A 107,539-nucleotide genomic window follows, 5' to 3' on the forward strand; every position below is an offset into this window, starting at 1 on the left:
GAAAATCCCTCCCTGTTCTAGCAAGGGCTGCTCCTTCTCCTCCCGTCCCCCACCAGTATGTCTCAAACACACACATGAAATCTATCATTTGAATATGGGGATTAACCACTCTCCCCATCCAAGAAATATGTCTATTATTAAACACAAATAACCAAAGCCCCCAGTTTAACACAGCTGTTGCATTGGGATTTTAGACTGATGCAGCCAGTCATCTGTTGCAATCCTCTTTTGTATTGGTGCCTGTAATAGTATACATGGTTTCTTACACTCCTGTAAAAGGCTCAGTGCCTTGTCTCTCATCAACAATGTTATTGCTATGAATATGAGTTCTTTACACATTCCATAGGTGTGTATAGCATTTACAGACCAATGACAAAGAAAGCTTCCTACCCACACGGGCTTACAGAATGCATAGTTGAGTTACTCAACGCAACTCTGATTTGTAGTAACACCAGCCTCCAAGCTCCTTTTTTTTGTTCTTTTCTTACTGAGGGTCTGATTCCGCAAACCCTTACTCAAACAATTACTGGTGTGAAGAAGCACCGCTTAGTATTGTATTATGTGTTATTTAGGATCAAGGCTTTCTTCTGTAGGACATTGGCTGTGTGCATTTTACATTTTTAAGAGCCCATGTACAGTGCTTAGGAGTGTTTCCTTGCATTTATATAATATGTACCGTGGAAGTTTGTCTGAGTGTGTATATTTTGTTTCCCTTCCTTGAATACGTAGACCATACAAAGGAGGCTTTCACATGCATTTTCATTCAGGGAAAATTAAGTGACTTAGAAACCTTAGTCCAGTCCTATCTTGAAAACACCTAAGTCATTTAAGTGCCTTATTGAAAGTTAATGGGACATAGGTACTTTTGAAAATATTACCCTCTTTGCCTTAAGTCTGACCTCTTAATTCTGGCATTTCATAATTTTTGAGTGCTTGACTTTGCAACCTTAATCATGTTCTTTTTAACCTAGTTTGTGTGTGTAGTCTATGTTGATAATCATTAGTTAGTTTGGGAGGGGCAGCGGGAAAGGAGCAGAATGCTGGCAGCTCCTTTGGTGGCTGTATCGCCCCCAGCCCTGTCCTCCGGCAGGGCTGCCATACAGACGGAGAAGATGCAGCTCTATGGAAGGGCAGGGGGCGGGGCTGGGGGCAGTACAGCCATGCCAGAGGAGCTGCTGGCATGGAGCTGCCGGCTCCTCCTGTGTCTTTCTGTTACGCTGTACCAGCTATAAATATCTTGCTGGTATGACGTACCGTACGTACCGCTGTACTTGCACTGCCCAGAGATCTGTTAAATGTCTAGGAACTGTCACTGGAGCGGTGGTTGCCATGTGGGAATTCTCTGGGGGGTTAGCATGTGACTGGGTGGGATCTGCATGACATAGCAGGTGAAGGTCATTGCTATGTGTGTGTGGTTTGTTGGGGGTCCCTTCTGAGCAAGATCTCTTGGGTAGAAGGTGTGTCAGAGGCACTTTCCGGTCAGAGTGGTCACAGCCTGAGTATTCTCTGAAAGGGTGGACAACAAATGAGGTATCTCTAGAGCAGCAGGTCTTTATGTACAGGGGTAGCCCCTGGTGATGGTCTTTATGAGAAGTTCTCTAGAGGGAATAGTACATCTTCATGGGTCACAATGGGAAAGGCAACAGGACACTGTGTGGAGGGTTTTTACAGAGGTTAGTCAGCCCTCTGACTCCCATTCATTTCCTTGTCTCTATTGGAAGAGGACAGGGAACAATAGGGCAGCAAATGGGTAGCTTCTCTGCAGGGGCTGCAGTCTGGGGAAATTGGGAGAGAGCACTTAGAGAGGTATCATCTGAGGGAGCTGGAGGAAATATAAGGACTACTATAAGGATAGGAGGGATCATTGTGACAATTTAATCTGACCTCCTGTATTACACAGGCCAGAGAACTCCCCTGAATTAATTCCTGTTTGGACTAAAACATAGCTCTTAGAAACCCACCAATCTTGATTTTAAAATTGCCAGTGATGAAGAATCCACCACAACCCTTGGTAAGCTGTTCCAGTGATTAATTACCCTCACTGTTCAAAATTTGCACCTTTTTTCCAGTCTAAATTTGACTAGGTTGAGCTTCTAGCCCTTGGATCTTGTTACACCTCTCTCTGTTAGACTGACGAGCCCATTATCAAATTTCTGTTCTCCACGTATGTACTTAGAGATTGTGATCAAGTCTCCCCTTAACAAAGAGAAAGCTAAACTAAACTGATTGAGCTCCTTGTGCCTCTCACTGGAAGGCATGTTTTCCAATCCATAAATCATAGAATATCAGGGTTGGAAGGTGCCTCAGGAGGTCATCTAGTCTAACCCCCTGCTCAAAGCAGGCCCAATCCCCAACTAAATCCCTAAATGGCCCCCTCAAGGATTGAATTCCCAACCCTCAGTTGAGCAGGTCAATGCTCAAACCACTGAGCTATCCCTTTCTGATCTCATGACTCTTCTCTGAACAATGTATCCTCTCCAATTTCTCAACATCCTTCTTGACTTGTGGACACTAGAACTGGCGGTAACACCAGTGCCAAATACAGAGGTAATATAACCTCCTTATTTCTACTCAACTATTGAGTGGGGAAGCGTAGCAAGCCCAGAGTTTGAAAGGAAAGACCATCAGAGTCTCATGGCATTAACCATCTGTGGCGACATGTCCTCCTGCTATACCCCCTCACGGCATGGCACTGTGTGGCCATGGCTCTGCCTCTGTTTCCCTCCTGGTCCTCCACTGCTCCACCAAGTCTCAAACATCTTCTGGATTGAAGGGATTTAGCTCTTCAGCTGGGTCATGTAACAGTTCCACCTTATCGGGGTGCCCAAAGTCCAAAATAAACACAAAGCAGCATAAACCCTTCCCTTCCCCTAGGCAGGCCTTGGTAGGTAGCTATCTTCCCCAGTTTCTGGCCCCAACCAATCTCTCACACCATGAAAGCCTCAGACTTGCTCTCTTTTCCAGCCAGGAAACAACTGAGTTGGGTTCTCCCTCCTCCCTTGAAGCTTGACACTTGGTTGAGGTGTTACAGGGTGGGATGGACTGGGCCTTGTATTGATCTCAAAAGCCCAAAGAGTTAAAGGTGTTTATAAACTCTTTCACTGTCCAACTTCAAAGAGGGATAGATAGGCTTGGGGTTATTTTAAACAGAGGGCTTGATTTTACTCAGTAACTTGGCAAACACCCAAAAGCATTATTTAAATTAAAAGTTTATTGATTAAAAACAAGAAAGAACAAGAAATCAAAACAGGCATTTATAGTCAAACTGTGGTTGAATGATTATGCAAAACAAACTTAGGCAAAACCTTGAAAGCCCTTCTCCTTTTGGAGACAAAATAGCAGACTCATATTTTCAGAACAACTGTTCTTTGATGGAAAGGGTTAACTTTACTCTCAGTTTTGATGTGTAGAGTGCATTTACTTATCCTGTTCTTAACTAACAGACACAAAGTAGAGAAGAGAGAGGATAGAAAAGATGGGTGAAATATGGCTTTTGTTGATGGTTTTGAAACACTGGGCTGCTGGTTAGTTATGAGTGGGTGCTTTTGGTTGGCAAGTCAACCATGACACCTGCTGCTTGTATCCTGGTTTACGATTTGGTCAGGGACCTCATTTGATTGGATCTTTTCTTCTTAGACAATCAGGCTTGGATGAATACACCATAGCTGACTTCAGAATTTGATAAACAGTCAAGAGAATGAGAGATAGAAAGGGGGGGGCTAGAAAATAACACAACAGGGGAAGGGAAAACAATACAGGCTCTTACACATGCCTCTGCAGTACTGGCAATCGGATATCCCCACTGATGGGCTGAGGATTGGATGTCATGATCATGTGATGACTTTCAGCACTCACAGGTGAAAATAAAGTACCTCGAACAAGATTAAGGCCAGCTGGCCTTCCTCTCAGGAAGAAAGTCCTTTCGATGAATCAAGGTGAGCTGGGATGAGTTGCAGTGCTGGCAGATCGGGGGATGAGCTGGTATGCAAGGTGGTGAGATGAGAGATGAGAGGGAGAGCTGAACTGAATTGATCTGAACGGAACTGATCGTGTCTTTTTTTTCACTGTTTCTTTTTAAGGAACCCAAAAAGAGGAAAAGTGGGAGTCATAGTTCATCCCTCTCACCAGTTAGGCCTCATATCCATCACACCAGTTTTGGACAATTAACTTCTGGTTCCACATCTTGTGTTTTTATCAATCATAATTTCAACAGTTCTTGGATTATGTCAACATGACCTTTTTAGTTTAAATTAATCCAACTTATTTGTCTGGTTCTTTTGGACTTGTTACAACATCCAGGGTCGTAAACAACTTGACCTATTTTTCATGGTTATTGTAACATCTTAAGAACTTTTACTTTTTACATTTCAGTTTACAAGAGGAGAGTCTCTTGTAGATCCAAGAGTCACAACAGCCCAGACTCATGTGGGGTTTCTATACCCCATCACACCATTTCTGTGTAAATGGGTTTAAAATACATTAATGAAGGAAGCTTGTCTCACCTAGCAACTCTAGCTACGTAGACTGTGATATACAGAGAATGTTACTGGCTGAGACCCTTCCGTCAGTGCATTGTGACCTGTCCTTGATGGGGCTGCTGTCTGATCATCACAAGAGTGATCACGGTTATGGCAGGCTAGTGGGAGTCACCTCCTTCCCTGAATGGGAGGATCATATATTGAATTATCCATCCGTGTTGCAGGACCCTGGGCAGCAGATTGCATTCATTGCCAAATGGAGCAAAGAAAGCCAAGTGACAGCACTACAATTGGGAAAGTAGCAGCTCATGTCCCCGATCTCATCGTATATGGCGATTTCTCCCAGGAGGTGCCTTTCATTGAGAGTTTTGATGGAGTATTGCTTTTTGCAGACATTTCAGGTGGGTAGAGAGATTATTAAGGGTGGGATTTTCAGAAGGGCCCAAGGAAGTTAGGTGCCCAACTTCCATTTAAAATCAATGGGATTTGTGTGCCTAAAAGCTTGTCTACATGGCAAATTACTGTGTAGCAAGCCAGGGTGTGAATCAATAGGTTGCCAGCTTGCCACGCACTAACTCGGTGTGTGGACAATGCTACACCAGAGTGAAAAGTTCCAGAGTGTGGCTTGATGTACTCTGCTCTCAACCAGCAGCATGCTAAGCTATATCCGTGACTTAGCAGTGTCCATACGATGAGTGACTGGGTGGCAAGCTGGTATGCTGTAGAGTCACACCCCGGCTTATTGTGCAGTAACTCACCGTGTAGACAAGTCCTAACTCCCTTATTAGGCCTTTCTGAAAAGCCCACCCTTAGTACATGGAAGGTTTAAAAGAGATATTGTCTGCGGTAATGGGAGACTTGGGCCCAAATCTAGCTGAAGTCACAGCTGAAATGGCTTAGGGACTTTTGTCTTTATTACGTTGACTGTTTTGCAGAATTGGCGTCTTTAGGCTCAAAAGAGTTTGGGACAGGAGTAGCAGAGGATGGTGCAGCAGCTGCTCAGGGCAGAGTTGTCAACTGCTGTCCCCATCCTGGAACTTTATGCAATTTTTTAGATATGATGGGCCCAGGCCAAAGAGTACCTGGAAGATAAGGACTGGAACCTTGAACTTGACTTTGTATTATGTGGGAAGATAGGTTTGATGTGATTGTGATAGTTTGTGTTGCTGTGGAGATGTGCTGCCACATTCTCAGTTTTCTGAGGCGTGAAGGCTTTATGCCCAGGTATTTTGCATTTCTGTAGCCCAGCTGGGAGGTGAGGAAAGCATATATAACAGAGACCAGGTCATCATTCTCTAGGATGAGTCTCTCCTAGACAACTGGATGTTGTAGAGAAAGTTACTTGAGGATGCTACTGTGTGAGATAGTATCATCAGCGAACATTCCTAAACTACAGATTGAATTGACCAACGATGGATGTGTACCTTCAACCAAAGGAGACTGCACTGTGATTGCAAACGTCTCTACCCACTGGCATCTCCTCTGTCTTGCTCAGGTTCTGCTTTAATCAGGTGTTCTCCATCCATGAACTGATCTCCTCCAAGCACTGGGCCATCTTGGTGGTAGGGGTATAGTCATATGTATATGCGGAAGGAGAAGCAGAGCTGTTTGTCATCTGCATATTGCTGGCACTTGTGTCCCTGTTGTCTGACCAGTTTGTAGGTATTGAATAGGAGAGAGAATTGATCCTTGTGGCACTCTGCAAGTGAAAGGTCTGATGGGAGACAAGCAATTTCCCATCAATACCTAGAAAGGACTTAATGCTTTTTAGCATGTTCCCCTGGATCTCTGCCACCTCTCTCAGAAGAGTCAGCATGATCTCATGGCAAACAGGATCAAATGGAGTGGGGGAAGGATCAGAACTAGAAAGCAGGGACAGTTCCAACATAGGAACAAAGTGAACTGAAAGAACTAGGGACTTGAAAATCAGGGACTGTTGCATGCAGGGTGGATAAAAATTAATTAAAAAATATAAAAGGATTTTTTTTATTTAAATAGAATTATTTTTATTTAAATATAGATTTATTTTAAGAAAAAACAACCCGATTTAAAATTAAACTTGAAATTAGCAACTTATGTTAAGGCCTAAACTTATAGCCTAATAAAATCATTTAAATTACGTACAAAAATAATACATAGCGGTACACATTTGTTGCCAAGTTTTCATGAAAGTCAAATTTCATTTCAAATGAGCCGGTGGAAGTCACTGGCTAAGCACCTGGAACCAGAGTTAGCTGATGTGCTAAACCAGTTTTTGGCAGCAGTAGCCTCTTGTGTGGTGCAGAATGAAATAAAGAAAATATTCTGTTTATTCAGCTAGTTCAGTTCAAAGACTAGTTCATTCAAAATTAAGAAGCCAGTTGGAAGTTGAAAAAGAGGGAATGCTTGTTTTCCTCTTCCAATTGCAAACAAAAACAAGGTGAAAGAGGATGCGATCGACTTGTTCTAAAATCTTGAAGGATGTGGTGACCTAGAAACTCCAGTTGAATTCACTAACTACAGATAATACTTCCTTTGCTTAATAAATCAGTTTTAAATGGAAAATAAGTTTTGTTAAACTTTTTTTCTTATGTATCCAGCACATTATAGGTAACACAAAGCATGTCTGACTGCAGTCGCTGAGATCATCTGCCATTTCTTGCCTCCTCCAGTGGCTGCCTGACTGCTGTTTGTGTTACAGGTTTTACTGCACTGACGGAGAAGTTTAGCATGGACACCAGTCTGGTCTGTGGCGCTGAGCAGACCCTCAATCATTATGTAGGGGATATTGTGGAACGTAAGTAACAAGCAGCATGATCCCTCGCTGAGAGCACTTCCTTGGCTCAGGTCTGGGGAACTGAAGAAATGCCCATCAGAAAGGTGTTCTGTTAAGCAGCCTGGGCCCTTCTTGGAGGTTGGGATCTTCTCTGTCACTTAGGGAGCCTTGAAAATCTCCCAAGATTAGGAGGGCTGGATGGAGCTGCTTTGGGAACCAGTCTTTGCTGCTCCCCACTGGCACAACGTGTCCTGCTTTGAAGAGTCCATTGTTCCTTTAGCTCTACCCTGGTGTATGCCTCCACCTAAGTTCCCTGTAATCTGCACGGCCACATGGCAGCCTTCTCAGTGCCATGCAGGTGCTCAGGGAATCCGCCACAGCCGGGGGATGGGCGCTTATCCTGTGGCCCCATCCCCAAAGCTGCTGCGGCGAGGAGAGGCGCCTCTCCCCCGCAGCCCAGGTGCTGATGCGGGGAGAAAGAGCTGAGGGGAGTCCTCTCTTCCCGCTGTAGCATCCTCCCACACTCCAAACCCTTCATCCCGGATGCACCCCAGAGCCCGCACTCCCAGCTGGAGCCCTCACCCCCGGCTCCCCAGCCCTCTGCCCCAGCCCTGAACCCCTCATCCCTGGCACCAACCCAGAGCCCGCACCCCCAGCTGGCACCCTCACCCCCTGCTCCCCAGCCCTCTGCCCCAGCCCTGACCACACTCCTAACCTCTTGGCCCTGGCCCCACCCTCACCACATGAATTTTTTTATGAGTCACATATCACCTCCATATTGGTGCACATAACAAAATTCATTCCGCACATGGGTGTGAAAAATTAGAGGGAACACTCGTCTCCACCCCATTTCACTGGAAGAGCAATGTCTTGTTGTTTATGTGGCCAAGGGGTAGGGTGACCCTGTGACATCAGCACACTAATGATTTGGGGATCTGAGCTCTGACAAAAGTTACCATTCCCTCTCAGGATCCAGAAAGCATCCCAACACCCTCAGAACACAATGTGGCCCTTCCTTGTCTATCTTAGGCTTTAATATGGCCTCCAACACCCCTGTGAGGAAGTGAGGTAGGGGAGTGCTATTATTCATGTTATGGATAAGAAACCCAAGCATGGAGAGGCCAGGTGATTTGCCCAATGTCACACCTGTAGTCTGTGATGGAGCAGGGAACCAAATCCAGGTCGCCAGAGTCTCTGGCTTAGCTCCCTAACCACTGGATCATCCTTCCTTATCTCCTGCTGTCACATTGCTTTTGAGAACTTGCTTCAAAACTTCCCATGGAGCAGTGCTTCTCAGGTTGTCCCTGGGGCCCTCCCTGTTGGATGCGACATTTTGAGAACTGAGCAGTAGGGGATTTGAAGGGTTGGGAGAAGAGGTCAGTCTGGGAAGGGATATTTCTAGTTGCCATAGAAACACTGTGCTCTGCCTCCTTATGGTGGCTTTTGAGATGGAGTTTAACTCCCTGATTTTTGCTCTGAGCCCTCAGCAGCTGGGAGCTTTGTTGTGATGACATGCTCAAGCATACACCATCTTGCTCACTCAGTCATACCTACTCTGCAAAATATGCCCCCTCAATGTGTGCATGCACAAACACACACACACGTGCCCGTCCCCCGATGGACAGAACAATTTGTTCCATGATTTTCTTTGACAAGAGCTGTGTGTAACTTCTCTCGCCTTTTCTCTTGCTGCAGAGGTGCTGATTTATGGAGGCGATATCTTGAACTTTGCAGGTATTTATTAGCTTGTGATATCTAAGGAGGAAGCACTGGGATGGGGTAGAGCAGCCTACTCTCCCATTGTCATTTGATTTGTGAGGCTCTGGACAGTGGTGGCATTCAAACTAGCCAACTCCCTTTTCTTGTTCTATTGTATCCGTCCCTCTGGCTCCTATTCCCACAGGGCTGATCTATGATTTGGAAGAAGCAAGAATTTACACTATATCTTTCAGTTAGGAACAACCCCAATTCCCCTTCCTCTGTGTCTGATTGAGAAATCCTGGCTGGTGCTTCCTTTAGAACTGAGCTCAGATGGAAGTTAGGCACCTAAATACCTTTATTTGTGCATAAGCTTTCATGGGTAAAACCCCCCCACTTCTTCAGATGCATGGTTACACTTCTTCACTCCATGCATTTAAAGATGTGCATTTTTTACCCACGAAATGTTATGCCCAAATAAATCTGTTAGTCTTTAAGGTGCCAGCGGACTCCTTGTTGTTTTTGTGGATACAGACTAACAGACTACCCCCCTGATACTAAATACCTTTGGGGATCTCAGCCTGAATGACTGTGCTAGCAGTTGCCCAAGGGCAATAGGAGGTGCAAAACCTTAGATGTACCTTAGCCAGCGGACACAGGTTTCTGTGTGTGGGAGAGGGGAGGGGAACATGCAGCAAGCCACTGCAAGGGGTCAATGACGGGGAAGGGACACTTGCAGTCAGTGGCTATAAGGGATCACCGGGAAGGAAGGTTTACTTGTAAAAAGCAGCTGCAGGGCATCCCTCCCTGGGGGGGAGGGATAGCTCAGTGGTTTGAGCATTGGCCTGCTAAACCCAGGGTTGTGAGTTCAATCCTTGAGGGGGCCACTTGGGAATCTGGGGCAAAATCAGTACTTGGTCGTGCTAGTGAAGGCAGGGGGCTGGACTCAATGACCTTTCAAGGTCCCTTCCAGTTCTAGGAGATGGGATTACTGAGGCCTGGTCTACACTACGAGTTTAGGTCGAATTTAGCAGCGTTAATTCAAATTAAGCCTGGACACATTCACACGACTAAGCCCTTTTTTTCGACTTAAAGGGCCCTTTAAACCAGTTTCTTTACTCCACCTCCAATGAGGGGATTAGCGCTAAAATCGGCCTTTGCAGGTCGGAATTGGGGTAGTGTGGACGGAATTCGACGTTATTGGCCTCCGGGAGCTATCCTACAGTGCTTCATTGTGACCGCTCTGGACAGCACTCTCAACTCAGATGCATTGACCAGGTAGACAGGAAAAGCCCCGCGAACTTTTGAATTTCATTTCCTGTTTGCCCAGCGAGGAGAGCACAGGTAACCACGCAGAGCTCATCAGCACAGGTAACCATGATGGAGTCCCAGGATCGCAAAAGAGCTCCATCATGGACTGAACGGGAGGTACGGGATCTGCTCACCATATGGGGAGATGAATCAGTGCTAGCTGAACTCCGTAGCAGTAAACGAAATGGCAAAATATTAGAAAAGGTCTCAAAGGCCATGAAGGACAGAGGCCATAACAGGGACGCACAGCAGTGCCGCGTGAAAATTAAGAAGCTAAGGCAAGCCTACCACAAAGCCAGAGAGGCAAACGGAAAGTCCGGGACAGAGCCGCAAACATGCCGCTTCTACACGGAGCTGCATGCCATGCTAGGGGGTGCAGCCACCACTACCCCAACCGTGTGCTATGACTCCGTCAATGGAGAAACACGCAACAGGGAAGCAGGTTCGGGGTACGAGGAAGATGAGGATGAAGATAATATAGATAGCTCACAGCAGCAAGGAAGCGGAAAAACCGGTTTCCCCAACAGCCAGGATATGTTTATCACCCTAGACCTGGAACCAGTAACCCCCGAACTCACCCAAGGCGTGCTCCCAGACCCTGAGGGCACACAGGGGACCTCTGGTGAGTGTACTTTTGTAAATATTACACATGGTTTAAAAGCAAGCGTGTTTAAGAATTAATGATTAATTTGCCCTGGCAATCGCGGCCAGTACAGCTACTGGAAAAGTCTGTTAACGTCTATGGGGAAGGAGCGGAAATCCTCCAGGGACATCTCCAGAAAGTTCTCCTTCATGTACTCCACTTCCAAAGCCTTTGCAAAAGGTTTCTGGTGAGGGCTGCCTTATCCCATCCGCCATGGTAGGACACTTTACCATGCCCTGCCAGTAGCACGTAGTCTGGAATCATTGCATAACAAAGCATGGCAGCGTATGGTCCCAGTGTTTGCTGGCATGCAGACAACATCCATTCCTTATCTCTCTTTCTTATCCTCAGGAGAGTGATATCATTCACAATCACCTGGTTGAAATGGGGTGATTTTATTAAGGGGACATTCAGAGGTGCCCGTTCCTGCTCGGCTGAACAGAAATGTTCCCCGCTGTTAGCCACGCTAACAGGGGGTGAAGTGATCATCCCAGAGAATCGGGTGTGTGGGTGGGGTAGTTGGGTTTGTGCTGTATGTTAACCCGGAAACCGCAGCCCCTCCTTTTACATTGCAAACCCATTTTAAATGGCCAACCCAAGGGGTGCTTGGTATGGGAAATGAGGGCGCTACTGTTTGAAACCATTCCCACATGTTAAGAAGGTTAAAAAAGCCAAAAGACTGTGGCTTACCATGGCTGCGTGCAAGCCGAAATCTGTTGCCTGGCACTGTATGAGTGATCTCTCACACCAAACCGGCAGGCTCTCAATATAAGAGGAAAAATGCGACCTTGTAACGAAAGCACATGTGCTGTGTAATGTGAACAGCAAAATTTAACGTGAAAGAGTGTACCCATTGTTCTCTAAAATGTGTCTTTTTTAACCACCTCTCCCTTCTCCTCCACCAGCTGCAAATGTTTCTCCTTCACAGAGGCTAGCGAAGATTAGAAGGAGAAAACGGCAGACTCGGGATGATATGTTCTCGGGGCTCCAGATGTCCTCCCACGCTGCCAGAGCACAGCAGAATGCGTGGAGGCAGTCAATGTCAGACTACAGAAAAGCACAATATGAACGAGAGGAGAGGTGGCGGGCTGAATCGCGGGATGAACAGAGCAAGTGGTGGGCTGAAGATGATAGGTAGCGTCAGCTTGCAGACAGAAGGCAAGAGTCGATGCTCCGGCTGCTGGAGCATCAAACTGATATGCTCCAGCGTATGGTTGAGCTGCAGGATAGGCAGCAGGAGCAGAGACTGCCGCTACAGCCCCTGTGTAACCAACAGCCCTCCTCCCCAAGTTCCATAGCCTCCTCACCCAGACGCCCAAGAACACGGTGGGGGGGCCTCCGGACACCCAGTCACTCCACCCCAGATGATTGCCCGAGCATCAGAAGCCTTGCCTTCAATAAGAGTTAAAGTTTTAAACTGCATTGTGTCCTTTTCCTTCCCTCCTCCCCCACCCATCCCGGGCTATCTTGGCAATTATCCCCCTAGTTGTGTGATGAATTAATAAAGAATGCATGAATGTGAAGTAACAATGACTTTATTGCCTCTGCAAGCGGTGCTCAAAGGGGGGAGGGGAGGGGGGAGTGGTTGGTTTACAAGGAAGTAGAGTGAACCGGGTGGGGGGGGCGGAGGGTTCTTAAAGGAGAAACAAACAGAAGTTTCACACCGTAGCCTGGCTAGTCACAAAACTCGTTTTCAAAGCTTCTCTGATGCGCACCACGCCCTGCTGTGCTCTTCTAACCGCCCTCGTGTTTGGCTGCGTGTAATCAGCGGCCAGGCGATTTGCCTCAACCTCCCACCCCGCCATAAATGTCTCCCCCTTACTCTCACAGATATTGTGGAGTGCACAGCAAGCAGCAATAACAATGGGAATATTCTTTTCGCTGAGGTCTGAGCGAGTCAGTAAGCTGCGCCAGCGCGCTTTTAAACGTCCAAATGCACATTCCACCACCATTTGGCACTTGCTCAGCCTATAGTTGAACAGGTCCTGACTACTGTCCAGGCTGCCTGTGTATGGCTTCATGAGCCATGGCATTAAGGGGTAGGCTGGGTCCCCAAGGATCACAATAGGCATTTCAACATCCCCAACGGTTATTTTCTGGTCCGGGAAGAAAGTCCCTTCCTCCAGCTTTTGAAACAGACCAGAGTGCCTGAAGACGCGAGTATCATGTACCTTTCCCAGCCATCCCACGTTGATGTTGGTGAAACATCCCTTGTGATCCACCAGGGCTTGCAGCAGCATTGAAAAGTACCCCTTGCGGTTTAGGTACTCGGTGGCTTGGTGCTCTGGTGCCAAGATAGAGATATGGGTTCTGTGACGGGTTGGATCACAGAAACCCCCTTGGGAGCTGCCACCCGATGTGCAAAGACTACCCCTGCTTCTGTTTTCCCTGCCAGCTCAGGACTCCAGCACCCTGTCTTGCTGAGCCAGACTCTCCCATCTGCTCCAACACGGACCCAGGGTCTGAATCACTTGCCCCAAAGCTGCAAGTTTACCTGAAAACAGCTCACAGTAGTGTGCTGTCTTTAGCACTCAGATGCCCAACTCCCAATGGCGTCTAAACCCAGATAAATCCGTTTTACCCTGCATAAGGCTTACAACTCATAACTTGTTCGCCCTCTATAACACTGATAGAGAGATATGCACAGCTGTTTGCTCCCCCAGGTATTAATACATACTCTGAGTAAATTACTAAATAAAAAGTGATTTTATTAAATACAGACAGTAGAATTTAAGTGGTTCAAAGTAGTAACAGACAGAACAAAGTAAGTCACCAAGCAAAATAAAATAAAATGCGCAAATCTATGTCTAATCAAACTAAATACAGATAATTTCCTCACCAGTTCCAGAGCACTCCCTTTTACAGGCTAATCTCCTTTTAGCCTGGGTCCAGCAATCACTCACACCCCCTGTAGTTACTGTCCTTCCTTTCAGTCTCCTGGGGGGGGGGGGGGTTGAGAGGCTCCTTCTTTAGCCAGCTCAAGACCAAAATGGAGGGGTCTCCCACGGGTTTAAATAGACTCTCTCTTGTGGGTGGAGACCCCCCTTCTCCCTCCTATGCAAAGTCCAGCTCCAAGATGGAGTTTTGGAGTCACCTGGGCAAGTCACATGCCCCTGCATGACTCAGTCTTTACAGGCCGACGCCATTGTCCACATGGTATCTTGCATGTCTCCAGGAAGACTTCTCATGTGGATTGGAGCATTCCAAGATGCATTGTTCCCCAAGTGTTTCCTGATCAGGTACTTAACCTGGCGAATTCCTTCCTAAAGTAGCTGACCAAATGCCTCACAAAGCTTACTTAGAAATCAAGCAAGCATACAGCCCATATTCTTAACCTCAAGTAGAAAATGATATATATGTACAAATAGGATGAATAGATATAGTAGACCATAACCTTTACGGAGATATGTTACGTGGCACAGCAGCACAAAACATATTTCAGTTATATCATACATACATTTATAAACACCCCCCCATAAAGCCTTATGGGGTACGCTGTCACAGGTTCCGTCTTTGGCCTACGACAGTTTGGGAATCCCATTGCAGCAAAGCCATCCACTATGGCCTGCACGTTTCCTAGAGTCACTACCCTTGATATCAGCAGGTCTTTGATTGCGTTGGCTACTTGGATCACAGCAGCCCCCACAGTAGATTTGCCCACTCCAAATTGATTCCCGACTGACCAGTAGCTGTCTGGCGTTGCAAGCTTCCACAGGGCTATCACCACTCGTTTCTCAACTGTGAGGGCTGCTCTCATCCTGGTATTCTGGCGCTTCAGGGCAGGGGAAAGCAAGTCACAAAGTTCCATGAAAGTGCCCTTACGCATGCGAAAGTTTCGCAGCCACTGGGAATCGTACCACACCTGCAACACGATGCGGTCCCACCAGTCTGTGCTTGTTTCCCGGGCCCAGAATCGGTGTTCCACGGCATGAACCTGCCCCAGTAACACCATGATTTGCACATTGCTGGGGCCTGTACTTTGTGAGAGGTCTATGTCCATGTCAATTTCCTCATCACTCTCGTTGCCGCGCTGCAATCGCCTCATCGGCTGGTCCTGGTTTTGCTTTGGTATGTCCTGGCTCTGCATATACTCCAGGACAATGCGTGTGGTGTTCATAGTGCTCATAATTGCTGTGGTGATCTGAGCGGGCTCCATGATCCCAGTGCTATGGCGTCTGGTCTAAAAAAAGGCGCGAAACTATTGTCTGACGGAGGGAGGGAGGAAGGGGCGAGTGACGACATGGCGTACAGGTACAGGGAATTAAAATCAACAAAGGTGGCTGTGCATCAGGGAGAAACACAAACAACCATCACACAGAATGGCCCCCCAAAGATTGAACTCAAAACCCTGGGTTTAGCAGGCCATTGATTTCACGGAGGGAGGGGGAAGCAAATGAATACAGAACAAATCTATTTTTTACATCTTAAGCTGGCAGCCGACGGTGCAGCATGACTGATAGCCCTTGGCATCTTCTGGGTTCTTGGCAGAAAATACTGGGCGCTTGGCAGAAAATAGCATACTACGACTGATAGCCGCCATCATCATTGGGAAGGCAGCAGAATATGACTGGGGGACATTCGGAGTTTCAGCCATCATCTGATCGAACTGCAGTATGACGATGACGGATACCAGTCGTAATACACCATCTACTGCCAAAAGGCAAGGGGCTGCTGCTGTGTAGCAATGCAGCCCCACGTCTGCCAGCCCCACATCTGCCAGCACCCAGATCGCCGATGAAGGCTACCAGTCATACTGCACCGTCTACTGCCAAAAGGCAATTAGCTGCTGCTGTGTAGCAATGCAGTACCACGTCTGCCAGCACCCAGAGGACATATGGTGGCGGTGAGCTGAGCTGAGCGGGCTCCATGCTTGGCGTGGTATGTTGTCTGCACAGGTAACCCAGGTAAAAAGGCACGAATCGATTGTCCTGCTGTTGCTCTGATGGAGGGGGAGGGGCCTGATGACATGTACCCAGAACCCCCCGCGACACTGTTTTGCATCATTCAGGCATTGGGATCTCAACCCAGAATTCCAATGGGCGGCGGAGACTGCGGGAACTGTGGGATAGCTACCCATAATGCAACACTCCGGAAGTCGACGCTAGCCTCGGTACTGTGGACGCGGTCCGCCGACTTAATGCACTTAGAGCATTTTATGTGGGGACACACACAATCAGCTGTATACAACCGATTTCTATAAAACCGGCTTCTATAAATTCGACCTAATTTCATAGTGTAGACATACCCTGAGTGGGAAGAGGTAGTCACAACCGACAGCTGCTAGAAGCATAGAGGGGTTGGTCTGTTCACAGCCAGGAGGTGCTAAGGAGTTTGGGGTGGTTAGTGAGCAATCTCTCTGTGGGTCAGAGAGCTGGGCAGGTACAGGTAGATCTGCTGTGGCTTGCTGAAAAGCCAAGTGGCTTTGTCAGCACTTTAGAAACAAGAAGAGCATGTATCCCATAAGTCTCTGTCACACTGCCTTCCGCAGGGGATGCACTGCTAGCACTGTGGAAAGTGCAATGAAGCCAGCTGAGCGATATCATTACACTGGCGCTGAAATGTAGCCTGAGGATCCAGAAAGAGTATGGGGTTCGTGAAACTGAAGTGGGTCTGAAGCTCCGAGTGAAGATAGGTACTATGGCTATTAGTGGAATAACAATACTTTGCAGTCACTAGAGAGCACATTCCCAAAGCACTTTACAAAAGTGAATAGGAAGCATTCGTCCCATTGTGCAGGGGGGGAAGCAGAGGCAAATGGAGATGAAATATCTTGCCCCAGGTCACACAGTGAGTTGGTGGTGGAGATGGGATGAGCATTCAGGACTCCTCACTGCCAGTTCCTTGCCCTAACCAGTAAGCAATTCTGCTTCCTGAGTGGACAGTCACATGAGCCCCCACTCTCCTTGCTCCCAAGATATGCCGCTGAGAAATACCCTGCCCAAATCTCGTTCAATTTCTAGTGTGTCAGGAGTCTGTAAAAGATGTTAATTGCTCAGTGATCTGATCAGTTGCATCCTTTTCGGCAGCTGCATGGGAAAAGCTGCTTCTGTGGTAGGGAAAATGTATTTCTGGTCAGAGAGGAGAGTCTTTTGGGGACTGGAATAAAGAGCATTTCACCTCTAAGTTGCTGGTTCAAATTGAGCCTGTGGAAGTGGTGACCAAGACTCATTCCTATCTGATTGCTTGCTGGCTCATGTGAAATGCATTGCAGGTCTCGTTTTAGTTCATAGCAGACATATATCTGTGACACGTAAACCATCCTTACATTCAGAAACAACAGTCTCATCGGAGAAGCCAAGGACTGAATGGGCCTTGGGGATTGTCAAAGTTAGACTCAGGACTCATAGTTTGTCAGACCACTCTGTTTTATTAGCACAGCGCTCTGCTAATACATTCAGATAATGTGAGCCTCCATGCAAGATTCGAACAGTCTTATTTATACAGATAAAAGGGTGCGAACTAAACAAAGGGACAGAGAGAGCAAAATTGTAAAATATGCATGGAGCATAATATGCATATCCTGCTTCCTTGTTAACTCTTATCGATCTAAGACTAATGCTTCACCAATTGCCCTTAAGTGGCAAGTTAAGCAGTTAATGTCTGCTTTCCTGCCCCCCCTGGCTTGCAGCATTTCTCATTTCTACTTAAAGGTACATACAGCATTCTTTAATTCATTCTATTTCTTTAATATAATTCATTTCACTTTCACAATCCCTCCTTTTGGTCAAGCTTACGCAAAGACCAACAATTACTGGGTTCCATATATTAATAGTTCTTTATCTCTTCGTTCATCAGTGATTTAACATCATCATATTAGCACTCTGTTTTGGGGTAGTCACCTGGGTGGCATACCTTACACAATTCTGGATACAACAGGAGATTAACTGAAAACATACAAAAATCATTAGGATTCCAAACAGGATAGTCAGGGCTCCCTGAAACAACCAGTTTCCTGTGCCAGAGAAATTGAATAGGTTACTTAGCCACTTCCATAAAGAACTTGGCTCTTCATAGGGAAGATATGCGATTTGTTCTAAGTGACTAGCAGGATCTATTACCTCATTGGTGTCGTCAGGTATGAACACACAACATTCTTTCCAATGAGAGCACAGGTCCCTCCTTTGGCCGCCAGCACTATGTCCAATGCCTGACGGTTTTGGAGGGCCATCTGTCGGATCGCCCCTGTTTCTTTGGCCAGGGTCTTTAAACTCTCTCCGATTTCATTTGCCATTATTTCAACTACTGCTTGTAACCTTAGGAGCCTTTTTGCATGGTGTATTACTCCCCCAGGTGGGATAAGGGAACCGCCAATGGCCTCTTGCCAGGTCAAGGGGCTTATGTTATTTACATACCATTGGGCATCTGATAAGTCCCTTCTTCTTCACCTGAAATTACAGAGGTGTTCTCGTGGGAAGGACCCTAGCACTCGGAATTGTGGGAAGAGTCGGGCGGGATAACAGATACCTGACCAGTTAGCTGGTAACACAGTATAAGCTTTGGTCCCACAAACCCAATGATGGCCTATTGAGGCTGGGAAGGGTCGGTTGCACCCATTTGTCACATAGGTGCCTACAAAGGAGGAGTAATATCCTCCGAAGGGCACAGGGTAATTCTCCTTACGAGGAGCGGTGTTATTTGCATGGCATTGAAAGATTGTATTGTTTTCACTAAGGTTACTGTAGGGGGAACATGAGCTTGATTTTTCTGTTTGATCCCAGGTTGAGAAAAAATTCATATCCCCATACCCGGCCCACCACTCTTTAGTTTTGTTCGAATAATCCCATACACCATTGGCCACAATATGCTGAAGGCAATGACTTTTTCCCAGATCCAGCCCTGTCCCATTACACACCCAACACCAATGACCTTTTCCCTCCACCACACTTATCCATTTAGATACATTTATTCCCACTGCTTCCCAAGTGTCATTATTGTTCCATGTTCTGTTAAACGGACGAGGTCCTCCAGTGAGGTCTGGGGAATTGAGTGGGATTGCCAGGACAGGAACACCAGCTTGAGAGTGGGCTGGGATGTGGCTGCAGACCCAGCAATTAGAAATATTAAGAGTCTGAGCTATCCACACTTGCTGCTGGATAAAAGAATTGTCATTGTGGACTCCCCAGACCTTAAGACACCAGCAGCTGAGGAACAGGTGCCACCAGAGGCACATGTTGGAGGCAAGGCCCTTCCGGTTCTGACAACCTCAACTGAGGGAACCGCAGTCACGGTTTTACATCCACCAGGCAGCAGGCGCTAGGCTCACTACTGCTTCTTTTTGGGCCTTGCTTTAGGTCCTCGTCTGCTTCTGGCAACCCTTACGAGAGTGTAGATGGTAAAGTATTGCAGGCGTCTACGTCTTCTTCTGGAGTCAAAATTGACTCTGCGTGGTCCTGAGGTGATTGGTTTGCTGGGGGGTGCCTTCTTACACTGCGAAGCATGTATGCACGCTGTGATGCCATGCACGCTGTGATGCCAGACAGTTTAACAGCCATCTGGATAGTAAGCAGTACCTGATGATTTTTTGATGTCCTTTAAGTCTCTTTACTTCTTCTTTCTTGACTCTGGCTATAACAATGGCCTTCACACCTTATCTTTTCCTGATGCATACATTCCTTATTCACACAGATTGAGAATACAAACAGTAGTATTTTATATGGAGCAAAAAGGCATTGCAAATTAAACCTTGCTAAGTTTTACAATCAATAACCAAGACAATTTACATTGAGACCCAGGCCTTCAATGTTCCTCTAATCTATTTAACATAGACACAATAGAGAATCCTGTTTCTTACTTACTAAACCTTAAAACAAAGAAATGTATATTTAACTAGAGGCCTACTTTGTAATACATATAGGAAACCATAGTAGACATTATAACTTATTCTAAAACAAAAGGATGACCATAATCAGTCATAAGGATTGTTCTGGTCTGTCATTCCTTTCTGCTATTCAAAAAGGGTGGCTGACAGGGATGAAATCAAATCATACATTAATTCCTATGGGACATTATAAGATCCTGCTCCTACATATCCCCCTTTTGACACTAAGATTATTAATCGCCAGTGTCACTTCTTATTTAGTCCACGTAATAGAAAATACTGGGAGGTGATTTGGGCCTGTGGCTCTAGCTTTGCATACATTTGTTTTATCCAACAGCACATTTTAAACGTTACAATTAAACACATACAATTTAAAATCAAAAACAATTAGGGTTAGTAACATTAGTACGCCAGTAGTTGTGGGAGACCATTCAGAAAATACATTATACCAATGGTAAGCTGTTATGTCTTTCTGCAGTGGCAATTCTTAACATGTTGCCATTTGCATGTATAATATGAATGGTTCGGTTTCCCACATTGCCCTTTTGTTTGTTTTAGGAACTATGTTACCTTTTTATCTTTTGTAAACACAGTACTTACATTACATTTACATTTGTCTACTGGAAGGTTGCTAACACTTCCATTCTTTTAAAACACCTTTCCCCCCAAGAATTAACACATACACATAAAGAAGAACAGGAGTACTTGTGGCACCTTAGAGACTAACAAATTTATTAGAGCATAAGCTTTCGTGGACTACAGCCCACTTCTATGCATCCGAAGAAGTGGGCTGTAGTCCACGAAAGCTTATGCTCTAATAAATTTGTTAGTCTCTAAGGTGCCACAAGTACTCCTGTTCTTCTTTTTGCGGATACAGACTAACACGGCTGTTACTCTGAAACTTGTCACATACACATAGCCCATTATACAGTACTTTGGTCTCATTATTCATTTTATCCCACATACAGGATCCTAGTGAGATGTCTTTACTAAAGGGCTTTGGAGCAACAGGCATGGATAAGCATACCCACTTTTATTTGTTTCTTATTAGGTTGTCCTGTAGCTGATATTAGCTTTTCCTGAAAGACAAAAATAACATTTTTCTACCCCTTTTGGGGTGGCATTCATTATTGCTTAAAATATTCCTTTCTTTTACAAATACCCTTGCTGATTGCAGGCAAAACAAGAGGAATTACCTCCATATTTTCCTGTGTTTTTGTTCTATAGGCAGGCCAGGTTTTAATGGCTTCTATCTTTTAAGAGTTATGGGGAAATTATCCCACTGTTCAGTTATTAAATTCATGAGGTGGTGTACCTCAGTTTTCCCTTTACAGCAGACCAAGGTTACAATGTCTTTCCTGCTGTTTTAAGCTTTAAGTTTGTTCACAGGTAACAGCTGAAAAGCATAATTACCATAAAGGATTTTTTTTTTCTTCAAAAATCATACACACTATACATTGTTACAGGGGTACTTAGTAACATTAAATTTATTTTAATTAAAGGTATCTTGTTATACCGTGCCTTTTATTTAGACAATTTGTTTGCTGACCAGGTATGTTCTTTATCTGCAACTTCTTTGTGCTGGCAGTTCTCTCACTTCCTTTATCAGTTAGATAATTTGCATCCACACAGGCTTGGCTTTTGGATTCAAAACCATTAGCAGAGCTCAGAGACTCTGTCTTAAAAGGAACACAATTAACTTTTACCAGAGTTTTTTGATTACTTTTAACTCTTGCTTCCAAAACACACACAGATCTGAAAAAGAACACACAGTCTATTGTGGCTCCTTTGAAGCCCTAATAGGATTTTAATTAAGTAGCATGTTTCGTTTGCATTTCTTTTACCCCCTCTATAATATAAACTGCACACGTCTGCACATTCCTTCTACACTTTAACTTTTAAAACATTAGCCATATTAATTTTTACATAAGTGTAACTGTTTCTTTTGTTCTTACAGAGTTTTATTTACCCTTATCAAAGTGACAGTCTGATTACACAGCCATTTTAAGGCTCAGTGTTTCTAACATTTCTTCTTTTTGTTTTGTGCACCTCACCCCTGCTGTTGCTTCAGAGGGCCACTGATTTTATTTTTTTCCTACAGCTTTCATTTGCTATTTTGTTACAAAAACAAACAGAATCCAGAATCTCTCCCTATTTTTCTGATTTTGACTGTCCTGCTGCAGTCATGACTTGGTCTTTATTTGAAAACATTTAAATTTTGTAAAGAATCAAGTTACCCCTTAAGGGTTAAATACCAAATCTCAAAGTCAACCAACACTGATTACCTGTGTCTGGCAAAAAGGTCTGTCAGTTTTGCAACTTTGAATTAAAGAGTCAAATGGATTTTTAGTGGCATTATAAACAAAACAAAACCAATTTATCTTAAACTTACAAAACAGGAGTTTTACAAACCTCACATATTCCCACAGACAGATACATACACATTTTCTCTCCCTTAACATCCCTCTTATACTGCTTTGTTTTTACATAGCTGTACATAGATTACATTACCTTTATACATTTGGGGCAGTTAAGTTCCAATAGAACCCCCCCACTATGTTCTTTTAGCAAATTTGACTCAATTGTCCATAGTCAAATGATTTTAATTAGATAGTCTCTTTACCTGGATTATTTACAGACATTCCTCTGGGAAAGGGGCCATTTTTCCTTTAGAATGGCTGCAAAGAAACCAAGAATTCTTTTAACAAGATCCTTTTTAACATTTTCACAAAGTTTAACTGTTTAATTCTCTCCAGCCTCTGTAGAGTTAACTTTTCACTCTCTTTCCTTAAATCACTTGTTTATTTCCCAAAATGACACCTTTATCAACTCAGATTTCACCATTTTAAGTATTGTTCCAGGGGTTCATACTTGCACTTACTCCTGACACTATGCCCTTAGGGCTTCCAACCTGTTTTTTTTTTTTTTTTAGTTTCTTTATCTGTTGCTTGCCTGCTTGTCTGGGCCCAATCCTGCTTTTTCCAATGAACCATTTTTGTGAGTGATATTGTGGTCATTTCACAATTTTGAAAGAAATGCTTAAGGAAAGGGCCCAGGAAGGGTGGGGGCTAGTTGAGGAGCCCACCCTCCTTGCTGAATTGGTAATGGAACACTAAAGAATCAGTTTCTGAGGCAGACAACGAAGGGGAACATAACAAGGGGCATTTTATCCTTTTTACAATGAGAGGGGAGTATGAAGGGAGTTGGGATCGATCCGGGGTTGTTGTTAGTGTTTTTTGTCAGAGAACAGGGTGAAGGGGAGCGCTCAGTCTGGTGGTGGGAGAGGAGGCTTTTAATAAAGCTTTTAATTTATTATTTGAATATTTGAGAGAGGTGAGTTTTGATTTTGTCCACCTATGATTTGCCTCTTCCCACCACTGCGTGAAACAATTAACCTCTCCTTTAGCCAATTTAGTTTTAGGCTGACCGAGTTTGTTTTTTTTAAGATGTCCACTCGGTCCTTGTTCCAAGGTTTTAACAGTGGCCACTGAGTTTTGGGATCTCCCTGAGTTAGCCTAGACCATTTTTCCAGAAATTTACAGGAGTCCGGACCCTTCCTAAAACTGAGCCGGCGTTCCTTTAGGGAACTGTCCCGACTTAGACGTCTGGTTACCAATACAGGAGGACTTTACACACACCAATCACACAAAAAGGAAATTCGGGTTCGTCAGAGCGATGCCCGGTGCAACACACAAAAGGAGCCCACAGGCTACTGACTCAATCGCCCTTGCTTTCACACCAAGGGTTTTACCCAAGGTGCGGTGCAGCTGCGATTGTGCAGATTTCACTCACTCAGACCGCGGGGACAGGAACCCCTTGGTCGGCTGATCCCCGGACGGAGATGGCACCCAGACTCAAACACTCCACAGGAGGACGGATAGACACAGAGACAGAACAGTCCTCAGTCCGGACAAAACACAGAAATAATTACCTGACCAGATTCCTGATGTCAGATCCTGGGATCCCTACCAGAACAGAGTGGGAACCAACAGGTTCGATGGCGTAGACCTCACTGTGGTCGTGCACCCTTCCGTTCAGGAGGAGGACCGCTCAGGCCAAATGCCCAGGTGCCGGCTACCACGGTCGTCCTACAAAAACGGTCAGGAATCACACAGCCCCAGTGAAGACGGTTGCCATCTCGGTGGAACCTCCAAATTGTCAAAGTTAGACTCAGGACTCATAGTTTGTCAGACCACTCTGTTTTATTAGCACAGCGCTCTGCTAATACATTCAGATAATGTGAGCCTCCATGCAAGATTCGAACAGTCTTATTTATACAGATAAAAGGGTGCGAACTAAACAAAGGAACAGAGAGAGCAAAATTGTAAAATATGCATGGAGCATAATATGCATATCCTGCTTCCTTGTTAACTCTTATCGATCTAAGACTAATGCTTCACCAATTGCCCTTAAGTGGCAAGTTAAGCAGTTAATGTCTGCTTTCCTGCCCCCCCTGGCTTGCAGCATTTCTCATTTCTACTTAAAGGTACATACAGCATTCTTTAATTCATTCTATTTCTTTAATATAATTCATTTCACTTTCACAGGATCAAACTACTGAAGTACCTTAGGGAGGCAGTTTGGGGCATTTGGTCCTAGAGCTGGCCATTCTGTATCTATTATGTGAATAAACAACTACAATTTATTGGTGCCAGTCTGGCACCTTTCATCGGTGCTGACTGTACCTAGTTTATTTTTACAGAGCTATGACTGTCTCTGAATAGCTTCTAACTAGGACTCATGGACAAAATTCCATCAGAACTGTTTTTCAACGGAAAATTGGGTTTTCTACTAAGCAATTTTTGTTATGAAGAGTGTCTGTTTTCCATGGAAAATTTCAATTTTCCATCAAAAAACCCCAAACAGCTGAAAACTGAAATATTTCGATTTAGAAATCCTGCCACAGTGCCTCATGGGAATTGTATTTTGGTCATCTAATGTCCTCCCTAGCTGGACTACATCTCCCATTGTACACAATGAACAAAGATTCCTCCGATTATTAACCACTTCCCCTCACTAAGAGAGGACATTAAGAAGCATCATGGGTGATGAAGTCAAACTAACAGAGAGTCCTGTGGCACCTTTAAGACTAATGGATGTATTGGACCATAAGCTTTCGTGGGTGAATACCCACTTCGTCAGATCTTGCGTCTGACAAAGTGGGTATTCACCCACGAAAGCTTATGCTCCAACACATCTGTTAGTCTTAAAGGTGCCACAGGACTCTCTGTTGCTTTTTACAGATCCAGACTAAGACAGCTACCCCTCTGGTACTAGTAGTCGAACTAGAGAGCCCAACCTATAGAGAATAATGGGAGCTTGAGGCATCAGAACTACAACTCCCATAAATAAAGTGGCAGCATTTCCAAATCAATTTTTTTGTTTTGTTTTCAGCCAAAGTATTTCAGCATTTGAATTTCTGCTGAAAATCAAAATTTTTAATGGAAAATTTAGATGAAAATTATTTCTTTTTTGTTTGAATTGAAATTGTCAGTGGAAAGAGTATCCCCTTTATTTACTAGCTCTACTTCTGAGTATTTCACATCCATGGAAAGCAACAGGAAGTTGCTAGCCATTAGGGTTGTGGGAAGTGCCTTCACAGTACCTCTGTTCCTTTCTGTTTGGCAAAGGAATGTAAAGCCACCTAAGTTTGGGATCTTCAGGAACTTGCTCTTTTGCCATTTCCTTATATTAAGCTGGGGAGTTTTAGATTACATCTGGATGTTTTTTCTGTGTGTGTTTTCAAGCAGACATTTACAAGCTCCCTTCACGCAAACTCCCAGCAGCAGCAGCAGAATGAGAGCAAAATCCTTCTGCTTGCTGGTCCCCTAGTTAGACCACACAGACAGAATGTACAGTGATGTCCCAAATGAGAGAGTGCTTTTTACTGAGTTCAACTCAAAGTCTTAGTAGATGCTGCACTGAGCAGGTTCAGAAGGGATTATTGAATTGCATATCACTTTATTGCTATCCAGCCAATGTTTCTCAAACTTGTTCATGATGTGGGCACTTGCTACATGCCAAGTACCAAGCTCCAGTTGTTTTTGAGTTATCTGTCTGTGAAGAAAAAAGCATGGGAACAATTATTTTAAATGAGAAGAGTGTAAACATTATGCTCCATATTTGAAATAAATTACTCATTGGCAAAGAGGTGAACTTTGTGGAAACTTATGATCAGGTATAATAATAGGCAATTGTTGATCCACTGGATCATGGTGTACGCGTAAGTGGTCTAGTCAGTGCCTGATGAATCCACCTATGGCTGACAAGTCCAATTTGAGAGTGTGACGGGTTGGATCACAGAAACCCCCTTGGGAGTTGCCACCCGATGTGCCAAGACTACCTCTACCCCTGCTTTCCCTGCCAACTCGGGATCCCAGCACCCTGTCTTGCTGAGCCAGACACTCCCGTCTACTCCAACAAAGACCCAGGATCTGAATTACTTGCCCCAAAGCTGCAGGTTTACCTGAAGGCAGCTAACAGAAGTGTTCCTGTCTTTAACACTCAGATGCCCAACTCCCAATGGGGTCTAAACCCAGATAAATCCGTTTTACTCTGTATAAAGCTTAAGCAGGGTAAACTCATAAATTGTTCGCCCTCTATAACACTGATAGAGAGATATGCCCAGTTGTTTCCTCCCCCATGTATTAATACATACTCTGAGTTAATTCATAAGTAAAAAGTGATTTTATTAAATACAAAAAGTAGGATTTAAGTGGCTCCAAGTAGTAACAGACAGAACAAAGTCACCAAGCAAAATAAAATAAAATGTTCAAATCTATTCTAATCAAACTGAATACAGATAATCTCACCCTTAGAGATGCTTCAGTAAGTTTTTTCCTCAGACTGGACACTTTCCAGGCCTGGGCACAATTCTTTCCCCTGGTACAGCTCTTGTTTCAGCTCAGGTGGTAGCTAGGGGATTCTTCATGATGGCTCCTCCACTTTGTTCTGTCCCACCCTTTTATATATCTTTTGCATAAGGCGGGAATCCTTTGTCCCTCTCTGGGTTTCCACCCCCTCCTTCTCAATGGAAAGACACCAGGTTAAAGATGGATTCCAGTTCAGGTGACATGATCACATGTCACTGCAAGACTTTATTGCCCACTTGCCAGCACACACGTATACAGGAAGACTTACAAGTAAAACACAGCCATCTGTAGACAATTGTCCTGGTTAATGGGAGTCATCAAGATTCCAAACCACCATTAATGGCCCACACTTTACATAATTACAATAGGCCCTCAGAGTTATATTTCATATTTCTAGTTTCAGATACAAGAGTGGTACTTTTATACAAATAGGATGATCACACTCAGTAGATTATAAGCTTTGTAATGATACCTTACAAGAGACCTTTTGCACGAAGCATATTCCAATTACATTATATTCACTCATTAACATATTTTTATAAAACCATATAGACTGCAATGTCACAGAGTAACACAGCTTGTTACAAATCTCATAGATCCAGATATTGTCTGAATGGGAGTCCAAGATTACAGCACACTGCTTTCTTCTTCAGATATAAACAGGTTGTTATAATGGAAACCGATTTGTAACCTTATAACAGATGCTACCGTGTGACCCTTATAATTATGTGTGCATTATTATTATTTATTAACTGACATGCTGTTTAATTCATTGGAGAGTGTTGTTCTAGAAATCCTCAGATTCCTGGAATAAATATCACATATTGTCAAGAACTGATCCAAACCTCCCACCCCCCCAAAAAATAGGTTGGCCTCCAAAATCCGCTTCTAAGATAATTGAGATACATATATTACAAATGGTAAAGTAAAAATGCCCTCCATAACAATCTTGTTTCTCTTGTCAGGGCTATCTGCAGGTCACATCTCCAAAGTTGTTGTTGGAGACAATAAGCACCAATATTTTCTGGTAATTGGCCGAGCAGTGGATGAAGTTCGGTTGGCCCAAAACCTAGCAAAAGCAAGCGAGGTTATTCTATCACCGAACTGCTGGGAACTCTGTAACAGGAACATGATAGAAATAGAAACAATTAAAGATCAAAGATCTGTTAAGGTGGGCAATGTGGAGTGTGCAACAATTGTTCATAACCAGTGGCGTGTGTATTGCTTTGTTATCTAGGTTGGGGTGTGTTTACGTGCCCCATTGTCTTCTGCTGGATGCAACCTCACACGTATGCTTGTGTGTATATCTGTTATTGGGCCTGTATCCAATGGACCAGCTGGGCAGAGGGGGCCGAGAGGGATGGTGATGCGAAAGTTGATGAAGTAAGAAGGCATAGTAGAATGTGGACTTAACTTTGGCTTCCTCTTGCCAGGAGTGGCTGGTCGTTAGGGAATAAGGGGGGTAAGCTCCACCAGTGATCTCAGAACTGGGTAGTGTAGCTGTTGTAGTGCAGGGGACAGAGCCACAGAGCCAGAGTATGGGGCTCTTTACCCATGCTCCCTGCAGCCTCCAGCCCCTGCAAGAGTATCTGCAAGAGAAGGGATGCAAGTGCCAGAGGGAGGAGGTGCAGAGCAGCAAATACCAGAGCTTTCTGAGCAGGGGGCAGGGTTCCGACCTGTGGGGCATCTGAGATTGGTGGTGATGGGTGTCAGGTAGGAGGGGGAAGATTTTGGAGCCTGGGGATGGATTTGCTAGACCTGGAGGGATGTGTGGGAGCATTCTGAGCCTGGGGCTGTCTGGTGACCAGGGCTCAGAGCTGAGGGTGTGGGCCTGAGCTGTGGAGGTCTGTTAGGAAGAGGGAGGATCTCAGCCTGGGGGAAAGGGTATGTTTGTCGGGCGTGTTTCTCAGCAGGTGGGGAGCTGAGGGAAGAGTTGGGTGGGAAGGTTGATGGAGTCGGTTGAGGGTGTGGGTGAATCAGTGACTGTGGAGGGGGTGGTCGGGGTGTGGTAGGGTACAGCTAGATTGGAATGGGAGATATTAGGGCTAGGAGAGAACAAGAAAGGGGTCACAGAAGGGTAAATACTGTTCTCACTTGCCCTGCCTTTTCCTGTAAAAGGCCCCAAGTACTCATCCTGACAGGATAACACCCAATTCCCTGATCCATCCCCCTCGCCAATCCTGGTGTCCCCGCTTTGAACTCTGAAAATACGACCAATCTGCCAGGGAGTGGAAGTGGGAGCATTGCTACCTGCAGCCCACCAGTTATTTTGAGCACCCCCCTCTTACACCTTGCATCGGTTCTTGGAGAGCAGCTGTGAGAATGGGGAGGAGAATCAGACCGTGGGCCTATTGTGATTTTAGTTAGTATCTTTCTGGAGGCACTGAGATAGTTCAGTGACAGGTGTCATGAGAAGAAACTGGGCTTCAGTTCTGCACCTGCATCTGAGTAAGCCCATTGAAATCAGTGGGGCCAATCAGGTGCTTAAAGTTAAGCACGTATGTAAGCATTTGCAGGATTGGGGGCTTGCACAGATACCCAGCAGGAGAAAGATTGTGGAATTGTAAGGCTTTTCACCGCAGCTTTGGAGGCTGCAGAATCTTTTTGTTGCATTCGTTGGGAGCGTCGTCACTTGTTTTGCTCCAGCCAAAAAATCTTTTCTGATTACTGCTGTGTCCTCCATCCAGTTGACAGGGAGGTTGATGATGGAGGTGACAGTGAAGGATGGGAGTGCGTTTTATTGAATAATTCTGCACTAGGCTTGTGGAAGCTGACAGACGCCTTTAATTCTGTGTGCCTTTAGGCTAGATACATAAAGAACATCTCTGAGATTGAGTTCAATGAGTTCTTCTGGAAATGTACTGAATACCTACAGCACTACCCCACGGGTGAAAGTAACAGTGAGTGCCTCTTCCTTCTACTGTGTTGACCCCAGGGAGACGGCAGGCTGAGATTCCTTTGTTTTCCGTCAGTGTAAATGTGAGAGGGTGAATGGACTGCACATGGGGGCCCCTGCCCTATACCCCTTTGAGTTCCTGTGTCCTCCTCCATTCCCTGCCACCAAAATCCTGAGGCAGCCAGCCTGCATTTCAATTCCTTCTCCCCCCTGCTGGCTTCAACCTGTCTGGACACCAGCAAGGGCTACGCTGACTGTGGAGGAGAAGAGACCCTCTCCCTACTTTCTGTGTCAGCTCTATGGAGACCCTGGCTGGCACGAAGAGACACTATAGGGAACCCTGCTCAGTGCCTACAGTCTTTCTGGGTGAGCAAGCTTTCAGTGGTGCGGATATAAGCACACAAGGAATTTTCTGGGGCTGGAGCACCCACGGGAAAAATATGGTGGGTGCTGAGCACCCACTGGCAGCCCCCCTACCAGAACCTCCCCCTCCCCCCAGTCCCTTCTGCCCACCGGTGGGCCCCACCGATCTGCGCCTCCCCCTCCCTCCCAGCGCCTACCACGGATCAGCTGTTTCGCTGTGTCAGGAGGCACTGGGGGAGAGGGAGGAGGAGAAAGGGTGCAGTGTGCTTGGGAGAGGGATGGAACTGGGCAGAGAAGGGGTGGGAAGGGGTAGAGAAGAGGCGGGGTGGGGCGGAGCAGGGGTTGGAAGAAGCAGGGCAGAGCTGGGGCCTTGGGGGAAAGGGTGGAGTGGGGGCAGGGCCTGCAGAGAGCCGGGGGGAACCCCCCCCCGGCAGATTAGAAACTCGGTGCCTATGGAACTGTGATTTGCATTTTCAAGATTGTAAGTGAAATAGGTTAGACAAGAATCTCCAACCCCATCCAGGCACTGTCCAGTCCCTACTGGTAAAAGTCTGCCCTTGAGCAAAGCCAGAAATAAAACCCTATGGTTTAACCACAAGTCTTCCTTCTGCTATTGAAAGCATTGAATTTCCTCCCCTAGGGATCCTCAGAGCAACCTCCACATTGTCTCCTAATGATGAGCTGGAGAAGTCCCTCCGGAAGTATGTGATGAGAAACATTCTGGAGAAGGTACTGCAGTAACTTCACAGAATTTTATTTTTTGGCTTGACGGTCTGTGCTTTACACAGCTAGAATTTTTCTGAGGTTCTCCTGATGCTACAGAGGAAAATACAAGAAACCCTGCAGTGGGTAGTTGTGGATCAACTTGTTCACATGGAAAGTTTTTTCCTTCCCCCTCCCTTGGTTTATGACCTGAGGCATGAGGGTTTAGATCCCTTCCAAAACTATTGGATTTTATTTAAAAAAATCCTTACTATTATAACACTGGATGTTGTCATAATTTTTTGAAATCTGCCGAGTTCTTGACTGCAGGCAATGTGTTCCACAGGCTAATTGTAAGGTGTATGAAAAAGTTTTTCCTTTGTTCTGTTTAAAATTTTAAAGTTTATGGGGAGACCTGGGTTGTAGCAAAGTCACATTAACAGGCTCTGCTCAGCTATCTCCCCCTTTATCCCCTTGGTGCCTAGCCTCATTTCCCAGTCCTGTGCTGAAAGGATCATCGTCCTGAGACTGGAGAGTACTTCCCATTGATGGGGGCCCCCTCCTTTCTATGGCAATAGCTGATCAAACATCTTTGCCCTCGTGGAGTTAGCACCTGTATCTGAGAGCAGAGTCAGCTCAGCTGGAGGAGGGGTATATGAAGTAGTGAATGCTTCCCACTCACCAGGAGTACGGACTGTTGAGTACATCTGGCTCTTCTCTTTCAGATTGACGACAACCAACCTCTAGAATATTTATCTGAGCTTCGGCTGGTCACAATTGTCTTTGTGAACCTGCAGTTTGACAAAAGCGCCAATACCTTGCATCTGTGCAAGGCCATCCACGATGCCAATGTGAAGATCTAACACATCATCCACGTCTTCAGCGGCAAAATCAACAAAGTCTTTATGTTTGACAAAGTGGGTCAGAGCTTCAAGGCCATTCCAGTTGGGCAGCTGGAGCCAGCAAACATTCCCCTGAGACTCCGGGACTAGTAGGAGGCAGGAGGGACAGTGGCATTGTCATTAGGGATAGAGAAGGAAGGAGGAGGGCAGGGATCAGGAGGAATGATAAAAAGCTTGGTGCTGAAGAGACTGAGTCTGAGGCTGTGGTGGGGTCTCCCAGAGCATTTTGGGGGTACTGTATGACAGCACTACTCTAACAGGGTGGGTGGGAGAGCTGGAGCACAGTGGAACTATTTGCCACAGACATTGATACTGATTTGCTCTTTGGAAAAAACCCTCACCCCTCTGGTGTTTTCTTTCCCCTCCCTGGCAGGGCTGCACATTCCTGTGTGTGTTCGGGCTCCCTGGGGATAAGCAGGCTGACGAGAGCGCCCACGCCTGGGACAGCGCATTTAAAATCTTCAACTTCTGTTAAGTTTCAGAGTAACAGCCGTGTTAGTCTGTATCCGCAAAAAGAAGAACAGGAGTACTTGTGGCACCTTAGAGACTAACAAATTTATTAGAGCATAAGCTTTCGTGGACTACAGCCCATCCGAAGAAGTGGGCTGTAGTCCACGAAAGCTTATGCTCTAATAAATTTGTTAGTCTCTAAGGTGCCACAAGAACTTCTGTTAAGTAAGCAGGAAGGTGCAGTTCTCCATGTTGCCTACAGGAGTGCTAATGGGCTTGTTTGTCATCAAAACTCCCTCGTCCCAACAGGAGGGCCCCCCTATGGGCAGTAGGCAGTGACATGACAGCTGGGAGAGAAAATTTGGGATTAGCCCAGTTTACCTGGGCTCCCCCTCACTCTACATGACCCAGACCTCCTAAGACAGCTATGTGCCACTGGAGCAATAGAACCTCAGCCTCAGAGGTGATACTGGTAGGTGCAGTTGATGGAGCTTTTGTGGTGACTGGCCATGAATCTGGAACCTGCTCAGGATGACCGTGAACCTCAGCATCATTCAGAGCAAAATGCAAAGCCAACCACCTTCACTGACCTATCCCACAACAGCCCAAGAAACTCCAATCGACAAGTCCAGTCCCTGCAGAAAAGAGAGAGTAAAAAACTAACGACACCAGCTGTGCAGGATTCTCAGCTCCATTTGCGTGAGAATGGCAAATTCTTTGATCTCTAAAGGCATTTTTCCCCCTTGAGAGCATTGGTAACAGGACAAAGAGCATGAGCCAAACCCCTATTGACTGTCACCCCCCACCCCACTGGCCTCTGAAGGACCCATCAAGTCCTTCTTGGCTGCAGTCAGTGGAGGAGCTCCCTGCTAAAGGGGACCCCGAGGCCTGTCAGCCAGCAGGACTCCAGCAGTGCTTGGAGAGAGCCCTTCACCCTCTGCTATCTTCCAGCATGCTCTGGTCTGGTTGCTGAATTTTTGAGGCCTGTGGCTTGGCACGCAGGCACTGCTGACTTCACCGAGGCTTCAAATAAAACTCCTGCATGTTTGTGGGACCAGAGCCTTTGTCCCCTTTTGTGTCTATAAATGTCAAAACCAATCCAAACTCCACTCCCTTTTTACACCACTGGCACTAACCTTGTTAAGTTTTTGTGTAACCTGACTCCCTTTTTCTGCTGGGACGTTCCTCCAGCTCACGACTCTCCAGCAAGGAGAATTCAGACTGGCACACTCAGAGGGCAGCATTTATATTCAGCCGGGAATAGTGCGTGATAGCCAGTAAGGGGTGTGTGTGTCTTGTGCTTTGCCCAGTAGCCACTCCTTTTAAGGGGCATGCAAACCATGAAGAGCCAGGGAAATTCAACCAGTCACACGTGAGAGAATTAAATTCCAGGTGTGAGTACCCTGTGAGATCAGTGTCCAGGGACAATTACAGTTAAGCAGTTTTTTGCTGTGTGCACCCATTATAAATATGGGAGACATACACATACCATAGCAGTGGGTGTGGTATAACAGCCTGGACAGCTGGATGATGCAAGGTGGGAGGAACTCTACACCCATCTCACCACTCCCCCACTCATGGAAGCATTTTAAGCATGCATGATTTCTACTGTGGGCAGATGAATGTGTTCAGAAAATGTGAATACTTCCCTGAACTTTCAGCCAGGGCTTCACCTCCAGTTCCACACCAGGAAATGAGGGTTCAGTTGTGGCTTTGCATTACAGGGAGGACAGGGACTCACCACCCATGGGGAGGTCAAAGAGACATTGTGCCTGTGGAGTTGCCTAAGGAATGCGGCCTCTGTGGCACACTTGCAAAGGATGGACATGGGCTCCCTTTGGCCTGGAGTCAGCTCTGCTAGCTGGGGTGGAGAGGAGGTGGGGCTGTGGCCCATCTCTCTGGGGAGGCTAGTTCCAACAGCAATGCCAGCTCATGGCATTCTGCACTCTGGGAAGCACAAGAACTGTCATTACATGGGGGTGTGCGTGAGGGAAGCTCCTTGCCCTCTTCTCCATCCCTTTTGCACACACACAGAGCTGCACACAGGCTGTTGGGAGACCTAGCTGGCTGATGTGGGGATAGTCAATACAAATTAGCACTACAGGAGTGGGGGTGGGGAGAGGGTGCATGAGCAGATGTGGCAAGAGGGACTGGACATTTGGGATTGTTGACTCCATGTTGCTCTCATTGCTTGCTAGGCTAGTTTCCATCGGGGTTACCAGCGGGCCAGTGTTCTGCGGAGTAGTTGGCCATCATGTAAGGCACGAATACACAGGTACAGTCTGTTTCTCTGGTCCTGTGCATGTTTGGTATCCCCTGGGTACCCACAGAGTGTGTGTGTAGGCTGCGTATTTTTGCTGGTGGAGGGGTATGTATGCATGGATACATATGGAGCGGTTCATAGGAGGATAAGCGGGAGCTCAGTTAACTTTTCAGTGCCCATTTTCTTGCTCTCTCCACCACACAGTCATTGGCCAGAAGGTGAATCTTGCTGCCCGGATGATGATGTATTATCCGGGGTTAGTGTCCTGTGATGCACTGACCTATGCCAACTCCAGGCTGCCTCATTACTTCTTTGAAGAGCTCCCCCGGACTGAGATGAAAGGAGTTGTGAATCCCGGCGTGGTCTATCATTATCTTGGCATCAGTGAGAAACCGTAAGTGTCCCCTGTGACATCATGCTCGGAACACTCAGAACTGTGAGCCACTGTTACCACTCTGCCTTAGCAAGAGCAAGAGCTTTGGTGCTGCTAAGCTGTGTGGCAGGTCCCTGACACACCAGTCTGTCTGCCTTGCCAGCAAACTTCTCAAGACTCTGCCAGTCTAAATGTTGGCTTGCCGGTAACAATCAGTGAGTCCCAGCTGCCAAGTTCCCCAGAAACGTCTCCCTGCAGCATCCAGTCCCTCTCACTTTACGCTCACTGCCTCCAAAGAGACAGAGCCACACACCAGCCTGTTAGGTTAGCTGAAACCTCACACTTCACTTTAATACACAGCACTGAGATGGTTTTGTAATAAAATAAGACAAAGGTTATTCACAAAGCCCTTGGGTTTAAGTGATGCTAAGCAAGGGGAAAAGAGACAGGCAAGGCCACTGTAATAGGTCCTAGCCGGGGCTCGACCCTTCCGGGCAGGAGGGGAGCCACACCAACTCACTACTGTGGGAACAAGCAGTCAGTTAGTCCCAAAGCTCTGGCTCTTTGATGCAGGGCGGGGCAAACACAGTTTAGCTCAGGCCCTTGTTGGCAGGGGGCTGAGTGAACAAGCAGTTCAGGTATGGCACGCCTAGGCTTTCTGTAGCCGAGCGTTGGGTGAGGGGGAAGCCTGCCACCCGTGAGCGGGGGTGGCAGGGGGGGGAACGCAGGCCCACCCACTCCACTGCATTCCAGCCCGGGGCCCTAGCAGCGGTTACTGCCGCTGCTGGTCAGTGGGGTATCCAGACCGCAACACACTGACATAGGCTCACACTCGGTTGCAGCCGGACCGGGGTCGGCTACCCCCGGGCTACTTCCACGATCCCCCTCAAAGCCTACCTCGTTCGTCGCGCTGGGCTCGGGCCAGTCCATCTGCATGGGCTCCTCTCTGCCAGGGCTCGGTGGCAGGTCCGGTAGCTCTGCCGGGAAGTCAGGCCAAGGGTCCTCAGGTGGCTCCTCTGGGTAGCAGCAGGGGCGGAGGGGTTCGGGTACAGTCTCACCCTCAGGGTTGGTGGGGTGGGGTTCCCAGGGATTCTCCCAGTGACGGGAGTGGACGGGCTCTGGTGGCTCCTCCTCGTAGTGTGCCCGGGGTAGCTCGGGCCAGCTAGGGTCCAGGCCTCGGTCTTCAGCGGTCTCCTGGCCGGGAGCTCCCGGCCACACGTCTGCTCCCTGAGGTGGCTGGCCGCCGACTGAGCTCTGGCGGCCAGCCTTTATACTTCCTGTCCCGCCCCTTGACTTCCGGGGGGGCGGGGACAGGTGGTGGTGGTGGTCCCATCCACTCTGGTGCCTGCACGTGTGCTCCCTCTTCTGGGCAGGAGGGGAGCCACACCGACTCACTACAGCCACAAACAAAACAAAACAAAACACACTTTCTAATGATGAAAATTGAATCTTAGCAAGTTGCAATCTTTGCCTAAGCAGTTTCTCACTTACATCATGTTTCCAGCAGCTCTTGCCTTTCAGGCCAAGAGAATCCAGCTTTCATAGGCTCAAAAGGTGCTGTACTCTACTCTCCCTGCAGTGATAGAGAACTAAAAGGTCTTTTTGTTCCCCTTATATTACTCAAAGTCCAGAGTCTTCTCCCCCGTTTGTTTAGCTTGATGTCTTTGTTTTCCTTATATGTAAATATACTTCCATTGTCCTCTGCTGGTAGCCCAGCTGGTCAGACAGGTAAATACACATGCCTTTGCCTAGGGCAGGCTGGATTTTATGCTCTACTTCTCAAACACTTTTCATGAATATATTTCCAGCACACATCTATAACTCTTTGTACTCAACCTGTACATAGATCACACAATGATTTTTGGGACCAGCATGGCACCAGTTTACATACGATATCTTTCATGACACCTTTGAGATATATATCATGACAACAGTGTGTTGGGACAATGAGTGTGTCAGACCTGATGTGAGTTACAGTAGGGGGGCCCTCTGCTAGTTGGCACTGAGGGGCTCCAAGAGTCACACCCCCATTTTACAATGGTGGAGGGGGAGGGGTGATGAAAGGGCAAATTTCCTTTGATCAGCACAAAGGGGGTGTGTGCTGTCCTGTCTGTTCAAAGCCACAATGTGCATCAACCTTGCCTGAATCCAGAGCATCATCTCACAGCTGGCCTAGGGAATTTAATCTCCAAAATCCTGTACTTCCCCACACAAGATCAACTCAAGCCAACTTAGTCAAGGAGACAAACAGCTGCTTGGACAGCAAATAGCTCAGTGTAAAAATACCTTCAACTGGCATATCTTTAATCAATCCTCATGTTTGAGAGAATGGGTAACTATAGTGTCTCATTTGCATCTCTCTCCCACTTCCACATCAGCTCCAGCTAGTAGGAGACTGGGAACTGCACCATGGAAATGTAGAAGCATTCAATGTTTCTCCATACACCTAGACAGCCCTCTAGACTCAGTCCAAATGACTTTCAGTTCAGATTAAGGGGCACAACAAACTAAGAAAGAACAAAAGTAAAGTCTCCATGAGGGAGCAGTTTGGGTCCCTTCTTTGGAACATGCTGCATCAGCTGTGCTGTCAGAAATTTAAAGGTGCAGTACAACCCCCCGCCCACATTCATAGCAATTGTGGTGTAGCTAGCTAGTATTGAGTTCAGAGACCAAGGTTGCATGTGTTCTGTTTTTTCATATATCCTGATACCTCCTTTCATCAACAACTGTTTATATAATATCTGCCTTGCTCTCATTGTCCAAATCCAAGGCTCCATTCCTACAAATTCTTCTATGTGGAGGGAGCCCCATTAAAGTCAATGGGAGTCTGTATGTGGGGAGCAATTTGCAGGAGTTGGGCCATTGTTAATGTATAGCTTGCTAAAGAGAGATTTTAAAAAGCAGCGCATGAGCTCAGAGTAATCGTCGATTTCATTCACCTTCTTACTTATTAATGGCTTTACTTTCTTTTTCCCATGACATGTTTATAGAAACTCTTATTCTCCTTACAGCCTTTGCCTAATATGAACTCATTCTGCTTTTTTTGCTTTCCTTATCTTTTCCTCTGCAAGCTTTATTGAATCTGTCTATTCCTACTTGTCTCTCATCTCTCACCCATTTACAATACAGAATTGTTTGTTACCTTCAGATCCTTGAGCAGCTTCAGGAAGCCAGGCTAATAGGCATTGCATTGCATTGCATTGTTCTTTACTAGAGAAATCATAGACTGCTGTGCTTCATTTCCTTCTTAGCTCTCCAATTCTCACCGATGAATATTAATACACCCTCCCATTACACCAGGCGCATTAGACTCCTTAATTATTGATGTTCCTTTAGCGCTCTTCTGAAGGGAAACCCCATGACATTACTTCACTCCATCTCAACTTGAGCTTTTGGGTGCAGGAGGCTAAGAATAATGAAACCTTCCTTGGAAGCAGTGCTTGGATTCAGAGAGAGTCGGCAGCCCAGCTGCGCCCCCACTCAGGGGCGGCTCTAGGCACCAGCAAAGCAAGCACGTGCTTGGGGCAGCCCATTTGCAGGGGCGGCAGGGATACAGCATGGGAGCTGAGAACCAACAGGGGGCCCTGGGAGCTGTAGTTCCTTGGTTAGCTCCCTGCCTACAGAGCCAGCCCTGGAGCAGGGAAAGAACTACATTTCCCAGCATTCCCTTGGCCACTACCAACAGGAAAGGGGGGGGGGAAATGAGGTAGCTGAGACCTCATGCTGCAGCCTGCCCTGAATGGAGAGCTGCACTGTGAGTAGGGATACCATATTTTAACATTAAAAAATAGGACACTCCACAGGGAGGGAGGGTAGCCCCACCCTGCCACCATCCACCCCCTCTGACTGCCCCCCACAGAAACCCCAACCCATCCAACCCCCCCTGCTCCCTGTCCCCGATCACCCCCTCCCGGGACCCCTGCCCCTAACTGCCCCCCAGGACCCCGCCCCCTATCTAAGCGCCACTGCTCCTTGTCCCCTGATTGCCCCCTCCTGGGACCCCTGCCCCTAACTGCCCCTTGGGACCCCATCTAAGCCTCCCTTCTCCTTGTCCCCAACTGCCCCCTCCTGAGACACCCCCCCAACTTCCACCCTAGGACCGCACCCCCTACCTGTCCCCTGACAAACCCCTGGGACGCCCATGCCTATCCAACCGCTGCCTGTCCCCTGACTGCCCCCCCCAACTCCCTGACCCATATAACCCCCCCTTCTCCCTGCCCCTGACTGCCCCCCAGAACCTCCACCCCATCCAACCCCCCAGCCCCCTTACTGTGCCACTCAGACCAGCGTGTCTGGCTCCGCGCAGCGCCAGACACACTGCTGCATACATGCTGCCGTGCTCCCCCGCAGAGCCACAGCCCCCTTCCCCCCCCCCCCCCCCCCCAGCACCTGCCTTCCAGATTTGAACACCTCAAAATTCAGGAGTGCTCAAGCTCAGTTTGGGCAGCTGTTACTTCATTTCTCCCAAATCAAATATACGGATCCACTGTAACTTGCTGTAGAAAAAAGGATAAAATTGAGCAAGAAATGCTTCCCAGTGGTTATTAGGACTGGAATTGCTATTTTCAACAGCCATTGCCTTTTTTTTTGTTTGTTTGTGTAAAAGGAAGATAGTGATATTGCATTGGCAAATTACCCATAGAAAGAAAGAGTGGAAGAAAAGAATAATAAAGGCACCTCAACTTTTCCTCATTAGTGTAGGACAGTCTTATAATATGCATCCAGATATCCTCCAATCACACAAGCTGAAAATTGTTCCACTTTACTGCAGTTCTGTAACCATATGGGAACCAATCCTGTCTGTGTTCTGTGCACATCTAAAATTCCTGCTGAATGACCTGCCGTGGGAGCGAGTTACCAGTGACCCAGGGCTGCGGCGGAAGGAGGGTGCAGGTGGGGAGGGGAGAGAGCCCAGGGCTGGGGCGGCAGGAGGTGTGTGTTGGTTGCAATGGTGGGGAGGAATGAGGGAGTCCAGAGCTGGGGCGGCAGGGGGTGGGGATGGGGGTGGAGGGGGAGAGCCCAAGGCTGGGGCAGCAGGGAGGTGCGGCGAGGAGCCCAGGGCTGGGACGGGGGAGCAGCCAAAATTTTTTTTGCTTGGGGCGGCAAAAAACCTAGAGCCGGCCCTGCCCCCACTCAGTCTGACCAGGAGTATTTTCGCTCTTTAACTGCAGCTTTCCTTTCTCCTCCTCCTTGCAGAATGATTGGCCAAGCGTATCTCACCAAGGAGAGGTCTGAGTATTACCACTTACTGGGTAGGTGGACAGAGCTCTTCGGAACTCCAGTTGGTTTGTCATTAGGAACCTGTGGAGCAGTTGTTGCTGCTGGGAAGAGGATGCCCAAGGAAGAGATGGATGTGGGGGGAAATGTCTGAGGGGGACCCACTACTTGAGGATATTAAGTGACTGACCATTGGGATCATTCAGAAATGTAAAGCTCTGAGATGTGCTCGGGATGCTCTTAAAGATACAGGGCCTTTACACTGACATTGTGGTGCCTGATCCTGCAGGTCTTATATGGTGCTATGGACCGCAGGATCTATCCATGGTCAGACAAGAGTATGGAATACATGTTTGCAGTGTTGTTGTAGCCGTATTGCTCCCAGGATAGGACAGAGACAAGGTAGGTGAGAGAATAGCTTTTATTGGACTAGTTCCTGTTGGTGGAAGAAACAAACTTTCCAGCAGAGGTGTTAACTGCCCACTTCATTTTAAGTGGTCTCAGGCAACATGTGTGATCTCCTTATGCTTAACCATCTGTGTGTAGCTGTGACACTCTAGTTACCTTCCCCAGACCTGAAGAGTAGCTCTGTGAGACTTGAAAGCTTGTCTCTTCCACTAGCCAAAGTTGATCCAATAAAGATATTCCTCATACTCACCACCTTGTCTCGAAGGAATACATGCACATTCTTACCCCTCATATTCACTCCCTTTGTGTCTTTGATTAGCATCTTTTCACTTTACTGACAAATGGGGTTGAAACAAAATGCTAGATTCCAGCACCCCAATACTTCCAATGGGGGGAGGGATAGCTCAGTGGTTTGAGCATTGGCTTGCTAAACCCAGGGTTGTGAGCTCAATCCTTGAGGGGGCCATTTAGGGATCTGGGGAAAAAACAACCCCCCCCCCCCCCAAAAAAAAAACCTACCTGTCAGGGACAGTACTTTGTCCTGCTAGTGAAGGCAGGGGACTGGACTTGATGATCTTCAAGGTACCTTCCATTTCTATGAGATAAATACCAGGTGAGCCCCACCTCATCTCTAAATTTTAATTCTGTTGCCCTGTAGGAGCTGATGAATCTCCTGGTTGGCAGGCTGGTAAGGAGAGATGTAAATTATACTTCCCTGTGCCAGCTCCAGTGAATGTAGCTCAGGGTCTGTAAAGGAGACTGGATACAAATCTGAAGAGTGACACCGGGTATTGGAATGAACAAGTGGTTGTGTGACGATAGGAATAATGTGGTCACACTTCTTTGTGTGTGTGGTGGGGAGGGTAGCAGCGGTGTGCTGGAATCTGGACAGTCAGGTTTGGGAATAAGCTAGAGAGGGGAGTTGCAATTATCAAAATGAGTGGGGAGAAAGGGATAGATAAGGATTGCAGCAGAGGTGGAAATGAGCCAGTGACTTATGCATGCATTTCCGATATGGGTGGAGAAATACTGCCACTGCTAAGCAAAGAGGGAAAGGGACGTGCATTGGTTTTTACTTTCTTAAAGTCACTCCATGTTTCTTAGGTCGGGAAAAAGAGCTTGAAATCTATGACACTTTATTGAAAGGATTTGTGGGGTCTACAGAAGGCCGCGTCATAATGTATGAAGCCTTATGGGCTATGGAAAGAGCCAGTTACTTGCTGAAATTGCCTACTTAGGCCAGGAGGCTGGCCACAAGTAAGTGTCTTTAACTTCACTTTGATACACCTGACCCCCTGTGCCCCACACACCTCTGCCCTTGCATCGTGATCCTGAGCTGCAACATTCCTACAGAGATTGCAATAATGCCAAATAGTATGGAGGCTTTGTGAGGCTGGCACAGATTGAGATGGCCAAATGCCTGTCTAATTGGCTGAAAGCTGACCTCTAATGGCTTAAATGAGCCCTGCATGGGGGACAGGAGCTTTTAGTAACTTCCTCCTTTAGTACAACTATTATTTCACGTACAGAAATAGCCAGCACAGTCACAGGGGCGATGAAACAACCAGTGGTCCAATCATACCTATCAATGCCAGCCTGCTGTTCTGATTCTTCATTTAATAAATGAGGCAATCTGAAAGATTCACTTATGGTTGGATGGGTCCTTTCGTGATTCAAAGGATTAACCTCACCTGCTCTTTGATTAACTGTGGCTACTTGTTCAGTTGATTTGTTGAGCTATCCACCTCCCATGAATCAGGAGGAATAGCCGTCCATCTGTTTTCTGGCAACATATGGGAAGTGTGATTTCTGGGAACCTCAAAACTAGCAGGGCATGAAAACGCATCAAAAAGAGATGGCTCTCCCATCCATCCTATGAGAGATTCCTTGGTTGTGGCTGTCATGACCCAGACCAAGTCAGATTCATGTTTCAGTGCTATTCGACTGAGATGCTAAAGAGGAAACATGTCTAACAAGACAGTGTATATGGGAGAGCTGCTAAAAAATAAATTGGGGGCATTTTGCAAATTTGTTTTATTAAGTCTCCCCTCATTTTCCCCCCCTTCAATATTAACAAAAAAAGTCCTTTTTACCTTTCAAATTTCAACATTAAAAATGTTGAAATTTCAAAATTCAAAAGGTTTTGTTCAGCTTTTCGCGGGCTAATGCAACTTTTGAACTGTGGATGAAAGCTCATAAGTGTGCTGGGTTTTTTTCCCCAAGAGAAATGGACAAACTTTAAAAATGTCATTAGTGAAGGGCTGGGAGATGGTCCATCACTAAGAAAAGGCATTTTTGGATGCATGCGATATGGCAATGAGAGCAGCTCTAATGGGATGGATGCTCACGGGTATGTCTGGTTGCATGTCTTTCAATGCAGGATGACTTTAGAGTCCAGGGGAATGCATGGAACTGAACTGAAAGCAGCCAGGTGCTTTTGACAAGGGTGTGTTCTCCAGAAGACAATAAACAGACTGATCAGTCTGGACTCTGACAGTAACCCAAAGGGGTGTGGTTAGAAAAGGTGGTTGGAGATCAGTTCAAGGCTGTTAATCTTTTGTGTCCCACAAACAAAAGCGAAAAATGGAGAGGCTGAGCTCTGGGGTTAGGTTGCTTTGTACCAGCCATGGAGGAAACAGAGACCAGGAGACATTGCTCAAATCCTTTGCTGATCCTCAGCCATTTATCCATAAAGAAAATCAGGGGCTGAAATGTCTTGTAGTTGACTTGGAGGTCGATCAGAAAGTGCTGAAGAACCCTGGTTCCATTATTTCTCCTTCATTTGGAAGCTTTTTCTATGTGTCTAGATGTCCATGTGGTAAGTGGTAGGTTTGTGTTTCTGTAATTCTTTCTCAGAATGTCCTGGCTCTTCCTGACTCCCCATTAGAACTTCCTTATAATTTCTCTTCATTTTAACCTTGCAGGGTTGTTGCTATGGAGCTGACAAAGGTAAATGTGCAGCAGAATTTTTTTGTTATCCAGACACTCATGGCCATGTTTCTGGGGATTGAGGCCTGTAAATCTTACGCTGAAAGACAGAAAATCCTCCGAGGCAAACTCCGAGGTGTGGTAGGAGAGTCCTACTATTGCCTCCTGAATAACATCTTTCTTGTTAAGGTAATGGAGAAAGCCCTCACTCTCTGGGGGAAAAGCCTGTTTGTGGAATTGGGTTCTGTTATTTACCTTGCTTCACACCAATTCGGCATCTCAGCATTTTTTATTCTTACCCTGAAATTGCACACTGGCTCAAAGGTGTGAATTCTCATGAAATTCAACACAGTCATTATAATTGGGATATACAGGGTGCTGGGTATGGTTGCAGAAATGTTTGCTCCTAGATCTGCATGGAAGAATTAGTGGCATGATGCTGTCGATCTGATGCCATCCATTTCATCTGTCCCACTTCCTCACTCTTATTCTGGGATTGGCCTTCTTGCGGTCATGACGCTGACCTGTTTGGTGAGCCTGAATCCTAGTCTGTGCACACACCCTGGACTTTGTTCCTATACATTCTAAAGGATATTCACAGAATGTCGGCCATCTGCAGCTATACAGAAGGAAGGGAAGCAATTCCTCACAGACTTGTGAGGTTGCAAGAAATAGCCCTTACTCATCCCAGGAAAGACTTCGAAGGCAGCGCTTGGGGAGTTGGGGGGTCAGATGGGGGCTTAGGGCACTTAGAGAGCAGTTAAGAGAATGGGTGGATACTAATCAGTGATGGTAAGAGGACCCCCTCCAATGAGAAGTTGCATTTGACTTTTCAAGGGGAACAGGAGTGGAGAAAAGTTGAATGTGGAGGGAAAGTTTTGCCCTGGTAGCTGCATTGGTTGCCATAAAAGTAAATGGGGGAGTTCATTTCTTGTTCTCCACACTTCAAAGATTTGCTTTTGCTGCCTGTCACTGCACAGCATGGAAACATCAAATTTCGAAAGAGGCCTAAGGGGAAAAAGGTGTCATGGAGGGTGAGGCTTCAAAAATGGAAGCTGGGTGAAATGTGCAGGCTCGGCAGCCCTGGAGAACGAAACCCTTCTCCTTATCCACAGAATTCCCATAATGGCGGAGTGAGCCTGCTGTACACACACAACTTCCCACCTCTGCTCTGAAAGTACCACCTCTCTGGGTGAGAGGGCAGTTCAGCTATCACAGCCCCTCCAGTTTTTAGCCTGTCCACTGTCAGTCAACCAGAGTCAACGGAATCACAAGGGAAGTCAATGCCCATTGACTTCAGTGGGGCCAGGATTTCACCCATAGTTCCTCTGCTGTAGGCACCGTCCTACCAAGAGCAGGACTAAGACCAACAGTTTATTTCACATAGGTCACCAAAGAGCTGTCAGATGGTAGTTTAATTGTTCAGCTGGACTTAGACAGAGGATCTAGAAGCAGAGGCCTTGGTATATTCATGTACACATGCCCTAGATGATGCAAACCCTGTATGGAAAGGATAGACACTGAGATGAACATGTGCGTCTCACTAGGCTGGACATTTCAATCAGGGCTTTTCCCATGAATGTGTATATCATGAACAGGAACGCTGCCTCTTCTGCTTACTGTTCTCATTTTTTTCTGACTAGTTTCCCACCTCTGCCGAGGTTTCCAAAATGGATCATGAAACAAGGACAGAGGAGATGGAACTATTTCTTGTGAAAATACTACAGAAGGTGAACCACTCTCTTTATTGTGAAACGGAGAGAAATGATTCCCCAGACTGCACTGGACTTGCAGATTCTGCTAATGAGCAGCTGGTTAGCAGGCTGGGAATACGGTGTACTCCGGTCATTTTCCTTATGTCCTTATCCTCTATGTCCCTCCTCAATCCTAATTCCTGTTACCTGCACTCACTGTGTGATGTCTAAAATTAGAGGGCAGGAACTATGTCTTTCTGTACCACCGAGTGCACTTTCTGGCCCTTCTCAGATTCAGATTATGGGATGGATTCTCCATGAAACTGGCTCATGCTTTGTCCCAAAGCTTGGATCTCCTCCCAAAATGCAGGGACTATACCCCCAGAGTGGAAAAACATAAATAACCCCCCTTTCCCTTGGCTCCTCCTTTGGCCACGCCCCCTTGGCTCCTCCTCCGGCCGCTCCGCGCCCCCCCCCAGCTGGCTCCTCCAGCCGTACCGCGTCTCCCCCGCCTTGGCTCCTCCGGCCACGCTGCGGCCATGCTGCGCCCCCCCTTGGAGGGGCTCAGTCCGGGGGGAGGGGGCTGGGCATGGCACTGCCTGGCCCGGCCGAGGAAGTTTTTAGGGTGCGGTCGGAGAAGGGGGGGGAGAAGAGGCGAGAAAGTTTCACGTGCCCCCGGGCGGGACTCACCAGCTGCTGAGCGACCTCGGACTCGGAGGAAAACATGACACCGCGCTGGGCGGCCGCCGCAGGAGGGGGAGGGAAGAGGCTCATGGGAAACTCCAGGTGGTGCGGGCTGCCCCCCTGCCCTGAGGCCGGACTGGAGGCTGCGGGCGCGGGGAAGGGGTGCCGGGCGCTGCTCGCTTCTCCCGGGCGCTGTGGGGGAGCGGAGCAGTGGGGTGGGCAGCAGCTGGCAGGCGGGCAGATCCCCACCTCTCTCCGCCAGCTTCCTGCTTCCCTTGGCCTGGGCAGGTGTGCTTGGCAGCCCAGCACTGGACCCGGAGAAGAAGCCTGTTGCTGTTTCCTGATATTTGTCCCCCGATCGCTTCCGGGAGGCACTTGGGACATTAGACGTGTTGGGGCTTCTCGTCCCCTCTCCCATCCCTGCCTCTCTTTGCACTGTACAATGGGCTGCGAGCCGCTGCTAGGAGATGCTGCTGCTGCCGCATCCAGGGGCGGGGAGCGCTCGGCCGCTGAGCCCTGAGCCGCTGCAGGAGGCGGCTGCGGCGATGTTGGGGCCGCGCTGAGCATGGGGCGCAATGGCCGAGGAGCCGGCCCCTTCGCTTCTCCGGCCACGCCCACCCCCCCAATGGCTCCTCCGGCCATGCTGCCCCCTCTTGCCTGCAGGAGCCCAGTGCCGGCCCGGCAGGCGCCACTTTTGAAAAATGTGCTGAGGGGAAGCGGCTGCTTCCCCTGCACCCCCCAAGCTACGCTACTGTGCAGATCCCCATATCCTATCTAACCAACACAAAGGAGCTGCAGCTGCTCTTCCACCCTATAGGTTGGAGTAGCAGTCACGGGGATGGGGGTATGACACCCCTGGCCCTGGCCTGAAGGCAAGATATACATAACTGAAGCAACACCTTATTCAGGCGATTTTATGCCCTTTTTTAGGTAGTGGAGAAAAACATTCTCATTTTTGTCATTGATGAAGTCCACTTCATTGATCCTGCATCATGGGAATTTCTGGACAACTTGCTCTCCAGCATCCCAGTGTTTATGGTCATGTCTCTATCTCCTCCCGGCCGCCAAGCATGGCCTACTTGTGTCTCTGCTGCAAACATCATTAACAGCACAAAGACCACCTACGTTCAGCTGCGGGAGCTAAAACCCTCTGTGATCCTGCAAAAAGCCTGCGAGGACCTTGGGGTGGTCAGCGTCTCCCGGGAGCTAGAAATGTAAGTGATAGGCACCTGATCTGTGCTCTTAGCTGCAAACCAACCTTTCTCCGCAAAACAGAGGGGAGCAGGTCCATAAAGGAGGAACCAAATGGCTCATGGTCAAGTGACTGACTCTGTAGGGTCCATGAAAGCAGGGTCAAAACAGCCCAATAGCCTAGCACCTAGTAAAACATGGTTGGTCCTAACTGTATGCTGTTCCATCTAGGGCTTGGCAAAGATTCACTGTAGCCTAGTGGATAGAGCACTGGATTGGGACTGAGGTTTATTCCTGGCTCTATCACTGTCTTACTGGGTGACCTTGGGCAGATCACGTTGTTTCTCTGTCCCTCAGCTATGAAAAGCACTATAGAAAGTCCAGATATTATTGTTATTAACATATAGCTCTTGGCTTGTCACTGCCTTCTAATGTTCTGGTTTGCAAATACATCCCAGGGCAGTTGCTTGGGGGATCTCTCGATCAGTTTGCTGCTAGGCAGAGAGCTAAGGTGGTACCATCCATCCCCTCTGTTGTGGTGAAGAGTGGTGAGCGCAGAAGGCGAAGATGTTAACTTGACCTTTGTTTCCTGCCCCACCATTCAGCAGTCAGGTGTGAGTGCACCTTAGTACAGCAACTGCCCTGTCAAAATTCCTTCAACTACTCACTCAACGCAAAGAGGGAAAATACAGTCTGAGCTGTTTGAGCTCTGACAGGGAAGTGGCTCTGCGTTGGAACTAGTCTGACTGGAGTGTTTATCAGAGTCCTTTAGAGGGAAGGTGGTCAGAATTCTTTGCTGATATTAAAGGGCCTACCCCTTTGGGGAAAGGAAAGAAAGGCTAGGTTTGCTGCTGGGTTTCAGGTCAACATGGTCAGAGATTATTCCAGCTCTTTAGGCAAAGGGGTTGGCACAGGAGGGGGAGGGAAGGTGAGGCAGCAAAGGTTGGGGAAATGCGGTTTTCTGTCTGGGGTTGTCCCAGGAATCAATGCAGGCAGGGCAGCTCCAGACAGGTTCAGTGGTGGCATGTCTGGCTTGCAGAGCTTGAGAGGGTGTCTCGGCCTGTCATGATGGTGCAATGTGGTTCAGTCAGCCTCAGAGTTGGTTGGATGGAAGCTGAGGAGAAGCATAGAATTAGGCAGCGGGGACAGGTGAGGGAGAAGAAACCAACAGAAATCTTCAGTCTCCCATCCCCTAGGCAGTCTGGGATCCAGTTGGTCCAGTGATGGGGCCCAAAGTCTGGGTGAAGCCTGGGTGTCCTCAGAGTAATTCCCAGAGCCCACAAACAAAGGTAAAATCATCAAAGTAAAGCATAAGCTTTCTGGAGTAACCCCACCAGCCATCAAGTGCCAGTGGCTCCTACACCTCTTCTCAACGTGTCCCACAGGGGGCAGGTGGTGACTTACCCACCCATCTATCTTCATTATTCCAGCCAGCTGAACACAGCTGCCAGTACCTCAAATTTGGGCAACTCCTTCCAGTTCTAGACTCTTTATGCCTATTTCTATATCCATTTGTGACCTGCTGAGAGTCCTCAGCATTGTATCAGCAGTTCCCTTTTTGCTTAGGTAAAACCCAGTCTGTACTAGGCTTCCATCTCCAGTTTTATAAACAGACTTAGCGAACGTCTATCTCCAGGTTGCCCTTTCACCCATTCAAATTGCAAGGCTAAAAATTCATTAAACCTTATTTGATACCTGCTTTCAGCTAAAAGCAATCAACTAAAAAAAACCCTGCACAGTGCATTTTAAAATATTATCCTTATTGTTTTTTCCATTTTACTACTGTAATGCAGATGGCCATGCCAGTACTGTTTCCATATTTGCTAAGATACTAAAGCTAAGCATGGTACGAAAACACTGGATGTTTTCTAAAAGATATGCTCTAGTTTCAACAGGAATTATTTCAGGGAAATTCTATGGGCTGTATTACACTGGCGGTGAGACTAGCTGATCACAGTGGTTTCTTCTGGCCTTAGAATCTGTGAATCGATGAAACATCAGGTAATGAGCAGACTTGGGGGATATTTTGCCAAAGGAAGCTTTACTGACATTTTGAGTCTTTGCAATTCAAGTGGCTGAGAGGCCGCAAATGTCATAGCAACTGGTCAACAGATATTGGCTGAGCCTGTTTAAAACATTGCAAATCAAAAGCCTGGTATAAAATGGAGAGATTTTCAAAAGAGCAACCGGAAGTTAGATGCCTAACTGCTGTATGTGCCTAAGCGAATCTCCTTACCCTCCTCCTGGTTTTGTATAAGTACTGTAGAAGGGACCCTTAAAATAACTCCAAGGACTCCTATGTGACCCCCACACTGGTGTAACCATAGGATCCTAGATTCCATTGTGTGCATTGACTGAAGCAAGAAGTCCCGTGGGGGAGAGGAGGACAGTAATTAATTAAAGATTGAATCATAGTGTGTATGCACAATTAAAGTTGTATGGTGATGTCAATGGGAGCTGCTGGGTGCTCAGCACTTTTGAAATAATCAGGCAATTTATTTAAGTGCCCAAATATGGATTTAAGAGTCTTACTTTAGGCTCCCATTTTTTAAAATCTTGGCATTTATTTATATTATAGTAACACCTAAGGGTGCCAGTCAGGATGAGGGCTCCAGTGTCCCTGCCCTAAAAACACTGAGACTGTATGTTACAACACGTAGCCAAAGAGGGGGGTGGTGGTGGTGGTGGGAATGGGAGGGTGAGAGTTAGGCCTGGTCCATACTAACCCCCCACTTCTAACTAAGGTACGCAAATGCAGCTACGTTAATAACGTAGCTGAATTCGAAGTACCTTAGTTCGAACTTACCGCAGGTCCAGACGCGGCAGGCAGGCTCCCCCATCGATGCCGCGTACTCCTCTCGCCGAGCTGGAGTACCGGCGTCGACGGGGAGCACTTCCGGGATCGATCCCAGAAGATCAATTGCTTACCTCCGGGTCCGGAGGTAAGTGTAGACCTACCCTTAGTCAAACAAGTACATTTTAGCACAATGAACAGTGCTTATGGCTTGCCATCTGCCTTGCCAATGTCAACTGACAGTGTCTTGCAGGCATAAAGGCAGAGGTGACTTTTAAGGAGGGATTTGAAGAAGGAAAAGGTGGGGACTAGATTGACTTTGCCAGAGAGCTTTTCTGCGACTGATAGAGCTTTATGGGAGAAAGGAGGAAGGTGTTTAAGGAAGAGGCTGGCTGTGACAGGTTGGAACTCTGCAGAAAGGTGGTGACACCTATGTGATGAGTTAGCAGAGAATATTTAGGCTTGACATGGTCCAGTTTTAGTAACCTAGTTGCTATTAGTAACATTTAAAAACAAACATGGGGCCAGATCCTCAGCTGTTGTAAACGACCATAGCTATGTTAAGTGCTGATTTACACCTGACTGTCATTTGAATATGAGCCTGATCCCCTGCCCTGCTGCTCATTCACCCCACGACACACTCTGTATCTTCAGTACAGCCCTGCAATCTACCACATAGGAGGCATACAGGATACTTGATGCAGCCTCGTCCATTTCAACTGCAACCTTAGATGTTGTTAAGGCACCTGTCACCATGGTATCTACGTAGCTACCATCCCCAACATCGCCCAAGGAGAATAACAGTCCCTTATTTTAATGGTCAGTGATAGTTTTGTCTCTCTTTAGGTTCTTGATATAGAGAAGCCATGGAATCCCATTTTACTGCGAGGAGTTGCTGCGAAACCTCCATTTAAAGAACATGCTCATCTTCCATCTTTGGGAGGAGGAGGAAGAAGTAGATGATGAGTGGGAAGGCCTTTTCAGTAAGCTACTTGTCATTAACTCATCATCACTTGGTAACCTGGTCTGTTCATTCCCTCTGAAGCACCTGGCATTGGCCACTGTTGCAAGACAGGTTCTTATGTTCTTAAATGCCACAGCCCACTGTATAGTGTATAGTAACTCACCCTCCCAGGCTGTTCTCATCTTTCTGGGAATGTTTGTCGGCCTGGCACTGGCTGCTGGAATTCAGGGAAGGAAGGAGGGTGCAAGGGGCAAAGAGGAGATGTGCTGAGGGGAATGGAAAGAGTAGCTGAACAGGCTAGGAAAGGAGGCAAGACTGGGGCCAGGGAAGGCAGCAGAGAGGGTAAGTGGTGGACGTTCAGCAGTAGAATGCTGGGTTGCAGGGTTCCATTCCTGTCTCTGGGAGGGGAGTGAGGTTGAGTGATTAAAGCATGGGACTGAGTTAGAACTCTTGGATGCTATTTGTCCCTGAGAAATTTCTATTCCTGCTCCAAATCTTTGGGACACTAAAGCTGCTCAAAAAGAGGGCAGGTGGAAAATATGCATTTTTTTAACATTGACAAAACTGCTGAACCATTTTAAGTCTTAACTTTTCAAAAAACCAAATCTGAGGCAGAGACCAAGCATGGAAAATTTCAGTCCCAAAGCTTAATGCCTAACAAAGTTATAAGTCACTGAAAAAAGGTTATAATGCAATTGGTTAGCAACCTTAAAAGGTTTCCTCTATGTGCTACCCCTCTAATAGTGAATAGTTATAGTTTTCCATAATAGAATATGCTGCCACCCAGTGAAATGAAAAAGCAACATATTTAAAACATTAAAGGAAACACTTTCCTACTCACCACACAGTTAATCTGTGGACTAATTGATACAAGATATTATGGTGACAAATATCTTCCAACCAAAAGATTTTGATATTTATGGGAATGGTATCACTTGCAGTTATACTAGCTAAGATATGAGAAATGTAGCGGATAGATTCTTAGATATGTTGTTCAATATTCAGACAAAATACATTTGCCTGAAAACAAAAACAAACCCAGCACATCTGTCCATGTTTTTGATTATTAACATTTGATGGACATGCCTGGCTTGATAAATGGGTAATCAGAATAATACAATCACCAGAAACAAAACGTCTTGCATAGTGCAAAGGTAACACCCTGTTAAACAGAGAGATTTGATGATTATATTGTATAATGTTTCTTTAAATAAAAGCTGTTGTAAATATCAAAACCAAAATGATAATAATTCCATGGCAATGATTCTGTAAGCCTTTTAAAACTTCCTAAATAAATAAGGGGGAAGAGAAAAATAGCAGCCCAGCTCCTGCAGGCCATAAACCAGCCATTTACTTCCTGGGATTAGGCTAGTACTTCCCCATATATTAGTGCCAAATTTCCATAAGGGAAGAAGAGTTACGGTTTCCTCCTAAGATAGGCCATTGATCTGATTTAGGCTGGGAAATCTAGGCGACACCAAAGAGTTGGCTCCCAGAAGAACCAGCCTCGGAATGTTGTGATTAAGTAGAAATGCAATGGAACCTGTTTTGCATTCTGGGTGATAGAGTTTATTCTCACACCCAAATGGTTATAATGGCTGTTCCCATTAGATCTTGTCAAGTATTGTTTTGCTTTGGATAGATTTAAAAAGCAAACAAATTAAAATGTGAGTTCTTGTAATTGTTTTTTCTCCTTTCTCTCCGTGCAGCCAATGCCATCAAGGTCATCACCTCCAAAACGGAATCGCTTTCCAGCTCAGACAATGAATTGTACATTTGCACCATTCGCCAGAATGTTAAGTTGCAAAATATTATGCTGCCCCCTACCTTAAAAGGTGAGGGTCTGATCCTGATGTCTCCCGCCAGTGGGGACACAATGTTTCTGCTCCTTAAGGGCAGCAGTTAAAGAGGGCCTGGGAGCTTGAATGCGGCAGACAGCGCAGGTCTGAACTTTGGAGCAAAGCGGAGAAGCACGAGTCTGAGCTCTGCAGAATAGGCCAGACCTTCCAATTAGGCAAGAAGTATGTGTAGTGGTTCCTCACTCTCAAGTGGGGATGGAGGCCACCCGGCCTCACTACAGGCAGGTAGTAATCAATAGTCTATGGGGAAGTTCTGGCCCGGGAGAGGGAGAGGGGGAGGGTAGAGCACAGGCAGTCTATGGCCCACAACCTCCTGACTGGAGCAAACAGCAATTAACAGTCTATGGCCCACAACCTCCTGGCTGGGGCAGAGCAAAAGCAGGCCTAAGGTGCAGGAGCGGCTCTAGCGTTTTTGCCGCCCCAAGCAGGGGAGGCAGGCTGCCTTCGGCGACTTGCCTGCGAGAGGTCTGCTGGTCCCGCGCTTTGGCATACCCGCCGCCGAATTGTCGCCAAATCCACGGGACCGGCGGCTCTCCCGCAGGCAAGCCGCCGAAGGCGGCCTGACTGCCGCTCTCGCAGGGACCGGCAGGGCGCCCCCCGTGGCTTGCCGCCCCAGGCACGTGCTTGGTGCGCTGCTGTCTGGAGCCGCCACTGCTAAGGTGGGTAGACTGCCATCCCAGGGGTTAGGATGACCAGATGTCCTAATTTGATAGGGACAGTCCCGATTTTTGAGGCTTTTTCTTATATAGGCTCCTATTACCCCCCACCCCCTGTCCCGGTTTTTTACACTTGCTGTCTGGTCACCCTACCAGGGGTGGGGTTGGCAGCAGTGGATAGGGAGACCTGGGCCCACCCTACTCCACTGGGTCCCAGCCCAGGGCCCTAACGGTGGCAGTAAGGGCCGGCTTTAGGACCTGTGGGGCCCGATTCCGCGGTCCGGGTCTTCGGTGGCGGAGGGGTCCGCTCCGCATCTTCTGCGGCACTGAAGGACCCCCCGCCGCCGAAATGCCGCCGGAGCGGACCACCACCGTGTGAGCCTAAAGCGCAGGGCCCTCTTAGGCGCGGGTGCGGGGCCCTCTTACCCGTGGGGCCCGATTCCAGGGAATTGGCCTAAAGCTGGCCCTGGTGGCGGGGAATCCTTGGGGATTCTCGTCTGTCTCCTCCGACCGCAGGGCGCAATTCCACTCAGGGCCTAGTCTGCAGGGCCATCCTTAGGATTTAAGGGGCCCTATGCAGTATTATTAAACTGGTGCCCCTATGCCCGACAGCAGCCTGGGGGTGGGGGGGAGGTTAGGGACGAGGCAGCAAAAGATACCGGCCCCCCCGGCCTGCCTCAAGGTGGTGGAGAATCACAGTTCCCCGCAGAGACCCCCTTACCCTCTCCCTCACACAGAATGCGTGGTGCTGGCACATTCGGCTCTGTGAATACAGCCCTTGCCTAAGGAGACTGCAGTGCGCACTGGGTGTGCAGGAGCCAACCCGCTCTTACCTCCTGTCATGGACAGTGGGTGAAGCTGCCCCTTGGGAAGGCTAGCTCCCCAGCCCACCTCTTCTGCCTGTGGCCTCACCCATACTCCACTCCTGCTCTGCTCCAGGCCCTGCCCCACTCCACCCAGGCCCTACCCTCTCCCCATTGTCTCCCTCCTCTCTTCCCTCCCCCATCGTGCTCACCCCCTTCCAGCCAAATCGCTGAACCCAAATGAAGCAAATGATATTTGAAAAAAACACTCTTCTGCATTTTCTTTCTAAAGAAAATGGGGCATGTTTTCCACTGCATGCCAAATGGTGAAGACTGGACATGCAGAAGGTACCTAATTAAAAGCACTAAACTTGGAAATAAAAAAATGTCAGTCACAGGTTTTTTGATATGCCCTGAAGTTTGTCAGAGATTTATTTGCAAAAACTTTGCAGTAAGGGCGAGTCAGCTGTCTTGCTGAATACAACATTAAGAATGGAATACATGATGCAACTCTTCTCTGTTTTACATTTTCTTAATCAGTATTTCTAAGCTGATTTTATATTTTAAATGTATTCTTAAGCCTTCATAAAGTAATCATTCCAGATTACTACATATTTAACTCACTGAAACAAAAATATTATTTTAAATTAATCAGTCACAGAGGTTTAGTGTGTTCATAACAATGTTCATTGCTTTTAGAAAAAGGGAACACTAATTTACTTTGTGTGATCTCCATAACAATAGACATGCTTATGAAATTTCACCAACTTTAAAATATATGTTTTCAAAGATTTTAGGCATAACAAAGGATGTTATATCTCACTAAGTACTGATTTTGCTGAAGGGTTCTCTTAAAACTAGTTCATCATATAGTCAGAAGTAAAGAAAGGGAAACTCTTTGTCCAGCTATCTGGAAGGAAAGGGGTGTTGTCCCTTTAAGGGCTCTCTTCAATGTGGGGGGCATATGAAGGGAGAAAGGGATGGACAGGAAGATTTTGGAAGCAAGTTTTTTTACTATAGTAATTAAAATTAAAATGTGTATTTTAGATAGATTTTAGGTGGTCTTTTGAAGGATTTATTTAAAAAACTATGTCTGAAGATCCAAGCATTTAAGGCTGAAGATGATTGTGTATCTAAAAATCTATGCAAGGATTTTTTAGAGATGTGATTTTATAATCTTAAGGAAATCATCTGCAAACTCTTGGAAGGTGGTAAGGTGATAGGGAATAGCCAGCATGGATTTGTAAAGAACAAATCATGTCAAACCAATCTGGTAGCTTTCTTTGATAGGAAAACGAGTCTTGTGGATAAGGGAGAAGCTGTGGATGTGGTATACCTAGACTTTAGTAAGGCATTTGATATGGTCTTGCATGATATTCTTATCGATAAACTAGGCAAATACAATTTAGATGGGGCTATTATAAGGTGGGTGCATAACTGGCTGGATAACCGTACTCAGAGAGTTGTTATTAATGGTTCCCAATCCTGCTGGAAAGGCATAACAAGTGGGGTTCCGCAGGGGTCTGTTTTGGGACCGGCTCTGTTCAATATCTTCATTAACGACTTAGATATTGGCATAGCAAGTACGCTTATTAAGTTTGCAGATGATACCAAACTGGGAGGGATTGCAACTGCTTTGGAGGACAGGGTCATAATTCAAATGATCTGGACAAATTGGAGAAATGGTCTGAGGTAAACAGGTTGAAGTTTAACAAAGACAAATGCAAAGTGCTCCACTTAGGAAGGAAAAATCAGTTTCACACATACAGAATGTAAAGAGACTGTCTAGGAAGGGGTACGGCAGAAAGGGATCTAGGGGTTATAGTGGACCACAAGCTAAATATGAGTCAATAGTGTGATGCTGTTGCAAAAAAAGCAAACATGATTCTGGGATGTATTAACAGGTGTGTTGTGAGCAAGACACGAGAAGTCATTCTTCCGCTCTACTCTGCGCTGGTTAGGCCTCAACTGGAGTATTGTGTCCAGTTCTGGGCATCGCATTTCAAGAAAGATGTGGAGAAATTGGAGAGGGTCCAGAGAAGAGCAACAAGAATGCTTAAAGGTCTTGAGAACATGACCTATGAAGGAAGGCTGAAAGAATTGGGTTTGTTTAGTTTGGAAAAGAGAAGACTGAGAGGGGACATGATAGCAGTTTTCAGGTATCTAACAGGGTGTCATAAGGAGGAGGGAGAAAACTTGTTCACCTTAGTCTCTAAGGATAGAACGAGAAGCAATGGGCTTAAACTGCAGCAAGGGAGATTTAGGTTGGACATTAGGAAAAAGTTCCTAACTGTCAAGGTGGTTAAACACTGGAATAAATTGCCGAGGGAGGTTGTGGAATCTCCATCTCTGGAGATATTTAAGAGTAGGTTAGATAAATGTCTATCAGGGATGGTCTAGATAGTATTTGGTCCTGCCATGAGGGCAGGGGACTGGACTCAATGACCTCTCGAAGTCCCTTCAGGTCCTAGAATCTATGAATCTTCACCAACTCACTAATGAAATATTTTTAAAGCAAATTTTAAACTAAGGTCCTGTAGACTAACATGTTCTGAGTAAATATTACAGTAATGCACAACTGGTTTTGTCAGCAAATTCAGAAACTGACAATATATACGTAGGGGTTGCCAAATGCCTGTTAAATGGGTTCATTGCCACTTGAATGGCTCTTTAACAGTTTCAGTGTTGTGCTAATAGGTCTGGTAGGGTGGAAGACTTTTTCACTTTTAAGTTACTAGATCCCTTCCGGAGTAAGAGTCACCAGGCTGCAGCAGCCAGCTATGGGAGCCTGCAGGAAGGGTCAGAACAGGGATAGGAAGAGGCAGGAGGGGGACAATAAGACCCAGTGGTGCCCTAAATTTTCAGGTGCCCTAAGTAGCCTCCTATGCCTAAGGACAGCCATGCTAGTCTGGGATCATGTTCAGATTCCAGCTCCCTAGAAGAGAAATAGAATCATAGAATATCAGGGTTGGAAGGGACCTCAGTAGGTCATCCAACCCCCTGCTCAAAGCAGGACCAATTTCAAATTAAATCATCCCAGCCAGGGCTTTGTCAAGCCTGACCTTAAAAACCTCTAAGGAAGGAGATTCCACCACTTCCCTAGGTAACCCATTCCAGTGCTTCACCACCCTCCTAGTGAAAAAGTTTTTCCTAATATCCAACCTAGACCTTCCCCACTGCAACTTGAGACCATTACTCCTTGTTCTGTCATCTGGTACCATTGAGAACAGTCTAGATCCATCCTCTTTGGAACCCCCTTTCAGGTTGGTAGTTGAAAGCAGCTATCAAATCCCCCCTCATTCTTCTCTTCTGCAGACTAAACAATCCCAGTTCCCTCAGCCTTTCCTCATTAGTCATGTGCTCCAGCCCCCTAATCATTTTTGTTGCCTTCCGCTGGACTCTTTCCAATTTTTTCACATCCTTCTTGTAGTGTGGGGCCCAAAACTGGACACAGTACTCCAGATGAGGCCTCACCAATGTCGAATAGAGAGGAATGATCACGTCCCTCGATCTGCTGGCAATGCCCCGACTTATACAGCCCAAAATGCTGTTAGCCTTCTTGGCAACAAGGGCACACTGTTGACTCATATCCAGCTTCTCGTCCACTGTAACCCCTAGGTCCTTTTCTGAAGAACTGCTTCCTAGCCATTCGGTCCATAGTCTGAAACAGTGAATGGGATTCTTCCATCCTAAGTGCAGGACTCTGCACTTGTCCTTGTTGAACCTCATCAGGTTTCTTTTGGCCCAATCCTCTAATTTGTCTAGGTCCCTCTTATATCCTATCCCTACCCTCCAGCGTATCTACCACTCCTCCCAGTTTAGTGTCATCTGCAAACTTGCTGAGAGTGCAGTCTACGCCATCCTCCAGATCATTAATGAAGATATTGAACAAAACCGGCCCCAGGACCAACCTTGGGTCACTCTGCTTGAAACCAGCTGCCAACTAGACATGGAGCCATTGATCACTACCCGTTGAACCCGATGATCTAGCCAGCTTTCTATCCACCTTATAGTCCATTCATCTAGCCCATACTTCTTTAACTTGCCGGCAAGAATACTGTGGGAGACCGTATCAAAAGCTTTGCTAAAGTCAAGGAATAACACATCCACTGCTTTCCCCTCATCCACAGATCCAGTTATCTCCTCATAGAAGGCAATTAGGTTACTGAGGCATGACTTGCCCTTGGTGAATCCATGCTGATTGTTCCTGATCACTTTCCTCTCCTCTAAGAGCTTCAGAATTGATTCCTTGAGGACCTGCTCCATGATTTTTCCAGGGACTGAGGTGAGGCTGACTGGCCTGTAGTTTCCCGGATCCTCCTCCTTCCCTTTTTTAAAGATGGGCACTACATTAGCCTTTTTCCAGTCATCTGGGACCTCCTCCGATCACCATGGATTTTTAAAGATAATGGCCAATGGCTCTGCCATCACATCCGCCAACTCCTTTAGCACCCTTGGATGCAGTGCATCCGGCCCTGTGGACTTATGTTCGTCCAGTTTTTCTAAATAGTCCTGAACCAAACCACTTCTTTCTCCACTGAGGCTGGTCACCTCCTCCCCATACTGTGCTGCCCAGTACAGCAGTCTGGGAGCTGACCTTGTTCGTGAAGACAGAGGCAAAAAAAGCATTGAGTACAATAGCTTTTTCCACATCCTCTGTCACTAGGTTGCCTCCCTCATTCAGTAAGGGGCCCACACTTTCCTTGACTTTCTTCTTGTTGCTAACATACCTGAAGAAACCCTTCTTATTACTCTTAACATCTCTTGCTAGCTGCAACTGCAAGTGTGATTTGGCCTTCCTGATTTCAATCCTGCATGTCAATATTTTTATACTTCTCCCTGGTCATTTGTCCAATCTTCCACTATTTGTATGCTTCTTTTTTGCGTTTAAGATCAGCAAGTATTTCACTGTTAAGCCAAGCTGGTCTCCTGCCGTATTTACTATTCTTTCTACACATCGGGATTTTTTTTCCTGCAACCTCAATAAGGGGGAGTGTAGTGGTCCCTTGCTCTCCAGCTTTGAGGGAGGCCACTCAGTCTCACTACAGTCTGCTTAACAGGCATTCTTCTGGCGTTTGTACTGTAAAAGGTTCTCCCCTCTTTTTGCCCCAATCTAATTCCTGAATACGCTGGTCTGCTCTTGGAGTCATGCCAGGCCTCGAGTCCAGTAGTTGGCACTCTAGCTCGGTGCAGCAGAGTTCTGATGCTGTTCTGGGAAGCCGCTTTAAGTCTCATTTAAATGACAAACTATTAAGAATTAATATAAACACAGCCCTCCTAATAAATTCTACAGTCAAATTAAGGTACTGAGCAGTTATGGTGGCTCCTGGATCAACTCATGGTCAGTACAAAAATCCAGTGTGTGAATTCCCTGTGACTGCCCATTATCAGTAGTTGCTGGTGAAGGCAGCTTTCAGAAGAGATAATTGACGTGTTAGCTTCCTCAGGTCAGTTCATTTGTAGGGTAAAAAGGACAGGATCCAGACAGGACATCCATCCTCCTCTCACTCCCAATGCTAAAGCTAACCACTGTAATCTTACTGTCTTGGTCTCTCAGGAGCACCCAGCATGGAGAAGTGATGATTTACTGAATGACTTGTTTTCGGTAGGCATCGCACTGGCTGAGTTAGACAACATGAGCTCTTCGGAGCAGCTGGTAGTGAAATGTGCGGCTATCATCGGGCTGACTTTCACGACTGAGCTGCTGCTCCACATCATTCCCGAATGGACCAAGAGGAAGATGAATCAGACGCTTGCAGCCCTGGTGGATTCCCACATCTTCAAGTGTTTTAATAAAAGAAAGGACTCCCAGAAAGCACAATCACAGGATATGCCCTCCACAGAGTTACTTGTTTGCCCCGGGACGGTGAGACCAATTGGACAAGACTCAGGTATGTGGAGCTGGCCAGAGACTGGGGGCATCAGAGTGTGCTGAAATCCCACTGCTCCTTGTCTGTGCTCTTGGTGATCTTTCCAGAGTGCTCTGTGAATCCTTCTTGTTAACATGCATAAAGTGCAGGGGCTGTCTCTAGTAGGAAGGAACTGTACAAATCATTAGATTTTTTTTGCCTGTAGTTTTTAGTACTTTCTTACATCTTAAATGTATCTATTGACAGTCACAGCCTACACAATGGAATCTCGCATCACACTTTGAAATAAACTCCTGAGAAGCATCTGTTTCAGGGTAATCATCAATGCCTTTTTTCTTTAAAAAAATAAAAGAAAATTCTGTACAAAAAACTCAGCTGTTGCAGCATTAGGAATGCTATTGTAAATGCATTCAAGTCACTCCTGCGGTATCTAGAGAGAGACAGTTGGGTCCAGAGGATAGGAAACTGGCCTGACACATACAGGAAACCTAAGCTCTACTTCTGGCTCTGCCACTGACCTGCAAATCACTTCATCTCTCTGTGTTTCAGTTTCCCGTCTCCCACTTTTCTGACTCATATGTAGATTATAAACTCATTGGGGCAGGGATTTTCTTTTATTACGCATTTATGCAGTCCCAGGATAATGTAACCCTCATTTCAGTTGAGATCTCTGTTGAATTACTTTAATACAAACAATAATAACCAGGATGTGGCAGCATATATGTTAAAGTACTAAAATATAGTCATTCAAAAACCCCTAACATACTGTGAGGACGAACAGAGGTCAAAATGGGCTGGTATGAGCTAATATGACTTACCTGAATTTTTTATTTTGTTCTATTCTCCTTGTACCTCACCTAGATTCCACCAAACTCTCCCTACAGTATCTAAGAGCTTGTCTACACACAGATTGGCACAGAAATCACCACACATCTTTTGTTATTTCACATCTTTTGTTATTTCGGTGCAAGTCTGGCACCAACAATAGCAACAGGCGTGAATTAAAGTGGATGAGGTTATTTTGTCATCCACTGGTGTATAGCCAAGTGGTGATAATTCATACAGTGTGGAACTCTGGCCCAAATCTGGTGGTTGAGGAGCCTGCTACATCCATGGCTAAGGACTGAAATTTTTAGCTCAGGCAGTAATGTCTCATGCTTTCAGATCTGGTGGTCCTAGGTTTGATCCCGACCACCAATGACCCACCCCCCAGGGCCGTGTTACACCTTTAGTGTGGACAGTTGCATCAGTGGCTGCAGCAGAAACAGAGCCTTGTGTGCTCAAATGCTGGCCTTGCTGAGAGGGGATGGATAAATCCACGTTATCTTTCAGATATCCGCTCTTCTGTTTATAACCGAATCAAGCAAGAGCAGCTGGTGATACAATGCGGCGTCATGGCGTTTTGCATGCCAATGCTGCAGGAAATGGCCTCCGAGTGCTGGCTGAAGAGCCAGAAGAAAGCCTTACATCTCAAGTGTGTGAGCTATCTAGAAGGGCAGGCTCACAAATGCAGATGCTGCGGAGAAGGGGACTTCATTTCATTTCACCGCCACACCGTGGAAATGATGCTGGAGAGCATCGAGTCTCAGGAAAACATTTCTGAGCAGCACAAGGAATACCTTCAGGGTCCTTCATTTGAAGGTAAATGGAAGCCCTTGTTTCCACAGCACTCCCCAGACTGGGCTCCCCAAGGGACCATGCTGTCGGGAGGGGGCAGAATCTTACAGGGAGGCCTTTGCTCGCTGCTGCAGAGACTAGGGCTATGCAGGCAATGCACTGACTGCACAGTCCTCAACGCAGCTCTGCGTCCCAATACTGCACGGGAGTGTATTGCGCTTCCGCGTTCTCTGAGACATGGGGCCTAGTGGGTGTGACTAAGTGTACCTCTGGGCATCTTCTGCTCTCAGCTGGTTGGATGCACCAGACACCTTTGCCAAGTCCCTTGATCTCTTCTCCTTCACTTCCAGTAGCCCTGTTTGCTTTGTATCCTCTCCCACGCTAGGGGAAATCTATCTGGAGAGGCATCCTGGCCCCCTTTCCAGGCTCTCCCAATCCCCTTATTTTTTCCTATATCCCCACTCTCTACCCCTCAACCCCCACATATGCTGTAACCTTTCCATGCCCCCTGGTGTCAGGAGCTGAAGGGTAGGGGAATGTCAAGGACTGTGGTGGGGGCAGCGTGGGGCTGTGAAGGAGTAGTGAGAAGCAGGCAGAGGTGTGGAGTGGAAGGACTGTGTGCGGGGAAGGAGGCTATGTTAACTGGGCTGGTAATATGTGAAGGCGGAACCTGGGCTGGCCCAAATTCTGCCTTCAGCTACACCTAGACACAGGGTCTAGGGTATTCCACAATTCCATGGCTGCGGGGTTTGCTGGGGAACTGAGTCCTTGCCCCAGAACTGTTCTTCATAATCTGAATTTTCCTGTTGGAACAGATATGTTTATAGGCTTTATGATGATGGAGAAAATGGAAACAGATGCAGTGTCACCTACCTGAGTCTGCAGAGAGCCTGAAACAATGGCTTTGAGGAAAAATGGCTGAGAGAGGTGTGATCTGTCCCATTCATCTCAATCAGGACCCTGTGGACTGTTTCAGCAGCCATAGAATTTTCCAAGGAATTCACCCTGTTGGTGGAATTTGGGAGTTCTGCTGCAAGCTCTTTGAGGCAGGGACCTTTTGTTCTGTGCTTGTACAGCCCCTAGCACAGGGGGGTCCTGATCTGTGGCTGGGTCTCCTGGACACTATGGCAATGCAAATAATAGTTGTTCCACAGAGCACAACAGGCACTGGCTGTGTAACCCCCACAGGTAGGGCCCTACCAAATTCACGGTCCCATTTTGGTCAATTTCATGGTCATGGGATTTTAAAAATCATAAATTTCATGATTTCAGATATTTAAATCTGAAATTTCATGGTGTTGTAACTGCAAGTGTCCTGACCCAAAAGGGGGAGTGGAGGGATCACAAGGTTATTGTAGGGGGGTTTTGGTATTGCCACCCTTACTTCTGCGCTGCTGCTGATGGGGTGATGCCTTCAGAGCTGGGTACCTGGCCAGCAGCTGCTGCTCTTTGACCACTCAGCTCTGAAGGCAGGGCAGAAGTAAGGGTGGCAATACTGTGACCCCCCCCCCACAATCCTCTTTTGGGTTGGGACCTCTAGTTTGAGCAACGTTGGTCTCCCCTGTAAAATTGGTGTACTTTTACCCTATACTATACAGAAGACCAGATTTCATGGAGAAGAAGGGATTTCACGGCCCGTGATGCGTTTTTCACGGCCAGTAAGAACTTAACCTTTAGAGTTTTGTCTTTTAAATGTTTAGATTTTAAGTGCTTTTGGAGAGGGAACATCTTTGTAGTCTGTGTCACTATAGCACCTAGCACAATGGCCCACTAGCTTCCGCTGGCCACTGCCATGCGGATAGTGATGAGAAGTTGTTCTACAGCTCTTTATTAATATGTGTTTCTCTCTCCGATTTGACAGGGATGGAGAGAAAAGCTGTGACAGCCGAGGCTTCCCTAACAAGCACATGCTCCCCTGAAAGTGTCCAGAGGACAAGTGAAGGTAAAACGTCCCATCAGATACAGAATTCACAGTAACCTGGAGGGAACGAGGCAAGACCACCACACTCAAACCCAGGGAGCTGCAGAGAGAAAGAGGGGTGAAAAAGGAAGTGGCTGAGAGGGAGAGAGATTGAGTGAAATAGTATGGGTGAAGGTATGAGACAGAGCACAAAAAAGAAAATGAAAGAGGCAGGTAAAGTATTGGTATGGATAGTGGAGAAGGATTCAGGGGCAGTGTAGTACTAGTAGCACATACTCACCTAGTGGGCACCCCTCATGCTGCCTTGCACAGGGTCCTTGTCTCTGGCCTCACCCACTGGGCTCACTCCCTGCCCTTGAATGGCCTTTCTCAGGCTTCCTCTTCGCCCCTTCTGGGTATGCTGTGGCATGCCCATCTGACCAAGGCACATGGAAATTTAAACCCCTTTCAGGGATAACATGAAGAAGTCCAAATGAAAGTCCAATCAGATCTTCAAACTAATACCTCTTCTGCAGCCTCAGGGTCCACTGTAGTTCCCTTGCTGGCCCTGCCTCAGGACTTCTCCTGCAGAGGCCTAACCCACTCCTGTAGAGTTCTTCCTCTGGTGCTTCCTGTCTGTTAAACCTGCTGCTAGGGCTTTGCTCGATCAGAAACCGGTGGCCACTGTAGTCTGTCCCCACCTGAGCACCCTCAGTCTACTTAAAATGTCTTGCTCTGCTTCCTCTGTCCAGGAGGCAATTAGTTAATCACTCCCAAGTGTGGAGTATGACTAATTGGGGTTCTTTCCCTTGCCTTGCAGGTGATGGGGAGAAAGCCCCTTCACAGGCTTTTTTGCTGCCCCAAGCAAAAAAAAAAAAAAAAAAGAAAGAAAACAAACGGGCAGCAAAAAACGGCAAAGCAAAAAAAAAAAAAAAAAAACCTGCGGCGTGTCCGGAGCCAGGGTGCAGGGGGACTCCCAGCACTGCAGATGTGCCCCAGGGCGGAGGGGGCGGCCGGAGCGGAACAACAACAAAAAAAAAAAGCGGCCGTGCCGCCCTAGGATTGGGCAGATTGCCGCCTCGTACAATCTGCCGCCCCAAGCACGAGCTTACTCGGCTGGTGCCTGGAGCCGGCCCTGCAGGGAGCAATTGACTATGGCCCAGCCCCTCAAAGGTATTTAGGCATCTAACTCCCATTGATTTCAATGGAAGCTCAGTGCCTAAATACCTTTGAGGCCTAGTCCCCTGAGTCACTACTGAACCAGTGCCCTACCATGGTGCTAGGGATTGCTGCCCGGCTGGAGACTTCCCATTGTTCAGATGAAATGTAAACTTGAGCTCTGTAAGATCCTACGGCAAGTGAGGCAAGAAGAAGGATCCAAGCCCAGGTGTTCTGATCAAGTTCCAGTTTGGGTCATTCCTTTCAGCCTGCTTCAGTTCAGGCAGTCTGAATGTTGAAACATTGGCTCTCTCTAAAGAATGCTGCTGGTCACAGTACGAGTAGGAAAATATGTGCAATATGTACCAAACCTATTGCAAATAATTTAAGAGAAGAGTAAGCCTACTTCAGTGGAGTTGGACTAAAGTGAATTTGACCTAGTATGTTAATTTACGAGAACGTACAGCTTTGCACAGATTCTGCGAAAGAACTGGACATTTAGTTCTTAATGAAAAGAGGAGTTAGGTGGATTAAAGGTACCGTGTGTGGTGGTGTTTTATGATAATAATTAAACCTCTCTCTATATATTCTCCCCTACACCACTGAGCTGTTCATCGCACCAGATCTAAGAATGTAACAAATGGAGTAGGGGCATTATGCTTATTGTGGTAATAAAATAGGGCCAAACAGGGCACTGAAAATACAGTAAAACTTCCTACAGTATTTATACAGTGTCTTTCAATGGCGTCATGTTTTACAGTTTATTTAAACATGGATTACTCACCCACCAAGAAATGCAGCCATCTCTGGGGTGGAGTACTGCAACTACTCTGTGTCAGCAACATTACCCAACAGGGTGTTTTAAGGAATAGGAGGGAAGGAATAACCATTTCAAATGACACTCCGAAAAGTGTTTATGAAGCCGAATGTACATTTCCACAAAGAAATTAGGTCAGGACATCACGGTTGCCACCTCTAACTCTTGAGAAAAGTGCTATGAAATCTTTCATGACCATGAATGGTCAGTACCTGAGTTTAATATGTCATACAAAAGACAGTCATACTATGCTGGTTGTGGTCCTTTTGCAGAAAGAAATGAAGGGAGCGTTCAAGTCGTCATGTACAAAAGAGTACAACAGAAAATGGCTAATGTCCAATGGCAAGTCTATTGGGATGGTAGCCACTTTCATAGAGGCAGCAATCTCTTTCTCAGCTGCAGACTGCAGGTGGGGTCACGATGAAAGTTCATCACACTCTCTTTCCAATAAGCAAAGGCAGGTGATGACTCTAAGGTTGCTTTTCAGAGGAACTTTATTCTTTGATTCTTTTTCATGTTGAGCAGGTGCACCCTTGACTAGGATCTCTGTGTCCAGGCAACCATCTCCTGAAATTTTCATGATCCCCAATGCCAGTAAAGATTCTTCTCTATGTAGGCAGCATGTATGAGAACCATTTGTCTTGAACAAAGGATGTGTGCAGCAAGCACTCTTAGATATGCCTTCTCCCTTGTTCTCTGAATTTCAGACATCACTACCTCTACTTTCTCCAAGAAGTTAGAGTTATTACTTCCACAAGACATTGAGAAAGGTAAATTCAAGCTTATCTTCCTGGAATGTAACAGACGAGCCAGGGGTTCTTTTTTAGACTCAGTCAGTGCAGCAGTGAGAAATTAAAGACCAAATTCATGCTTGACTATAACAGCTTCTAACCCAAACAGAACTGTGCTTGTCTAGCTCAAATCACAGCTTTATTAGATATAGGACTTCCACTGGTTTCAATGTGGGTTGCATCTTTGTAACGGAGAGCAAAATTTGCCTCCTCAGCATCATATATTAGCCTGAAAAAATCAGGAGTGAAAAATACTGTTTAAAAGAAAGCAACAAACAAAAATAGGTGACTAGAGGGAACTGAATTTCTCCCCCTTCCCTCTGACTAACTAAGGCTATGTCTACACTAGGGACCTTACAGCGGCACATCTGTACCGCTGCAGCTGCACTTCTGTAAGGTCTCCCGTGTAGCCGCTCTATGCTGGGGGGAGAGAGCTCTTCCATCTGCATAATTAAACCACCCCCAACAAGCAGCGGTAGCTATGTCGGCAGGAGATGCTGTCCCACCAACATAGCCCTGTCCACACCGACGCTTTTGATGGTGAAACTTATGTCAGTCGGGGCGTGGTTTTTCACACACACCCCGACCAACAAAAGTTTTGCCAACAAAAGTGCTAGTGTAGCCAAAACCTAAAATGCTGCACTGAAAAGAACCTTTAACAGTTTGATGAAGTGCATTATGGACTAACAGGTTTGGGCAAAAAACCCACCTAGTGGTTCTCAACCTGTGGCCCGCAGGCTGCTTGTGGCCCAATCCGCACAGAGCTGCGGCCCATGTGACATCCTGAGGGCCATAGAGGTAGTATTGGATGTGGCCCACATAACAGATTGTGGGCTACATATGCAGTTCACAACGGTAAATAGGATGAAAACCACTGGGTTAGATCATATACTGGTGTAAGTGGGTATAGCTGTGCTGACATCAATGGAGCTATGCTGATTTACACCAGCTAAAGATCTGGACCATAAAGAACATTTTTGAGAGTAGTGGGTGTTTCTTCTCTTTAAGCTATCGGCATTTGGAGGATTTCTGTGTGGGTGGGATTCTTCCCATTAACTGTGGCCTTCGGAGTTTCCTGGCCTGGTATGTCACACACTAAGTCTGCAGTGAAGACATTTCCTATGTTATGGAATTTCATCTCATTATCTTAGTGCTAGAGAATGGTAAAAAGCGGCTCTTAGTCCAGGACATATGATGTTGCATTGAACCCAGTGGTTGATTTTCTTTCCAGAGACTGTAAAGGCACTAAAGAAACACAAGATGTTGCCAGAGGCACTAAAGAAACACAAGATGTTGCCAGAGGAAAATCTTAAGTACGGGAACAAGGTCTTCATTCACCAGACCACTTTACAAAGAAATAGATTCCTAGGGGCTGCAGAGGTTGTGAGTGGAATATATGCGTTTGGCTGCAACTTGTGCAGCCATGGAAGATCAGAGTTGATGGAGCCCTGGTTGAGATGGATGCGGCAGAACACACTCTCAGAATGATTGTTTCAGGCTCTCTGCAGACTCAGGCAGGCATCTCTCCATCTGTTTACATTCAATTCACATTTTCAAGGTCCTGCTCGGGAAAGACAGATAGTCATGAAAGCTGCATACTGTCTGGGCCAGCTATGGTTCACAGTCCTGCTGTAGATGAGCCAAGGGCAGGAGATACAGATTAATCAATTAGGTCACATTTCTTTTCTATCCAAAGTAAGGTACTCAGGTCTGCTTACAAAGTTATCTTGTAGAGCCGCTGTTCAGTCAGGTACATTTTAGCCAACTTTTGTGCTCCGCTTTCTCTCTGGCGTGTTTAGAGACCGGAAGCTCTCCAAGCTGAAATGGTTTTGGTTATTCTTATTATTCTGTTTAGGAGGGATTAGGTGCTGGTGCTGTCAGAGGCGATGGAGTTCTGTCTTCTCAAGCGAGGCAGGGAAAGGGCTGCCTGCATCCTGGCCAAAAGCACAGGGTGCCAAGGCTGACTAATGTCACAGGCTTGTGCCGTGGGCTTGGATTCCCTCCAGAAATCCTGCAATGACGTCTGCATCTCAGCCTTCATTTTTAAGAAATCTGTTTCCAGATCTTGCAAAAAAAAGAACTTGAAAAAACAGAAGGGAGAGTAACTGATGCAGGGATGTGACGTCTGTCTGAGTCTGCAGGGGAACAGCAGCCACTGTAGCTAGGGAGGAAGCTGCCTGAGCCCACCCCACAGCAGACAGGGCATGGCCAAGAGAGAAGGGGGGCTCTGCCATGTCTGGTGGAGGTGGTGGTGGGGGAGCATTGCCACATGTCCATCCTCTAGTGGCCACAAGACCCCATGTGGGGGTGTGCCAAGAGTCACAGATTGCCTTAAACTTGCCCTGCATAAAGGAATACCATAGTCTTCCTCCAGAACAGTGCCATAAAGGCACAGGAGGGGCTAGGAGTTTAGGGACAGAGAGCACCATCCCCTGGGTCACAAGAACAACATAAAAACAGCACCAGGGAATTAGAACTGTGAATTCTGCCAAACACAGATATACAAGAAAGCCTTGTGACATGGGAATCCTGCCCCTTCTCTGCCATCTTGTCTCCGGCCAGAGCTGAAGAGATAGAGAAGGAGTTTCTGGAAAGGCTGGACAAGATCATTCAGCAGTCTGACAGGGATTGGGAGAAGATCAAGCGCTTGGGATCCTGCGAATGTGAAGAGATCGTGGAGTCTGTCTTTGTGCCCCTGGCCCGGCACTGCATGGCGAAGGGAGAATACGCCAGAGGCTTGTATTACTTGTTGGAGTGTGCAGCGGCTTACTTACATCTGTCAAACAACTACATGGTGAGCTGCTTTGCTTCCTTGATCCCATGCGAGTTCATGTCCTTTCCGTTGGTCTCCCTTTTACTTCTCGCCATATTAGCAGGCTACCCCAGATTTCATCTAGGAACACACGTTCTTTGGTTCTTTCAGACTGGTAGTGTTAGGCCCTACATTTTCCTTGCCTCTCCTTCCTACTTTGCTAGAGACCCTGAGCTGTGGCGCAGGATTTTAATGTCACAGACATAGCACATGAGAGACTACAAGCATACATACAGTTTAATATTATTACCCCTTTTGACCTGAGCTTTAAGTCAAAATTTGGGATCCTGTGGGTTGTTTCTGTTAGAAGGAAAAACTAAGTCAGCCATTTCATTGATGCAATCCTCTTGATTTACAAGGAATGTACATAAAGTTCTGTTTCCCTGAACACTGTAGGACTCAAACAGTTGGAGACAGTTAATTGCTCACAAATCCAAGTTTCTTTCGAGACAGCACTCTGCCCCAACGCTCTCGCTCTTGCACCTTTTTTCTCAGGGTCATGCTACAAGTCCTTCTGTGGCTCTCCTGGCTTTCTTCTGCCTTCTCTGGGTCTTTCTGTGGTGTTTCTCACCCACACACGGCTGTGCAGTCCAGTCAATCCCAAGCCCTATGTTTGTTATCAGACTCCCAGGAAACTGCTTAGGTCACATGGATCAACTCCTGCTCCAGCTTTGCCCGTGGCCTGTGTTTTGGGGGGAGGCTCCTATTGCTTTGGCTGTCTGTTCCAGAAAAGAGTTGAGTGCCTTACACATTTGTCCGGAGTGAAGGCCAGCTATCACATGCACCAGCCTCAAGGCGGTTTCACCCAACCCCCCAGTATAGTGAATATAGTAGTGGGAGGGGAGTGAGGAATGTTTAAAGGCATGGTGGTTTAGGGCACTAGCCCCAGTCCTCTAGAGGCTGGGGCACAGGGGGTGGGGGTGGGGAGGATAAGGAGATCATTAAGGACACGATTTTGGGAGGCCCATTGTAGTCTCTGGGTGACATTTAGTCATATGACAAAAATCATCATATGAATTAGCAATCTCTACCATGGAGAGCTCATGGGAGAGATAGGGTGCTTCTAGTCAGAATTAGGGTATGTTACCGAGCTGTGGAAGGTGCCCACAACTGGAATAGCCTGGAGGAGGCAGTACGCAGGTCAGGAATAAGGTGCATTGGCAGGGCTGTGTGGGGGGTGAGGGGGGGTTGAAGGGTGACTGGGACTCAGTGCCATCAGTCCTTCAGTACTACATTTCCTCCATACATTCAGCCAAAGAAACCCATGGGCATTATGTCCCAGCTCTGCAGGCAGCTCCTGGGTTACTCCAAGGGGAAAGAAAGCAATGTTGCTGTCCCAGACAGAGTGAAGAGAGCTCCCTTTGCTTTGTGGCTTGATTCACCCCTGTGTGAGCACAGCTAGGGTGGCGAAGAGACGGGATGCACAGCCGCAGCTCCGTGATTCAGTGCCATGTTGCCCTGGCGTGCGATAGCTGCATGAGGGCAACCCTAGCTTAGACTTCCACCAGTGGAAGATCAGGCATAAAGCTTTGCCATGACCCCATTCTGCTCACACCTTGCCCTCAGAACACTCCCTCCTTCCTCTGCCACAGGGTGTGGGAGGAGGGGAACAGGAGACACATTGCTGCCTCCACCTGTGCAGAGGGGATTCTCCACTGGCCATCTCCTGCTGCTTGCAGTGGCCGTAGCAGACCAGAGAATCCAGCCGTTTCTCTTCAGCTGGTGGTGGGGTTGGAGAAAGTGTGCGGCACAGATGGTCGCCTACCCTTCTGTGTGGTTTGCTTTGCTTAAGGCCTTTTGCAATTTGAATACAGCAGAGAATCTGATCAAATCGGTGGACTTCAGAGCGACTGTAATTAACCAGTTTGAGGAAGCTACCTTCTACAACCTGAAGGGTGAGGTAAGGAGACAGCAAGACATTGAGGAACCTCTTTATGTATCTGGTTGGGGCCATCTATGGAAGATGATTGCAGGTTTCCTGTGTCTCCCTCCTATGTCCGTACAACCTCATCCGAAACTAAAAGTCCAAACTACTGGATGGGCTCGCATGCCCCCTTTGCCTTAGGTGGGGCCACTGAGTTGTCTCTCACAGCTATCTTAAATGAGGAGTGGAGGACACAACAGTTTCAATGAGGTTTAACCCAACCCACTCTCTACTCCCCACCTCTGCCCTTGGCTTCAGCATTGATGTCATGCTAGAAAATGGCAGCTGAGAGCCCCACCATTTCGGAACATGCAGTTGACTGATAACAAACGGTCTTTGTCTCATTCTCGCTTCCCCTCTGCAGGTCTGTTATAACATGGGCCAAATGAATTTGGCAAAGAAATTTATCAGGAAGGCTTTGATTTTATTAAACAGAAGATTCCCATTTACCTTGATTGGAGTCTTTTTTAAGACTCTGATGGAAGTGTCAAAGCACGCGTCTCACCAGAAGCAGCAGCAATTCTTGTATAGTCGCAGTAAAGGGTAGGAAGTAAAACTGGAGTAAAACCAAGTTGGGTGGATTTTACTTTAGTCTCTGGTTGTCATTTAGACCTCGATCCTGCAAACACTTAAGCACATGCTTAATTTGAAGCATGTAACTTGCATGCTTCAAATTAAGCATGTGAAGAGTGGGGGTTTTAAAAAATGGTGTTTACACACTGTAGGGAAGAGGGAATTACAGATATGTGCATTCCCAATTACAGATACGTGCATTCCCACTTTAAAGCAAGGCACTTACTTTGGAAAACAGGAATCGATTGCAAAGAAATGCATTTGCTTTTGAGAATATTTTTATACTCCCCACTACTGCTGAAGGCATTATTTCCAAATGTTGGCCTGTCCTTGCTAACCAGCCTTGTCATGGGAATGCTCATATTTCAGTCTGGGAACAGTGCTTCAATTTACCCGTTTGTGATAAAAATGGGTGCAACATATGTAAACAAGTTTTAAGGTTTTTATTTGCACTATAAATAATCTACTTGAACAGTGCCAATGCTTTAACAGAATGTATTCTACTGCATGGCTGCGTAATGTGTTTACGAGCATTCTTTTAGGTTGTGGAGCAAGAAGTCATCATCTTAGTGGTTCGGGGATGTCCTAGGTGAAGGGGCACCTGAGATTAGGAGAAGCTCTTTTGGGAGCCATGGGCTTTAGGGCCAACAGGGTCAGAGGGAGCAAGGAAAAGCATCTGGTGTTATGGAGAGACCCTTTGGGCCGTGCAGGATAGTGTTGTTGGGGATTCAAGCAGAGAGAGAGAGATGAGGCAGTGGGGGTATCAGCATGAGGGGCTGGAGGTACCCAGGAAGGGGAGATATCAGAGTGGGGTGCATAATGGGGGAGGTGCTGTGGAGGGGGAAGCTGGGGGAGATGAGGGAGCCCAGTGGAGGGAGGCAGTGGTGAAACAGCAGGGGAGGGGTTGGTGGCAGAGGTCAGTGAGGCAGCCCGGGGTACCAGGCGGTGAGGGTTAAGGCAGTGGAAAGGAGGAAGTGCAGAGGTGAAGGGTTAAGGTAGGAGGGGAGAAGGGGAGCCTGAAGTTGGGGTGCTTGGGGGTGAAGGTGAGGTAGTGAGGTCAGGTAGAAGTGATGGACAGTCCAGCAGGGGGATTTCAGGAGTGGGGAAAAAAGTGAGCAGGAAAAGGCTGGATTCCAGGAGGGGTAGGTGAGGCCCTGAGGGGTGGGATGACGGAGTTTGGGTTGAGGCACCAGTGGGGAGTCAGGCTGTCTCACCTCTCCCCCAGGAATCCCCAATGTACCTCATCATATTCCCCTGCTGCTTGTTGTACTTAAAGTACTGCACAGGATCTTTTCAAGGGGAATAAGGCAAAACGCCACATTTATTAGTAATACATGTATTCATTAACACTGTATTATATGCATATAATATATTACACTTACACTCACACACACACACACACAAACCCATTCCGTCTTGTTGTTACCAATTAGTTGCTCCCCTTAACTTCACTGGCCAGGTGAGTTAGATGGGGGAGGGGGTGGAGCTGGGCTTCTGCCGATCCGGATCGATGCTCCCATGTTGACAAGACGAGACCCGGGGTCCTCTGCAAGACACCTCACTTTTATAGCAGCTTTCCTCTTATGCAAATCTATACTGGATTCAAACTCTGTGTCTGTGTCCATTGGTCCTTTGTGCTGCTTTCTTTTGAGTGTTGTCCCAATGCTGCAAAGAGGGTGTTTCCAAAAGAAGGTGCTTGCTTCTAACCCCCGAGGCCGTCAGTATGTCTGCTTGTCTTTAATGAGCCCACTTGACACGTTTTATTGTCCTTGGGTCTGGCTCCCAGCCCCTCTCCAACAGTTGAGGCTGTCTGGAGGTGCTGCCTTCCATGCCTTCCTCATTCACACCTCATTCATTCAACAGGGCAATTGATTAAGAGTGGGGGAGTGGGGGGAGAGCTCTTGTTCTACTGCTAGCAAACAGAAATTTTTCTTCTATCTTATTCTATCCTTAGGGGCTATAATATTATACCAAGGGCAATGCAAAGTTTCTAAATGAGGCTTTGATACAAAGTTCCATGAAAACAGAGGTCACACGTGGGTAGACCCACCACAAGGTTATATGAAGAGGCACAATGTAAAGTCATATGAAAATTATCAGAGATTGATCTACATGCTGCCACCCTCCTCCTCTGCTCACCTTCTTCCCCATCTCTGCTGGAACCCCCTTCCTGCTGCCGCAACTCCCCCCTTCCCCCCATTACATTCACCTCTTACAGCCACTGGTGGGGGAGATGGACAGAGTAATTCTCTGCCACGAAGCAACCCTCCTTCCCGGATCACCAAAATGTCCTAGCACAACTGCCTTTCATCCGATACCCCTCAATAAAACACCAACATCTACTTTGGCCTCCCCCTACAGTGTCCCCAGTGGCAGGCTCCCAGCCTATACTGCAGCAGTCTCCAGATGGTGAGCTGAGTTTTCACCCTCCTTCCCGCTCCAGGCTTCTCTCCCTGTGAAATCCGTCCAGACTCCCCAATAGCCCTCTTGTTCTCTCTGCCCCAAACAGCCTCCCACCCCAGTCTCTTTCCTCTCTCCCAGCCCTTCCGGCTTCTCTTTCCTTCCCCGAAGATCACCAGTCTCTCAAGCTTTTCTTCACAACATGAACCTTGTTCTTTTGAAATAATAAATGGCAGCCAAGGTTCTCCTGTGATCCCATGACTCCAGGAGCTGGGGCTTTAGGAAAAATGCCATCTATCACAAGAGTTGACAGCATGGCTTTCCCCATATCCCCCTCACAGCTATCCCCTGTGATGCTCCCCATAACTGTGCCCCCCCATGCTTGCGGGATAGTGGGGGAGAAGCGTCTGACCCAGCCAATGGTGCTCCCTCATGCCCTGGCCAAGCCCCTCCTGCTCCCCTCTGCTGACAGAGCAACCCCTGCTGGCACAGGGCTACAATTGCTAATCCCCCCTGGCTGGAGCCTAAAAGCTGATCTGTAGTGGCCAGGGAAGGGGGAGGGTTCTCAGCATTGCTGCATAAAGCAGCCTCAGGTTCTTCTGTGCTGCTCCCTTCTGCAGCCAGCCAAAGTGGGGGAGCAGATGTCTCCCTTCCTTCCCAATGCCCACAGGTACCCTCAACCTCCCTGCTGCTACATCCACCTCCCCCACAATGCCACCCCTCCATTGACTGACCCTCCCCCAACTGGTACCCCATCATCCGATTGCTACTTCTTCCTTTCCCCTTTCCTGCCCCTGGAATCCTCCATGCCTCCTCTCCTAGGAGGAGGAAGAAATGTCCAGTTCAGGATCCCGCCTCCTCCTCCCACCGCTGTTCTCTGTTTAATTAGTAGCAATAGTGAGATCTTTGTGCTGCTGTGATCTGCTCTGGCTAAAGATGTGTCTCTTGTGTGACAGGGAGAAGAAATTAGCTTTCCTGTACCAGCAGGGCCACTGCCTTTCCTTATTGTGGCAACTTTTCAGCCTGGACACTGCTACAAACAGCAAGAAGTTCTGTCACCTGGCAGCACTCATGAAGGTGAACTCAGCAGAGGAATCAGATGATGAGAGCTAGGTGGGTCCACCTTCGCCACTGGGAACCCTCTCCTCCTGCCCCCAAAGAAGAGGAAGTAACTAGCAACACTGGAAATAACTGTGGTGACAGGACACACCCTGCCCAAAGGGGATTGAAGAGTCCTGACTGTTATGGAGCAGATGTCCGATTTCAACAAACAATGGGTTGACCTGTAAAAGCTTGCTTTGGATAATCATCCCAATGTTCTGATGTTTTTCTGAACCTCATTCACACTGTCTAAGCCTCTGGGGCTGGAAATCTCATGGAAAACCAGCTTTCTTGTCAGATTTCCAGCATGCCTTGCTTCTTTCTGTCTTGGCTGGTAAAACATGCCCATGGTCTTCCTTGTCATGTTGCAGCACCTCTCCCTCTGGTAAGAACTAGGGAGGCAGAGATGTGTTGAAATGACAAACAATTAATGTTTACTGAGCTTTTTAAGCCTCCCAAAAGAGTTGATCTGAGGTTCAGTTTCATTTTTTTTTATTGTAACAGTTTAGGTTGGTTCTGATTTTTAAGCTATTGCTAATTTCATGTACACTAGTTTATATTCTGTGTCTGTACAACACCTAGCACAGGGGGGGAATCCTTACTGGAGCCTTTATACATGAGCATAATAAATGTTAATATTAATAATCCTAATCTTTTTTAATGGTCAGTGTTGTAAGAGAAAAAGAAACAAAGAAATGTAGGGGTTTCCGGTTCATCCATGTGTCCCTTTTGAGCCTATACCAGATAACGATTCAGTCAACAGTTTCAGGCTCTTGTTTTTTCTTGTTTTGAACATTTTAGATCATTTCATCCTATACGGAATTCTCACTCTGCTGCCAGATGATGGGTAACCAAGATAAATGGATGAAATATGAGCTGATGGCCATCCAGCGTAGCTCTCACCTCCGGGTTATCGGAGGAGGGCTATTAACAACAGTTAAATTAGCACAGTCATTGGCCTATATGAAGCTCTGCTTGGGTAACCTGCCCTTATCTATTCAGTTAGGTAAGTCTGCTTTCATCGTATACTGTGAAGAGAAGGTGTCAGTATTAAGGGAGAGACACTTAATACATTTGTTTTCTCCACAGGCTATCGAGCCCATGAAATGTGTGTGCGTCTGAAGAAACCGAAGCTGGACTATCTGGTTCTCTGCATGCTCTTCAAAGCTCTCTTTCTGAGCATCAGGTATGATGCAAATTTATGTTCCCATATGGATGGGCTAAGGAGAATGGTGTATGGAGAAGAAATCTAATAGGGAACTGTGGGAGGTCGATGGAGACACAAGTATAGTAAATATAAAGAAATCCCAATGACTTCAGTGGGCAAGGCATGTGGTTACAATGACAGAAGACAGACCAGTGTCTCTAGGAAGTGCCTCTAGGAAGGACACCATGTTTAAGGCCCTGTATAAATCATTTTTTTTTTTAAAGAAAATTCCCAACAGTTTGCAAGGAATGAATTTGATAAGTACATTTAGTCAATTGTAAGGAAAAATATGTAAAAGACCACGGTTTGGGGGCATTTTCTCGATTTCCATGTCCTCCACAAAAATGTGATTTACACAGGGCCCTGACCTGTGTATGTGATTATGGTGTCTGACCTCATGGCTGACCAAGGAGGAGATGGAGGGATAATACTGAGCCATACCTAACAGCTCTTAATGTGAATTACAATTGATGATAACAATGTGCCCTTGACAGAAAGAGGTGGGAGGCACATTATGAGGGCAACCAAGGACCTCCCTGGTCTATAGAGCCAGGAAGTGAGGAAGTATGGACAGGCTAAGTTTGGCTTTTTGCTTTGGTTGGCTGGTACTTTTCTTCTGAAGTGAATTTCTTCCTCATGAGGAGGCAGTTTGGATCCCCATACTTAGGATGCAGGTACCTCTGTCACATGGCTCAGAAGTGTCAACTGGAGTCATGTGGCAGCCTTATTTCCTCCCACCCCTGGCAGATTAAAAGACTGGTCTGTCTCTTATTAGACATCAATCTATAAGAACTCTCTCTGAGCCACAGTGGCTTCCTGAACACACTTGTTCTCACAATTGTTCCTTCTGCTGGGGCATGTTTGTCTGTAGTAATAGGTTGGCCACCTGGCATCTATATGCACTGCTCCTGGTGCTTTTCCTTGTCAATGACCAGCTGGAAAGGCAATTAGCTATCCACAGTGGACCTTGCAGACACTTATATGCACATAGGGATACTTTGCGCACCTGGGAAGGACCACAGTGGAACGTCTCTATCCACTCAGTGTCTTGTCAGGCATCCTTGAAGCCCTTCTCCATAAGCTCGTTGACCAAAGATCCTTGGAGAGAAAAATAGGATAGATATATGAGTGGAATGATGGATGGGAGGATAGAGAATGAGACATGGAAAGAGGAAAGGAAATAAAGGGATAGGAGAGAAACACCTCAGAATAAAATGAGTCGTGCAATAATTCTCCATGATGTCTAGGTACCAAGATTGTGTGCAAGTACTGAGCTGGCTGGAGCAGTTGGCTGTTGTGGAGGAGACAATCATTGGGATGGCTTGTTTCTTTTCTTACTGTTTAGAACTCTTGCTTTATGCTGCTAAGTACTGGGTAATGAGGACAACAGATAAAGGCGTGCTTTGCAAAGACACTCCTGGACAGGGACGGTTGCCATGTCAACACTGCCAGAAAATGGTGGCGCCATTCTGGCATCTCATTTGTGGTTAAACTGCAATTGATATGCTTTTAAAGAAGAGAGCTAAAAGATTTAACAGAAAAGGGATTGTAGCTCCGATGAAGGGATGTTGATATCTGTGTGAACGTTGACGCTTTTGGGATATTCTCATACAAATCTGGAGCCTTATACTGGGAAGTGGGAGATTGTAAAGTTGGCCAACAAGGCTAATGGGTTCTGCAGACTTCACTCAGCCGGCATGGAGGAATTCCCCTCATCTCTACCCCAATCACCCTGCTCCTTTTAGCCTCCTGGCACTCCGCACATCTAAAGCCTTGTGTACACTTAAAACCTTTGCCAGTATAACTATATCAGTATGGCTGAATTGGCAAAACCCTGCTAATGGAGATGCTGTTATACCAGCAAAAAAATTCTTTTGCTGGTACAGCTTATACCAGTTTTGTGAATGACATAAACTGTACTGGCAAAAGCCCTTTCCCCGCCGAGTATAGCTGCTACGTGCTAGGGCTTTGGCTGGCACAGCTATCTCATTAAAAAAAAATCACTCCCCTAACTGACTTAACTGGGCCGGTAAAACATTGAATTGTAGACCTGGCCTAAGGTCTCCAGGACCATAGCTCCCTTCGTACAGACTTCAGAAAGCCCACAAAGTGAGGGGACTGGGTGAGAACAGGGGGCTTGGCTGGGAGATTAGGTGGTCACTTCACACCACCTTACAGTGGGTTTCCTGAGGACTGCAAGAGGGGAGAACTCCCTTGTGAACCTTTGATTGGCGGTGGGAAACCTTTTTCTTTGACAAATCTAGCCTCTCTACTGATCTGACTATGCTGTGAGCTCTGCTTCTGCATGGGAAAGGGCTAGAGACTTTCACTGAAAGTCTAGGGCTCCAGCAATCCTTTTACATGCAACACCAAGCTAGCCAGTGTAGGAATGTCTGTTCCTTGGAGTATCTGTTAAACAAACATATTGTAGGTTACTCTCACAATCGTGCTCAAAGGCAGTGATCTGCTGAAGCCAATTCTCTTTGGGTTTTTGGTTGTGGTTATCTGTTTTTTTCCCCTACAAAAGTGGCAAAAAAGTTGGAAGAATTTGAAACTCTCTTTTTGCTCTATATTTTAAGGAGGTCCTCTTTCAAAAACACCTTTTAGAAAGAGAGGGATGGATAATGGGACCCAAGTGGCAACCTTCCTTATGGAAGGACTGCTGCTGCTCCACAACATAGGAATTGCTTTGCCCATCCCTGCATTGCATCCATTGTGGAGAACGAATGTAACTCACACACCTCCTGAGCATAGGCATGCACAGCCCATTTCATTAGGGTGTGCACCCAGTGAGCCCCGTCCTAGCCCCACCCCCACCCCCACCCTGCCCCCATCCACTCCCTCCTACTTCCCGCCCCCTGACTTCCCCCCTCAGAACCTCCAACCCCCCCTGCTCCTTGTCCGCTGACTACCCCCTCCTGGGACCCCTGCCCCTAACTGCCCCCCAGGACCTCACCCCCTATCTAAGCCTCCCTGCTCCTTGTCCCCTGACTGCCCCCCAGGACCCTACCCCCTACCTGTCCCCTGACTGCCCCGACCCTTATCCACACCCCCGCCCCCAGACAGACCCCCAGGACTCCCATGCCTATCCAACCGCTCCCCGCCCCCAGACAGGACCCCCAGAAATCCCGACCCATGCAACCACCCTGCTCCCTGCCTCCCCCAACCCCTCTCCACACCCCTGCCTCCTGACAGCCCCCCCCAGAACTCCCAACTCATCCAATCCCCCACTGCTGCTTGTCCCCTGACCACCCCCTCCATAGACCCCCCACCCTAACTGCCCCCCAGGACCCTCCTTACTCCCTGTCCCCTGACTGCCCTGACCCCTATCCGCCCCCTGACAGACCCCGGGACTCCCATGCCCCATCCAACCCCCCCTGCTCCCTGACTGCCCCCTCCGGAGACCTCCCCCAATCCCTAGCCACCCCCCAGGATCCCACCCCCTATCCAACCCACCCTGTCCCCTGACTGCCCCCACCCCTTATCCAACCCCCCTGGCCCCAGACCCCTTACCATGAGATGAGGCTCCTAGCCTCCCCGCGGAGCTAAACACTGCCCCGCGGGAGTACACAGCCCCGGCCCCCAAAGCGCTGCGTGCGCAGCGGCATGGCTCCAGGGGAGGGGGCCCGGGAGCACAGACCCTGCGGCTTGCCGTGCTGGGAGAGGGGGGCCATTTGCCCACCCCTGCATTAGGGTGTGCCTGGGCACACCCGGCACACCCCATGCGCACGCCTATGTTGCTGAGTGTGGTATTCTGTCCCATCTAGTGGCACCGAGACCGCTTAGAGCAGAGAGTATGAGTCTGCTCTACAGCCTTAGCTAACAGGCAGGTGGCTTTTAGCTCATGCAGTAGAGGCTCATGCACTAAGCTCCAGAGGTCTCAGATTCGATCTCAGCTGCTGACAATTGGAGTCTGTCGGTGTTACAAAAACATGGGCAGTTTAAAATGGACTGCATGCTTGGGTGATGATGCTTTCATTTTTTCTGCCCAGTATGGGGTTTCTCCCCTTGCACTAGAGACCACTGATACAGAGCCTGTGACAGCCCCAAGGAGTTCAGTTAAAACTCAAATCTTGCAACATTTCTTTTAGATTTTCATTGAGATCTGAGGATTTTTTATACCAGGTGATTCAGCTACTTCCAAGATCCCTCTTGACTATCTTTGTACTTATGGTAGTTTTAGAATAGGGAAATACACCCCCACCAGAAGGGGAAACAGCTTCTCTAATGCAAATTTCTTTTACAGGATTTTCATTTAAGTCATTTAAAGAGTGCCTGGAATTCATACAACGCAATGAAAAAAACTGCATCCTTATGTCTCAGAACAGCATCATGTTGGGGCTGTATTCATCCCTGGCCATTTGGTAATATACAAAGTCTCCTCAAAATTGCTTTGCTGTGTTACTGATTTAATCTTTATTTTGCCATATGGTGGGTCGGAATTCAGAAACTTTGGGCCGGATTCTGCCATCCATACTCACGGTGAATAGCTCCTTAGTCCATGAGTCCTGTTGAAATCAGTGTGACTACTTGGCTGATCAGGTACTTCTCAATATGAGTAAGGGTGGCAGAACTGGGCCAGTTCTACTAGAGGACTGAATGGGGTATTGATGAGCCTTAAGGCCACCTTAGCTGTGGGGGTGGCTGAAAAGTTTTTGTCATCATGGCACATACCTCGGATGGATAATTTTAGGTCTAGTAAAAACATCTTTATTTTGCATTAAATTATTATAATCAACATCATTGTGCCTAGGAGTCCTAGTCATGAACCAGTACCCTGCTGTGCTCGGCGCTGTACGAACACAGAATAACGAGACAGTCACTGCCCCCAAAGTACAATCTAAGTTGGTGGTAATCATATCTCATGCTTTGCTGCATGCATTAGGAAGAATTCCTCTGCCCATTGTATAGCACTGTGCAGGTAGCTAGATGCAGCGTGAGTTTTCCATATATAGATCAGTGCCGCTGGCTGGTCCAATAGTCCAAATCCCCTACAGCAAATCTTATGTGGATCTCTCTCTTGGTGATCTAGGTTTGCCAGACTTCAGCAGTGGGGCAACTTCAAGGAGCCTTTTGAAAAGGCCAGAAGGTTGCTGAGGAGAACTAGCGCCTCATTCTTTGCTACCAGTGGATTCTGTAGATTCTTGGAGTGTGAGATCCATATGTTATGGAAACACATTGAGGAAAAGCCTGAATTGGTCCGGGAGACTCGTAATAAGATGCTAAAGGTGAGAGAGAGAAGGAGATGTCCACATTATGTGGAAAGACTGTAAAATGCAATACATCTGCAAATGGAGGCTGGATATCTCCTGATGGCTGCTAGACATGGAGGGCCTGATCCACAGCCCATGATGTCAATGGGAGCCTTTCCACAGGTTTCAATGGGCTTTGAATCAGGCCCACTGGGAGTAGCCATCTATCAAGTTTCCCTGCACACCTCTCTTTCAGACACTGGGCATTATGATAGGTCAGGATGGGCAGACTAGGGGAGTCCAGAGTCGTCGTCTAGTGGTGTGTGGGTGGTCTGGTAACTGGGAGGACAATTGGTATTACAGGCAGTCTGGGGCAATGGTTAGAGTTCTCGCAGGGGGGTCTGTAGCCAGGAGATACAATCGAAGGGTTTGGGTTGGCAAGATAGGTAGGTGCAGTCAGGCAAGGCAGAGTCAGGTGAGACAGTACAGCAGCAAGGCAAGGTGACGCAAAACAGCAGGGCAGCAAGGTGGTCCAGGCAGTAATGGCCTGCTGCTCAGACAGCTTCCTCTTCCTGTTGGGGTCTTTATATAGTCCAGGTGCCTAGTGAGAATGTTGTCAGTCCAGCCAATCAGGGGCCAGCCAATCAGGGGCTGTTGTGGGGCTGTAGGTCTTTAGCACCAAGGCTGTCAGTCAGGGGTAGTGGTTCAGTATGCTGCCATGGCGCGGACACTGGGGATACCTTTTAGGGACCCAATGGACTTGGATTCAATACCAGGGTCCAGACACCTGCAACACTCCAGCCCTGTGTATCTACTCAGCTCTACTAGCTTTGGTCTCCTCCCTTGAATTGCCTAGTTCCCTGTTCGGGCCCCTGTAATTGTTTTAATGGCTGTTCAGGTGGTGGTTTGGTTTTGAAATCCCTTCAGTGCTGCACTACAGCTCAGCATGAGCAATAACCAATGCAAAGCCTGTTACAAGTGGAGGGGAAGGTTGATCATAATTTTGCTTCTTTCCAGTTGATTCATCCAAAAATTGATGGCAAGAATTGCAAAAACTCTTTTTTCCCCATAATACACTACAATGGAGAGGAGGGGAAATCCCCAGACAAAATGAAGTGCCCCCAAAACATACATAGACACTTCTATTTTTGGCATGGAACATGGAAACTGGTCAAAAGTGATGTTCTATATTTGTATGTGTCCGGCTGTGGAGGAGGGGAGAAGGCATTGACATTTTTGCATTGTGCAGCTAGGTTTATTTCTACATTATAGAGTTTGTAGGGGAGACAGAGAAATTTGAATTTGATGCAGTAAGAGGCAGGAAGCTAGCGGAAGGATTCAGAAAGTGGGGGCAACCCTTGATCAAACAGCAGTATTTCATTATCATAGCCCTTCAACGATATGTTTCCAGGGCCAGTAATTGATGCACATTTGTGGGGTGAGAGAACCATGACAGATTATTCGGACATTGTGAGGATGCAGAAAAAGATGCTATTAAGGCTGTGACAGATGTCCCCTCGTCCCCATCCCACTCACTTTGCAAGAAACATATCTTTAGGATCCTCTCAGAGTGGCCTCTGGACAGGAGGTAGAAGAGAAATCAGCCACACAGAGTGCACAATTCCCAAAGAGGAATTGTCCTGTAGGTCGGATAAGAGACTATTGCAAAGCCAAGTTAGTGAGTACTGCCTAAGTGCATGACCAAGACGAGTTCATACAGTCTGAATCTTCCTGGTTTTTATCTCACCCCTGCTACTTTCTATCTCTCTGAAGGTTTCCTGTTTCTTTCTAGCTGGCTCTTCTCCTCAGGCATACTGCTCTGGGATGTCATCCTGACATGAATCTCAATTGTTCTCTTGTTAGGACTTGGACCAGGTTCTCTCTCGATGCTCCACAAGCCCTATCTCTTACCCTAGGGTTTACCACCTGAAAGCCTATATCCTTCTGGTGTTGGGCAATGAAGAACAGAGCCAAATCTACCTATCCCAAGCATTCCAACTTGGTGACATATTTGGAAACCTCCTGGAGAAATCCTGGCTGGAGATCAGCAATGTAAGTCCCGAGAGCTGGTAATCTGAAAGCTCTTTCCTTTGAGCACCAGATGAGCTGGTCTCTGGGAAGGGATTTAGGATTCCCTAGAAGAAAGTGGAGCTGGCTGCAGGTCAATGGCTGCAATATAGATAAAGTCAAGGGGCGGGGGCGGTGTTGTGAAGGCAAATGATCGAAATCCTGGATGGAGCTGGTGGGTACCTGCAGTAGGCTATACCTCCCTAGCACCCCTGAGGGAAAGGATGGGACCTGTTCCTGTGGCAGAGTCCAGTGCTGTTCATAGCCTCTGCCCCCTTGCCCAGGGGTAGGGGGAATTAAAGTAGCCCAAACAAACAGTTTGGGAAGTCAAAGAAAAAGAGAACAAAAAAGGGCAAAAGTATCAGCTCTTCTCCTTTCTGCAAGGGCCTGGGTGGAAAAGGCTCTCTAGCTGTTTCCCCAGTCAGCAACCCCTGCTTCTGGGAGTCAGGGACCGCTGCACTGCAGTCCTGCTCCTTCAGAGTGCTGCCCCAAAGTGAGCTGGGATCCTCCTTTTTAAGCCCCCCCGCCCCATACCTAGGCTGGACAAGGCTTACAGCTGCACTGGCTTGAGGCTGGTTGTGCTGGAGGAGCTCTTTAATTCCTTCCTGACAGGGGCGGGGAACTGCCGCACCACTGTGACATACACCCCAAGCCCACCTAACTTCCAACTTCCACTAACATTTGTGGTATATTCTCAGACAGCCTGGGGCTGGCATGACATTTAGGGACAAAGCTTGGGGAGGAGCATGCGCAGCACCTGATCCTTCACCCTGTTGGGTACGTCCACACCCACCCACATCATCAGAACTCTCCTCCAACAGAATGGAACAGAATCTCTCAAGGACTCCATTAACTGTGCTACTGCTTACCCTGCAGTGGTGACTATTTACAAAACCCAACAAATAGGCTCCCAGATCTTGCCAGGGTTACTCTGCAGTACTCCTTGTCTATGCTACAGGGAAAAGTTGATCTAAGTTACACAATTTAAGTTACGTGAATAGCGTAACTCAAGTCGATGTAGCTTAGATCTATTTACCACAAAGTCCATACTACGCAATGTCGACAGGAGATGCTCTCCCATCGACTCCCCTTACTTGATCTGGTGGCGTATAGGAGTCAACGGGAAAGCAATCTGTGGTCGATTTAGCAGGTCTTGACCTGCGAAATTGACCACTGATGCATCGATCACCGTGCATCGATCCCCCGGTAAGTGTAGACAAGCCCACATCTGCCAAGCTGGGGAGTGAGATGCAGCCTGAGATTTCAACCCAAGTGTCTCACTCAGTATTGTGTGAACAGCACTTATCTTGACGTCACTGGACGGTTCTCAGGGCTATGGTTTAAGAAGCATAAAATCCCATTCAAAACATTTAACAGGTTTGGGACCATTTCTAGTACACGACCAACCATTCCAAAATAACATTGCTTCCTGCTGTGTGCCTCCTGGAACTTGTGCTTTGGAGTACATTTTGATGGAAGATCTATAGGAGCATCATTTTTAGGGGCCAGTGGTTTTCTCTCTAGCGCAAACTTTATATTTGCAAAATTAAATCTCCTTTTCATGTTGTCCATGCGTCTGTCTACACCTGCCTGCCCATCATGGCTTGGTCAAACTTGTCATGGTTAACATAGCATGTTCTCCCTAGCATGGCCGTAACATGCTCCACATCTACACACACACTTGGGTTTCTATTATGCTATTGACTGTGCTGACCCACCTATGCTTTTTGAGGTCCACCTTGATCGAGCCTCAGTCATTTTCAGTGTCATGGTGAGCAGAGGGCAATGTTGTGTTAGCCCAAAGAGTGCAAATGGACCTCCCAGTGCAATCCCATACTGCAGAGGTGGCCTGTCTGGACACTTGTCTGCATTCCACTGTCCAGGAATCAGCCTGGCCAGGACCCACTTACTTGTACAAACAATGCAGCACACTGGCCCCTACCTGCACAGTGCTTCCACAGTGGCAGGCTTCTTCTGGTGATTGATTTGTGATCTGATCTCTACAATGCCTCATTGGATCATCCGACCAGGCTGCCAGCTGGCCAGCACCGACATCAGCATGCTCACTGCCTTACTGACAGGGCCAGAGCCTGTGGTACCATATGATCACAGCAATCAGGGAAGGTGTATAGTATGATGGCATTTCCCAGCATCTGGCAGAGATGGACATTCCCTGTACTGGAGACTGCATTATGAGAGCAATAGAGGAGAAGGCCTCTGAATGCCAGGGGGAAGAGGAATCTGATGAAGTGCTTCCTGAGACAGCTGCAGGTTCAACCTGGAGAGCAGGAGAAATGCCATTCAGATCTGGTAAGCTACTTTTTAGTTGTGAAAATGTACCAATGGGGTCTGATTTGGATTGGCAAGGGAATGCATTCCCAGGTTCTCCTGAGTGTGTGTTTGTAAGAGCCCTGCACAAGAACCCTTCCCCTTTTTCCCTCCTTCCTTCCTACACCTCCATTGCATGGTCAGTAGGTCCCAGCACACCCAGTCCCCACCCCATTTTCCCTTTCTTGACCCCACACCTTCTGGTTGCCTGGCCTACTGTTCCCAGTAGGGACAGAAACGCCCAGTCCCTGATGAACAGCAGCTGGCTGTTGTCAGATGTCAGACAAGCAGAGAAAAATGTAAAAGGCCCACAAGCAGCAATGCAGAAAGACTAAAGAACAGGAGCATTACTAAAGATCTAGTGCAGTTTGGCCAAGACACCTCATGACAACGTATCTGCTGGGCCATTGCCCTGAAGCACCTGCAAAGAGGCTGGTATAATTGGAACACACTGCCAGATGGTAGCATGCCCGCAATGCATGAAAATCAGTGCACAGTAATATGCGCTTTCATGGTACACTCCTCATATAGACGGGACATGGAACAAGTGAAGGCAACCACAGGAACAATGGACATATAACAGTGACAAGCATTCTTACTGGAAGAGTTTTACCATGGACCGTGTTAGTTTCTGACCTAATTTTAGCCCACTCTTGTGAGGTAATGTCAGAAAATATCTCAAAGCCAGTGCTCTAATGTAGCTCTTGCGTTTCTTGACAGAGCCTATTTTCTTCTCCTGCCCAGGGAGCTGATTGGAGCAAATGGCTGGGGTGTATAGTTTGGAATTTAGAAGTTAAGCAAAATGGCTACATTTGTCTCATCCCTTGAAAGTACAGTATTAGGCTAAGAAAGGTGTGATGGCTTACTATGGACACAAACTCAAAACTACTTGGTTTGTCTTAACAGGACCTTCTACCAAGGCCCCGGCTGCACAGTTCTGTTTTGGACCAAGACAACAAAGGCCAGTGTGGGCACTGGAGTTAAAACTCTCCTTTGCCATGATGCCAAGTGCTTTGAGACCACAGTTGACCATGTTGACCAATATTGTCTCACTGTTTTCTTGTGCTCCCTGTCTGTCTGTCTGTCACTACAATATTTACACTTCCAGTGTAGCGCCTCTGTAGTGTGAAGCAGGAGTAAATCATCAAATGAAAACCATTCACCTTACACCCTAAAAGGGCATAAGTAAGGGGGCTTAAGGGGCCTCAACATCCCTGTGTGGGCTATCTGTATCGTGGGTCACAACATGGGGAGCTGAGTAGTTTCAATGGGGTCCTACTTCCCTTCCTACATAGGAGCAGGGAATCCAACACACCAGCCAGCAGTGCTGAGCCAGCATGGAAGGGAAAGAGATCTGTGCCTGGTTTAGGCGTGATGCAGATTACTTCCTTCCCCAAAGCCAGCTGGGAACCAATGGTCAAATTGCAACTTTCGTAATACGTTTGTTCCCTGGCTTGCTGGTGGGGCAGTGTGGGATAGATAGCGATCAATAGCAAGAATAGGGGGCTCTTGTCAGACTTCTCCCCTTCCTGACCATCTTGGAAATGCTGTCTCTGAAGATCCAGTCTCATTCTGGCATCTCGTTTCCCTTTTGTTTTCCCTAGGAGTTCACTGCAAAAGGCCCCATGGAAGACTTATGGCTGAAGGCCGCACCAGATTTTCCCAAGTGGGAAATAGGAATGACAGAGAAAGACTTTCCAGAGATCCATAAAACCAAGTACTTGCTGCAGGTGCCAGCATTGGATATTAACAATCCTTTCCCAGAACCTGAGATCCCCGATGTCTGAGCTGCATGTAGTTCTGCCCAGCTGGAGCACTTTGTAAGCCTTTCTAGCCGGCACTGCCCAAATTTGTAAGCATTTATGATATTCCTACGGTACACATAACAACACCTGCTCTCTGCAAAGCCCTCTGTATTTGCTCATCTCTTCCTTTGGTAAATGTAGGTTCTAATGTCTCACCGTGGCTTGCTTAGACCATTTTCCCTCACTGTTAATTAAACTCTGCAGTATCTCTTTGTTATAGTAATTTATTCCTTTATAAACTAGAACAGAATCTAGTGCTATTCCCAAAAAGGAAAGTGTGATGGGTTGGATCACAGAACTCCCCCTGAGAGCTGCCAACCGATGTGCCAAGACTACTTCTATCCCTGTTTTCCCTGCCAGCTCAGGACTCCAGCAACCTGTCTTGCTAAGCCAGACACTCCCGTCTGCTCCAACACAAACCCAGGGTCTGAATTACTTGCCCCAAAGCTGCAGGTTTACCTGAAAACAGCTCACAGAAGTGTGCTTGTCTTTAGCACTCAGATGCCCAACTCCCAATGGGGTCTAAACCCAAATAAATCTGTTTTACCCTGCATAAAGCTTATGCAGGGTAAACTCATAAATTGTTTGCCCTCTATAACACTGATAGAGAGATATGCACAGCTGTTTGCTCCCCCAGGTATTAATACATACTCTGAGTTAATTAATAAGTAAAAAGTGATTTTATTAAATACAGAAAGTAGGATTTAAGTGGTTCCAAGTAGTAACAGACAGAACAAAGTAAGTCACCAAGCAAAATAAAATAAAATGCGCAAATCTATGTCTAATCAAACTAAATACAGATAATCTCACCCTTAGAGATGCTTCAGTAAGTTTTTTCCTCAGACTGGATACCTTCCAGGCCTGGGCACAATTCTTTCCCCTGGTACAGCTCTTGTTCCAGCTTAGGTGGTACCTATTGGATTTTTCATGATGGCTCTTCTCTCTCCTTGTTCTCTTCCACCCCTTTATATATCTTTTGCATAGGTGGGAACCCTTTGTCCCTCTGGGTTCTCTCCCCCGCACTGGAAAAGCACCAGGTTAAAGATGGAAACCAGTTCAGGTGACATGATCACATGTCACTGCAAGACTTCATTACCCACTTGCCAGCACACACATATACAGAAAGACTTACAGGTAAAACACAGCCATCTGCGGACAATGGTCCTGGTTAATGGGAGTCATCAAGATTCCAAACCGCCATTAATGGCCCACACTTTGCACAATTACAATAGGCCCTCAGAGTTATATTTTATATTTCTAGTTTTAGATACAAGAGTGGTACATGGTACATTTATACAAATAGGATGATCACACACAGTAGATTATAAGCTTTGTAATGATACCTTACAAGAGACCTTTTGTATGAAGCATATTCCAATTACATTATATTCACTTATTATCATGTTTTTATAAAACTATTCCAGTTACATTATATTCACTTATTATCATGTTTTTATAAAGCCATATAGACTGCACAACGTCACAGAAAGTCTAATTTAATTTTTTTTAAACATTCACGACTAAAATGCACTTTCTTCAACAAAGTCACTACAACGCTCCACCCACTGTAACAATGCAGCCTATGGCGGGACACTACTGAGAGTATCAATTCAGGACAAATTGCTTAGAGCGGGGCAGTCACAGCCCAAGGCTGAGGTTCCTTCACTATTAAGGTACACCAAACCAGCCAAACAGAGAGGACTTCAGTTTCAGTCCACTGGCTAACCAGAAGTCATCAAGCAATTCCCTCAGACACTCCAGTTTCCCAGTGTCACCACCAGCACCACTCCTTATGGGGACAAATGGTTATGAAAACCAATACCTCAGTAAAAGAAAAAAGGTTCTCCCAATCCCAAAAGACCAAGCCCCAGACCCATGTCAATATACCAATTAGATTTTAACCACAAATCATGCTGTTGCCAATCCTTTAGAATCTAAAATCTAAAGCAACAGAGGGTCCTGTGGCACCTTTGAGACTAACAGAAGTATTGGGAGCATAAGCTTTCGTGGGTAAGAACCTCACTTCTTCAGATGCAAGTAATGGAAATTTCCAGGGGCAGGTATAAATCAGTATGGAGATAACGAGGTTAGTTCAATCAGGGAGGGTGAGGTGCTCTGCTAGCAGTTAAGGTGTGAACACCAAGGGAGGAGAAACTGCTTCTGTAGTTGGATAGCCATTCACAGTCTTCGTTTAATCCTGATCTGATGGTGTCAAATTTGCAAATGAACTGGAGCTCAGCAATTTCTCTTTGGAGTCTGGTCCTGAAGTTTTTTTGCTGTAAGATGGCTACCTTTACATCTGCTATTGTGTGGCCAGGGAGGTTGAAGTGTTCTCCTACAGGTTTTTGTATATTGCCATTCCTGATATCTGACTTGTGTCCATTTATCCTCTTGCGTAGTGACTGTCCAGTTTGGCCAATGTACATAGCAGAGGGGCATTGCTGGCATATGATGGCATATATAACATTGGTGGACGTGCAGGTGAATGAACCGGTGATGTTGTAGCTGATCTGGTTAGGTCCTGTGATGGTGTTGCTGGTGTAGATATGTGGGCAGAGTTGGCATCGAGGTTTGTTGCATGGGTTAGTTCCTGAGTTAGAGTTGTTATGGTGCAGTGCGTGGTTCATTGTCCAGGATGGGTTGTAGATCACTGATGATGCATTGGAGAGGTTTAAGCTGAGGACTGTAGGTGATGGCCAGTGGAGTTCTGTTGGTTTCTCTTCTGGGCCTGTCTTGTAGCAGGAGGCTTCTGGGTACACGTCTGGCTCTGTTGATTTGTTTCTTTATTTCCTTGTGTGGGTATCGTAGTTTTCAGAATGCTTGGTAAAGATCTTGTAGGTGTTGGTCTCTGTCTGAGATCTACAACCCATCCTGGACAATGATCCCTCACTTTCACAGACCTTGGGAGGCAGGCCAGTCCTCGCCCACAGACAACCTGCCAGCCTTAAGCATATTCTCACCAGCAACCACGCACCGCACCATAACAACTCTAACTCAGGAACTAACCCATGCAACAAACCTCGATGCCAACTCTGCCCACATATCTACACCAGCAACACCATCACAGGACCTAACCAGATCAGCTACAACATCACCGGCTCATTCACCTGCACGTCCACCAATGTTATATATGCCATCGTGTGCCAGCAATGCCCCTCTGCTATGTACATTGGCCAAACTGGACAGTCACTGCGCAAGAGGATAAATGGACACAAGTCAGATATCAGGAATGGCAATATACAAAAACCTGTAGGAGAACACTTCAGCCTCCCTGGCCACACAATAGCAGATGTAAAGGTAGCCAGCTTACAGCAAAAAAAACTTCAGGTCCAGACTCCAAAGAGAAACTGCTGAGCTCCAGTTCATTTGCAAATTTGACACCATCAGATCAGGATTAAACAAAGACTATGAATGGCAATCCAACTACAGAAGCAGTTTCTCCTCCCTTAGTATTCACACCTCAACTGCTAGCAGAGCACCTCACCCTCCCTGATTGAGCTAACCTCGTTATCTCCATACTGATTTATACCTGCCTCTGGAAATTTCCATTACTTGCATCTGATGAAGTGGGCATTCACCCACGAAAGCTTATGCTCCAGTACTTCTGTTAGTCTTAAAGGTGCCACAGGACCCTCTGTTGCTACTAACAAGCCTTAATACTTATACAAGTGTCTTCCATCCCAGGATCTCTAATCTGTGAAAGTCACAGGGAAATCCCAGCCTGGATTTATGTGTCCAGGTGTCATGGATTCCCAATAACTCCCAGTTATTAGTAAATATGTAGACTCATAGACTTTAAGGTCAGAAGGGACCATTATGATCGTCTAGTCTGACCTCCTGCACAACGCAGGCCACAGAATCTCACCCACCCATTTCTGTAACAAATCCCTGACCTATGTCTGAGCTATTCAAGTCCTCAACTTGTGTAAAGACTCCAAGGTACAGAGAATCCTCCAGAAAGTGACCTGTGCCCTATGCTGCAGAGGAAGGCGAAAAACCCCCAGCACCTCTGCCAATCTGCCCTGGAGGAAAATTCCTTCCCGACCCCAAATATGGCAATCAGCTAAACCCTGAGCATGTGGGCAAGACTCACCAGTCAGACACCCAGGAAAGAATTCTCTGTAGTAACTCAGATCCCACCCCATCTAACATCCCATCACAGGCCATTGGGCATATTTACCGCTAATAATCAAAGATCAATTAATTGCCAAAATTAGGCTATCCCATCATACCATCCCCTCCATAGACTTATCAAGCTTAGTCTTGAAGCCAGATATGTCTTTTGCTTCCACTGCTCCGCTTGGAAGGCTATTCCAGAACTTCACTCCTTGGATGGTTAGAAACCTTTGTCTAGTTTCAAGTCTAAACTTCCTGATGGCCAGTTTATATCCATTTGTTCTTGTGCCCACATTGGTACTGAGCTTAAATAATTCCTTTCCCTCCCTGGTATTTATCCCTCTGATATATTTATAGAGAGCAATCATATCTCCCCTCAGCCTTCTTTTGGTTAGGCTAAACAAATCAAGCTCTTTGAGTCTCCTTTCATAAGACAGGTTTTCCATTCCTCGGATCATCCTAGTCGTCCTTCTCTGTACCTGTTCCAGTTTGAATTCATCCTTCTTAAACATGGGAGACCAGAACTGCACACAATATTCCAGATGAGGTCTCACCAGTGCCTTGTATAATTGTACTAACACCTCCTTATCTCTACTGGAAATACCTCGCCTGATGCACCCCAAGACCGCATTAGCTTTTTTTCACAGCCATATCACATTGGTGGCTCATAGTCATCCTGTGATCAACCAATACTCCGAGGTCCTTCTCCTCCTCTGTTACTTTCAACGGATGTGTCTCCAGTTTATAACAAAAATTCTTGTTATTAATCCTTAAATGCATGACCTTGCACTTTTTACTATTAAATTTCATCCTATTACTATTACTCCAGTTTACAAGGTCATCCAGATCTTCCTGTAGGATATCCCGGTCCCTCTCTGTATTGGCAATACCTCCCAGCTTCGTGTCATCCACAAACTTTATTAGCACATTCCCACTTTTTGTGCCAAGGTCAGTAATAAAAAGATTAAATAAGATTGGTCCCAAAACCAATCCCTGAGGAACTCCACTAGTAACCTCCCTCCAGCCTGACAGTTCACCTTTCAGTATGACCCGTTGTAGTCTCCCCTTTAACCAGTTCCTTATCCAGCTTTCAATTTTCATATTGATCCCCATCTAATTCCCCATGTGGAACTGTATCAAATGCATTACTGAAATGGAGGTAAATTAGATCCACTGCATTTCCTTTGTCTAAAAAATCTGTTACCTTCTCAAAGAAGGAGATCAGGTTGGTTTGGCACAATCTACCTTTTGTAAAACCATGTTGTATTTTGTCCCAATTACTATTGACCTCAATGTCCTTAACTACTTTCTCCTTCAAAATTTTTTCCAAGACCTTGCATACTACAGATGTCAAACTGACAGGCCTGTAGTTACCCGGATCACTTTTTTTCCCCTTTCTTAAAAATAGGAACTATGTTAGCAATTCTCCAGTCATATGGAACAACTCCTGAGTTTACAGATTCATTAGAAATTCTTGCTAATGGACTTGCAATTTCATGTTTCAGTTCCTTTAATTTGTATTATAGCAGTACCTAGAAGCTCCAACCAAAATCAGAACCCCTTTGAGCTAGCTGTACATACACATAGGAAAAGGCTGTCCCTGCCGCAAAGATCTTATAATCTAAATTGATAAAGGAAATATTACTACCCCCATTTTACAGATGGGGAACTGAGGCACAAGAAGACTAAAAGTCTTGCCCAGGGCCACACAGGAAGACTGCAGTAGAACCAGACACTAAACTTGGAGCTTTTGAGTCACGGGCCAATACAAAAACCACACAACCAACCTTTGTCTGTCTGTTATTACAGGTGACTTCTAGCCATCACCAAAGTAGGAGGAGTGACTGATGAAGTCCAATCTCCTGTATGTACAATACTCCCTCTCCTAGAGAAAGGAAACCTGGACAATGCGCTCAGCAACCACCAGCATAGACTGTTCTCTATGAAAGTCAAATCAGATCGTTTTCACACACAACCCAGCCAGTCCTACCTTGAATAACCTTGAGGCCAGCAGTGCATGCAGCTTCCCCATACTCATTCACAGCAGAGCAATGGTACAAATCAGTATCTTCTGCAGTGAGTTTGTTTATCTTAAAAAGAAGAAGATAGTATGAGCTGGCAGCAGTGGTGAATGAGGAATCTCTCCCTCTTCCCAGTTGCTCATCTCCTTATGAAGTAGCTGCAAAGTATCATCCTTGATCCTCTTTCTGTTCCCAGGACATTCCTAAAAGCTTTGTTTTCTTTAGTGCTGTGTGTTGTTGCAGATTCAATGCCACCCATACTCACTTCCATCCATGATCCATCTAGACAACTGTGCTCCTCTGGGACAATTCAGTTTGCAAAGCCCAGGGTGAAGTTCCTGCAACTTGACTCTACATAGCTCCTCCAATGCACCCCAGTCTTGACCTCTAACATCCTCTCCTAGTCCAGTCCTGAGTTCCTTGTACAGAGATCTGCTGATCCCTTCAATCCTGAGCTGCACTACTTTCTGCTATTCTTGTCCTGGGTTCCCCACACAGCTCTGTTGATATCCACAGCCCCCGGGCTATCCCAGCCTGGGTTTCTCTCTTCCTATCTCTTTCTCTCTGCTATGCTGGGCCCAGTATGCCATAGCTGACCCTTACCTGCAGGATGAACTCATTTGTAATGCCATTGAAGGACATTTGGTATTTGTCAGGATTGTTCATTTCTTCTTTGCTCCGCTTCCATATCACCTTGGGTGGGGGTTCACCCTTAACCACAGCCCTGAACATGGCATTTTTACCTTTCAAAAGAGGCAAAAAATTAGTCACTTAGGGCAGTGGTTCTCAAAGCCGGTCCACCGCTTGTTCAGGGAAAGCCCCTGGTGGGCCGGGCCAATTTGTTTACCTGCCGCGTCCACAGGTTCAGCCGATCGCGGCTCCCATTGGCCGCGGTTTGCCATCCCAGGCCAATGGGGGCTGTGGGAAGGGCGGCCAGCACATCCCTCGGCCCACCAGGGGCTTTCCCTGAACAAGCGGCGGACCAGCTTTGAGAACCACTGACTTAGGGGAGGAGGCAGGAGCTTGGATAAAATAGGACCACGCAACAGTTGAGCTGCCTACTTTTCAAAAAGATGACTTGAAAAGTATCTTTCAAACTCCTCCACTGACCAATATGATTTCTTCCCTGAATTTTTATTTCTAGGCAGAAAATGCATTTTTCGTAGGACTGAGTTTAATCCTAAAAATTCAGATCCAGATCTGGATTCAACCACACCAACATTTGTGCGGGTGTGGGGTGGATTTGGGGTTCCACTTCATGCCCAATTTGATTTTTTCCACATGTTAATGTTAAAAAACCTTAATGTTCTGTTGAAAAAGTTTGTTTGGGTTTTTTTGGGGGGGAGGTACATAATCTATTAAGGATGTTGCATATGAATTTTAAGGATCTCAGTTCGAAACCTTGTAACATGCAGGATACACACACACACACACACACGAGAGCTCTGCTATTTAGCCAGGTCTGGCCACCAGTCTGGCAGATGCACCATCAGCAAATAGCCCCAGTGATTCCAATCATCAGTGGCTATAAAGGGAAAGGACAATTTTAAAGAAGAGAGAGATCCCTAATCCAGCATAAAAACTCTATTCAGTATTTGGAATTTATGCTCTCTTAACAGAGAAATTTTCATTAACCCTTTCTGAGGAATCAGGCCCTATCCTCAGTGCACAAGAGTTATGCCATATTCCCTGCATCGTCTCAGCATCTTGTCCATTTGGCTTCTGCTGACTCCACCCAGCTCCCTCCTTTTCTTTTCACCTTGAGAGACACATTGGTTACTTTTGCAATCTTCCCAATACACATGCAGTAAATTATCCCAAGCACAGACGGTAAATTGTCACCACTAAATGCTAGTTTCTGAGGGTCCCTTTAGCGTAGTAGATGTGAGGACAGTAGAGGTGGTCAGAAAATGTCTTTGTTTGCAGAGAAAAGTTAGAATTTTTATTGAAAAACATTTTTTCCAGTTTTCAGCCCCAAACAGCCAGAAACTAGAAATTGTTTTCCAACAAAAAATGGAAACTTTTCACAGAAAGCAGCCCCTTCCCCATGGTAGTTTTCATTTTGTCCAAACTCCAATTTTCGGTTGGAAAAAAGTTTCAATTGAAAATTTTTGACTAGCCCTAGGCAGGGACCATCTTTTTGTTCTGTGTCCATACAGTGCCTAGCACAACAAGGTCCTATAATCCATGACTGGGGCCTCTGGCATTATGCAAATACAACTAAACATAATAATAAAGGACCGTATTTATTGTGGATGGCCCTGGTAAAAATCTGGGGCACCACTAGAGGGCATTGCATTCCTCTATAAAATGCACAACAGTCTATGGACAAGTGACATGATTGCATGGAGAGAGAGGAGAAAAGTGAAACCTGCAGGTGCTGGAAATCTATCCATCCTGCAGAGTTAGGGACTTTACACAGGCTTTGCCACATTCTGCAGAGTCCATAAATACAATTTGAAACACTGCTCTAGGGCCTGATGCAAAGTCTATTGAAATCAATGGGAGTCTTTCCTCAGATGTCAGTGGGCTTTGGATTAGGCCTTTGGTGATGATGAACTGGCCTTCCCGTAAATACCACACACTGCAACCCAGGGACAGATTTACACCTGACACGCCACTAGACACAGCATGTTCAACGCTCCCCCTGCCTACAGCTGAGGCCAAGGGGTTTGGAGTGTGGGAGGGGGTGCGGGCTCTGGCTGGGAGTGTGGGCTCTGGGGTGCGGTGGGGGATGAGAGGTTTGGGGTGCAGGAGGGGGATTAGGGCTGGAGCAAGGGTTTTGGGGTGTGAGGGGGATTGTGGGGTACAGGCTCCGAGAGGGAGTTTGGGTGTGAGAGGGAACTCCGGGCTGGGGTTGGGATGTGGGGGGTGTGAGGGCTCCGGCTGGGGGTGTGGGCTCTGGGGTGGGGCTGGGGATCAGGGGTTTGGGGTGCAGGGAAGGCTCAGGGATGGGGCACGGTGTTGGGTGGGTGCGGGGTGCTGGCTCCAGGAGGGCGTTTGGATGCAGGAGGGCACTCTATGCTGTGGCAGAGGGTTGGGGTGCAGGAGGCGGTGCAGGGTCTTGGCGGTGTTTACCGCAGCTCCCAGGAACCTGCCACCAGGTTCTTATGGCCCCTAGACGCATGGGCAACCAGTGAGGCTACACGCGCTGCCCTCACACCTTCAGGTGCCGCCCCCTCAGCTCCCATCGGTCTCGGTTCCCGGCCAATGGGAGCTGTTTAGCCAACAGTTGGGGTGCGGGCAGCATGCAGAGCCTCCCTGGCCGCCCATGCGCCATGGGGCCGCAGGGTCCTGGGAGCCGCTTCTAGGAGCTGCACAGAGCCAGGGTAGGCAGGGAGCCTGCCTCAGCCCTGGGCCCTTGCTGCACCATCAACCGGACTTTTAACAGCCCGGTCGGCGGTGCCAACTGGAGCCACCAGGGTCCCTTTTCGACTGGACATTCTGGTAAAAAACCAGACATCTGGCAACCCTACATGCATGGTGCTCCCAGCCCGGGCTGTGGCGCAGCCCACCCGCCCCAGGTGAGCCGCAAGGGGGGACTGTACTTCTCCCCATGGTGAGTGCTCCCCGGGTGTCTTCCATCCCTCCTGCAGCCCAGCGCTGGCCACGCCCCTCCCACTCTCTCCCCGGCACAGGGCAGAGGCAGCAGGGCGCTTGAGATTGGGAAGGGGCTGGGACGCTCCCAGCACCTTCAGCAGCTGCTCCACCCACCTGTGGCTCACAGAGTCCCCAGGTGGGCTGACTCAGATGCTCACCCTACTCCAGCCCCACACGCAGGGTGGCCAGGAGCCCAGCTGCAGCAGGAGAGCAGACTGTATTAACTTTTTAACTTTTAACCCACTTTTAACTTTTAGGAACCCCTAGAACACCGATGATCCCAGGCACGTGCCTACTGTGCCTCACTAGAAATCCGGCCCTGCTGCAACCTCCATCACACTACTCCTTGATGTAGTGAGGCCAGCAGAGCACAAATGGAGGTGTCAAGCCCTCCTGCCACCCCTCACTTTAATGGGGGCTTAATCTCAATACTGAGCTTTTGAAATGCTTCAGTGGAAAATGAAAATAAACTAGCTGAAGTTTCTATTGTAAAACATTTTACTCTGATCACCTGGAAGTAGATCAACCTGCTGTAGAGTCCAAATGGCTCCACTTATACCAGATGAGCCAGATTCTGATCTCACTTACATGGCGTAAAGCAATAATAACTCCACTGCCATCAGGGGAGTTACTCCAGATTTATACCAATGTGACTGAGACTTTAGCTACACAAGAAAATTGTATTGAATTAACTGTTTCAAAACTGACAATTAAATCAATAGTTTTCTCATGCAGGCAAGGCCTGAGATCTAGAATCTGGCTCTTTGAGATTAACTGTTTCTTAAGAGCATCTCACCTTCCTGTAATGTTAGGGTGATGGGTTTTCGCTCAAAGTCAGGTGTGCTACATCCTTTTGGAATAACTTCAACAAACTGCTTGATGGTCACCCCTGGGATGGCAGATTTCTTACGGGGTTTCACTGGAGAAAAAAAAAATTAACATGAATTCAAGTTACATTGTGAACTCTTCAGGGCAGGGAGCATCTCTTAATATGTGTATATATGATGTCCCGTACAACGGGGCATAGCTCGCAGTTGGGATCTCTAAGCATAAGCACTACTGTACATAATTCATAATAAGAAATAGAGGTCTGAACAGCAACAGTCAGATGTGGATCTAGACATTCCTCAAGTTCTGGGTGTTCAGATCAGAGATTTTAATCTGACCTGTTGTAAGTTAGTGGCCAGGCGGCTGGTTTAGATACAAGGTTTTTGTCCAGGCACGCATCTCCTCATAGACAAAGCAATCATGCCTACTGCTCCTTTGGAGCTATTCAAGCTTTTGGACATTGCCAATTGTGGGGTGATTATTCAGAATTCCACATGCTGATCAGTTGGAGTTTTGAATCTAGGAAAGGATTGTGGCAGAGATGTACAAAACCTATTAGACCAGTGAGTCCATCCCATTGCAAAGGCAAGATATAGTTCCCTGACAGAGGACACATCACATATTAAACACAAACTACAAGAAGGCAAGACTGGCTCATTTCTGATGAAGATCACAGGTCAAGTTCACAGTTTCTTGGTTTGTTGTTCTCTCTCACCTGCCTTCCGGCTTTCCATTGTCATTCTGGAGGTCAGCTCTACAGCTTAGTGGATTCTCCTGCAAAATAGAAGATAGTTTCATTGCTTGGGGAGGTTCATAACTCATGGGGTGTGTGGAAAGACCTAATACCCAGAAGCTATTTAAAATCTTTTCCTTATTTTGCTTGCATCAGTTTGCCCCATCCTTAGTTGCTAGACCCCAGCACTCTGGAGGAGAAAGCTTGGTTCATTAGCATACCTCCACCACTTATTCCTCAAAGAATCGCCTCCAGGCATCAGATTCCACCTCCGCCACCTTGCTTTTTTCATTATTGCTTATAAACTATCAGTATGTTATGACTGAAGTAACCAAGCAGTTAGCAGGACTAAACCGGATTATTTATTCAAGCCAATTTACACACATAACATTCCACCATTGTATCTTCTGCCTCCATATTCCCTTGATTCCTTCCCCCAGATGCTGCCTAGCGTTCTCAGGTTGAAAGAACTGGGCATACTTAGTCTAAAGGAGAGAAGGTTGACAGGAAAACTTATAATAGTCTTCAAATATATAAAAGACTGTTATAAAGAGGACAGTGTTCAATTGCTTTCCATATCCACCGAGTGGAGAGCAAGAAATAATTGGCTTGGTTTGCAGCAAGGGAGATTCAAGTTGGTGGGGCAAAAGGCTGCCAGTTTTCAGACTCTATGGACTGGACTCTGCATGTACAATGGTATAAATCGTGAGTAACTCCACCCAAGACAGTGGAATTACACCAGGGTATGTGAGAAGAGGATCAGGCCCTGTATATGCTGCTGGAAAATATATCCTGTTTATCCCTTGGGAATTAAGGCTGTGTTCCAGCAGCCACTCCCATGGCCCCTTTTTATACCTTTTTATTGCCCAGTCATCGTCTCTTGGCTTTCAGTATCAGTGGACATTGGCAGCCTAGCTACTTTTCTATGTTCATCTGCTGCCTTTACCCTTAGCATGAATAATAACATCTGATGCCACACAAGCCCCTTCCACAGACCATGACTGTTCATGTAAGCTGTGGAAGTTAGCTAGCTTTCCTTCGCTCCGGCCCATACTTCCTCTCTAATGGGCTTTTACCCATTGCTGGAATTCAGCTGCCTTACCAGTGGGGGTAATCACTTTTATTTACAAAAAGAACAGGAGTACTTGTTTAGCTTGTTTAGTACTTGTTTAGTACTTTTATTTAGCACAGGCAGAGCCAGTGGAGCTAAGGGGTTCCTAGCACCCAGATCTAACAGGTTTTTAATTTGCCAGTAGATGCTCCCCCCATAAATGGTATGATTCTAGCTGAAAAGGGTCCTCCTGCTGCTATTTATTCCAAACTCCCATTACAAGTTATGGTAGGGATTCTGCTTGAACTACCAGGGGGCTCTTTCATTTAGTCAGACAGTTGGTCATAAGAGGTGTCAATTTCCAGCCTTGGTTTTACCAGAGTTCTTTTGGGGGAAGGAATGGAGACAACACCTTCTGCAGATGGGCTTATAATTTAAAACCATCTGTGATGCAGCAAAACCTTCCAAGAGACTAACCTTCTTCCATTTCACAGCTTGTTTTCCACCCCCACCCCCCCATAGTCTTGTTAACCCTTGCGGTGCTGGCATGCCACTGAAATGCCACAAAATGTCAGGGTGGTGTCTGGTGCATTCAGCAGCGGTCAGGGGTTTAAATGAGGAGAGGATGCATTCTCCATAGGAGCAAGTGCTCCCACCACAGCGAGAAGTGAGTGAAAGGACAAGGGAAAACAACTGCCCCGAGAGAGCATCTCATCCCCTGCATCATCTCAGGATTAAATTGAATGGAACATTTTAATTGGAGGCGAGATTCTTCTGGGTCCTCTATTTAGCCTTTAACTCCTTTCCCTTTCAAGAGCTCATCTTGAATTCACCAGCTCAGGCTGATGAGGGCCGGACCGGACTGGACCGGACTCCTTCCAGAACATTGCGACAGCAGACCTGGACTGCCCAGAGAGGGTTGCGAGAAGTGATGCATAGCAACTTAGGAACTGACACTTCTGCAAGGCTCACAGCCCTGTCCATCGAACATGAGGCTAGATGCATGACCTGCTCTCATGCTCCCAGCCTTGGCTGAGTGGGACCACACATTTCGGCCGTGGTTCTCTGGTGACAGACAGGGCCATATTCATCTCTGGATTACTGTGCTAGAAGACAATGTTACACCAGGGAGGACTGAAAAAACATTCAGAGTGGGATCTGCAAAGCCACCTAAGACATTTGGACAATTAATGGGAACTGGGTGTCCAAATCACTTTCAATATCCCACCCTCAAAATCTACCCAGACACTATAGTGATTAGAACCCCATAAATACAGATGGAAAATGAAAGAAAGAAAGAAACGTATGTTTAAGGGCTATATGGAGTGGATGTTTGCTAGATGCTCCTATTTACACTGAACCCTCCATCATAAGAATGGCCAGACTGGGTCAGACCAATGGTCCATCTAGCCCAGTATCCTGTCTTCTGTCAGTGGCCATTGACAGGTGCATCAGAGGGAATGAACAGAACAGGGCAATTATCAAGTGATCCCTCCCCTGTCATCCAGTCCCAGCATCTGGCTATCAGAGACTTAGGGACATCCAGAGCGTGGGGTTGCATCCCTGCTCATCTTGGCTAATAGCTATTGATGGACCTTTCTTCCATGAAATGATCTCATTCTTTTTTAACACAGTTATAGTTTTGGCCTTCACAACATCCCCGGCAACAATTACGGCAGGTTGAGAGTGGGTTCCACTACGGTGAGTAGGGGGGTCACCAAATGAAATTAATAGGCAGCAGGTTTAAAACAAACAAAAGGAAGTATTTCTTCATACAACACACAGTTAATATGTGGAACTCCTTGCCAGAGGATGTTGTGAAGGCCAAGACTATAACAGGGTTCAAAAAAGAACTAGATAAGTTCATGGAGGGTAGGTCCATCAATGGCTATTAGCCAGGATGGGCAGGGTTGGTGTCCCTAGCCTCTGTTTGCCTGAAGCTGAGAATGGATGACAGGGAATGGATCACTTGATGATTACCTGTTCTGTTCATTCCCTCTGGAGCACCTGGCACTGGCCACTGACAGAAGACAGGATACTGGGCTAGATGGACCTTTGGTCTGACCTAGTATGGCCATTCTTATGTGTGGTGTGAAGTACTTCCTTTTGTTTGTTTTAAACCAGATGCCTATTAATTTAATTGGGTGACCCCTGCTTCCTGTGTTATGTGAAGGGGTAAATAACACTTCCCTATTCACTTTCTCCATACCAGTCATAATTTTGTAGACCTCTATCTAACTAACCCCCTTAGTTGTCTCTTTTCCAAACTGAATAATCCCAGTGTTTTTACTCTCTCCTCATAGGAAAGCTGTTCCATACCATAAATCATTTTTGTCATCCTTAGAATCATAGAATATCAGGGTTGGAAGGGACCTCAGGAGGTCATCTAGTCCAACCCCCTGTTCAAAGCAGGTCCAATTCCCAACTAAATCATCCCAGCTAGGGCTTTGTCAAGCCTGACCTTAAAAACCTCTAAGGAAGGAGATTCCACCACTTCCCTAGGTAACCCATTCCTTCTCTGCACCTTTTCCATTTCTAATATATCTTTGAGACATAGAAATATATTAGAACTATATCACTCAAGGCTAAAGAGCACTGTGGGCACTGAGACTAGGATAGGTTTCTTCTGTTTCACCAGCTCAAATCCAGCGATGGTTGGGTAATGACAAAGTCATTTTCCCTTGTGGTCATTAACTAGTGTCTCAATCTTCGTCCCATTCCGGCTGGATAAATGTCCTTTGCGTAAGTTAGCGACCTTGTTGGTAGTCTCATTGCAGAGGCTAAGGACTGAATTGGCCATACAGACTGAACTTTACTTTCACCTACAAGAGATGCTTTTGAGAACATCGTATAGGGTGCAGGGTTTGAGGGACGCTTACCCTGTAGGCTCTTTATACTATACTGTACTCAGATTGTGGACAGAGGACTTCAGGCCAACATTTTCAAAGCTGGGTGCCTAAAATTAGGCCCCTTCATCCATAATATTTAGACACCTAAATAAGAGACTGATTTGCAGAAGTGCCAACTACCTGCAGCTCCTATTGATTTCAGTGGAGGATGCTCAGCCCCTCTGAATATTAGGTCTGGAATTCAGATGTCTGAATATGGATTTAGGGGCCTAATTGAAGACACCAAAGTTTGACAATTTGACTCTGAGTCTGGTACTTTCACCAGCAATGGGCCAGATTCTGATCTCATCATACTGCCATGATTAGTCCGACTGCCATCAACTGATTAAGGTGCTGCTCAGCATGAGAAGGTTAGAATTAGGCCTAGCGACTGCAAGGAGTAGCAGTACCCAGTTCTCATGCTGTAAATTAGCCTCTGCCCTTTTCACAGTATATAGAATCCTTGTTATTCCCTCATTCTACACTAATTTGTTTTCATCCATGTCTGACTGGGAATGATTGTCAACTCCATCCATGATTTAGATGGGGCACTGGCTGCTTATCAATCCAGCACTCATGCCCCACCCCTGTGATTGCTAATGCCCAGCCCCTGACCACTCCTGGCTGGCCAGCATTGGATCACGCTTACCCTTTCCTTCCATAACTTGGTCTCATCAGCGACATAATTAATGAAACCCTGACTCACTGTCAGAGCCACCCTCCCCTTTCTCCCAGGCCTGGTAAAGAAAATGACATTTTAACCCACCTTGCACCTTAATGGACTTGGGAAATGCATCCAGCACCACTGGTCCTGTATGACCCTATATGGTCCTTGCTCTTTGTTGGATGTCTTCTCACTCTAGCTAAAATTAGCATCAGGGCAATAGGCGTTCCCAACCACGCTGCATGCACTACTGCCAGGAACCCATGGGGTTAATAAAACACTGCTGTTTATATTAAAATAATGTGGCATAAAATCCAGGTGCAATAAGGAATTCTTGATGTCAAGGACTGAGCTTTTCCCCATATTTTTCAATGCATTAACGGAAACCTTTACAACTACCACCACACCTCCCTGACCCACCCCCCAGTTTAGCATATTAAAACAACTCCAGCTAAGGATCTTTCCCAACAACAAAATATGCAATAAAGTCCTTGCCTGAAAGGCTGCATTTTAACCTTCCTACCGCACCATGTTAAGAGTCCATGGCTGAAACAAATGCTGCAGAAAATCACCTGGAATCCAGTTAATCCACAGTGAAGTCCCATCTGTTTTCTCTTTCCCTGCATTTTGGATTGAATGTTATTTTCTACATTTTTCTAGGGCTGCCTTGTCTGAACTTGGCCTGGCCCAAACAGAGCCACTATCTGCTATGAGCAGAAAAGTGCCAGAAGAATCCAGTCCCTGAGATTTCAAGTCCCACTCCTGCAATTTGTATTTCCCCAGCAAAGTCCATCTTTAATCAGCATCCTAACAGAGGAATAAAGCAGCCCTCATCCAAAGCCAGAACGTTACCCCAGCACCCACCCCAGAAATAACTGAATAGGTTAGAAATAAATAAATCACCAGACAGCGAATCGCTCCCAGCCACATGCCCATTGCACCCAACTTGCACCCTAGAAACCCCTGTGAACTTGGTTGCTTTACAAAGGGTATTTAGGAGTCCATGAGTTTTCTCCCTTAGTGTGAAGAGGAGGTTAGCAGAAGCTACCACCGATTATCTTTTGTTCAATGTCAAGACAACTAGGAGTAACCCAAATCAATTGTTCCTACCATATGCAAGCAATCACAGTTCATTCTTCATTCTGCACCGGGTGCTTAGAACTCACCTGTATATTGTGTCTTCCTCCTACAGTTCTGTCTTCTCCTTGATTCCCTTCCTCCCCAGGATGCTGTGAAAGCTGCTGCTGCTTGCAAGAGTTGCCTTTCCAGTCTAAGCTCAAATACCAAAGAGCAGCTTAGATCACTAAGAGCCTTTGCTGCTGCTCTCTCTGTGCTCTCACTTTCTCCCTCTCGCTGACCTAATCTCTCTCTTGCCCTCTCCTCTTAGGAGGTGACAGCCTGTGATAAATCTAAACATTTTTTTATGGGAACCCAATGCACCAGTCTCCTGTTCATTATTATTTCAGTACATACCACTGACGACACTGGACAAGTTTGAGATTAACTTAATTCTTTGACGTTTCTTAAGTCAGTTCAGAGGGCTGGTTTTCTGCAGATCTTCTTTCTTCTTCAAAGAATCGCCTTGAAAGCTTTTGTTCCACTAAACCTTTGAACAATCTAAGCAAAGTGCAGCATAATTGTCTGCTTTGAAAACAGTAAGATTAATTTGGGCCAGACTTTCAGAGGTGCTGAGCACCTCACGATCCCAGGTGAAATCAGTGGCTGAGCTCTTCTGAAAATCAGGCCCATAGCACTTTGATTAATATTTCTACAGTCCTTTGAAGATAAAAAACGATATATAAATGCCAAATATTAGTATTAATATTTTTATGGGCTAAGTCACAGCCACTTCCTGAAACCCTTTTAATGTATTCTTAAGTGTTAAACTTCTTTTTCAGCTTACTGTAGTTTTTCTTTTCTTAAAATGCAAGTAGATCAGGTAACGGTACAAGTATGACCTGGTGTTTCAGACACAAGTTACCACCTTCTTTTGTGTGTGTGCTGCAAAACAATGCTGTTTTCCCCAATCATCTCACATAAAAAAGAATATTGTAAGAGACAAGGGGGGAGACTTTTCCCACTCAGAACATGTCATGAAAGTTCCTGCATCAGTCTGTGTGTTTGGTTAGCCAGGCAGGGTACGGCATATATTTACACATTACTGTATGAATGGAAAATTTGCCTCTTTGCTATGAAATAAAACATATTGCAAACTTATAGAGCACATATAATTTGCTGCCTTGGTGTGGTCTCCTGAGTAGCCATCATTATTTTTCCTAAAAGTGACAACTTATTTTACCCATAACATACAAAGACTTATACCCAGGATAAAAATCCACAAAATAACTAATTTCAGAACACATGTAGATATAGTCAGTCTCGCTCAAGCTGTAGACCTGATGCAGCAATCATTGGATGGGATTCTCTGGCCTATGCCATGCAGGAGATCAGACTAGAGGATTAGAATGGTCTCTTCTGGTCTTAAAATACAAGCATCTATTAATTCTGCCTGGGTTTAGTTCAACTGGTGCAAGTGCCTGTATGCCCACTCCTATTCCAGCTTAAGAGTGGTTTATTTCAGGTAAGCTAAACCACAGTAAGCCCACTTACACCAAAATAGGAGTGTCTACACAGCCGTTTGCACGGGTTTGACTAAATTACACCTTAGGTTGTTTCCATTTCACAGGGTTTGAAACTGAACATTTTCCATTAATTTTTCTCCCCAAAAATATTTGAATTTTTGAAGTTTCCTTTCCCCTTCTTGCCTCTCCCTTTCTTCCTTTATGCCACTCACTGCAATAAAATGAATACTGGCGAGGATTGGGGTTCTCCCCACCCCTCTTTTTTCTTTGCTCACTCTGTAGCTTTTCAAAATTTCTACTTTGGCCAAGTCAGACAAGTCGCAGAGTGACAGTTGCATTTTCTTTTTGCCACTTGGTGATTTTCCCAGAGCTGATGATGATCTGAAAAGTCAGAGAGTGAAGAACAGAAAAGTGCAAACAAGGACAATTTTAATTTTTTTCTGTTCTCAAAATTGTTTTGTTTCAAAATTTTCTATTGTTTGGGTCAAAAACTGCCATTTTCCTGTGGGGAGAAAAAATCATTTTCAACAAAACTCCACTTTTTCCAGAGGAACATTTTCTGGTTCAGAAATTGCAACCAGCTGTTTCCACCACCCACAAGACTCCACCCACCGCTCACACCAAACACCCCCCTCACTCCCTCCAACCTCTCCCCACAAAATGCTCCATCTCACACCAACCTCCCTGCCTAGACCCACAACTCGCCTCAAGGCTCCCTGCCGAGATTTTGTCCCCAGCTGCCGTTCCAAAAGCTCTCCCAAGCCTGTGTCCCCCAGGCTTCCCTCAGTGGCCAGGTCCCCTCATTCCCCTCTCCAGGGCCTGGTCTTCCCAGCTCCTCTCCCTTGTACCTCAACATGGCAGGGGCCCAGTCTCCACTATAACCAGCTCAGCCTCCTCTGTGGCCAACTAGGATGCCCTCCTTTACAAAGTGAGCTGGGAGCGGAGGATGTGAGGGGGGTGCCCCACTCACTGCTCGGTTGGCACCTCCTCCTGGTCATTCTGAGGAATAGCTCTCCAGATCAAGGTCCCTTCCTGCAGTTGCACACCATCGCTCTGCCTCTGCAGCCCCTCTCGCTCCATGAGTTGCTGCTGCCTCTTGGTGACTTAGCCCTGCAGCCAGGTCACTAGCCATATCTTCCCCTTCTTGGGTTGGGAAGTCTTTCCTCGCCAGCAGTCCTAGGCAGGCTTCCCATTCACTGCCTCCTAGTTCCACTCCCTCAGTGGCTGGCAGGGGAACCAGGGCCTGCCCTCTATTCTGGGGACCCACTAGCTGGTAGCCAAGGCTTGTTCCATTCTAGACCTTACGGCCTGTCTCTGAGCCCTCTCCTACCATCTAGCACTCCAACTGGGTTCGCCAATCGCATAACTCCCCCCTCTCAGGGAGTAACTTTGGGCTACTGTCCCTGTAGCCTCCAAACACTCCTCCCTTCTGCCAGGGAGGGACTACATATTTCCTCAGCAGCTCCTTTCTGCTGCCAATTTCCTGCCTTTATAGTCCTCAGCTGGGCCTCCTCATTCAACCAGGATTGCTTAGCCACCCGATTCCTCTCCACTGTGGCCTGTTGGGTTAATTAGCCCCCTTCTCAGTCTGCCTTAACCCTCTCAGGGCAAGTGTGGGGTGAACACCCTATCACAGAGGGAAGCAGGCATGTTGGAACAGAGCCACCTCCAGGTTCTAGACAGCGGTCACCTGCCTGTCTAACTGAGGAGCTGGAGGCCAGGAGAAATCACTAAGTGTTTCTGCAATAAAGCAGCAGCCCCAGATTCCCCTC

At 46.8% G+C, this 107,539-nt stretch overlaps 1 pseudogene; it reads left to right on the forward strand.

Annotated features, from left to right (window-relative positions):
* Window positions 1-4,734: 4,734 nt before the first annotated feature.
* On the forward strand, window positions 4,735-87,266 carry LOC128836069 (adenylate cyclase type 10-like; annotated as a pseudogene).
* The last annotated feature ends 20,273 nt before the right edge of the window (window positions 87,267-107,539 follow it).

This window comes from Malaclemys terrapin, chromosome 4 (genome assembly GCF_027887155.1).
Source record: "Malaclemys terrapin pileata isolate rMalTer1 chromosome 4, rMalTer1.hap1, whole genome shotgun sequence".
In the NCBI taxonomy this organism is placed as follows: Eukaryota; Metazoa; Chordata; order Testudines; family Emydidae; genus Malaclemys; species Malaclemys terrapin.